The following is a 144179-nucleotide window of genomic DNA, read 5'->3' on the forward strand; positions in this document are numbered from 1 at the left end:
AACAACATAACTCACACTCGTGTGAAGTGAGGGGCGCTCTTATCATTATACATCATCATACATCATCCTACATCACATTCTGTGCTCAGCCAAATCAGCCAAACCGTGGTACACACAAACACACAAAGCTGGGCATAGGAGGGGCTAGCGCCCCTCAAAAATAAAACAACGTTGAAAGGAAAAGAATGGTTGTTTTCTGTCGGCTCTTAGGCCAAGGTTTACTCTTTTTCAATAAAAGTCTTTCTTGCATCATTCATCAGTCCACTACCCAGCCCCCTGAGCCCCACCTTCATCATTGGCTGTCATCTAGTCAGGGAATCGCTGACAGGCTTTCTTCCAGCGGCACGCTGTGCACCACTGGTCTTTACGCTCCACCCCGTAAACTTTACGGCATTTCTTGGCCTCCCCTCGCCCCTTCCTGCAGATGTAAACACACAGAGCTCCAGTGAGTTTTTACAATCTGAGACAGGGGAGTTACCAATATCATCATCGTCACCTTTATTTATTCTCGGAAATGCAATTGAGGGCAAGCCCTCAATTTCAATGTAGCCGAGGTTACAATTCACAAATACAGTCAAAACAATACATCAACACAACATTATAAATCAGGATACAATTACAAATGAACTTACATGCAGAACAACCAGTAAAATAAATCAATTGAAGCAGGAGCAATCACGGTGAAAAATGTTCTGGAGCATTCCTTTGAACTGACCGAAGGATGGCAGGGAGCTCAGTTTTAAGGAATTTTGAAGTTCGTTCCACGAAGTTGGGCCATTGACAGAAAAAGCTGTCTTGCCCAACTCTGTCTGAGCCTGAGGAACCTTGAGCCTTAAAAGAAAAATCACTAGAGCGGGTCTGATACGTGCTATTGTTCAATTCCAACATGGAACAGATATAGACCGATTCACAGAGGGGTGCCCTGGGCGTGGCCATTACTGAGGCGTAATCCATGGAGCAGGTGCTCCATAGGCCAGGTGTAGCTAATCAGTGCTGCTGTGCTTAATGGTACACCTCAGTAATGGCCTCACCCAGGAAACCCTTTGTGAATCGGTCTATAGACCGATTCCGTAGCGGGTCTCATGGTCGCAGCCTACGTATTTCCTGTAGGCGGACTCGATGTAGCTGCGGGGTAAAACCCTCACCAGGCGCACCTCTTCCACTACAGTGAACGGCAGAGTGACTGATGTTAGTTTGCCTCAAACTTTACTCCTTTACCTGCTTTTTTACTAACACTAACATTACAAAGATGCCCAGAACATCGAGATGAACCTGTGTAGTTTATGGCTGCTCCAACAGTAGTGGCAACATATAAAATAAAATAAAACGGAATGTCTAATATCCACCGCGGTGGCGGAGACCAGAGCCATTGAGTAATGGTTGAGACAAAGCAGTGAAAGATACATAACGCCAGTCTTACCCAATACCAAATATTTTTGTTTTATTAACACAAGGCTGCTGTACTTTATACCTCATACTTTAAATGCTTAGTATAAGGTATAAAATACAGCAGCCTTGTGTTCATAAAACAGAAAGATTGGGTAAGACTGAAATTATGTATCTTTCAGGACCTTTCATTGATTTGTCTCAACCATTACTCAATGGCTCTGGTCTCAGCCACCACAGTGGATATTTTGACATTCCGTTTTTTTTTTTTTTTTAATGTTGCCACTACTGTTGGAGCAGCCATAAACTACACAGGTTCATCTCGATGTTCTGGGCATCTTTGTAATGTTAGTGTTAGTAAAAAAGCAGGTAAAGGAGTAAAGTTTGAGGCAAACTAACATCAGTCACTCTGCCGTTCACTGTAGTGGAAGAGGTGCGCCTGGTGAGGGTTTTACCCCTGCAGCTACGTCGAGTCCGCCTACAGGAAATACGTAGGCTGCGACCATGAGACCCGCTACGGAATCGGTCTATAGTCAGGGAGCATCCCAGCAATGGCTTTATATAAAAATAGGTGCCAATGCTTATCTCGCCTCTCTGTCAGAGACGATAAACCTGAGTGCACAGTGGTGGGTACTGGGTACCATCTCTCTACCTATCTCTAGTAGTCCACCGCAAGGCAGAGTGGTAGACAGTGTCTAGCCGCTTTAAAAGTGAAGGAGCACATAATCACACAAATTAAAAAAGATATTGAGAGATGGTCTCTGTCACCCTTGGACTTAAGTTCTAGAATAGAGGCAGTCAAGATGGATATTATATTTCTTTCAGTCTCTACCAGTGGAGGTGCCTGCCAAACAGTTTTGTGAATGGGACAAAATGATATCTAGATTTATCTGGAACGGAAAAAACCGAGAATCAGAGAATCAGAACTCCCTAAAGAAAGAGGGGGACTATCCCTTCCAAATTTGAGGGATTACTATTATGCGTCACAATTAAGACCTTTAATATGTTGGTGTGATGATAAATGCGAGGCTAAATGGAAAGCTTTGGAAATTAAATCAATCAACATCCATATTCAGTCTTTAATTGGGAACAAACACCAGGCTAAGTCATACTATGACATTTTAGACCCATTCACAATATTTACTTTAAATACTTGGTTCAAAGTCGTGAAACAGTTCAAAATGGAGAGGACAATCAGGGTGTTGAGGTGGCCCGCTTACGATCCAGATTTTAAGCCTGGTGTGTACGATCAAACTTTCAGGCGATGGGCTCGGTATGGTTTTTCCTCTTACAGTACTGCCATGAAAGGCAATGTGTTATTGAACTTTGAACAATTGAAAGATATGTGTATGTGCATAGTTAACAAGGACTTTTTTAGATACCTCCAAATACGAGAGTACTTTATGGGGGAGGTGAAAGCATCCGAGCCGGTGGCCTCAAACGATCTCATACAGGTTTTTATTCAGGCATATAAGCATGAGTCCAAAAGAGTAGTGTCCAGTATATATAATGCCCTGGTTTCAGCTAGGGTCAATTCCACAGAGTACATTAAAATTAATTGGGAAAAAGAGTTGGAGATTACCATCACATCAGAAGAATGGGCAAACATGTGCAATACACAAATTACATCCACCAATTCAAGAATGTGGAGAGAATTCTGTTGGAAGACCCTAATGAGATTTTTTATTACCCCCAAAATTAAATCAAGACAACTGAAAACAGATCAGCCATGCTGGAGACAGTGTGGCCACAAGGGCCGGGCCACGCTCATATTTTCTGGTCTTGTCCTAAAATTCAGAAATACTGGCAGGACATCCACTCCACCTTGGAGACCATTCTGTGTTTTGAGATACCTCTGTCTGTTCCTTTTCTACTGTTAGGAAATATCCCTGAAGAGTTTCTAATACATATAAATATTTAATCAAGATCCTCTTAGCAGTAAGTAAAAAAGCAATCACACAACGCTGGTGCCAGCAGGACCCACCAACGAAAGATCAATGGATGGACATTATTGAGGAACTGTATGCTATGGAAAAACTAACATTCATACTTAGACTACAAGAGGATAAATTCTATAAAAAGTGGGAAAAGTGGAATCTCTTCTCTCAGCCTAGCGATATTGCAATAGGATTTCATTTAATGTTTTTTGTAATATGAAAAATGCAGCCTTTTTTTCTTTTACTTTTTGTCTTTTTTCTTTTCTTTTTCTTTCCGTATAGTCTTGTCAGTTGAGTTTTTCTTGTCTGTTCTTCCTTCAATAAAAATTAAGTGAAAAAAAAGAAAAGTGAAGGAGCAGCAGACCTATAAATAATGTCCCCGTAGTCCAGGATCGAGAGGAAAGTGGACTCATAATAGCTTTTTTACTGGAATTGGCAACACAATATAGAACTGTGTCGTCCGTGTAAAGATGGGATTGACAATCCTTCAGAGTGGAAACAATATTATTAATATATAATGTATAATGTAAAAAGTACAGACCCTAAAACCAATATAATTATATAAACGATATATACTAGGAGAAACTCTCTCTGTCACATACAGTATACACCGTCATACTACAGAGCATGCCTAGGCGAATGGTACGGTATTAAACATGATTAGAGCAGAAGCTGGGAACACTCTTGGAGCTGGAGACTTAAACGGGTGCATTGATTATATATAGAGAGACAGATAAAGACTGTAAGGTAAGCTATTCATACTTTTTGTGATAAGGTGACCACCGAATAGAGACAGAGATAATAAAAATATGTGTTTGGGTGAGCAGTGAATCGCTTACCACCACGGTGTGACGTCATGTCGTAGTTTTCGGTGGTCACCTTTTATCACCTAAAACTGGAGCATGAAAAGGCCTTTAGAGAGACCACCCTTTACTGAAAGGTTTGATCCACCCATTCTTTAACTGAACAGCCTGTCCTATGAAGTGTTCTTTGGCAATATAATAGGCCTCATCCCTACTCTCAAATACTGCAAAAGTGCCTCGCAGAGTCGAATGTAATCGACGCAAGAAGACATATGCAACGGAGGGTGAGAGAAATTTCTCCCCTTGCGTCACATCAGTGACCCAACGTGATCCGTCCCAACGCAAGCCGTTGCGTCGAGGACAGCAAAAGACCCGTGGGCAGCAGAGAGCAAGAAGGCTTTTCCTCCTCTACTCGACCCCTCTTGAAAGAGGATGACAATATCGCTGGCACATTGAGTTGTAAACGTGAACACGATCGGCATGGATATATCACATTGAAAGTTAAACAGGACAACATGACTTTGCAAACTTGTTGGTGATCATCAGGCCTGGACACGTTATGTCCAGTGGGCAATGAATGGGCCGCCCCCATTGCTTTAATATATGTTTTTGGGCCAAATATGTCAGGGATGATTTTTTTGACCCAGTCCAGCCCTGGTGTTCAGATGAGAACTCTGCAGAGAACAGCTTGTGTACAATCCGTCATAGCTGCCATCTAGTGGATGAAAGTTGATTGCACATTAGACCCACAATAAATACTCACCACAGCGACGCAACTTTACAATAGCAACGGAGCGACTCTTCTGTATGGATAAAAAAACCTTGCGTGTTTTGTGAGCGTTTGACTCATCCCGACGTAAGGCTCAAATGGACTCTGTCCAGGCCTAAAGGCTCAGTTATTATTTACACAACGCATTTTCACACTCACTGATCTGCTATTTTGTCTACCGAAGTCATCGTGACTTATTGATTTTGGTCTAGAGTACTTCTGTCAAGGGTATTATAACACGAATACAGCCATTTCACTTTCCCCAAATTACCTGAAGCTGCAATCCAGAAGTTATTCTAATGAATAAAACGATATTTTAACCAATCTGTATGATAACTAGCACCTCAGTGGTTAGAGGTGGTTTGGTGTTAGTTCTGCCTGACACAAATAAAGTTTTTCTCCTTTGTCAAATGTGGGCTGCAAAGTCCTCCAAGAGTCTTAACAGTAATTACATTACTTGCATTTCTTTATGTACTTTAAGTGTGATTTGAAGACCTATTTCACTATACACTGAAAGTGAATAGAATCACGTCTTCCGGTTCGATCACAGAGCACAGAAGCAACAATAAAAATGACAGACAATATTGTTTCAATACAAAGTCATTTTGGATAACAGTAGCAACTAAATGACTAAAATCAAACTGCAAACGAAGACAGAGACTAAACTGCTGCCATACCTGAAGGAGCAGAGACTGCGTGAGGGAGATGCACTCATGGTCTGCAGCCTGTTGGCGGCGCTGTTCTGTTGGAGCCACTGCTCTCCGACACTCACGGACCGGCAGCGGGGTTTCACCACCTTATAAATCATAAAAGAAAAATTTGCTTTCTTGAAAGGTCAGCGGGTATGTAAACATCCATAGAGACACAGGAGTTTTCAGATATGACATGGAAAACCAACCTACAGACATACACACACACATACAGACATGTCACATACACACATGCAAAAAGACATGCATGCATACATATAGACAGACAGTTAGATTTAGACAAATACAACCAGAATTATAAATACATAAAGACACGGTGGTAGTGACAAAAACAACCTACTGGACTGTTATCCTGGGTCGAGACCGACACAAAGGGAGTCCAACCCTGGGTGGCGGGACTACGAGACGGCGTGGCGAGCTGCAGAGGACTGCAGGCCTGGAAGGAGCAGGTTGGAGAGAGGAGAGGAATCAAAAGTAAGTACAAACATGCAACATGAACAAGTCCAATATAGTACGATTTCAGCAAGAGCTGGATCTTCATTCATTACTTAAATTAATGATTAATTATTAATTAATTAATTACTGTACATAAAGTTTGTTAACAATGTAATTGTCACGAAATCTGTACACACTATCTCTATAGTCCTGTGATCAACACGGATCCGTCCAATGTTTTCCTTTCCTTGCCTCTTACATCAGGATCAAACTATTTCCCTCAAAATTGCTACAAACAACTCGATCTGAAAAATCTGGTATCAAAGTACTCATGAATCCATTCTCATTTGAAACAAAGATGTCTGTTCTCTTTCTGCAGAGCAAAGATGTCTGTTCTCTTTCTGCAGAGCCTTAAAGTCAAGCAGTAACAATTCACCCTTGTATTTCAACCACAGCAAAATGTAATGTAATGCAAATGTAAAAAGCATGACATTTTATCAAAGTAATAACTGTTTCATACCAAAAAGTACACACGACACATGCACACACAATTAACAGCATCCTTAGACCACCCACTGTCTTGGCATATGCACGCGAACATGCATGCACATTGACTTCTGATTATATAACTATATAAGGAAATAAGGAGATTATGGGCATTCACACTGGGTTATAAAAGTAATATAAAATATATTCATGACAACTTTCTTTGCAGCCAAAGCGAAATCGTGACAGAAAAATCTGAGTGGATTTATAAACGGAGCAGAGCAGAGTTTTATGGTGAACAGCCAGAAAAGAAAAAGCCAACAATTCAAAGGGGTGGTATGAGTTTTTAACGTTTTAAATTGTTTTTAATTCATCAAATTGAGGGATATATTACAGTGAGTAGACGCCCAAGAGAGAGGATATTGGGTAGAGGATACTTCAATCACTGTCACCCTGGGGGGGCTGGAGGGAACCTAGCAAGCTAACAGCTTTCTCTCACACTGTCACAAAGCATCCATTTTAAAGGCACTGGTGTACAGGGTGAACTAAGGTCACTGCCGAAAGGTGCTGCTTTGTGATGCGTGCTGACACCATCATGTAGTCTGCGTGATGCGAAGGTACATTTTGTGTTTTGTGTTTGGAAGAGAGAGCATACTGTAACTGAAAGGTCACATGTTTTGTCCCTGAAACAACAACAACCAGACAGCCATGTGCTGTTGAATGATGTGCCCTTGAGCATGCTGCTTGTCTTTGAACCTGTCATTCTCAACTTTTGGTCCTTGGCACCCCTGATGGTGCTGGTTTTCCATCCCACCGAGTCAACCGGTCTCTGATTAAATAGCTACAACTGTAAGGACACCAGGTCAACCTAATCAACCTGGTAGGATGGAAAAACAGCATTACCAGGGATTAGGAGCCACCACTCTAAAACACTGACCTTCTCCCAGTGCTAATGACCAAAGAAACATTTTTATCAAATGTGAATCTAACCTGGTAGAGGTGTTCTGAATGGATTTGCCAGAAGCTGCTGGGTGCTGACTGGCTGAGAGTGCTGGGCCTTCCCGGACCTGGCCCGGAGCTGGAGTTGGACCTGGGCCTGGGAGCTGGGAGGCCCTGGATCTCAGAGCTAGAGGGAGAACCGCAGGACGCCCAGCCAAAGTGGGTGGAGGTGGGGGCCTGGATTGAGGCCTGGAGGGGGGGAGGTGTGTCCACGGCCTCGCACGGGATCTTGGTGTAATAGAAGTCCTCCTCCCTTCGGGACTGGTCTGACACACCGCTGCCATGTGTGTGTGTTTGTGTGCATGCAATATGGAGTAACATGTAGCAGCAGGTGTGTGTATATGTGCAGTAATGTTACGTATGCGTATGCGTTTGTGAGTAACAGGTGTGCATGTGTGTATGTGACACACACACAGTGTATGTACATGGTGTGTGTGTGTTAGATAAGGAAAGAGCCAGAGAGACAGACAGATAAGCATTTATACAGTAAAAGCCACACATACAGTGCAGGTACAAATGTATGCACCGTATCACACAGTAATGGTAAATGACTGGCACGCTGACAACTGACCCCAGATGCAGAACACGGATGTGTCTCTTCATTCCGACTGAAGCCGCGAGCACCTTGCTACAACCCGGCCACAGACACTTGTACATTCCTCTGAAAGAGTTCTGCAACACACAAGAGACGTGTATGCAAATTAGGTGAAGAATGAGGAAGGAGAACACAAATAAAAACTAGAACTGCACTCTGTCGAGTGCATACTTGCTTGTTGCACACTAGTAGGCCATAAATGGCCAACTAGTGCGCAAGCAGAGCGCGCATGTAATGTTTTCGCCCGCTGTAAACTGCCAAATCTCAGTATCTCTGTGAAGGAATGTTTGAAATGATTAATGTTTAGATGTAATTATTTGCTACCTACTATACATGTAAACATTTAGTATTAAGTATGATTCTAGTTTCTATCTATATAAGAAATACTGTTTTATCGTTGTAGATATATTCTGGATCCCTTTTTTTTTTCAGAGAAAAATAAATCACTTATATGTGTTGAAAAAAAAAGGTATATAAACTGAATTAAAATATGTTATACAGTATACTTTTTCTGTAAACGGTGGAATCTCAATATCTCTGTGAAGGAACATTTGAAATGTGTAATTATTAGGTGTAACTATTTACTACCTATCTAATTTATGTATGTAAACGCCTATAAAAAAAAGTATATAAACTGAATTAAAAATTTAATTTTAATTTTAAATCTATTTCATGTTAGACTATAGTGATATTAATACTAAATCATGGTCAGAGTAATATGTGTCTCTAACTTCAATTTCTATAATAATACTTTCACATTTGTTAAAATATACATGATCTAAAATATTTCCGTAATCTGTAGTTGGATTTGTATTTAATTGTTTAAAGCCTAATTTTGACATGTAGGTCTTTATACTTCTTTCTATCTTAGTATTATGGTCTTCATTGAAATCTCCTATTATCAAAATTGCAGAAGTCGGAGATGATATATACTGTACCATGTATTCGAGAAATGTGTTTAATTTTGAAAGCTCTGTTTTAGGTGATCTGTACATAAGAATGATATATAGATTTTTATCTTTTACATGTATACATATATGTTCTACTTTCTCTAATATCCTGCTTTCAGTTGGAATTTCTTCAATGGAAATATCTTCTTTTATAGCAAACATAACTCCCCCACCTATATCTTTTTCTCTATATCTTTTCCTCATCCGCAGAAAAACATCAAATCTGTGCCCGTATTGCTGGATCAATGATGACGAAATGACCATATTTCTTACGTCATCATTTAGAGCTAGTCATACACGTATTTCTTACGTCATCATTTAGAGCTAGTCATACATCAAATCTGTACCCATATTGCTGGACCAATGATGACGAAATGACCATATTTCTTACATACACACCACGTACTCTAGTCCCAGCAGATCAGGCACAATTTGGTATTTTTTTTTTTTATTGATTATGTATATAGTATACGTATGACTAGCTCTAAATGATGACGTAAGAAATATATATAGTATATATATAGTATACTGTATAAAGTGTGTAGTTGTAAGTTGATTAGCGGTATTCTGTGGTCACTTTGGTCCAAAAACCGTGACAGCCGTCCCGCCATTTCAGGACCCCCCCAGAAAAACATCAAATCTGTGCCCGTATTGCTGGACCAATGATGACGAAATGACCATATTTCTTACGTCATCATTTAGAGCTAGTCATACACGTATTTCTTACGTCATCATTTAGAGCTAGTCATACACATACACACACATTTGAGGCTTACGCAGAAAAACATCAAATCTGTGTCCGTATTGCTGGATCAATGATGACGAAATGACCATATTTCTTACGTCATCATTTAGAGCTAGTCATACACGTATTTCTTACGTCATCATTTAGAGCTAGTCATACATCAAATCTGTGCCCGTATTGCTGGACCAATGATGACGAAATGACCATATTTCTTACATACACACCACGTACTCTGGTCCCAGCAGATCAGGCACAATTTGGTAAATTATTTTTTATTGATTATGTATATAGTATACGTATGACTAGCTCTAAATGATGACGTAAGAAATATATATAGTATATATATAGTATATAGGCATATACTATATATGTATACATATATACTCTATACTCTATACTGTATAAAGTGTGTAGTTGTAAGTTGATTAGCGGTATTCTGTGGTCACTTTGGTCCAAAAACCGTGACAGCCGTTCCGCCATTTCAGGACCCCCCCAGAAAAACATCAAATCTGTGCCCGTATTGCTGGACCAATGATGACGAAATGACCATATTTCTTACGTCATCATTTAGAGCTAGTCATACACGTATGTGTATGACTAGCTCTAAATGATGACGTAAGAAATACGTGTATGACTAGCTCTAAATGATGACGTAAGAAATATGGTCATTTCGTCATCATTGGTCCAGCAATACGGGCACAGATTTGATGTTTTTCTGGGGGGGTCCTGAAATGGCGGAACGGCTGTCACGACAAATGGACCAGGCCGATCACATTACTTGCGCGCTCTGCTTGCGCAAGTAACAAATAAAAAGCCTGTTCAGCTCCCCGCTGAACAGGCTCCTCTTCCTTCAAGCCAGAGGCACCATGGGGGGAATAGAAACGCCAATTTCCGTGGCGGTGGGCAGGTACTACAGGTTTCAATATTATTTGACGGCTCCCAGAGCCACGCAGGTGAAGCCAAAGACATGGAAAGGTAGACGCCTCCTTCGGCTCTGGGGCGTATGTGCAAAAGTGAGGGCAAGCTTCCGCGTTGGTGCTTCACTAGTCTGTCATAGCCAGACTACTATAGAGCGTCGCAGTCCCGACCCCTCGAGAGACCCGGAAAATAAATCCATGTTCATTTTCCTCAGACTTTTCAGAAAGTGCTCTTGGCAGCCAGCAAAAAGTCAATAACAAGAAGATGGGCTAACCCCAATCACACCCACAATGGACGATTGGCACGGAATAGTCCTGGATATTTTCAAAATGGAAAAATTAACATACATCCTAAGAACTTGACTAGACAATTTCTAACAACTGGATAGTACACATTGCCCCTCTGAGAGCAGACTTCGTGTGATCTCACTGGTCCTAATTGCCTGCTTTATTATTTTTTGTAGAAAATGTTTAAGACACCCTTCCTCTTCTCATGGTCGAAGTCCAAAGCTTTGTTTTTGTTCCCCTCAGCAATAATGTAAATACTTTCGTTTCTTGGATGTTTTTTTGTCTTTGTCTTTTTCTGCCCACTCTTTCTTCTTTTTCTCCTTCTGAAATGTACACTCTGAACTGAAGCGATGTTGCCCTGTTGCCCCTGTTAAGTGTTTGCTCCCCACTGACAGGTATGCGAGAGGCAACAGTCTGGCAACGCAAGACTAGTGCTTCACAGAAGCGGACGTTCGGGTCTGACAAGTCCCGGATAAGACGCGATTGGCAGCATGGAGTAGTGTGCCTTCCCATCTTCCGGCGCATTTCCGCCCTCACGTCGATACACGTCGCTCAAATGAACTGCAGTGGCCAATTTGTATAGATATTTGGTTCCGTTTACCTTTGCCTTTCTGGTGTTAAACTCCTCCCCCTGCTCCAGCTCCAGCTGCAGACCTTCGTCGGGGCTGCTGTCCATCTCGGTGACGGATGGCGAGGGGGCGGGGCTTACGTTGCCACGGTCCCAGCTCCAGTAGCCACTGCTACCACTGTCTGAAAGCTCTTCACCGCCACACTCCATGTCCGCTGAGGAAGATGAGACCGCTGGAAGACAAGAACAATCAGACTAGACCACCAGATCAGCATCAGTTACTTGGGACATTTTGGGCAAAATAGGGATTGTCCGGTTAAAAATGGTTTAATCTCGTTAACCCATTTAGGCCTGACGTCGACATTTATAAAATGTCTTCTAAATCCTGACAGTTTTCTTTCTGTCAGGATTTGTGCCACATTTTCATGATTTTTCAAAAATAGCAGACCTACAAGCTCATAGCAAGGCACTCTGTGCCTCGCTACGAGCTTGTAGATCTGCTATTTTTCAATAGCTAAAGTATAACGTAATGCTTAAAACACCAAAAAGGGGTTCCCGCCCAAAATTGATTAAACAGTCCTGGGATGTGAAAAGCCAAGCAACTTGCATTACAATTGTGCAGAATGTGGGTTCTCGTCAAAGAACTGAATTTACTGAATGAATAAGACAGATAACACTGCTGGGGCTGTCTGTTGACATACCTGGACCATGATGGGTCTGTGGAGGGCTCTGGACCACAGGACTACAGGACAGGCTGGTCAGAACCATAGCTGCCATGATCTCATCCATCTCTACCGACTCTGGGCTGCGGAAACTGAAGGCACAACACAATGAACAAATGAGCAGGTTCTACAAAACATCGTTAACAGGGTTTGCAGGATGTGCTGTCTAGGGCTCGCAAATAACAAAAGATATATATCGAAACCGATATAATTCAATTCAATCTTTATTGCAGACTCAGGGGAATCCATATCACAGTAAAAAACAACAATGTAATAGATAAAAAATAATATAGAAAGAAATATACAATAAAAAGAGTTCCACCATGTTCAGTTTCAAACATACAGACAAGTTCGCCAATGGTTCCACAGTCTGGAGGAGAACCTGACAGAACTATATCGTGTTAGTAATGACATCTACTGACTCAGATACCCTACACATAAATAAGATTGTGTAGCACAGCAGAGCAGGTGGGGACCCCAACACTGACAAACATCTGGCTTAAGGGCAGTCCATACTCTCTCCAACCACCGAACTTTTCGTCGGAAAGATCAGACTTAAATTTTTTCTCCGAAGTAGAGTTCGGAGAGTCACAACATCTGGGAGTGCAGCTTTCAGAACAAAAATTCGGAGGAATGCGTTTCAGAAGTTGTGAGTGACGTCATGTTGTAGTTGTACGTTGTACCGGAGCTTTCCGACGAAAAGTTCGGTGGTCGGAGAGAGTATGGACTGCCCTTAACACTGGAGCTTCTTGGAGCTCTCAGTAGCAGCCTCATACAGTCATTATAAGCCACTGTCAATCGTCTGATACTGGCTTGTTTGTAGCGACACCACAGGTGGGCGGTATACAGGGGTGTACAGAAGGATTTAAAAAGTGAAATCTTCACCGGTAGTGAACACTAAGGACAGAGCCAGCAAGATAAAAGTCAGGAAAGGTTAGATGTCTGTCTTCCCTGCTTCGGACAATCATTATCTTGCTCTTTTTTGCATTATATGTAATGTCAAAGTCAGCACCGTACTGTGAGCATGTACTCAGCAGCTGTTGAAGACCAGCTCTATATGGACTAAAGATGACTAAATCGTCTGCATACATACTGTAAGGTGATTAATTAGCAGGTTTCCAACACTACACCCTGTACCACATGCATTTAAGAACATAGATAACTCATCCATAGACGTTGAAAAGAAAAGGAGTTATGTTAAAATATGTTATCCGAATAATCAAGAAGCAGGTTATATTTTTATTATTATTAATATTTTCTTATACATCAACAAATCAACTCTGGAAGAAACATCTGCATAACCAGGAAAAGCCTGGTGAAGTTAAAGTGAAGGTCAAACTGTAACTCCACTAGTCGACATGGCCACAACACAAGCCGCAATGTTGTCAATGCGGGGAAGATGCCATGCAGATTTTTCCGGATTTGAATTTGAACTTTGAACAACGAAATAGTCTGAATCCTGTTCTGCAAGATTGGGTTACACAAAAAGGTTTCTATGTGACATAGCATATACCTGTGCAATAAATAATAACGTGTACCGTTATCAGGTCAGACACTAAGGAAACATTGGTGTTTCAGTGCCTTTTCCAACCAACATTAACCCATTTAGGCCTGACCTCAAAATAATAAAAAAATCTTCTAAATCCTCCAGTATTCTGAAATAAATATTTTCACGATTTTTCAATAGCTAAATCATAACATAATGCTAACACCAAAAGGGGTTCCCAACTTCCCGCCCCAAAATGGGCTAAGCCACGGTTATGGCCTACTCTGTACTTAGCAGACGCTCTTAATCCAGAGTGATTTACATTAGGCAAGAACAAAAAGCATGGGAATACATCACATAAAAGCATTTATCATGAAACATGCGTAAGCTAAGAAAGTAACAGTGGAATATCTATATACATAATGAAACTATACATATAAACTATACATATATACTACTATGCTATACATATGTACTATGGCGTGCTATGACTATATACAATGCAATTATAGTGTTGTCTACATAACATGCTATAAGTCTGTATCAAATGCTATCCAAGTCTACAGAAATGCTATCTAAGGGGGTAGGGTAAGTGCTATGGGCCATATACATATACTGTATATGACATTTCAAATTATATCTCTCACCTATATGGTACATCCATATTGGCTGGCAGGTTGCAGACAGGCCTTGTAGGGACTACGCTTTGCAGGGGACCAGCTACTTTGCCCCAGCTTCCCTCAGCCTTTCCCCAGGCGGTGTGGCTCGGTGCCAGGGTCACACTCTGCATCCCTGATGACACGATTCCCTGGCCACAGCACTTCAGTGGGAGACAAACAAAAAACACCAACGGTCACGAATGCATCAATGCAATATGTGCTTTTGCTACAAAGCAAAGTGTCCACCCCTCTTGTGGCACGGTGGAAATCTTCTTTAATTATAACACAATTCTTACTTGTCTCTACAGTGATACTGCTTTCCCCGTTGTAGTTCTCACCAATAATGGTCACTGTGTTTTCACCTTTGCTAACAAGATAATTATCTAACTTCCCACTAAACAGGTCTCTCTTGTTCTGAATCATGTTTCAATAAATGTTTCCTAATAACTATTTTGAGGGAGGGGACAGTGGAGCACTCGTTTTGTTCCACTCTCAAGGTCCTGCATAATGTGCAATTTCAAAACCGGTTATAACCCATTATTTTTACGGCTTGCCGACTTGGACGGCGCACTTATTGATTGATTGCTCGTCGTGGACACTTACTCATCTGGCGTGGCTTGGACACACTTCAAGACCTTGATATTAGTGTGTCTGCCTTAGTGCCTTGATTTTAAATTAAGTAAAAAGTAATGCAATTGTAAACCCATTCTATATTCAGTTGTGACTGAAACAAAACATTTAATGCTCCCTCTCCCGGCCCATCCATCCAATCTAGCAATAGGGATTTTAAGCAACGACTGTTTTCAGACGGCTCCGCTAGGCGGAAGTACGGCGGCTATGACGCAATCGCCGTAGCTATCAAAATTGTTAAGCAAACAGCCGTCGGCAACGGGTTCCCATCCATTTTTGGTTCTCATGGTGACTTGTCTATGCAGCTGCTGCAGCATGTGTCAATTCAATTGTCAAACATAAACACTTTTTTTGTCGCGTGTCAGCTAACTTGCCAATATTGCTTAATTCTTACATGCGCTGGACATGATCATCAGTGGAAAGAGGAAGGTGCTGGAGCAATCTGTGTTATTCTAAAACCGTTTTAATAAACATGGTTAATATGACTGTTATGACATATGGTATTAGTGTTATTTCTTCATTCAGAGCATGCCAACACATTACACAGCATAAGAGATGTGATGGAGCAATCAGTGTAAATGTATGACAGCTAATTTCAATAAACATGGTTATGACATGGCGTTGAAGATACTACGTGTAAGTGTAGGTTCTGCCGTAGTAGAAAGGGCTGCGACGGCAAGCAGGTTTATGTATCGAGCACTGATCCATTTCCGGTTGCCGGAGCGGACTGCTTTTCATTGCTTAAAGTCCCTACTAACTGCCTGATAGACTTAATCCACATTTTCCGGTCTGCTGGAAACTCTACATTTAACTTTAAGCTGGGTATTGTGTATATTTCCTAGTCCACTGGGATATTATGTGCACACTTTACCGGTAAATCTAAACATTTCCATATGTACCATGACCATAGTGTATGCATCACAAAGTAAATCTAAACATTTCCATATGTACCATGACCATAGTGTAGGCATCACAAAGTCAATCTAAACATTTCCATATGTACCATGACCATAGTGTAGGCATCACAAAGTCAAATTAATCTCTTTCACTTATTTTAAAAGTGGAGCATGTCATTCAAGTCAGTTTTGTATTTTATCTTCTTGAAGGCAGATAGATAGCGAGAAGCTGAGGGGCGGCTGCTGGAGTCAGAAAAGTAGGGAATATCACCACTCTAGTCTATTTAGAGGTATACATCTCTCTCTCTCTTGATGGCCTACTTACTAGGGTTGGGATCCGGAGGCATCGGAGGAACCGGATCTAATATTGAGGAACCGGAATCGGTTCCATCACATTTGGAACCGTGTCCGGAACAGATTTCTATCACACTGTGAGAGCTGGTACGTAGACTGCACACAAGCAGCACTGCTCTGTAGCCTCTGCTGATTAAATTGATATGACCTAGATATGTCATATGCATCTGACTGGCAAGATAATTCGTTATTTGGCAACACCTGTGTGAAATACCAATAGTATAATTTATAAAATGCTTTCATATAGCCCTTAGAATAAGCTTTTTCTTTCTTTTTTTGAGTGGCCATCTACAGGCCGGCCAGGTGCACTACAGCTTTCTCTTGAAAACAGAGCAGTTTACCGGTCTTGTGAATACAGCATACATAATTAACATAACCGCAATGTAGACGCAGGAAAGTTTTATATCGTTTATAAACTTGAGTGTACAAATGAACCAAAGGGACCCGTAACACACCACCTGGCCACACCACCACGCCAATCTGGCACCCCAAAGCAGATAACTGAGGAAACGGTTACAAGGGTCCATTTGGTGGGGTGCGCACGCTTATCCGACACACCAAAGGTCCGTCATGCGGAAATCACCCGTCGCTCCCGACATGCGTCGGTCCGGCATGCGTTGCGTCGTGCTTGCAGTTGGGGTTAGGTTGTCAGTCTAATGGCTGTCGGACCTTTGGTGTGTCGGAACTAAAGCCTGTACCCCATTTGGTTCCTATTGTACTCTCTCAGAGTTACAACCCTGTAAGGTTTAATTTGGAACCCCTTATAGGAATAGTTAGAGAACCGTTAAGGAATCGGACCATTAAAATCCTAAAGGATACCAACTTGACTACTTACCAAAGTCTCCTGTCCTCCATGCCTTGTGCTATGGTGTGCTCCTGCCAGAGGACAGGTCCCGGCCATCCCGAACCCTCCAGGTCCCATAGCTGCCATGGTGCCGCTGCACTTTGTACGGGGACTCACAACACTGCCGTGCATCCTTAAAATGACAACAATATTATTTGTCTACGTTATAATAACAGGAGTGGGCTCTCTGTTGTGGAGTGCCTTGCTCACTTAAATCTACTATGAACCATAAATCACAATTCCACCATTGAGGTACCTTTTTTTTGAGGGGTGCTAGCCGCTAGCCCCTCTTAACTATAGTGTAGATTTCTGTCCTAACAAAATTTTAAATGCCATTAATAATGGAGAATTTACGTCATGTGTCTGAGCAAATCGACATATTACGTCATGATGATGTACGATGATAAGGGCACCCCTCACTTCACACGGGTGTGATTTTTCTTCAACTTTTCAGTCAATAGCCAATTATTTGTCTCCCCAATTTAGTCGTAGTCACTGCTGTTGTATCCTACTGACTTAACCAGTGAGGAGCCCCCAGCGGGAACTTGTAGAGCCTTCGTCCTACTCATCTCACCAAACACTCCCCGTATGCCAATGACCAATATCACCCTCCCCTGCCCCCGCCCGGCTTTCCTATCCCGAATATGGGCCAATTGTGTTCTCATAGATGCCCGACAAAGCCGGTTGCACCACGGTGGATTCGAACCTACAACCTGGCAGGTGGGCAGGGACTTTAACACTGCGCCAACAGAGCATTCCATTGAGGTACTGTTGAGCCAAAATCCTCTCAAAATGCTTTCGATAATTATTAATTAGGTCAATGCATGTGGCACAAAAACATTCATTGCTGTTTGTAACTTAACACTAATCACAACAGTGTGAAAATGTAAACGGATCAACCCTGAACAACATATAGGCCTACGGTAAACAATTTGTGATGAATATCGGTATTCTTTCAAAATCAGAATCCTGAAGATTCTTCAAAAATGTTTCAAAAAGAAACAGGGACCAGAGAGAATGTGATTAACAGAAGGTGTAATAATTGGGGAAGAATCTCCTCCCCATGTATTCATAGCTATTGCATAGCTGAAGAACTGTGGAGGGAGGGAGAGGGCACATAGATGAGACAGACGGCAGAATAGCAACAATTTCGAAATTCGACTGCATAAGAAAGTGACACGGTTTAGTGTAGTCGGTAAAGCACAAATTGAATTTAGTTTTGGCTTGTTACAAAGTTGTGGTGTCGCTGCCATACTCTCGCACAAAATATGGTTGTTTGCTATTAAGTGTCAAACATAATGTGTGTAGGCTATTGGTTTCACCCGTCCCACACTGTACTACATAGATAGAGAAATAGACATAGCAGGTAAACTGACGTCAGGCAAGATTTTCTCTGCCAGTGGCTCTCCACTAATCAGCGCCTACTTCCAGTAGTAAACAAGTGACGTAGTATGTGCGGGGGGACAGCGCCCATTGCCGTTACTACTTGCCCATTGGTGGAACGCGGTGTCCCAACACACACCCCCACACAGTTGTATGCACACACCCCCCTTTAAGGCAACGTGTTCCGACACGAGTCTCGCAGGGGAGCGATCGAGGTAGAAAAGCGGTATTATGATTTGAACCGGCTTGAAATGTATTTGTCAGAGTTCATTATGTGGGAGAAAAAAAACCCCACACATGCAATAAATAATGATACTGGAGAATAAATCATAAACGCATTGTCTCAGCCCCAGCATCAATGAAAACATGATAAACATTAACATCCACAGACAGACCCGGTGTGTTCCCGGCGGCAGCAGAGATTGAGATCAGAGAGAATGCCCCCCCTCGGTGTTTAAAGGGAAATTACATTTTAGCAAAACAACAACAACAACGATTCATGGAATTGAAGGCCCAGTTTGAATGAAAACTAAATCGTTTAGGATTGCATTTACCTGCTGGGTGGACGAAGACCTAATGTCCCGAGGAGTCGGCGAGGAGCGAAGTGCACCGTCTGCTGCTGTCCCACTTGCAAGCCGGGTCTGTCTGAGCGAAAGGGGTTGGTCGGTCGGTCGGCCGGTACAGGCGGCTGTGAGCCTACGTGAGGTTGTATGGTGGTCCAATGCCGGGGGAGACAGCTGGGCACGGCGCAAACATATCACACTGCAGTCTGCAGCGCGCCGCTAATGCCGAGGCGGCGTGCACACTCACTGCACAAAGGATGATGATCTAGGTGAGGGGTTACCAGTACACCACCACCAGAACATGTCCACGGGAGCAGCATCCGCATGCATGCGCGCGCACAGTGCACGCACGGCGCACGCACACCATGCACATAACAAGAAGAGGGAGATCTGACTGAGAGCCAGAACAAAAATAAAAAACATAAATATGAATGTTTTTGGTGTCAATAATAAATGTAGTTTAGAAATGACCCTAGCTCAAATTTAGTTATGTTTGCAGATTATGCATTTTCACAACACAGAAGACCGAGAAGAATATAAACTGAATATGCTGAAGTTTGATTGATTGATTGAACATTTTTATTTCACAGTATGCAGAATGGGTACATTTCAAATGAAAGCACAAGTCATTGAAATCAATACAAAAACTGTTACTCTGTGGACGAAACCATGAAAAGCACACGACTTGTTTACATCAGGGTCCACGATTTTCAATAACTCAGACTTTATTGACAGGGGTCAGTTTCGAATTGCAGCAATCCGTAGAGTGCTCTTTGAGAGCGGTTTTGAAGGAGTCAAGGGATTCACATTGTCTTAAAGGAGAATTCCATACTAAAAGGCTTTCTTACCTTTCTTTGTAGTCGTTACGTCCCCACCAAAGAGGTCCAGGTGTTATTTTGTGAAAAAGCTCCTTATTGGCCATTTCCCCTACCATAAGCCCTAAATGAATTGCATTGAATTGAATGGGAATTGAATGGGGCTATGGGGTGTTGTGCGAATTCACTTATTTCCATCGCTCAAAATTATAATTTCTTTGTATATATCCTCTCTTCATAATGTAAATATTATCCCAAGCGGCACACTTTACTACTTCTTTCGATGGAAATAAGCGAATTAGCATAACACCCAATAGCCCCATTCAATTCCCATTCAATGCAATGCAATTCATTGAGGGCTTATGGTAGGGAAAATAGCCAATAAGTTTTTGCACAAAAAAACACCTGGACCTCTTTGATGGGGACGTAACAACTACAAAGAAAGGTAAGAAAGATAAGAAAGCAATCTAGCATGGAATTCTCCTTTAATGACTGTTGGTATGGCGTTTCACATTTTAGTGGCATTGGAGCGAAATTAATTTAATCCCTTGTTTTGAGCCGAATATGGGCTGCACATGGTTTGTTGAACTCCCTCTGGTGTTGCGAGTGTGGACTTCGTTGACATTTAAGGAAGTAATTTGACAGGTAGGTATTTGACATGGGTTTCTTGGACCTTAGTTGGTGGTGTACTGTAGCGAATCTCGCAAGTTGCTGTACTCTGTCGTCAACCCTAAACCATTCCAGCCTATCAAAATGGTCAGGGGTGAGGTTGGTTCTGGGAGTAAGGCCAAGTAGTAACCTGACCCGTTTGTATTTGGATGTCTGGAGCCTTGTTTTTAGCTCAAAACAGAAATTGCTGAAACAACTCTGAATACAGCTCTATGGTAAGAGTCGAGACCAGAGATTATGCATAATATGCTTATTCTCTCTCTCAAAACGCAATAGGTCTACATATAGTGTAATGAAAAAATAAAACAAATCACACTCGCGTGAACTGTGAAGTGAGGGGCGTTCTTATCGTCATACATAACATTCCGTCCTCAGCCAATCAAATCATCACTATGGGATAAGTACACACAAAGCTGGGCATAGGAGGGTCTAGCACGCCTCAATTTTTTTTTTTACATGAAACAGGTGCAGTCATATAGTGTGTCCTCAAGAAGCACCCTAAATGTGGGTATGACTATGACCAATCGAGAATTGAATCTGATGAATTGAAAATGGTGGACCCAGTTGTAAAAAAGTGCAATGCTTTATCAGTGTGTCGTCCACAGTAACAGTCTTTGTATCGAGTTGTGCTTTCATGTGAAATGTACCCATTCTGCTAATGTTACAGATCCCAGGTTTGGGTACCCGAGGTGCAGTTTATAGATTACCCTGGAATACAGGACACAAGAATGAACAACAGAAACGTGTCGTCTCGTTGGCAAGATCAGATAATTTATTTACTCAAAACTGTTTTCTGTCTCTTTCTTTTCTATTTTTCCATTGTATAGTCAATGTTCATATTTTGTCTTTAACAATAATCATACAATATAACATTCATGTTGTCATTGCAATAAATTCTCATTCCATAACACCATATTCTTATTCTACAGCATAACCCATATTTTCTCTTCACATCTTTTACTTTACAGTATAATACTATATAGCCTATCCTCTCAACATGTCTTCTTACAGTAATACTATATATCCTCTCAACATGTGTTCTTACTTTACAGTAATACTATACAGTATATCAACAATACCATTCAGTATAAATAAATACCATTGCAGTCACTGCAGTCAGAACTGCAGCCTCACTCCCAGTCTTTCGCCGTAGTCTGAAAACCCACCTCTTCAGACTCCACCATGGCCCTCGAAGCACTTGCCCTAGCCTAGCCCTTTAGATAGCACTTTATGTAGACTCAGATAGACGTAGGTTAGCATACTTATAGCTCGTTACGTAGACAGCACTATAATTGCATTTCATGTAGTCATAGCACTTTATAGTACACATGTATAATGTATAGTATGTATAGTTGACATAGATACTCCACTCACTGTTATGTTCTTAGTTTATACATGATTCATGATAACTACTTTTGATATACGTGATGTATGCCATGGTTTTTGTTTTTACTTAAATGTATGCTATGCTTTTGTTTTTGCTTAAATGTAAGTCGCTCTGGATCAAGAGCGTCTGCTAAATGCCTAAATTGTAAATTGTATAAATTGCAAGGCACATGTGTGTGGCTAGCTGCACTGCTGAAGTGCTAGCAGACAGTATTACATTCAAATACAAAAACGAAATCATTAAACACACATTCTGACTCTTTCCTGTTGACAAAACATACAAAGCTGTTTCAAAATAATAATACAATAAACTGTGCAGGAACCCACATTGCATTACTTCACAAAGTAATTTCAATTCAAATACATTTGAATTTTGATTGACACCAATCAACACCAAACGTCATCATCTTTACATCAAACTGAAGCTTAGTGAATTCTCTTCCTCACGGAATTATTATTATTGTGTTGCACAAACAGTAGTTTTGAGGTCATAACTAACCTGGAATACAGGACACTGTAAGAATGAACAACAGAAACGTGTCGTCTCTTTGGCAAGATCATCAGGATCAGATAATGGCGTCTTGCAGGAAAGGAAATCACGTCAGTACACTGTGGTTCCCCCAGCATGTAACAGACGGACACTGCCCCCTACTGTCCATAGTGGCTGTTATCCAAATCATGTATGTCACAGTATCTTGTTCACATGAATCATCAATACAGGTGTAAATATAAAAAATATATATAAATAAAAAACGAATTCCATATAAACAATAACTTTTTGTGGGTGCCACACAAACTGTTAAAAAAAATACTTCAATCAATCAACCAGTTTCAGAGAGCCCTGAAGTTTAATTGTTCCATTTGTGTGGAGATAGTAAATGAAATCCTTGTTCACTGTTCTTATGTGGACTGAATGTGTTCAACATCCAGTGACTTACCACACAAGGCCTCTCTATGAACTGCGAGAGTTGGCCAACACACTATTTCATTAAAATACAATGATGGATGAGGTACCCATCGCCAGTAATACATCGCAGTGTGTGTGTGTGTGTGTGTGTGTGTGTGTGTGTGTGTGTGTGTGTGTGTGTGTGTGTGTGTGTGTGTGTGTGTGTGTGTGTGTGTGTGTGTGTGTGTGTGTGTGTGTGTGTGACATACTGTCAGGCAGAAACCTATTACTATACTTTAACCTTTTTGTTAATTAATGCCCCACTTCATTCTATTTCACACAAAAGTATTTGTAGAAAAGTTGGTCAGCGATAGATGGAATGAGAGAGAAAATTCTAAACACATCTCCATGTAACTTAAAGGACAACTTTAGTTTTTTTCAACCAAGGTTCATGTTTTAGGTTGTTATTAGAGAAAGTAAAAGATGAGTGTTCATTTGATGCTTTCTTTCGTTTTAGGGATTTTAGCAGTTTTTGACAGGGGGGCGGGGGCATTCAAGCATGGGGCTAAAGCATATGTATTTTTTACAACATTTTATGGTGAGTTATTTTTGTATTATTTACTATAGTCCTAATATACCCCAGGAAATTACATCTGGCCACAGAAGATCACAGGATCTACTGAATGTGATCTACCTACTGCAGAAGGCTTACTGTGTGTGTATAGGCTCAATATGTCAGTTTGTCACATTCAATAGATCCTGTTATCTTTTGTGGTCAGATGTAATTTCTTGGGGTTTATTAGGACTATAGTAAATAATAAAAATATAAATCGCCATAATATTTTGTAAAAAAATACATACTTAGCCCCATGCTCGAATGCCCCCGCCCCCCTGTCAAAAACCGCTAAAATACCCAAAACAAAAGAAAGCAGCAAATGAAAGAAAATTAACACTCACCTTTTAGTTTCTCTTTTTTAATAACAAACTAAAACATGAACCTTGGTTGAAAAATTTGTCCTTTAAGTATAATTAAATGCTTTTGAAATTAAATAATGTTACTTTTCAGGATTCCAATTATAAAAATAGCAAAGAATAATTCAGGATTCCAATAAAGAAATAGCTAAAACAGCATATCTAGATCGGCTATTTATTGCTCATTTCTATTTAATTTCAAATGCATTTAGTTATATACTTATGTTAACTGTATGAACTTAAATACAAATACATTGGACATAAAAAATAACATTTTAATACTAGTCAAAGCTACAAATATAGACTGAAGTAATTAAAGCGGGTCGTGTTTGCATGTTTGGAATTGTAACAACTGAAATCCATATGTCAGTATTAACCTGTAGGTGAAGGTGTGGGCCACCCGGCCACCAGTTGCCCATGTGGTACAAGACAACTCGTCTAATATTTGAGACTCATATCAATCCTAATATGAGGACTTTAGAGACAGTTTACCTGGGCTGGTTCCAGTAACAGTCTGTATGACCAGGACTAAAAGAACACCTGCCATTCTCACCATGGAAACCATCCTGGAGACGTGACACAAACCTTCTGAAAATATACAATACATATATTTGTAGACAGAGCAATATAAAACAGAACTGGCATGTCTGGTTCAATGCTAATAAGTGCTTCAATGCAAATGTAGAAAACTATAATTGCAAAATATGCTTAAAGCCGTGATGGAGACATCATTCACAGTCTCTTCTTACCGGGTAGAGGTTGTGTTAAAGAGAGGAAGCCTGCAGCTGAGCATTTATACCGTAACTGTTGGTGTCATAGGGACCATGCAACGTGACGTGACTAAAAAACTTTAAATAGAATGATGCCAAAGGTTGTGAATAATTAACTTACCGTACTCATCCTTAGCGGATGAAATTGGCAAACAAAAATTACATATATTTCAATACACCCTGAGTCAATATGTCCAATAATGCCACAGTAAATGCAAGACCAATAAAGTCCTTTTGAAGAGCCAAACCCTGTTCAAACCTTTCAATATGGTCTGGCCTTTTTTGTTATCACCTTTTGTCACAGAATATGACAGTTAATGTTCACTGCTTTTTTCCTGCATGTTACTGCTTTGTTTCAGTTCAATGATAAATAACCTATATTTATCCTACATTTCAGAGGTTGCCTTGTATGTTAATAGGTTAATTGTAGGCCTTGTTGGGCAACCTGTGTGTGGACATTACCCATGTCATCCCTTTGTCTTTGCAGCCTTTCTCTGCCTTCATGCTTAACTTTCAACTACAAATAAATATCTACTAAGCCACTTCTAATCATGATTGATTGAGAACATTGAGGTCCTTCCCATAAATGTCCCAAACTTAAACTTCCTTGAACTAGTAGAAGGTGAAAAAACTGGACGGTTGAACCATTTGGATCAATTGGATCAAGGCTGGACTTTCGACTATCTTTTCTTGACTGATGTGATTTAATGTGTTTGAATGCCTGCCACTTCTAATCATGATTTATTGAGAACATTGAGCTAGGTCCTTCCCATAAATGCCCCAAACTTAAACTTCCTTATTTGTGTTTTAGTGGTACAGTGGTACAAGTGTATTGACATAATACATTCACCTAATACTGAAAGGCTGTCCTGAAATGGGAAATGTCTTCTGCAAACTTTTATTATCAAACACATACCCTCTAATGCAATTCAAACACTGTAGACAAACATAACCTGAGGTTATATTAAGTAGGTGAGGTGATAAGCACTAAGCAGCCCAATCGCATTTAAAGCATAAATATGTCACACACAGTAATATCGTGTTAATTTAACTCTGTCAAAAAATGTAAGTATACATTAAGTGGAAGAGGGGAAGGGGGTGTGGTTAGTTATTAGAGTATTATGTGACTGTAATATTTTTGATTAAAAAAAGATTATAAAAACTATTTTAATTTGGAGACACATGTCTGGCTTGTGAAATAATCTTTTGTATTACCGTATAAGTACACATTGCATTTATTAGACATTATTTGTATTCCCTTTGAAATTAAGGGACTCCCAGATTATATGCAATTAAATACCCACAATTACATAATGAAGTGAACCACAACATGGGGAAACAATTGTTAACATCTTGTTAGTTCAGGCATTCTAGGCCATGTACAGTAAGTAGTCAAGCTCCTAGCTCAGATAGTCAGCTGAGCTCAGCAGAGCAACTATCCAGGGCAGCCGACCGCTCAGCTGATTCAATCAAGTAAACTAAAAAAGCTAATGGAAGTAAAAGACAGTGAATACTAGTTATTGGACATGGTCAATCACTATATTATATTTCACCCTTGATTTTGTCATATATCATATATTAGGAATATTAGCCAAATAGGAAGAGTACAAGGCACCCTCCTCAAGCAAACCAGCAAATGATGTACACTGTATATGTATACAGTAGCAAAGGTGAGCTGACCGCTTGGGAAATAAGCTATTAAAGTCATAACGACACCGCCACTTCAAACTGATCCACCGTAACATTCATGAAGACAACTGGGCCTAGTGTGAGAATTACAGGAGAGCAGGAGGCAATATTTTGTTCGCACAGGTTGACATTGAAGGAAGACATCTCTGGAGTCTCCCTGGAACAGGACGAGCAGAGCACAGAAAACAAGGCCTGTTTTTGGCACTGTGCAAATAGATGGTCTTTGGGGATGTGGGTTAAGGGTGCATTTCAAAATCTGGCCCTTGGTCACAGACTGAGGTTGGGCTGATCTATGCCTTGTTAATGGCCGAGCACACCTATGTCCCCCTCATGATTTCGAAAACACAGGACATGATGTTAAGTCCAAAGTGCCTAGTATCTTCCACAAAACACAAAACACTTCCACAACTACTCCTACTACATACTCATACCTAGAAACCCCACTCTAACTGCAACATGTTCAGTTTACTGTGTGTGTGTGTGTGTGTGTGTGTGTGTGTGTGTGTGTGTGTGTGTGTGTGTGTGTGTGTGTGTGTGTGTGTGTGTGTGTGTGTGTGTGTGTGTGTGTGTGTGTGTGTGTGTGTGTGTGTGTGTGTGTGTGTGCTTTATTGGGTGCATGCATACTGCATAATTGCATATGAGACTGGATTAGTGTCAGCCGTCTGCCTACCATCTCCACTCAGCAGGGATTTTAGCCTGGGTCTGAGGCTGAGCCACAGAAATCCCAACACCCAATCCTAGTTAAATCCCACTCCCAACAATTCAGACAGAATCCCAATATTCATTGATCCATTCACTTTTGTGGTGGCAAAAATGCATATAAACACTATGGTATTGATTCATTTAATGTAGCCTACTAGTAGTAGTAGATGATACTTAACACTCTAATTACCTCCTGTTCTTCACTGACAAACTCATTAGAGACTGCTGACTCATGTAAACCTATTTCAAACTGTGTGAGTTAACTATAGAATAGAGTCCATTTAAGGAATGACCATCTCTTGTTACTCCTGAAACTCTGTACACTCCTGAAAGTATAAAAAATGTGTTGGGGATGTGTGTGGAGAGAGTTGAGGGAAGCTCTGGAGGGAGACACTAGTCTCTCTCTGGTGTGATGACATATACAACTAGAAAGAGGCAATTCTGGGAAATTGCAAAGTGTGGTTGCCCACATCGCACCCGTCGAAAATGGAATCGCTTTTGGCTCTGCGTTGATGAAACCACCCTCGACATGTGATTCAAATTTGGGATGGATTGGACATTCCGTGCGTGAATTGTGGCGTTTTTTGTAAAATAGGCCCCTCCCACTAACTTCGGAAGACGATTACGGCCGAAGGATACAGAAGATCTAAATTCTGACTGTGCTGTTTTTATCGGATAGGTTGGCTGATATAGGCCCCTCCCAGTAATTATACCAGCCAATTACAATGTCAAGTCATCCTTTGTGATCATGCATAAGTCATTCAAAGAGGATTTCCCCCCCAAAATCATGTTTTTGCAACAAAGGGGTATAGGCCCCTCCCAGTAATTTTGCCAGCCAATTACAATGTCAAGTCACCCTTTGTGATCATGCGTAAGTCATTCAAAGGGGATTTCCCCCCCAAAATCGTGTTTTTGCAACAAACGGGTAATTGTTTTTGCAATTGTAGCGCCCCCTATGGATGGAAATGGAATTGCGTTTGGCTCTGTGTTGATTAGGCCATCCTAAACATGTGATTCAAATTTGGGGAGGATTGGACTTTCCGTTCGTGATTTGTGCAATTTTTTGTAAAATAGGCCCCTCCCACTAACTTTGGAAGCTGATTACGGACGAACGATATGGAATATCGAAATTCTGACTGTGCTGTTTTCATCGGATAGATCCCGAGATCATGTGTACCGATTTCTGTGAGATTTGGACAAAATCTGTAGGAGGAGGAGCAAAAAGTGTGTTTTGAAGAAAATGCTAATTTGCTGCAAATTCGTTCTAGACGGAAATGGGCGTGGCCTATATGGGGAGATGCATCATGACCCAAGGAATCCATGGAAAAAAACATTTTGATTTCACGACCTACGGTTCAAGAGTTATACCGAAAAATGTAAAGTTGGCTGTTATAGCGCCACCATGAGGCCGACCGATATACTTCTAAGGTAATTAATTTTAGTAATTATTATGAATCTCTCCTCCAATTCTTGTAAGTATAGCCCTTACGGTCTCAGAGGAAAAAATATTTGAAAGTGAGTTTTTGCATTTCCCCATTCATGTCTATGGGGAAATTTAATGCATTAATTAATTCATATCAATTAAACTATCCAACAAATGTCTTAGCAAAATACACGCACACGATTCCCGATGTAGCCCGTCGTTTTGACATATGGCTCGAGTGCGTGCGACAAAAACTGTGGGAGGTATAACGCGGCAAAATAAAGTTTATCTATAATAAAAATAAGAACAATAATAAAAGGTCACAAAAACAATAGTATGGTTGCCTTCAGGCAACCACACTAATAATAAAGTGTTACTAGAGTCTGGTTGCCCATTCGGGCAACCACACTAATAACAGCAGGAAGGCATGGGCCACAATCCACCGTCTTGGCAAAGACCACACCACCCATAATTCACAACGGTCACAGCAAACTCTATTGCATCACAACTGGTGTAGTTATTGGATGGAGCCCGCACACCACCAAAAAAAGAAAAACAACATACTATAGTATGCCCTCCGTGACCATGGACTTTAGCCTTTCGCTTTTCTGCGATTTAACCTTTTTTCAAATCCTCAACAATGATGAAGAATCGTGCACTATAGCGCGCCACTTAATGACCTTGACCAATATCAATGACCTTGAGCAGTATAAATTACCTTCAATAAGACTAGTAAATGACCTTGACCAGTATAAATGACCTTGACAAGTACAAATGACCTTGACCAGTATAAATGACCTTCACCAGTAGAAATGACCGTGACCAGTATATGACTGTGACCAGTATACATGACCTTCATGAGACTAGTAAATGACCTTGACCAGTATAAATGACCTTTATAAGACTAGTAAATGATCTTCACCAGTATAAATGACCTTGACCAGTATGCGGTCCGTGACCATGGACTATAGCCTTTTGCTTTTCCTTGATTTTCACCTTTAAAAAATCCTCAACAATGATGAAGAATCGCGCACTATAGCGCGCCGCTCAATGACCTGAGACCATGGACCAATGAATGAAATACAACACATTGAGCAGGGCACTGCAGGGAGTTGAACCCCGTTCCGGTAAACCAGAAGTCCGACACCAGTGCCTTAGTTTTTGTGTTGTTGTTCATTTAAAGGTCCAGGTGTGCATACGCATGTGCGCCTGTGCGTGTGTAGGTGCATGTGTGCATGTGTGTGTGCACGCTTCAATGACCACTGTTGGACCCAATGGCGATCAAGGACCTCAGGGAGCCACCCATAATTCACAACGGTCACAGCAAACTCTGTTGCATCACAACTGGTGGCCAACAGTCGTAACCAACACCGCCGCCGACCCACAGGAGAATACCATCGCACAGTGGTATCAGACCAACCACAATCAGCCAGCCCTCAAACCAAACCATTCGACCTAGAAGAACTCGAAACCCGGAAAAGCAGCAGGGATTGATGACATACTGGCAAAAATTATACAGCACCTGGAACCTAACGCAAAGACCTGGCTCGTGGGGATGCTGAACACATGCATGGCACAGAAAACCATCCCTTCTGTCTGGAGAAAGGTCAAAGTGGTTGCAATCCCCAAACCTGGCAAAGACCCATCATCCTCAAAGAGCTACCGACCCATTTCCCTCCTCTGCATCACCTACAAGAGAGGCTGCTACTCCAACGCCTCATACCACTCATAGACACCAAGCTGACTAAAGACCAAGCTGGTTTCCGTCCCGTCCTGTGCTGGACAGAGCTCAACCTCACCCAACACATTGAGGATGGGTTTGAGGGAAAACAAATAACTGGAGCAGCAACTGGAGGGCGAAGCAAGCACGCAGGCAGCTTGTGCCTGCCTGCCTGCCTGCCTGCCTTCCTGCCTGCCTTCCTCATGTGGAAACTGCATAGTTGACTTTGTGTGTGTCTTTCTTTTTCTGTCTGTCTTTCTTAGGATGAAGATCAAGGTAGACGCCGTTGGAAGGCTCAACACAAGCCGATGCCCCTAGAGATCCATCCCAAAGCTTCCCTCAGGGAGCCCAGCAAGCCAGCTAGCCAGCAAGCCCGCCCAGTCAGCCAACGCAGCCAGCCAGCTCCGCCAGTCAGCCAGTGTAGAAAGTCAGGCTGACAAGCCAGAGCATATCAGCCCTTGCAGTCCGCCATTGCAGCCATACCAGCCTTGCTCAGTCAGCTCAGCCAGGCCTCTCTCGAGGCCTGGCTCTCTGTCTGCCTGGCCCGGTCTGCCCTGCCCTGCCTTGCAGCAACAGAACCAGCCTTGCTAGCAAGCCAGCCAGCTCAGAATACGAGCTCAGCAAGCCAACGCAGCTGGCAAGCACGCAGTTAGTCTAAACCAGTTTCAGACAGGCAGGCCAAGGCAGACAGACAGGAAGACCGAGGCGCCTAGGCAGGCAGACAGGCCAGGAAGGCAACAAAGTGCAGGCAGGGGGACTATCCGGCCTAAGGCTGCGCTGCAAGGGTTGGAGCCTGGCCAGCTCCTGCTGGTCTTGGCTGAGTGGCTGTGGCTGCACAGTAAGGCTGCGGTAACCTAGTCTGGGCTTGCTGCTGCACTGGCTTGCTCAGCTCGCATTCTGAGCTGGCTGGCTTGCCAGAAAGGCTGGTTCTGTTGCTGCAAGGCAGGGCAGGGCAGACCGGGCCAGGCAGACAGAGAGCCAGGCCTCGAGAGAGGCCTGGCTGAGCTGACTGAGCAAGGCTGGTATGGCTGCAGTGGCTGACTGCAACGGCTGATATGCTCTGGCTTGGCAGCCTGACTTTCTACACTGGCTGACTGGCGGAGCCGACTGGCTGTGTTCGCTGACTGGGCAGGGTTGCTGGCTAGCTGGCTTGCTGAACTCCCTGAGGGAAGCTTTGGGATGGATCTCTAGGGGCATCGGCTTGTGTTGAGCCTTCCAACGGCGTCTACCTTGATCTCCGTCCTAAGAAAGAAAGACAGAAAAAGAAAGACACACACAAACCCAACTATGCAGCTTGCACCTGAGGAACCGAGACGCGAAAAACCGCCACCGACCCACAGGAGAATACCATCGCACAGTGGTATCAGACCAACCTCAATCAGCCAGCCCTCAAACCAAACCCTTCGACCTAGAAGAACTCGAAACTGCAATGGGAAAGTTGAAACCCGGAAAAGCAGCAGGGATTGATGAAATACTGGCAGAAATGATACAGCACCTGGGACCTAACGCAAAGACCTGGCTCGTGGGGATACTGAATACATGCATGGCACAGAAAACCATCCCTTCTGTCTGGAGAAAGGCCAAAGTGGTTGCAATCCCCAAACCTGGCAAAGACCCATCATCCCCAAAGAGCTACCGACCCATTTCCCTCCTCTGCATCACCTACAAGAGAGGCTGCTACTCCTGTTTACATTCGAGGGTTGCCGGTCCTCTCGAACGGAACAGTTTAACGTCATGCCCAGGACGAAAAGATATAGAGAACACCAACATGACAAATAACAGCAGGAAGGCACAATCCACCGTCTTGGCAAAGACCACACCACCCATAATTCACAACGGTCACAGCAAACTCTGTTGCATCACAACTGGTGTAGGTATTGGATGGAGCCCGCACATCACAGGTGTAAAAAAAACGTTCTGTATTGAAATACTGACAACGTTTCGATCTATTTGATCTTCATCAGGTCATGTGTACAGCGCGCCGCTCAATGACCTGAGACCATGGACCAATGAATGAAATACAACACATTGAGCAGGGCACTGCAGGGAGTTGAACCCCGTTCCGGTAAACCAGAAGTCCGACACCAGTGCCTTAGTTTTTGTGTTGTTGTTCATTTAAAGGTCCAGGTGTGCATACGCATGTGCCCCTGTGTGTGTAGGTGCATGTGTGCATGTGTGTGCACGCTTCAATGACCACTGTTGGACCCAATGGCGATCAAGGACCTCAGGGAGCCACCCATAATTCACAACGGTCACAGCGAACTCTGTTGCATCACAACTGGTGGCCAACAGTCGTAACCAACACCGCCACGACCCACAGGAGAATACCATCGCACAGTGGTATCAGACCAACCACAATCAGCCAGCCCTCAAACCAAACCCTTCGACCTAGAAGAACTCAAAACTGCAATGGGAAAGTTGAAACCCGGAAAAGCAGCAGGGATTGATGACATACTGGCAGAAATTATACAGCACCTGGAACCTAACGCAAAGACCTGGCTCGTGGGGATGCTGAACACATGCATGGCACAGAAAACCATCCCTTCTGTCTGGAGAAAAGCCAAAGTGGTTGCAATCCCCAAACCTGGCAAAGACCCATCATCCTCAAAGAGCTACCGACCCATTTCCCTCCTCTGCATCACCTACAAGAGAGGCTGCTACTCCAACGCCTCATACCACTCATAGACACCAAGCTGACTAAAGACCAAGCTGGTTTCCGTCCCGTCCTGTGCTGGACAGAGCTCAACCTCACCCAACACATTGAGGATGGGTTTGAGGGAAAACAAATAACTGGAGCAGCAACTGGAGGGCGAAGCAAGCACGCAGGCAGCTTGTGCCTGCCTGCGTGCCTGCCTGCCTTCCTCATGTGGAAGCTGCATAGTTGAGTTTGTGTGTGTGTTTCTTTTTCTGTCTTTCTTTCTTAGGACGAAGATCAAGGTAGACGCCGTTGGAAGGCTCAACACAAGCCGATGCCCCTAGAGATCCATCCCAAAGCTTCCCTCAGGGAGTCCAGCAAGCCAGCTAGCCAGCAAGCCCGCCCAGTCAGCCAACGCAGCCAGCCAGCTCCGCCAGTCAGCCAGTGTAGAAAGTCAGGCTGCCAAGCCAGCGCACATCAGCCCTTGCAGTCAACCATTGTAGCCATACCAGCCTTGCTCAGTCAGCTCAGCCAGGCCTCTCTCGAGGCCTGGCTCTCTGTCTGCCTGGCCCGGTCTGCCCCGCCCTGCCTTGCAGCAACAGAACCAGCCTTGCTGGCAAGCCAGCCAGCTCAGAATACGAGCTCAGCAAGCCAGCGCAGCTGGCAAGCACGCAGTTAGTCTAAACCAGTTTCAGACTGGCAGGCCAAGGCAGACAGACAGGAAGACCGAGGCGCCTAGGCAGGCAGACAGGCCAGGAAGGCAACAAAGTGCAGGCAGGGGGACTGTCCGGCCTAAGGCTGCGCTGCAAGGGTTGGAGCCTGGCCAGCTCCTGCTGGTCTAGACTGAGTGGCTGTGGCTGCACAGTAAGGCTGCGGTAACCTAGTCTGGGCTTGCTGCTGCACTGGCTTGCTCAGCTCGCATTCTGAGCTGGCTGGCTTTCCAGAAAGGCTGGTTCTGTTGCTGCAAGGCAGGGCAGGGCAGACCGGGCCAGGCAGACAGAGAGCCAGGCCTCAAGAGAGGCCTGGCTGAGCTGACTGAGCAAGGCTGGTATGGCTGCAATGGCTGACTGCAAGGGCTGATATGCTCTGGCTTGGCAGCCTGACTTTCTACACTGGCTGACTGGCGGAGCTGACTGGCTGCGTTGGCTGACTGGGCAGGCTTGCTGGCTAGCTGGCTTGCTGTGCTCCCTGAGGGAAGCTTTGGGATGGATCTCTAGGGGCATCGGCTAGTGTTGAGCCTTCCTATGGCGTCTACCTTGATCTCCGTCCTAAGAAAGAAAGACAGAAAAAGAAAGACACACAAACCCAACTATGCAGCTTCCACCTGAGGAACCGAGACGCGAGAAAAGAACTGAGCGTCACTTGGGATGGTCACAAACTCTCCAACCATACCCACCCCATGTATCTTGGAGTTACACTGGACAGGACACTCTTCTTCAAAAAAACACCTGGAGAACACAAAAGCCACGGTCAACACCCACAATAACATCCTGTGAAAACTAGTGAACTCCCAAGTGGGGCGCAGACCCACAAACAATCCGTGCAACTGCCATGGCCCTGTCTTTCTCTACAGCAGAGTATGCCTGCTCAAGCTGGAGCCGATCACGTCAAACCAAATTGGTCGACACAGCCCTAAATGACACCTGTCGCATCATCACGGGATGGGTCAAGACAACACCTGTCCCGTCCGTGCCTTTATGCGCTAGCCGGCACCTCCCCCCGCACATCAGACGACTGTGTAACGCTCAAGATGAATGGAAAACACAGGAGATAGACAGTGAAGTCTGGAATGAAATGATAGAACACCTCACACACACAGTTTCCTTTCGTGGCCGTTTACATTCGAGGGTCGCCGGTCCTCTCGAACGGAACAGTTTAACGTCATGCCCAGGACGAAAAGATATAGAGAACACCATAATGACAAATAACAGCAGGAAGGCATGGGCCACAATCCACCGTCTTGGCAAAGACCACACCACCCATAATTCACAACGGTCACAGCAAACTCTGTTGCATCACAACTGGTGTAGGTATTGGATGGAGCCCGCACACCACAGGTATAAGAAAGACGTGATGCAGAGGAGGGAAATGGGTCGGTAGCTCTTCGGGGATAATGGGTCTTTGCCAGGTTTAGGGATTGCAACTACTCCAGCCTTTTTCCAAACAGAAGGGATGGTTTTCTGTGCTATGCATGTGTTCAGCATCCCCACAAGCCAGGTCCTTGCGATAGGTCCCAGGTGCTGTATCATTTCTGCAAGTATGCCATCAATCCCTGCTGCTTTTCCGGGTTTCAACTTTCCCATTGCAGTTTCACGTTCTTCTAAGTCGAAGGGTTTGGTTTGAGGGCTGGCTGATTGTGGTTGGTCTGATACCACTGTGCGATGGTATTCTATGTGGGTCGGTGGCGGTGTTGGTTACAACTGTTGGCCACCAGTTGTGACCAAGACCGCCACCGACCCACAGGAGAATACCATACCCAACGCAAAGACCTGGCTTGTGGGGATGCTGAACACATGCATAGCACAGAAAACCATCCCTTCTGTCTGGGAAAAGGCCAAAGTGGTTGCAATCCCTAAACCTGGCAAAGACCCATTATCCACAAAGAGCTACCGACCCATTTCCCTCTGCATCACCTACAAGGCTATATGAGAAGCTGCTACTCCAACGCCTTGTTGCCACTCATAGATACCAAGCTGACTAAAGACCAAGCTGGTTTCCGTCCCAGCCGCTCCTGTGCTGGACAGAGCTCAACCTCACCCAACACATTGAGGATGGGTTTGAGGGGAAACAAATAACTGGAGCAGCATTCAGAGATCTCTCTGCTGCCTACGACACTGTCCAACACCGCACAATGGTCAGGAAAAGCCTCCTCAACAACAGGCGCTTCTATGTCCAGTTAAATGACCAGAGGAGTAAATGGAAAGCCCAAAAGAACGGCCTCCAACAAGGTAGCGTGCTCGCCCCCCTCCTTTTCAATATCTACACAAACGACCAGCCACTACCCAATGCCTAATGCCAGCGTTTCATCTACGCCGACAACCTCTGCATTACGACCCAACAAGCAGACTTCCAGAAGATTGAGTCTGTCCTTGAAAGTGCCCTCCAAGAAATGTCAAGCTACTACAATACAACCACCTGAAACCCAACCTATAGAGAACACCTCACACACACATAATTTCCTTTCGTGGCCGTTTACATTCGAGGGTCGCTGGTCCTCTCGAACGGAACAGTTTAACGTCATGCCCAGGACGAAAAGATATAGAGAACACCAACATGTCAAATAACAGCAGGAAGGCATGGGCCACAATCCACCGTCTTGGCAAAAACCACACCACCCATAATTCACAACGGTCACAGCAAACTCTGTTGCATCACAACTGGTGTAGGTATTGGATGGAGCCCGCACACCACAGGTATAAGAAAGACGTTCTTTGTTGAAATACTGACAGCGTTTCGATCCATTTGATCTTCATCAGGTCATGTGTACACAAAACATACACTTTTATACTAAGGGAGTGCCCCCATTAAACAATCAAAATACCACATTTTGGTGCCCCTCCCATCACTGCAGGTGTGACACGTCAACCCTGAGTGAGTAGGTGGGGACCCAGACATATTGATGTAAATATAGTCTGTTCAGAAATTGTAGTGCCTCTCATAGAGCTTGTAGGTGATGCAGAGGAGGGAAATGGGTCGGTAGCTCTTCGGGGATAATGGGTCTTTGCCAGGTTTAGGGATTGCAACTACTCCAGCCTTTTTCCAAACAGAGGGGATGGTTTTCTGTGCTATGCATGTGTTCAGCATCCCCACAAGCCAGGTCCTTGCGATAGGTCCCAGGTGCTGTATCATTTCTGCCAGTATGCCATCAATCCCTGCTGCTTTTCCGGGTTTCAACTTTCCCATTGCAGTTTCACGTTCTTCTAAGTCGAAGGGTTTGGTTTGAGGGCTGGCTGATTGTGGTTGGTCTGATACCACTGTGCGATGGTATTCTATGTGGGTCGGTGGCGGTGTTGGTTACAACTGTTGGCCACCAGTTGTGACCAAGACCGCCACCGACCCACAGGAGAATACCATCGCACAGTGGTATCAGACCAACCACAATCAGCCAGCCCTCAAACCAAACCCTTCGACCTAGAAGAACTTGAAACTGCAATGGGAAAGTTGAAACCCGGAAAAGCAGCAGGGATTGATGACCTACTGGCAGAAATGTTACAGCACCTGGGACCCAACGCAAAGACCTGGCTTGTGGGGATGCTGAACACATGCATAGCACAGAAAACCATCCCTTCTGTCTGGGAAAAGGCCAAAGTGGTTGCAATCCCTAAACCTGGCAAAGACCCATTATCCACAAAGAGCTACCGACCCATTTCCCTCTGCATCACCTACAAGGCTATATGAGAAGCTGCTACTCCAACGCCTTGTTGCCACTCATAGATACCAAGCTGACTAAAGACCAAGCTGGTTTCCGTCCCAGCCGCTCCTGTGCTGGACAGAGCTCAACCTCACCCAACACATTGAGGATGGGTTTGAGGGGAAACAAATAACTGGAGCAGCATTCAGAGATCTCTCTGCTGCCTACGACACTGTCCAACACCGCACAATGGTCAGGAAAAGCCTCCTCAACAACAGGCGCTTCTATGTCCAGTTAAATGACCAGAGGAGTAAATGGAAAGCCCAAAAGAACGGCCTCCAACAAGGTAGCGTGCTCGCCCCCCTCCTTTTCAATATCTACACAAACGACCAGCCACTACCCAATGCCTAATGCCAGCGTTTCATCTACGCCGACAACCTCTGCATTACGACCCAACAAGCAGACTTCCAGAAGATTGAGTCTGTCCTTGAAAGTGCCCTCCAAGAAATGTCAAGCTACTACAATACAACCACCTGAAACCCAACCTATAGAGAACACCTCACACACACATAATTTCCTTTCGTGGCCGTTTACATTCGAGGGTCGCTGGTCCTCTCGAGCGGAACAGTTTAACGTCATGCCCAGGACGAAAAGATATAGAGAACACCAACATGTCAAATAACAGCAGGAAGGCATGGGCCACAATCCACCGTCTTGGCAAAAACCACACCACCCATAATTCACAACGGTCACAGCAAACTCTGTTGCATCACAACTGGTGTAGGTATTGGATGGAGCCCGCACACCACAGGTATAAGAAAGACGTTCTTTGTTGAAATACTGACAGCGTTTCGATCCATTTGATCTTCATCAGGTCATGTGTACACAAAACACACACTTTTATACTAAGGGAGTGCCCCCATTAAACAATCAAAATACCACATTTTGGTGCCCCTCCCATCACTGCAGGTGTGACACGTCAACCCTGAGTGAGTAGGTGGGGACCCAGACATATTGATGTAAATATAGTCTGTTCAGAAATTGTAGTGCCTCTCATAGAGCTTGTAGGTGATGCAGAGGAGGGAAATGGGTCGGTAGCTCTTCGGGGATAATGGGTCTTTGCCAGGTTTAGGGATTGCAACTACTCCAGCCTTTTTCCAAACAGAAGGGATGGTTTTCTGTGCTATGCATGTGTTCAGCATCCCCACAAGCCAGGTCCTTGCGATAGGTCCCAGGTGCTGTATCATTTCTGCCAGTATGCCATCAATCCCTGCTGCTTTTCCGGGTTTCAACTTTCCCATTGCAGTTTCACGTTCTTCTAAGTCGAAGGGTTTGGTTTGAGGGCTGGCTGATTGTGGTTGGTCTGATACCACTGTGCGATGGTATTCTATGTGGGTCGGTGGCGGTGTTGGTTACAACTGTTGGCCACCAGTTGTGACCAAGACCGCCACCGACCCACAGGAGAATACCATCGCACAGTGGTATCAGACCAACCACAATCAGCCAGCCCTCAAACCAAACCCTTCGACCTAGAAGAACTTGAAACTGCAATGGGAAAGTTGAAACCCGGAAAAGCAGCAGGGATTGATGACCTACTGGCAGAAATGTTACAGCACCTGGGACCCAACGCAAAGACCTGGCTTGTGGGGATGCTGAACACATGCATAGCACAGAAAACCATCCCTTCTGTCTGGGAAAAGGCCAACGTGGTTGCAATCCCTAAACCTGGCATAGACCCATTATCCACAAAGAGCTACCGACCCATTTCCCTCTGCATCACCTACAAGGCTATATGAGAAGCTGCTACTCCAACGCCTTGTTGCCACTCATAGATACCAAGCTGACTAAAGACCAAGCTGGTTTCCGTCCCAGCCGCTCCTGTGCTGGACAGAGCTCAACCTCACCCAACACATTGAGGATGGGTTTGAGGGGAAACAAATAACTGGAGCAGCATTCAGAGATCTCTCTGCTGCCTACGACACTGTCCAACACCGCACAATGGTCAGGAAAAGCCTCCTCAACAACAGGCGCTTCTATGTTCAGTTAAATGACCAGAGGAGTAAATGGAAAGCCGAAAAGAACGGCCTCCCACAAGGTAGCGCGCTCGCCCCCCTCCTTTTCAATATCTAAACAAACGACCAGCCACTTGAAACCCAACCCATCAAAAACCCAACTATGCAGCTTCCACCTGAGGAACCGAGACGCAAAAAAAGAACTGAGCATCACAAACTCTCAAACCATACCCACCCCATGTAACTTGGAGTTACACTGGACAGTTTAACGTCATGCCCAGGACGAAAAGTTATAGAGAACACCAACATGACAAACCCTACACTTAAACCCTCTATATTTAATAAAAAACAATTCTGGACAGGAATCCTGTATTGCAGGGGTGCCCAAAAGGTACATCGTGATCTACCAGTAATCACAAAGGCTGTGCAGGTAGACCATATGGCATGCCCCTGTATATAATCTATCACTTGAATTAAGGTGACTTGACACCAGCTCAAATGTTGCACACAAACATCAGTAGCAAAAGTACAAAGTTATTGTGACAGTAATAATTGCTATAGTGTGTGTTCAGTAACAGGAATATTCCTGTCTCTCCAGCTCTTTAATAAATAGAAAAGGGTTTAATCCGGAGTTGTAGTAGCCACAGGATAATCTAAGCGGTGGATATTGCTCTTTTCTTCATGTCTTTATGTATGTAAATTGTCTTGTTGTTTGTGTTATGTCAAATGCGTGTATATGTGTTCTGCATATACTTGGCTGCTGTGTTGCAAGTTACTGAACACACACTATAGCAATGATTACTGTCACACTATAGAGCTATTTAACACTGTTACTGAACACACACTATAGCAATGATTACTGTCACAATATAGAGCTATTTAACACTGTTACTGAACACACACACTATAGCAATGATTACTGTCACAATATAGAGCTATTTAACACTGTTACTGAACACACACACTATAGCAATGATTACTGTCACAATATAGAGCTATTTAACACTGTTACTGAACACACACTATAGCAATGATTACTGTCACACTATAGAGCTATTTAACACTGTTACTGAACACACACTATAGCAATGATTACTGTCACAATACAGAGCAATTTAATTTAGGTAACCAAATTGACCCCAATAGTAGATCTTTACACTCTCAATAGTTCAATTGTTAAGCATCTGCTTAATTTCCAAAAAAACTACACAATTAGAGAATGTACTACTTTTGTTGCTACTTTTGATCCTTTGATTATATAATGCTGATTGTAGCATAGTGGTTAGTGACTGAGCTTTGTTAACATGAGTGCCCGGGATCGTTTCCCACCAATTTCAAAGAATGTTTGTTGCTTCGTGCCAATTTTCACAGAATGTTTGTCCTTTTACCTACCAAACAATACTATTTTCACCTCTAGTCGATTATTTATTCAGCGTTTGAGCCACGGACCACCATTTGAGGCCATCTAGTCTCTCAGACCCATTTGAGCCACTGACCACCATTGTGAGAGTCTATTAATGTGAAATGGTGGTCCGTGGCTCAAACATGTTATCACTTTTGAAGTTACTTGTTGTGTTTAGATATGTAAATACTACTCTTTAAAGCCGTGTTTCGGTAGTCGAGTGGGTACTGTCGACGGTTAGTAAACATTGAGGCCGGGCATAGTTGTTTATAAACCTTCGACACTAACCATTCGGCTACTGAAACACTGTTTTACAGTTTCGTACAAACATCATATATAAACATCATAACAAGTAACTTCAAGTGATAGACGTTTGAACACACAAACAACAACAGCGTTAAGTATTAAATAACATTTAATCACTTACTTGCTCCGAAGACGGACCCGCGATGGTGACGTGGCACGTTCCAAACAAACACTGACCAAACCTACCTCCACGCGTCACTTCCTTCCGGTGTGAGGCCACGCCCGCGAGATTTAACCGCGAATCTATTGTAGTCCTCTTACGTTACATCCGGGTCCCTTGGTCCCATCCGCTTCTAATGCAAAATAGCTACATAATGAACGCGTGAATCTTTTTTTTTTTTTACAATAACGTTATTTGTCAGAAAGGAAGCCATTGAGGGTTAAAATGGGTCTTAATGCTTCCAACTCATATAACTGTCACCAACAACACTTTTAATGATATTACATGAAGCAGACAGCCCTGTGATGAAACCTTTAGCATTACACTGTGGTTAATAGGTTTTTATTCACAATGGAATGTTATATTGTACTCTTAATATATCATGGTGTAGCACAGCACAGTAGATTCATATTTCAATCGATCTGGGATGTTAAAATTGTGCAAAACTCTGTTCAATGAATGGCCTCTTCTGCTACATTAAACATTACTAAACATTAAACGTTACTTATACCTGTTATTGAGACTCCTATAGAGCATGTTGACATGGATAGCTTGGTTAGTAGTATCTCTGTTAGTTAATGCAGTTTGATTGATTAAATTAATAGCCTATTTTATTAGACAAAAATGTAGAACAGTAGTGTCATAGAGTGGAAAATGCCATTTGGTTTAATGTCACAGAATGCAGTGCCACGTAGAGCAGCATGATAAATGGTTAACTTTATAGTGTGTTCAAAAATGGCAGATCTGCAAGTTCAGTGTCTTGAATGAGATGTGCTGTGAGTTTGCATATCTGCTATTGTCCAGCATAGGACCGTTGCACAGTGAAGTATAAACAAGGCTTTAGGATTTATAAGTCGTTTTTAGAATATAATAGAATATTCACTCCAGTGAATAGCATTTATCCATTTAGATAACTTTTTGATGTTATTTAATTACTTATTTTTACACAGAAACATAATGTGTGTCTTTACAATAACTGTAATGTAATAATAATACTAATAATGTAATGTAATAATTATTAATTAAATAACCCTATTTTATTCTGAAGGCAACCGGATGTCTTAAATTAGCTAGCTCTCAGACAGGAAGTTCTAAATTAGCTCAAAAGACGGAGCCCTTAAATAGTCAATACAGACATGAGTCCCTTTCCTGGCAGCGTCCTCAGTGGTCTAGCGGTCTAGACGCCCGACTTCTTAATACAACTTTATAGAACTTCACGGGTTCAAACCCCTTTGATGTTTTTCTCAATCATTGATTCACAATATACCAGAATGCACGTTTAATCATAATACATAAAGCAGACAGCCCTGTGATTAAACCTTCAGCATTACATTACACTGCAACCCCACTGTGGCTAATACCTTTTTATTCACAATGCCAAGTTATTGTACTCCTAATAATATATCATGGTGTAGTCTAGCTCTGGTTTGATTGATTGATTTAAATATTTTATTAATAGTTTGTAGAATTACAGTACATTTCAAGCACAAACTCAATACAAAGACTGTTAACTGTGAGTGGACGACCCAATTAAGCATTACACTTGTTTTAGAGGGTCCACATTGTTCAATTCATCAAAAGTCCACATTGTTCAATTCATCAAAAAACAACATTATTACAAACCTACATTATGTGGGATCCTTTAGCTTACAAACGGAGTGACATTTCTGGCCACAACGTGGGTGTCGCTGGGCTGTGGCGCTGCCAACTGACTTTTGTGTTTCCCTCTGCTTCATGATCACCTTTTAGTTCCTTTATTACAGCGAATCAAAGGTGTGTGAAATACTTCTGTAATTAATGACTTGCTGACTATCTCGCGATTTTAGCCTGGATTTAGTGTTCACGCCACATAGGCTATACATTGAAGACCACATAGGCTATAGCCTACATGAAGACCCGACTCCAGCAGCAGAACTGACAGGTAGGCTACAGTACCAAAAAAAAGCCCTATCTTGACCACAGAAACGCCCCTAAAAGACACGGTATCCTACCGTCGGTATACGTGTAACATAGTGTGTATAAATTGGCAGATTTTATTTTTTATTTTGCACGTCACTTTCTGACTTTCCAAAGGAAACGTTTTAATGCCTTATTGCTGTGTTGTTGGTGATTTGTGGATTCGTTTTAGATCAATCAGGGATCTGTTAATAACTTAATACTGTACTGCAGTCTGCAGTTGTTCCCAAATCCACATTTGTTGAGCCCCCATTAGAGGCCCCCATTAGACACTACTTGATATGTATCAAACAAATTTGGCTAATAATAAATTAATTAACATAATTTCAAACATTAAACCATTTAAACTTCTTCACCTGAACTGACCAGCTCGGTGAAATAACTCAGTACTCAAAACATGTTAATTTATATCAATTTTATTTATAACTGCCAATGTCATGTAAATGTACAACGCACAAAATGTATGTCACCATAACCAAACATGTATTTCTACTTGATAAACCTTATTTATTGGAAGACGGAGCACTTGCAGCATGTATAGATTTTGAGTCTATAATTTTGTTCTAAATACCTGCAAATTGACAAATTGTACATAACTCCTGTACTGGACGCTTTATCGTATAAAGTAAAGAAAATAAAGAACCAGACCACGTGATTAGACAAAAAGTCTCTGCAAAAAAAAAAACAGTTTCTTACCCAAACTTACAAGTGAAACTTCAGTAGTATTTAACCCATTCTGACCTGAGATCAGATTCATACGAGGTTTCCACATGGACACACACTGGTCTGATTAACCCATTCTGACCTGAGATCAGATTCATACGAGGTTTCCACATGGACACACACTGGTCTGATTAACACGGTTCTGAATGTGAAAATCTGACATAACATTTCTATGTTCCGCATCTAGAGCCATACTGTAAAATAGATTCCAGCCTCACAAGAACTATGCATACATTTCACCTGGGCTGGTGGTGATTCACATTAAATGCCGGCAAAGCCATCCATCCTTTAATCACTTGAAACATGTGAAATTATCCTTTACAAATGTTCAAAAACAGCCTCACAATGCTGTGTTGTGAGTTTGTAGATCAGCCATTTTTACAATTGAACATTGTTGTGCGACTAAGTGTATATATTATGTATAGGACTTAAGAGGTTAATTACAAAATGATGTAACAATAACTGAACGACTTCTACAAACATCTGTCAAAGGCATCACAAATTTAAAAAAATTGCAGAGTGTGGTTGCCGCAGTGGCTTACATATGCCCCTCCCACTAGTATTGCCAGCCAATTACAATTTCAAGTCACGCCTTAGATCATGCGTAAGTAATTCGGAGGGGATTTAACCCAGGAAATTCATGTTTTTGCGACAAACGGTTACATTTCTCGCATTTGCGGCGCCCCCTATGGATGAAAATGGAATTGCTTTTAGAACTTGGTTGATTGAACCACCCCGGACATGTGATTGAAATGTGGGATGGATTGGACATTCCGTTCGTGATTTATGGCATTTTTTGTGATATAGGCCCCTCCTACTAACTTCGGAAGACGATTACGGCCGAACGATACGCACTTTCAAAATTCTGCAGTTCAGTTTTAATTGGATGGGTCCAGAGATCACGTGTGCCGATTTCTGTGAGATTTGGACAAAATCTGTAGGAGGAAAAGCAAAAAGTGTGTTTTGGACAAAATTCAAAATGGCGGAAAATCTATCATGGCGGAAATGGGCGTGGCCTATATGGGGAGATGCGTCATGACCCAAGGAATCCAGGGAAAAAATATTTTTTATTTTACGACCTATGGTTCAAGAGTTATAAGCCAAAAGGTGGGCTGTTATAGCGCCACCATGAGGCCGACCGATAAAATGTTAAGGTTAAATAATTTTAGGGATAATGTTGAATTATCCCTAAAAGTTTTGTAACTATAGTGATTACAGTCTCCGAGGAACAAATACTTGAATGTGAATTTTTGCCTTTTCCCATTCATGTCAATGGGGAAATTTAATTCACTAATAAATTCATATCAATTAAACTATACAACATTTCTCTTAACAAAATACAAGCACACGATTCCCGATTTTTCCGGTCAATTTGACATATGGCTCAAGTGAGTACAGCGTACAGTGTGGGAGGTATAAAGCGTCAAAATAAAGACTACTCCAGTGAAATAATAAAGTGTCACAGTTACAAGAGTCTGGTTGCCCATTCGGGCAACCACACTAATAAAAGAATGGAGTTCGAATCCTGATGGTTGAGTCCTGCTTCTTCCTGATGTTGTTTACTTACTAATAGTGAGACTATAGGCCTAGGACTCTTCCAGTGAAGCAATATGCGCCATCTAGCTATAAGAGAAGCGAAGGCGACCAGATATTTCTGGTACCCATTATTTAATTCAACAAATCTGAAATCTGAACCCAAGTGGACCATGACAGGAAATTTCCATCCATTATAACAGAGCCGGCATCACTTGTAGGGGTCAAGCACTTACAGTAGGTCACTCTGTACTGTTCTCCTGGTGGACTCACCAACTTAATGTTTTTTGTTGTTGTTGTGGTTTTCGCCTTTATTTTGTATTTTCGTCGAACCCGCGGCACACTGCCAGACTGGATTACCAGCCAAGGTACCTGGACCACTGAGCCATGGCCCAGGCCATGGACTCACCCACTTGTGGAGATGGTAACGGGTGACTCATACTCATACATGACTCATATACGCTATGCATAATATGTGTGTGTATGTGTCTGTGTGTGTGTGTGTGTGATTGCGTGCTTGTGTGCGTGCGTGCGCACACACACGCGCCTGTGTGGGTTCCATATATTATACTTGCTTGTGCCTTTATAGGTTGGTTATCTATGTAGATGACTTGGTTAATAATTTAGAAGAAAACATGGTGGGCACTGCATGGGCAAGTGCTCATCAAGTGGGTGCTTCCCCTCTCAGTATTACACGCACGCACACACAGTTTTGGGTGTGTTTTAATTTGACAGTGCATGTGGCAGTTGATGGCAAGACAATTGTTAATGAATTTGTTACAACTACATATTTTATTTGAAATGGACATCACAGTATAGCATTGGATTTGTACCATAATACATTTACAATAAGCTTAAATTCTGAAATGTCTACTTCAAAATTTTATTCATTAACTTACATTTTAAATAATTAATTGCATAGTCAGTTAGTCAGCTGAATGATCGATTGATTGATTGATTTCAGGCATCCAGATTCCAGAACCCATTTTTATATGGAGATTATTTGCTCTGATTAATAGGTTAAGCTCATAACATCACACATGGTGATTTCATATTCTTTATGGAACCATTTTCTAGTGTGCAGACTTCACTTCTCTCCTTTGTTAGTTTTCTTTTCCTTGTCCATAGGAGTGATTCTTTGTATATGCATGCTTGTTGTTTACACAACTTTAGCAGGGAGAGCGCTCCTAAAAGGGCTTTCCTGTATGCTTTCCTGTATGCTTTTAATCCAGATAGATAGCTCCGACGTCATGAAGATAAGATGATCTCTCCGTTCAGTGCAATGTCAAGAGAAGAAGAAAAGCAGGGTTAACTACTGTTGGATATTAAGGATAATTCATCCTCTTTCCTCAGCATCTGATGTATTTTAGTATTCCATAAGTTTTATTTAAATTCCCAAAGAGAAACCTCTTCTTTGTCAGGGTTGCACCTGTGCACAAGGCGCAAAGGAATGGGACCGTGCAGCTGCTGGTCATTTGGAAAATGGCCGTTAGGTCCTGTGCTACCAGCTTGTCCATTATGTGTTTGAAGTGTTGGTGTTTCTGTTCAGGTTCAGGGGTTGGTCGCAGCTCTTTCCAGCGTGTTGGCAGGCATGGCTTTATGGTCTCTCCACTCTGGCACTGACCCTGTATCTAATAATGACAAAATGAGATAATGCGTGAAAGCAAAGCAAAGTTACTATGTTTACCCAGGGTAACTGGACTAAGCTCAAGATTAAGAACTTGTTTACAGCCAGGCCCTGCTCATAGAACATTTCATGGGGTTCAATGCCTTGCTCAAGGGCAATTCAGTGGTGGTAATTTTAACGTGCCAGTCCGGGGATACGAACTAGCAACCTTCCGATATCAAGACCGCTCCGCAAACCGTTCGGCCACCGCTGCCCCTAGCACACAGCTACTTTACTGAGTTTTTTTAACACAACTTGATTCTCAGAGGACTTACCTCCTCCCTTCTTTGTGGTTGAAGTTCCGTTATCCACCCCAGTCTCTGCCGACACCTGTCATGCAGGAAGAAAGGCAGGTTGATCAGGGTGCAAGGTTTTTTTGTGTGAGTTTATGGTGTATATGCTTGTGAGAGACTTGCAAGCCATTTAACCACATTAACCTTAGCGTCCCTTATCTGGGCAGTGGGCATGTCATAACAGGTTTGATGAATTTCTTTCTTTTCTTTTTCAGTGAAGAGATTTGATGTAGGAAAAAAGAGGGGGCCAAGTACAGACAACTGGCGGACCCTAGTTAACATATACACGGTTAAATGGTTAAAAAAATGTGTAAAGCACTCATGATTCCTTTTAACGAAATTAAGTGAAATCTAACTCCATCTCATTTGTCTATTCCCTGCTGCCCTATGGGTTTCCACAGTCTGCAATGCTGTAGAGTAGGCGCATTAAGGCGGGCCTCAATGTAACATTTCTCAGAATCCCTCTCATTGACACTAAGGAGCCACATACTGTATGCCTTCTAATTGTTAATAAGTGGCATAAAAGTACACATGGTAGATTTAGATACTGAGCATTGTTGCACGGAAAGAAGAGGTAGAGAGATAGTGAGGGAGAAAGAGAAGAGATAGAGATTAGCAATGGCGAGACAGACAGACAGAGGAAACAAAAGATAAAACACTACAGACAGTTGTCCACTGTACAGCACTTTGTAACTGTTGTTTTGATTTGATTTGAAGTGCTTTATAAATAAAATGTACTTACTTACTAAAAAGTGAAAGTGGCATTGTTCATACCTGTGCTCCACTGACATCGTATTCATTGCCACTCTTCCTGTGGGTGACAACAGGTTTCATGATAGTACTCGATACAAGGGCGTGGTTTGCATACCACAGACTGAGACAGAGTAGTAGTGGATTTAAAGGTGGATGACTCAGTCAGCATATCTGACTCAGGTAAAGGTTTCCTTATTATTTACAGTAAAACCTTGGTTCACAGTCACACTCTACTACTGATACCAGACACAGTGGCACAGTCAACTTATACTGTTGGACACTGAATAGCTCCACTTGGGGGTTATAAGTGTCAAGAGCACATTAATTATACTTCTGCGTTACTCATTCCCAGCTCAGATTTTCCTGTGTCATAAATTCAGTAATTCACAAATACTTAAAATGTTCACGTAGAGAGACTAGCCGTCTGTAAGGGATGTGAGTTCAAATACCACCAAAGTGGAAAAAGTGGCACTCCAAAATAAAGGATGCAAGACAGGCTCAGATGCATATTCGTCTATTTATTGAAAACGCCAACGCATTTCAGCCTCAGCTTTTCATTTTAATGTCATAATGGAAGGCATGGTATTTTGACAATAATTTAAATTATTCTGAAATCTGAAATATATTCGTGACAATACAGCATAGTGTTTCCAGGGTCCAATGTTTGTTTGTTTTGAAAAATATCGATCAATTGAAGCTGCGCCACAAAGGCTTCTTCGGCACAAAACTTTGTAAATGTCTTTGTTTAACATGGCTCCACATATTTGTTTAATCCTCTTCTTTTAGCTCTGCTGAACCATTGTTGTGAGTCATGATGCCTATCTCTCAATGGCATGTCATTCCACAACCCATCAGAGACTTCAAGTCCTGGAATGTGCAGAACCTTGCTGCAGAAAATAAAAATTCTAGTTCCTGTGTGTCAGTGTCACCTGCATATTTGGCACCACCAGGGTGTCACCACTGCACTGGGTGTTGGCGATTATACGTTTGTACAGTACGTCAGTGTAGGGTGTACATATTTACAGACACACACAGGGCTACAGTATGTTTGGGAAGAACAGCCTATACAATGCTAACCCAACCCATGCTGGCACAGACCATCCTTCACCACCCACTGCTTCCTTCTGCTCTTCAAACAAGACAACACCCATCATCATCATAAAAGAACTATCAGGTTGAACAAGTCTGTGCTCTCTGCCGCATTAAGTGAGTGAGAAATGTTAAAGCACTAGCAATGAGGGACACAATATTAATCGGTCAAGCTCATGGTGATGTGTTGTAAGCTTGTATAGGTCAGCTATTTTCACTATTTTCAATAGGGAGGAGGGGGGTGGGGGGGGAGCAGCCAGAGGCTATGGCTATTTCAGGGTTCTTGACATTACTTCCTTCACATCATGTATGGTGCAAACAAATGATGAATGAACACATTTAAAATACATTTAAGACAAATGCATTCAAATAAAAATATAATCACTGTCAAAATCAGATGGAGCCCTCACCTGCACCTGGTGCACAAGGCGAGGAGTGTGATAGAGAGGATGCCGAAGATGACTAGTGAGATCAAGGCCGTGGCAGGGGAGGAAGAGATGAAGGCTGTGGCAGGAGAGGACGACAAAACCATGCCCAATGTACCAACTGCCGCTACTGGAGCCATTGTCCTCGTACCTTGGGATCAATATCAGAACACACACACACACGCACACACACGCACACGCGCGCACACACACACACACACACACACACACACACACACACACACACACACACACACACACACACACACACACACACACACACACACACACACACACACACACACACACACACACACACACACACACACACACACACACACACACACAGGTTAACATACAGAATAGTGTTTACTGTGTCACGCCTACAGAACTCAGGTAAATGCAAGCTCCCAATCCATGAAGTTATAGTTCAGCTCGCCCTAACCCTCCACCCAACAACAAAGACCCCACTACTTTGAAGCCTCGATAACAGGGTTGTCCATCCACACCAAGCAGTACAATTCAACTAGATCCTTCACCACTGTCTTCTGTAGAGTGGTGGTGTGGACCCTATAGTATACCATCCACTTGAGTTAAAATGATTTATAGTTAGTTATATTGCTTGGTCTGGACAGCTCTTTAAAACCTCTAACTACCTTAATATAATACACGTCTGTTTTATCCTAATTAAAGAGTTTCAGTTAAAGGAGCTGTAACTGTAAGTGATATGTTTTGGTTATGACAAAAGGTCTTTTGTTAAAAAGTTAAAGCAACAATTTAATCCAATCAAGAGAGAGAACCCATTTATCAGTAATCAGCTTTACTTTGTATGATGCAGGACAAACATATGGACGATTAGGTCATTAGGATTGTGACAATGTAGAAATGGAGGTGAAAAACTAAGTAAAAAAGAATAATAGAGTTCATCATTTACCTTATGTGCTGCTCAGTGGCCAGTAGACACCTGTCGCCTTTACTCCTGTATGTTTCCAACTAAGAAGCACCTGCCTGTTCTTTATGAACCCCATGGACAGCAGGGGAGGGGGATTAAGGCTGTGCCAATACTGATGAACAAGCCCATTGTCTTGACATCACTTCCGCACCCGACTGTCTTCATGCCAGACATACTTGCAAAGAATGTGGGAATACATGTTTAGAAAATATAGGTACAGGAACATTTCTCAGGACCCTGAAGTCTCCAGAGGAAGCAAAATAAATAAAACTAACAATAACATACTGTATAGAAATGTAAGGAATGCCTCTTAATAGTTTCACATATTGTTCACTGCTTCTTGTTAATGTATGGGTGGTCCTATACTTTTATAAGATAACCAGAACAACTACTTGAACAACACCTCCCTCCTGTGGCAATTTATGTGACTGCAAGAACTTGACAAGACCATACCAACACATCCTGCTACAGTAGCCATATTTTACATAAACATAAACCATTTTCCTGTTTATGGCTTGCCGAACTTACCAGAATAACTGAATCAATGTTGGCGAAAGTCTATTCTCCAGGCAATATTTTAAGCTTGCTTTAAAATGCAGAAAAATGCCATAACAACAATAGCATAATCTTGACAAAGTGCGCAATGATATTTAGTGTGTGGGATTATACTGTGTAGCCTATGTTTCAAGTCATTGCAAGCTGATTTTCATGCTGTAGGCTACTGAAATTAATGGAATCCAGTGGTTTCCTTCAGCAGTATGTCAAGTGTACCGTGAGTCATAATCAATGGGCTAAACTTGTCAGACTGTCCACTGGTGGTATAGTGGTCATGTACATTTAAATTATCCAGACAAATATAAGAAACTAAACAAATAATGCTAATAAATCTTCAAAAGACTGCTACTTCTCCAAGAGAAACAGGCTATAGGCCTACCATCCAAAAGCCAATGAAGATCTGACACAGTACAACGTTTAAAATAATACTGTAGGCTACAAAACATACATATCCATCACTCTCCTTCTTGCCAAGAAGGGATTATTTAAAAACCACTGAAATCACAAGGGAAGCATATAGAGTTATAGACAGTCACCATTGTTCTTGTTTTGAGTGTTGTTGGTCTGTGGATGAGGGTAGTATTTTATGCAGATGAATGTGTGTGTGTGTGTGTGTGTGTGTGTGTGTGTGTGTGTGTGTGTGTGTGTGTGTGTGTGCGTGCGTGCGTGCGTGCGTGCGTGTGTGTGTGTGTGTGTGTTATGGATGTGGATTGGGAAATCATTTTAGAGAGGGCTCAGAGGGTTCTGATTTCCACCAAACATAGACAGATGCAATTTAACATTTCTCATAGAACTTACTTTACCCCGCTCAGGTTACACAAGATAACAGAAGGCTGCCTATTACATATGTTATGGAGCTGCCCACTTCTGATTGATTACTGGAAGTTCATCATGTCTACTGTCTCTGATATCATAGAGAACCGAACTGCCCTCTCAAGCCAGCTCTCACTCATCCTCAGGAAAGAGTGAGCCTGATAGGCAACTCTATCAAGAGAGCTCTCACCCATTCCCAGGAAAGACTAACCTGGGTAGGCAGCCACACCCCAAGACCGGATCCAATCATAGCTCTGATTAGCTCTAAGCAAGATCCTTATTGAACATGGCCCAGATGGAAGACCAAGTAGCTGATGTGTACTTTTTATGCCACGAGGATGCAGTCTCAGCCATGTCAGGGACAAGGCGCATAATATGGGAGAGCGATACATTGAGTTGTTTCTCCGGTCAGAAGTCTCATGAAGGGTGAATATGAAACTGCACGAAAAGAACAATGTGATATTAACAATAAACATTCCTGTGACATTCCATTTTAATAGTACAGTGTTCTCACTGCTTGGAAATGTTTAATGTACAGTCATTACCCGGATATAAATGTATATATAAACAGTCTCCATTTCTCTCAAATTAGAAGACTGTTGGTGTGGTTAATTTGCAGTCCAGCAGTATAATGCATTACTAATACTAAGTAACGTTTTTATGAATAAAATGTAATTTTATCCAAAAAAGTGATGTGATTCTATTGATCTTTATTTGTCAGGCAGTCTTGTTGAGAGTAAGGATCGAAGGAGGCTGAATTTGAACCCAGGACATTACTATTTGCCACTAGACTGCCCTGCCCTGATCCTGAAACTCAGGCTAAAGGAATTTACAGAAAACACTGGGAGTGGCCATACAGTAGTTAATCTGTCAGGGCTTGGTTCCAAGCCAATTGTTTTGAGCAGTAAAATGTAAACTATCAAAGACAAAACATTCGAGATACAATAGAAATGATTAGTGAGACTGCTGAAGGTAATATCGTTAAAGGGGCTGTAAGCGAAAAAGAACTGGAGAGATCTGAGATCCTTTTTACAGAAACAACACTCAATAGCAATGATTGTTATTAGATTATATAGAGATTTCACCTTTCAACAAAAACAAAAAAAAATCTAGTTTTTACCCTCATATTACATTTTTTGCTATTTTCTTAGCAATGATTACTTTTTCAATTAACCAAATAATCTTGAAATGTGTTTTTTTTATCATTTGTATTATGTTTATTACGAATTGTTAGTAGGAATATTGGTTAAAATACTCTTAGTCTTCCTCTTAATATTTAATAAATACATTTGTCTGATTAACCACTTAAGCTCTAATTTACACACGTCGTTCAATACAAAATAGTGGAAAATGTATAACATTGCCCAATAGTTATTTTTGAAAGATTTCTATTATATTATTTAAATTGATTAGTGTTTTTAATTGATTAGTTTGATTAACTATTGCACCCCTAATTGAGGAGACATCATCTTCAGACATCAGAAGATGATTTCTGAGTGTTCTAGTTGAAACATCACTATTGGTGCTTGTTTAAATCTGCAAAGAAAGGGTTTTTGGAATGGTTGAACACCCAGAACAAAATATGCAACATTCCAACTCCCAAAAGATGGAAGAGAATATCCTCACCAAATCTGCAAGAATATTTCTACACTACGCAACTAATACCTGTAGCCTGTTGTTTAGGACTGTACATTGTGAGTTACAGACCTGTAACTCTGACCTGTTTGGTTCAAATGAACCATTTGTACATTGTGAGTTACAGACCTGTAACTCTGACCTGTTTGGTTCAAATGAACCATTTGTACATTGTGAGTTACAGACCTGTAACTCTGACCTGTTTGGTTCCTAAACCATTTGTACATTGTGAGTTACAGACCTGTAACTCTGACCCGTTTGGTTCCTAAACCATTTGTACATTGTGAGTTACAGACCTGTAACTCTGACCTGTTTGGTTCCTAAACCATTTGTACATTGTGAGTTACAGACCTGTAACTCTGACCTGTTTGGTTCCTAAACCATTTGTACATTGTGAGTTACAGACCTGTAACTCTGACCTGTTTGGTTCCTAAACCATTTGTACATTGTGAGTTACAGACCTGTAACTCTGACCTGTTTGGTTCCTAAACCATTTGTACATTGTGAGTTACAGACCTGTAACTCTGACCTGTTTGGTTCCTAAACCATTTGTACATTGTGAGTTACAGACCTGTAACTCTGACCTGTTTGGTTCCTAAACCATTTGTACATTGTGAGTTACAGACCTGTAACTCTGACCTGTTTGGTTCCTAAACCATTTGTACATTGTGAGTTACAGACCTGTAACTCTGACCTGTTTGGTTCCTAAACCATTTGTACATTGTGAGTTACAGACCTGTAACTCTGACCTGTTTGGTTAAATAAACCATTTGTACATTGTGAGTTACAGACCTGTAACTCTGACCTGTTTGGTTCAAATAAACCATTTGTACATTGTGAGTTACAGACCTGTAACTCTGACCTGTTTGGTTCCTAACTATAGCTTGGGACCTCGGAACCAACTCAAGGACCCCTGAGGGGCCTCAGACCCCACTTTTAGGACCACTGTCTTATGGGGTCCAAAGGGAAGCACTCACATCTCAAAACAATTCTACAGGTGCTGAACAAAAGAACACTGTTCTTGAGCTCCCAGGATTTAAATAAAGTAATTATCTGCAATTTTCTGACATAATGCCCTGTGTTAGATAATTATGTCTTATCTGTTTACAAACTAATGCCCAGTGGTCAATGTCCCATATCCTCTTGAACTTTAGCCCAGCCCGTGTTCCATACAGGTCATATTTGGTCATCTTGCCCTTTTTATCATTTTACTCTTAGCCTACTGCCTGTTTTCTCCGGGTTGTTCTCCTTATCATCATTAATGTCATGTCACCATCCACATGCCTAATCATCTCAGCCCTATTATCCTTTATATTATTTTATCATATTTATATTATGGGTTTCCTGATGACATGTTCTATATTTACAGTCCTTTCTAATTATCATTACAAAATAGATATAATTTATTTTTATCTATTACCCTGCCTACACACTATGCACAACAACAGATTCAAACACCCAACATGTTATTCCTGTCATGCATCAGTAACTCTTCTCTGGGACCAGCTTGCCCTGTTCTACTATCTTCTCTTGTTCTCTATGTTGTAAAAGTGCAAAAAAGATTTATTTGCTCAACAGAACTATTGAAGGCGATGTTAACCAGATTCCATTCCCAAAACATACTTTAATAATAACATACAGTGTCACTGACACTTACAGTGTCAGGCCACAAGCATGTAGGCCTACACATTTTATTAACATTAACATTGTGCAAGATTAATATTTTCAGCATTGTTAAACACCTTAATTATTCTTGACTATTAAAAAGTACAGATTTTTTCTTTTTGTCACACTCCTTGTCAATTGTCCTTTAGTCTTTCCTGCAGTCGTCTCTGAATGTGCCTCCTCATGAGGAGCGCTGTCAGGGAGCAACAAAGGACCAAGACGGGGAAGGATACACAGGCCCACCACAGCTGTCTCTCCCCAAACTCCTCCATGACCGTATCTCCCAGCCTGGCGTGGTCCTGGAGAAGGGCCTCCAGCTGGCTGAGAGTGCACAGGGCCAGAAGCAGGTGGAAGATCTGGTGACCCTGTCCCACAAAGTCACAGCGACCAGGAAGGAAGCACTCTGGGACGGGGCAGGAGAAAAAGAAAGCAGCCGACACGAAGAAGGTCACCTGGAGGGCATGGAAGGGCATGGCTGGTTCACGTGCCCAGGGCACGGAGATCAGGCGGTGGACCACGGGACTGATGTCTAGCATATACGCCATGCTGGTGGGGATCACCTGGCAGATTTTACGACTCACCGGGTATGGCCGCTGGTAACGGGACTTTGCGTAGCAGCAACTGTAGCAGGACAGCATGGCTAAGGCTAAGGCTCCAGGTAAATACAGCGCCCTGAGGCAACTTTCTCTCCACGCTGGCTCGGATGCGTAGAAGTAGTGGCCCAACGCACACCCGTACTGGTACACAGCCACTCCCACATAATCCAGAAAGAAGAGGGAGTAGTGTGAGAGTTCAGAATGGGACTGCCACAGGTGGGCTACCACGCTGCATAACAGGTAGGTGAGGGAGGACAACACGTAGAGGCACAGAGGCAGTGACGTTACATCCAAGGTGTGCCCTGCGGCGCCCATGTAGACCCACCACCGAAGCAGCAACACGGGGCCTGCCAACAAATGGGTCCAAACATTCAGGGACTCGTTGTGCCTTTGGAAGAGGCTTAGTAAGTAGCAGCGCCAGTCCTGCCCTACGGGACGATAGCCAGACAGGATGAAGGGCTCTTGAAACAAGCTGGGAACCTGTGAGACTGCAACAGTGGGGCTGGGGGAGGGCAGGGAGGGAGGGGACAGGTCCATGAGCAGGCGAGGGAGGCGATTGAGCTGTTTTAAGTTCAGGGTCAAGGTGCTGAGACGCTGTAGAGTAACTCCCGACATGGCTGGCTGTGTCACAAGCTCACAACAAGGGTGGCGTGACGGGCCGAGGACAGAGCGTGTTGGGAAGAATGGACAGAAGGGTAGATGAATTAAGATGAGCAGCGATGGTGGTGGCCAGAAACCGCTGTGAAAGAAAAACAAGGACACAAGAGAAGGTGAATCAAGATGATGATCACATGTTGATCACTCTTATCAATTATTTTGGTTTTCAACCATACCTATGTGTCTAATAGAGTCTAATGCAAACAGACCACTAGGGGGCGCTCCCAATATGTTTGCACAGCTTTTTGAAAACATTATACCCATACCTAACACCATGCCAAAATACAAAAACTAGTCACCAAAAAGCCAAATCTTTACAAGTGCGCCCCAGCTAATTTCCTCCAACTGCGCCTTGGTCTGCCTCGGGGTCTCCTCCCAGTGGGACGTGCATCGAGGACCTCCCTAGGGAGACGCCCGAGAGGCATCCTAACCAGATGCCCGAACCACCTAAGCTGGCTCCTTTCCAGGCGAAGGTTCTACTCCGAGTCTCTCTCGTGTGACTGAACTTCTCACCCTATCTCTAAGGGAGATGCCAGCCACCCGTTGAAGAAAAAATATTTCGGCCGCTTGTATTCACGACCTTATTCTTTCGGTCATGACCCGACAACCAGGGACAATCAGTAGGACAAATATATACAGTATGCCATGTTTTATTTACCGCACCACCTTCTTTATTTATTTCATTGATATTATGTTATGTTGTTTATTGTTTATGTCATAGTTGTAATTGTGCTTTGGCATGGCACAAAATGTCATGCCAATAAAGCCTGTTGAATTGAATTTATATCCCATGAATGCAGGAGATCAGGGGATTTCTATCACGGTGGCTATTATGTTTCACACACACACCAACATCACATGAGAGAGGAATGTAGCCTAATAATACCTATGCTGTCAGCAATGGAGACACAAAGTCCAATACTTACAACAACATAGCCTACTCCTACTGTACTGTTTAGCCTAATTATTCTACACTGGAAAAACAGGTATGCAGTACTGAGAGAGAGGGAGAGAGAGAGAGAGAGAGAGAGAGAGAGAGGGAGAGAGAAAGATCTAATTCTAAAGTATGTGCTGATCCTAGGGAGAGATATTTACACAAGTATGCACTGAGTTACAGTATAGTATAGAGATCTGTGCTGTTCCTAGAGAGATACGTGCTATTCCTATGGCTATTGGAGTCAAGACAAACACTTGGCCCCCCACTGACAATTCTGTTCCCCAGTTGTTAACCCCTCCTGGATGGATGGATGGTGTAAATACTGTAAACACTTTCCAACACATTAGGCTATGCTAATATTCCTCATTTATCCTTCTTGCTTAATTTCCAACAGTAATATCTGACACCTCGACAAACAACTTAAATGCAGCTCTTCTGAGCCTGAGCAGATATGTTCACTTCAGGATAGTTATCCTATATAACCAATGACCATACACCTTAATATTGGATTAAAATGTGTATTTTGCCATGCTTGAAAGGCTAGTATACATAGGAAACTAGGCTACTTTGTAGTTATCTATAAACACATTTCCTCGTAGGTAGGTATAGTGGATGTATAGGATCGGATGTATAGTCAGTATAGGCTACTGTCTGGAAGAAAATAACATCATCTCACCTGTTTTCGACAGTAGCCTGTTGCTCTCGTTTCCTTCTGTTTTATGAGTTGCAAAAACAGCCCCTACTAAAAAAAAACTCATAACATGACAGTAATAACTACATAGCCGTTGTTGTGCAAGCATCGTTCAGGCGGGAGCATGAAAAACAATGACAGTGACACACAAGTTCAGGTTCAACCTAGTGGGCGTGGGCCTAAGCTGCAGAAAACGCCCCAAGTGTTGTTTTTACACACCTAATTATATGTGAAATAAACACACGCTATTACTAAGGTTAAACACAATCTCAGTGAATTAATGTCTAGTCGTGAATGATGCAAACATTACATGACCCAGGGAATGTGTGTCAATGTGACAAATGAATAGCAATATTATATTTAAAATCCATTATGACGATAACCAGTGCAAACGATATTATCTTTTATTTAGCTATAGCTACGTCGCCATCTGCTGTACAGTCTTGTGCACTACAAATTAAATAGCCATAACCACCTGAATGATGTTATAACCTTAAACCTGCCATAACTTATGGCAGGTTTTCTGTTTTTATTGTATTTGTTATTATGGATGTACGTACGCCTTGTACGGTGTACCTAAAATACATTGAAAAGTAGGCAAGTAGCACTGTACGTCTGGACCCGACCAGGGCTAAGAAGTACACAAGAGAAGTGTTCCTCCCTCATATGCTTAGGACAGCCCTTCATGTAAGGTTTTCGCGCGAGTTGTTGAGTGGGCGGGCTCGTGCGTCAAAGCGAAGCGTTCGATTGGGCAGTTACAAGTTACCCGCCATACATGCAAATGACCAAATGTACTGTGGACCAATCGCATGTCACGTTCCGACGTCTTCCCGGCACACGGTGGCGCGAAAACTCCGTGGGGTTTTCAGACAACGGAACGGAGCACACACACACAGTTCGTCCAGTCTGCAGTGTTTGTCTGTTCATTTAACACTTAATACTATTTTATAAAGAATTGATCATAATGGCAGCGGCCGTTGTGGATGACCTGGAAATGAGGGAAGCTCAGAGGGCTTACCTCGACTTCTTGGATGACGACGTAAGTTGAACTTTTTGGCTTGGCTAATAGAAATGGATTTATATGAAAGTGACACGAGCAGCCATGCGGCCTAGACAAGAGGACCAGTCTTAATTAATGTACAGCTTCATCATGCGAACTCAACTCAACTCATATGCATTGTCTGTAATTAAAGTCAAATACGTTTGAGTTGCTTGCAAGTTGCAACTAACACGATTACTAACGTGCACATGATTAGTTTATTAAAATATAGCAGTTAATTAGCATTACACGTATTCGCTACTCGGTCAAAATGTCAATTTCTTATTAGTAGTAGTTCTAAACCGATTAAACCATCAACAATGTTGTCTTACAGCAAGACCAGGGTGTGTATTCAAGCAAGGTCCGGGACATGATTAGTGACCAGAAGTCTCGTATGATCGTCAACATCAACGATTTGAGACGACGAAATGAGACCAGAGCTGCAAAGTAAGTGAACATGGCTGATTTAGGTTTGTTGTTCTTCTCACTGATCATTGGGTATCTTAGAGCCACGCCCACTAGCCTGAACTTTGTCTTTTTAAATGATTTAATAAGGAGGATCGTTGACATAGATTCATAATAGCTTTGTGTGTCTTCTTATGTTCGCAAGGCAAGCCCATGGTACTCCCGGCCTGTATGTGCCTGTTTGTTAGTGCACTGACAGAAAAGATGACTTTTAAAGACTTTTTTGAGACTGGACAGTGATGAAAGACAGTTAGGCAGAGGAGGGTTTATCGTGCAAGTCCTGTGTTGGAAACTAGAGGGAAATTTGGGAATCAAACCCCTTGTTCGGGTTATGTTCGTCCATAGCCTTCTAATAATCTAGTGGTTCTCAAAGTGGGATCCAGGAACCCCCAGAGGTCCTCAATGGGTTTCCAGGGGGTCCTCAGCAAAATTAGATAATATAGCATCAAAATCAGCGCTTTGGGTATTTAGAAAAGCGCTATGTAAATTTGAGCTGTTATGTTGTAACCACTTTGATATATACAGTATATTGGCTATTCGAAAACAGTCTTATCTACAAGCTAAAAGCACACTGCGGGACGTCGTGATCTTTTAAGCCCAAAGCACACCAATGGGTTGCCTGCCATGCAACTCCTTGCAACCAAACGGTTGCAAGTAGACGCATGTAGACTTTGGGCTTTAGATTGTGGAAAATGTGGTTTGTCGTTGACGTGAGAACCATTGCTCGCAACAAAGCCACCTGGAGAATATTCAGTCAGTCTCTGTCCTGCCAGGCTGATGAGCAATGCCTTCGAAGAGCTTCTGGCGTTCCAGCGTGCGCTAAAGGACCTGGTTGCCAACATAGATGCCACCTATGCCAAGCAGCACGAGGAGTTCTTCATTGGCCTGGAGGGAAGCTTCGGCAACAAGCACGTCACCCCACGCACCCTCTCCGCCCGCCTACTGGGTAGCATGGTCTGCGTGGAGGGCATTGTCACCAAGTGTGAGTACAGTAGTGATCTCCATATATGGAGCTGACCTGTTCTGACAGTCCATGTGTTTATCCTTCTCCATCCATCCTTCCTCTTCGATGTCTCCCTTTTGACTGATACCTGCCCATTTAAACTCTAGACGGGCCTTCCCCAAAATTATTAGTGCAGCCACGCCCGGCAGCCAGCAAAAGTTCTCAACAGGCCCGAAATGTAAGGCCCGGCCCTACCTGGGCCTTCATGAAACCCTGTACACTCAAGACACTGTCCCCACTGCCACCATTAGATCTCCATATATGGAGCTGACCTGTTCTGACATTCCCTATGTTTATCTGACCTCATGAAACCCTGTACACTCAAGACACTGTCCCCACTGCCACCATTAGATCTCCATATATGGAGCTGACCTGTTCTGACATTCCATATGTTCATCTGACCTCATCAAACCCTGTACACTCAAGACACGCTCCATATATGGCCAGTACAGAATTCATTCCACAGTTGATCTGACCCCCGCCAAAGCGCCAGTGCTCGCCCAGCAGTCTGCTGTCACCCAGGCACGCGACCTCTGCCTTTAGGAGTAGGGTCTCACTTTGTTTCTATTTATCTGTATCACTATCTATGTAGTTACAGTACAATGCTAGTGCATATCAGCGGACGTGCTATTGAAGAAATGCAAATTGTTGTCTGTTATACATTATTTGTGACTTTGTTTTAAAAGTATGTGTTCCAATCCTGACGTTTTCAGACACAACAAGAATATTTTTCAGTGCAAAGTCCTGAGTTTCCCTCATTTTGTATTATGTAACCTATAGATGAATCCGCGGAGTGGCATTCACAACTGCAGTGTCAAGCAGCACCACAACACACCGCAGGTTATGATTGCCTACAGGGCAGCTCTCTGTGGATCAATCAATCCTGACAGCATGGTTTACCATTTGTATTCGTTTGAGTGAGTATATGTATTATTCATCTCCCCAGGCTCCCTGGTGCGTCCAAAGGTGGTGCGGAGTGTTCATTACTGTCCTGCCACCAAGAAGACCATAGAGAGAAAATACACAGACATGACCTCCCTGGATGCTTTCCCTTCATCTGCCATCTACCCCACCAAGGTAAGGACTCGCATGACACAGACCTGCATTATATTGTTGTTTAATCCTATGTGATTGTAAATCAGATGAGTATCTAAGAAGGGCCAAAGGTATTTCACTATCAGTGTATGCACTGTATTTATACATAAATTGTGAGGGTGCCTATAGCCCAGGAGACCCAAATGGTTTGACAATGAACGTACCGCTGCGATTATGAAGTGATGGTCTTATTTTAGACTTATTTATATATATAAATAATATCCCCAGGATGAGGAGAACAACCCCCTGGAGACAGAGTTTGGCCTGTCTGTCTACAAGGACCACCAGACCATCACCGTGCAGGAGATGCCGGAGAAGGCACCCGCTGGCCAACTGCCTCGCTCTGTCGACATCATCCTGGATAACGACCTGGTGGACGTGATCAAACCTGGAGACAGGGTCCAGGTGGTTGGAACATACCGCTGTCTGCCCGGCAAGAAGGGAGGGTACACTTCTGGAACCTTCAGGTGAGGAATGATGTTTGAGGACAGAGTTATAGAACATCATCTTTTTATCGTTTAAATAAGGTAAGGCTGTAGTTGCTGCCACTTTGATTGTAATCATTATATTGAACATTGTATGCTCTGTGGACCAATGGCACCTTGCTTGATGTAGTACACAAGAAGAAATGCCTTTAGCTGTGAGGTTTGCAGACAAAGCATTAGTACATCCAGGTAGTTTGAAGGACCATACGGGTGGTCTGGCATGTTTAGCACAACTTAAATGTGCAATGTTTAGCCAACTTTGACTTAGTTCTACAGGTATGCTCCTGACCTCTGAACATTTGTTCAGAAAGTGAGGTCTATGTTTAAAAGCTGTGATTAGACGCATGGAGGGATCATGGCAATCCAGATAGTTCTGTAAGCACAGCTGTTGTGATGAATCGGGCCCGTTTTTGTCAAGTGAAAGTGTCCTCCTTCTTTCCCAGGACCATCATGGTCGCCTGCCATGTGAAACAGATGAGTAAGGAGGTGGCTCCTCAATTCACTGCTGATGATGTGGCCAAGATCAGACGCTTCAGGACATCTGAATCCAAGGTGATCTGATGCAGCAATGTCATTGTGAAGTGTTGCCAATTAATTGATTCAACTTGTTTCTGTATTTCCTGAACGAGAGAAATCACATTAAACATACGTCCTTTTATATTCCGTGTTCTCTTCAGGATGTTTTCAAACAGCTGGCACACTCTCTTGCCCCGAGCATCCACGGCCATGAGTACATCAAGAAGGCCATCCTCTGTATGCTGCTGGGGGGTGTTGAGAAGGTCCTGGAAAATGGCTCACGCATTCGAGGAGACATCAACGTTCTGCTAATCGGTACTGCATTGTTGTCATCAGCGTTGTGCATTTTCCGACGTTATTTATTTGTGTCCTCATGACAGGTTGCTTAGCACAGTGTTTTTAAGTTGGCCCAAGTCCAGTAATCCTTGTATTGACTCTCTGTCTGTCCATGCATTCCAGGTGATCCGTCCGTAGCGAAGTCACAGTTGCTGCGCTACGTGCTGCATACAGCCCCCAGAGCCATCCCCACTACTGGACGAGGCTCTTCTGGAGTGGGTCTCACTGCTGCTGTCACCACTGACCAGGAGACTGGTACACCACACACACACACCCCTAATGTGCAGAAATAAATAAGTGTACTCCATGGGCACCAGAGTTATTACAGATTTTTCTTTAACGAATCAAAGGTGCTTTGTCCTAAAATGATGAATTTGTGGCTTTTTATTTTGTCAGTGAAAAGTTGTACTGTCAGAAGAAAGCCTGTTTCAGAGGAGAAAATGAAAAACAATACGTTGTCAACAAATGATCATTGTTTGAAAGAACTATTTAATATCTACTATATCTATCTATTTTGTAGTCAATGTTTTGTTTGACTTTTATCGATGCTTGATAAAGGGGAATTTTGCGTATGATTTACTTTCTGTAGAAGGCTTGTGTGGAGATGTGATTTACTAAGCCTTTTTAAACAACATACACAGGCATCATTCAACAATCTCATGTCCTCTCCAGGTGAGCGTCGCCTGGAGGCAGGTGCCATGGTGCTGGCCGACCGGGGTGTTGTGTGCATCGACGAATTTGACAAGATGTCGGACATGGACCGCACGGCCATCCATGAGGTGATGGAGCAGGGCCGTGTCACTATTGCAAAAGCAGGCATCCATGCCAGGCTCAATGCCCGTTGCTCTGTGCTGGCTGCTGCCAACCCTGTCTATGGCAAGGTGAGTCTGTAGGGACCGATGTGTCAGACATGCAGGTCCTGGAAAACAAGGCCTTAGGTCATTTGGCTCTAATTTCCAGGCCATAAATACAGTTCAATTATGACAGCTATGACTTTTAGTAGTAACATTCGCCCGCCTGTATCCTGTGCCCAGTACGACCAATACAAGACCCCCATGGAGAACATCGGGCTTCAGGACTCCCTGCTGTCGCGTTTTGACCTCCTCTTCATCATGCTGGACGTGATGGACGCTAAACAGGACAGAGAGATCTCTGACCACGTGCTGAGGATGCATCGTTACCGCGACCCCCGTGAGCAGGAAGGATCAGGTACGGTCACATCCTGACTGTTCATTTAGCCCTGAGAGTAGGGGTCCATTTGGTTACATTTGTAACATTCTCAGAGTTAGAAGAACTGCAAGGAGTTGCATTGGTGCGGTTTGACCTTAAAACTGTTTTGTTGCAAAGGGGTCACAAGTCTCACGACTAGTTGCAGTGGTGCGGTTTGGCCCTAACACTGAAGACAAGATATTTGACTTTATTTAATAATCATCTAATAACCTTTGTGTGGGATTATTATTATTATTAAAAAAATGTACAAAGCAGGTAGGATTCAGAAAAATGTGTTCAAATGTGAAGGATAAGCCATAGGCATTCGATTTTTATGATCAGCGCAAGAACAATTAACTTAAGGTTACAATCAGCGTTCCAACAACACAATAGAGGGTATGCGCGTGACATAATCATCAAACCCGAAAGTTATGCAGGAAGGCCTAATGACTGTTTGTTTAAGCCACAAACTGCTTCTGAGAGGAAACGGCTCAGGTTGAGCGGGGAACAGGCAGTATACTGTATATATTCTTTTTTTTTTTTAAGATATTTTTTTGCGGCTTACGCCTTTTATTGATTTTTGAAGGGACAGACAGTAGGCTGACAGGAAACGGGAGAGAGATGGGGGATGACATGCAGTAAAGGCCGTGTCGGGTCCGGGAGTCGAACCCGCGGCACACTGCGACTGGATTACCAGTCCGGTGCCCAGACCGTTACGCTACGGCCTGGGCCAACTGTATATATTCTTGTAGTATTATTTGTGGTTATTTTTTAATTGTTCCCTATCTCCTAAGTTCTGGCGTTCGGTGGGACAGTCGACGTTTTGGCCACAGAGGACCCAGACGCAGCACAACAGGACCAAGAGGAACTGCAGGTTTATGAGAAACACAACAACCTGCTCCATGGCAGCAAGAGACGCAGGTATGCACACACACACACACACACACACAATTTATTTTTTGGGTCTTGAGCTAAAACATTTGGGAACTACTGAGCTAGTAGGTTTGTTACAACTGCAATATTTGCGTGACACCTTCGTAAATCTAGAGTGCATCGCCGGCTTTTATCCTTGCAGGTTGCAGGTTGACTTCAAAGGGATGAAGTGTCAAATGTAATAAATGTAATAATCCTTTGTTTCAGGCACAAGATCATCAGCAAGGAGTTCATGAGGAAATACATCCACATTGCCAAGGTACTGACTCCAACGCTGACACAAGAGGCGGCCAATCACATCGCAGAGGAGTACTCCAGACTGAGGAGTCAGGAGCAGCTGGGTTCCGACATTTCTCGGGTAAGTAGAATACACACACGCACCCGAATTCATGAAAGGGTTTTGGAAATTCACAGCTCATCATTGTACAAGGCGCAAAGTGCTCAATTATAGTTTACCAGGCAATTTGCCCTAAAGTGACCATGTCCATAAATGGACACTAAGAAAGAAATGATAAAAGGTAATTGTGTGCGGTATTTAATAACCACAGACCTGTAGAAACCCAGTTAGTAGCACCCTATGACACTGTGAAATACTCCATCATCGTTGCTGTGCATTGAATAAGCCTTTCTTTCCATCAGACCTCTCCGGTGACCGCTCGTACACTGGAGACCCTCATCCGTCTGTCGACGGCCCACGCCAAGGCCCGCATGAACAAAACCGTTGAGCTGGAGGACGCGGAGGTGGCTGTGGAACTGGTCCAGTTCGCCTACTTCAAAAAGGTTTGCTCATGCCTTTATATGCTGTATGTACGCTGTATGTAACTGCAAACCTCCGCTCCGTCCATTCAGAAGCGTCCCTAAAATTAAAACAACACTGAAAGAAGAACACAGATTATAACTGCTATCAGGGAACTTTGATGATGAGCTGTGTTTCTATAGGCCGAGCTGTAACATTATTGTAAAATGGATTCTGGATTGGGATGCGAGCGTAAAAGGAATCTCATTTGTGGATTGTTCTGTGTGCTCTGAGCAGGTTCTAGAGAAGGAGAAGAAGAGGCCCAGACAGGAGCGCGACTCTGGGTCAGAGGATGAAGAAACAGAAGCAACCACACAGAGCTCTCAGAAGAGCACACCGGCTCGGTCACAGACAAAGAGGTACACACACAAAACAACATTATTTTGAGGTCCCAGGCCCCACTGAACAGAGCATTATTTTGAGGTCCCAGGCCCCACTGAACAGAGCTTGTGTTTCTAAAACACATTGCCTTCCCAGAACAATATCTCTTAATATATTTCAAACTTCCAGGTTAACAAAAATAGAATTTCTCTAACTTAAATGAGAACTCACAACATTACTTTTATTATTTGTGTTAGCATGCCTAACCACCCATGTACGGTAAGTGCTTTATGTCATTTTTGACAATTCAGTGCCCATACTGGGAATATGGATTGTCTAGTAGTGTACAATTTAAAAACACAAAGCAAATCCTCATACCGTATGAGTCCTACTCAATCTATGAAAACGATGCAAGAAAAGGAAAATGCCCAAGTTCTCCTAACAGTAAGGTTCATGACATTAATCAATTCATGCGTTTGTGTGTTGTAGGAGTCGCCGTGAGTCTCAGGGCGACGATCCTTTTGACTTTGATGCAGAGCATGACGTCCCTGAGAGTAAGTCCACTGTTCCTCGAAGACCTTTTCTTAAGGCAGTTCGCCTTTATGTACATTAAAGTACAACTCGAACAGTTACCTGCACCATCTGATTAAAAAAATGGAGTAGACCACATTTTATATCTAGTGGTGGTTTGTCTTAATTCAACCTGGCGTCCCTATTGTGGGCATGTCATTATAAGCGAGGCACCTATGGGCAAGTCAACATCTTGGGAGTTCAACTATTTTCACCATTTGCTGTATGACGAAGTTAACCATTCTCCATTGCTCTCTTTCCCATCCCCAGTTCAGGCAGGAACACCCAAACCTCCCGCGCCGCAAGAAGAAGAGGAGGATGCTGCCATCCCCCCTTCACAGCTCTCGGCAGACAGGTGGGTTCACTGGCACCTCTTCGTAATGTGGTTTAAAGTGATGCCACACACAAAGGGAAACTCTGGGTTACTTTAGTAACCTCAGTTTATCAAGCGAATCGAGCGAGAGAATCGCCTAAGGGTGGCGCCATTTCCATGGTGCCAACACAGAATAAATCCATATACTCACGAAACAATACTGATTGGGTCGTGCAGCTGTCTGTCACGACTGTGGCTGCAAGCTCCGCCCAGAGCCTATAAAGCAGCGCACAGCCGGCAGACGTCATTCCTATCAACCAGTCCTTTTTCTGTGCTCTTTCTAAGCAAGAAGGGTAGTAAGGGCGATTCTCTCGCTCGATTCGCTTGATAAACTGAGGTTACTAAAGTAACCCAGAGTTTATCTAAGCTCATCTCGCTCAAGAATCGCCTAAGGGTGTACATAAACCCCCCGTATCACTACCACCAGTTGAAAAGGAGGCCCGACCCGGGATCCCTCCCCCAGCAGTCCCCTGCCCGTGGGGAGAAGGAAAGGCAAGGAGGCTATCTGGACCACAGGCCCAGTAGACAAGAACCTATCCAAGGAGCTAGCCAGCGTAGACTGTCTAAGCACTCAGACGCGGGCTGATGGTACCCCATCTTATATGCCCTAGGATCTATCTCCTGAAGTGCGCGTGTGTGACCGTTGTTCCCAACTGTCCCATCACATAGCGGCAGCTCCCGGAACGGCGTGAGCAATTCCAAAAGATGCCACGTCCAAGTTGTAGTACGTGGCGAAAGTCGAAGGGGACGACCAACTCGCCGCCGTACACACATCCTGAAGTGAGGCTCCCTTTGCAAGGGCCCAGGATGCAGACATGCCCCTCGTAGAGTGAGCCCGCAAACCCTCCGGGGGTTGTGCTCCTCTTTCGGCATAAGTCAACTGTATGGCTTCCACAACCCATTGTGAAAGTCTCACCTCGGTTATGGGAGTCCCTCTTCTCTGAGGGTCCCATGCAACAAACAACTGACTGCCCTTCCTAAAGGCAGCAGTCCTGTTCACATACAGTTTCAGTGCCCTGACAGGACAGAGACTGTTCAGTCTCTCGTCCTCCGCCGATGCGAACGGGGGCGGGTGGAAAGCCGCCAAATCTACCGGAGCACATCCGGAAGGAAAATTCTTAGGCAGGAACGACAGGTTCGGCCTGAGCGAAAAACCCTGTTATCGTTCCCACTGAACCTCATGCAGCTTGAGCTCACTGAGAGCGCATGCATGTCACTAGATCGCTTCGCTGTAGCCAAGGCGACCAGCAGGGCGGTCTTTAGTGAGAGAAATTTCAAACCCACTGTGTCCAGTGGTTCGAAGGGGGCTCTTGACAGAGCGTGTAGCACCAAGCTAAGGATCTAGATACCGGCCGAGCACGCTTGACACCCCTCATGAACTGACGAATCAATAAGTTCTCACTTATTGGTCTGTTGTCCATACCCACATGGTAGGCCGAACGGCCGCCAGGTTGAGTTTGACCGAGGAGTTCCCCAAGTTTCTATCCAACAATTCCTGCAGGAAGGTTAGGATAAGAACCACCGAGGCTTGAAAAGGAACCACCCGTTCCGGCCTCGCAGCACACCAGCGCACAAACACGTTTCAAGCCGTGTTGTACCGCTGTCTAGTTGAAGGGGCCCTGGCTCCCAAAATCGTCCCAATGACTCTAGGGGGCAAGCCCGTGGCTACTAGGGTCGACCCTTCACCGGCCATACCCAGAGATCTAGGTCCTGCGGGCGCGGGTGGAATATCTCGTGACCCGCCTGGGTAAGCAGATCCCTCCATAGAGGGAGCTGCCAGGGCCGGTCGTAGAGGAGGGGACAGATGTCCTGCCTCCAGGATCCTCGGGCTGGCGCCACTAGGAGCACGCTCGAGCCCTGAACCCTCACCCTGGCTAAGGTGAAGGGAATCAACTCCAGTGGAGGAAAAGCATAGAGTAGGCCCTGAGGCCACCGATGTGCCATCGCGTCCAGTCCCAATGGGAGCAGTCAGGGAGAAGAAGAGTGGACACTCCTCGTTCCCGCCTGCAGCGAACAGGTCTGCCACCGGTGTCCCGAACCTGTCCCAGATCTGTTCCACTACACCCGGGTGTAGGGACCAGTTGCTGTAGCGGAGGGGACCTCTGGACAACAGGTCTGCACCCGCGTTCAGAAGTCCCGGGACGTGGCAGGCTGTCAGTGACAGAAGACGTCTGTCGCACCAAGTCGAAAGCCTGTATGCCAACGTGTGCAGGCGTAGGGACCTCAGTCCACCCTGCCTGTTGATGTAGCACATCGTTGTCGTGTTGTCGGTACGGACGAGGACATGACAACCCCGTATGAGCGGCTCGAACGCTTGCAGCGCGAGGAAGACCGCTAGGAGTTCCAGATAATTGATGTGGGCGGACCTCAAGGTTCCATCCCATATCCCTCTGGCTGACCTGCCTTCGTGGGTGGCCCCCCACCCACTCAGGCTCGCGTCCGTAGTGACGACCTTCCTGGTCAATGGTAGACCAAGGGGGACTCCCTCCGTCAGGATCCGTCTGTCCGACCACCATCTCAGGGCGAGCGTGCATTCCCCGGGGATTGTCACTCGCCGCGAGAGGAATCTGGTGGGCACCCGTAGAGACCTCAAACAGCGCTGAAAGGGTCTCATGTGGAGTCTGCCCAACCGCACCGGAGAGATGGCCGATGCCATCAGTCCCGCCATACGTAGGCAGATCCTGAGTGGCAGTCTGTGTTCTCTCTGGAACAGGGCCACGCACTTCAGGAAGGCGTCGATCCTCTCCGGGCTCAACCGAGCCGTGAAGGAGACTGAATCCAGTGCTATGCCTATGAAGTTGATCGACTGGGCGGGCACCATAACACTCTTCTCGTGATTTATGGTGAACCCTAGGGAGGACATATGGGACACCACCCGAGTGGTGTTCCACAGTGCCTCCTGTGGCGAGCCCGCACTCAGAAGCCAGTCGTCGATGTAGCTTGCTACACGTAGACCTCGTCGCCGCAGAGGGGCCAGAGCCGTCTCGGTGCACGGTTGACGAACACCCTGGGGCTCAGGGACATCCCAGAGGGGAGAACCGTGTACTCGTACACCTTCCCCTTGAAACCGAACCTCAGGAACTTCCTGTGAGGTGGGTAGATAGGGATGTGAAAGTAGGCGTCTTTCAGGTCTATAGATGTGAACCAGTCGTTCAGGCGTATAGAGCGCACAAGAGACTTGGCTGTCAGCATCTTGAAGCGGAAGGACTTGAGGTACCGATTGAGAGCTCGTAGGTCCATGATTGGACGTAGCCCCCCCCCCCTTCTTCTTGACCAGGAAGTAGCGTGAGTAAGACCCGCTGCGACTCTGGCTCAGGGGTACCTCTCTGACAGCCTTCTTCTCCAGCAGAGTTGATCTCCTGCTGGAGAACCTGACCCGCCTCACCGCGTGCATCGGAGTAGAGGACTTCTCCGAATGCAGGGGGTCTCATAGCGAACTGGAGCCTGTAACCTCTCGCTATGGTGCGGAGAACCCAAGGAGACGCTCCGCACAGTTCCCACTGTGTCAGGCGACGCGCAAGGGGGTTCTCCATCGCCAGGGGAGCGCGTCGTCGCGCAGGGCTGGCGCCCCCTGGTGGACCAGAGAAAATTTCGGCATGACCCGTCCTGCCAGTGGCGTTTAGGCCCGCCACAAGGCCAAGGTCCCGCCCCACTGTCGGAGAGCCCGGGGGCTACTCCTGGCAGTGGGTTCATGTCCCCCCGATGTTGTTGTCGTTGTTTTTGTTTTAATGGCGTGAAGGCCTTCATTACAGGAAATAAAACAGGTACAACATTGGAAACAACAACATGTCGATGATCGGCTGCACCCGTGGTGATGCTCCGCATCGTGAGCCCCCGCCTCTTCCTGGGCGGTCTGAGTGTGAGAAGAACACTCGAATCCAGGCTCGGGGGGGGGAGGGGAGACGTCTGGTCTCGTCTCCCCTGGGATGGGGACGGTGTCACTTGCTCTGTGGCTCCCCACGGCCTCTGCCCTGGCCTCGTCTGGGGCCATGGGGCGGGCGGCCGTGGCCACGCCCAGCCGGGCGTCTGTCACGGTTGGGGGTGTCGGCCGAGGCACCGGACGGTGCCAGCTGGCCTCCTGCCCTCTCCTGGTGGGGCTTGGAGCCAGAGCGGCCACCCCTACCACCGCTGGTGTGTTGGGGTTGGCGTGCGGAGGGAGCTCTTGGAGGAGCTCGCTGTCCGTCGTCCACCTTGAAAAGCAGCCATCTAGAATGCTAAGCATGCTAGGGTGGCATCGGCCATCCAACGAGGTTGCTACTCCCGACCTCGAAAAGGTTAGCTAAACAGCTAAACAACCCTAGCTTCACAATGTACATACCTGTAATGTTGAGGGAAGCAGTCGGTAGTCGAGGGTCGCTGGGGAACCACGTCGAGTGAGACTCGTGCCTTTGGCCGCTGCGTGAAGTAGTAGCAGCGGTAGTTGTCGGTGAAGGCCTAGGACTGCATCCGACATCTCGTTGTCGCAACCACCCGGCTCGGGGGAGCCTCGTCGGTGGGCCGATGAGATCCCGCTGGAGGGAGAGCAGCACCCAGAGCCAGCCGGCGAGGCCTGGCTGATGTCTTGGGTCTGGCTCCACAGGCCTGTTTACCAGTGTGGTGAAGAGCGTGTGGAGCTTGTTGTTGGCGGTCCGAGCCGCCTTCCTGGCAGGGGAGGAGCCCAGGGAGGACTCGTCATGGTGTCTCTGAGACGCGTCAAGGTTGAGGGGTCTGGAGAGAGAGGACGAGGTGGTGGGCCTAGGCCTCGAGGTTTGGGGCTGGTCGGGACAGCCGGGCTCGGAGGTGTCGACCAGGGACCTGTCTTGGTGACTCTTGACGCGTGAGATGCGTCAGCTTTTCTCCCCGTCTGCGAAGCAGAAGCAGCAGGGGTAGAGACCAGAGGTCTCGAGAGCCTGGCGAGCATGCTCTAGACCCAGGCAAACCATGCAGCGAGAAAATTCCCGGTGGCGTTCCTCCTCGGGAACCCGGGAGGGCTGTTGTCACCCCTGCTGAAGGTCCTCCTGGGTCTGGTTGTGCTGTGTAGCGTCACCGCCAGTAGCCATGTTGCCTAGTGTAGTTTTCCAACTGTACACTGAGGTGTAATAAGGCTAGAAAACTAACCAGGGTCTTCCGACACAGGGAAGAGTCTTGTAGGTCAAGCACAGTTGTAGCTTAAAGAAGGAACCAGCAGTTCAAGACATTGTAGAAGCACTTCTCCTTTGAGTTATAATATAAAATTATAAAAGAAGAAGGTGGTGGAGTAGAAGAGTAGGACTCGTGGTGCTCCACTGAAAATCAGCTGTCTAAACAGAGAGGACCACGTTGTGAAACTGTGGTGGCCAGAGAGGCTGTTTAGTTGCGTGAAAGAAAGGCGCCGGACTACGGGAAGGCCGCAAAGCCTGGGGCTCGCGTAGCGCGGCCGTCGGGCTGGTGCTGTTTAGGTCTGACGACACAGAGCGATGCGGCGGTTCGTTGGGTAGTGCGGGTTGCGTAGAGCAGGCCCGTGGCCTTCGATAGCAAAAACAACCGTGCCAAAAGGAAGCTAGAGAAGCTGTAGTCAACGCCTGACGGCTGGAAACTAGCTAGTGTCTAGCGGAGCTAAAAGGCTATAGCTGCGTTAGCGGGAGCTAGCTAACCTAGGAAGGCTAGCGAAGCTGCGGCTGGATAGCAAGCTAGCGTCGTAACCCGGCTACGGTGGTTGCTTGTTGTTGGTGACGCTAAAATCAACGCCTAGCGGCAGAGGATTAGCTAGAAACACCGGTAGCAAGCGAAACAGTGTTGCAGCTTGCTGCTTATGCGGGTTGTCTGTTGCCAGGGTTCTGTTGAAGTTGCGACTGAAACATACCCACTGAGGGTCCTCCTGGGTCTGGTTGTGCTGTGTAGCGTCACCGCCAGTAGCCATGTTGCCTAGTTTAGTTTTCCAACTGTCCACTGAGGTGTAGTAAAGGCTAGAAAACTAACCAGGGTCTTCCGACACATGGAAGAGTCTTGTAGGTCAAGCGCAGTGTAGACGCAGCTAGAAATATATATATACATATATAAAAAATATATATATATATATAATAAACATATTTAATACATGTTAAATGTATGTCCAATATATTTAATAAATAGCTACAGGACCACAACAACAAACCATAGATTGCATATTACATATATAATATATACATATATATATATATATATATAATAAACATAATACAAACAGTAGCTAGAGGCAACAGGAGTAGCAACAGGAGTAGCCGCTAGAGGAGGCTAGAGGTAGCTAGAAAGGCTGCTAAAAGCAGCTAGCTAGTAGCTAGGGTCTTCTACCAATCTAGCCGTGGGCCGTGAGGCCGTATGGAAGCCTGTGATCGCGTGGAGCGGGGGCTTCCGAGCCGACGGGGTCTTGCGACACAACGTAGTGAGAAAGAGCGTGGTTCAGCGCGGGCTGAGGGAGTCTGTAAAACTGCGTGGTAGCTAGTAGGGTCCCTAACAGTTTTCGAGGCTTTAGCAGCAGAGAAAACAAGGGAAAAACAGAGCTAACAAGCTGGGGTTGCAAAACGGAGGCTTAACAACTCACCGTAGCAGAGCAGCGCAGGTTGACGTCCACGGATCGCTTCTTTCCGACGAGCGGCTGTCTCGTCCATTGTCGGCTGGCTCTTGTCCAAGGGCCAGGCAAAGCTTCGCGGCTAACGTGAGGTCTTCCGACGCTGGTTAGGCTAAGCGAAGAGCTAAGCTAGCGTTTGTCAACGCTAATAGAGCTATGTTCAAGAGGCCTCTCGGCACTGCTTGAAAAAGTCCTAGAAACTTACCTAGTTTCTTTTTCTGTGTTCGTGAGTGTAAGACCACCGGGTTTCCACCGCGAATTCCAGGGTACAAGTGAAGCACTCGTCCAGGGGGAATAATAGTCTCAACGGAGTTATGGAAGTGGTAGTCTTAGAAAATACATCTGTGTTAGCGCAGAAAAAGGCAGGAATGACGTCTGCCGGCTGTGCGCTGCTTTATAGGCTCTGGGCGGAGCTTGCAGCCACAGTCGTGACAGACAGCTGCACGACCCAATCAGTATTGTTTCGTGAGTATATGGATTTATTCTGTGTTGGCACCATGGAAATGGCGCCACCCTTAGGCGATTCTTGAGCGAGATGAGCTTAGATAAACAAAACGTTTCATTTTTGTTTGCTTTGCATGATATTGTCCTAATAATAATTCCACCTTTTTTTGTATCACTCACAGGCTGAAGGAGTTCAAGTCCTCTCTGTTCGCTGTCTTCCAGTCGCTTCACGCTCAGTCGGTGGGGCTGAATGCCCTGACCGCTGACCTAAACAAGGAGCGCCAGATGCCCTTCACGGAAGACGAAATCAGCGCCGCGCTGATCCGCATGCAGGACGACAACCAGATTATGTTGGCAGACAACATCATCTTCCTCATCTGAGGAGGAGCAAGAAATGTTCCGGAGGAGGGTTGGATTTTGAGATGTTTGTCTCTGAGACCAAGAAATGGACTTGTGAAGAAAGAAAAGTAATTTAGCCGTTTTTTGTTTTTAATAACATTTTAGTTTTCAAGGTTTAACAGTTTTTATAGAACTGTTTAGTAATGTTCAGTTACTGTTCCTTTTCAAAGCCAACATCGGCTGCATTTTTGTTTTATTTTATCCACTAATACCTTTAAAACAATACTAGTTTGAGGATGAGGATGACGTCTTTTTTATAATCGGGGTTATAATACATTTCTGTTATTGGAATTTGGAAAAGGCCCCCCCCCGCTTCCTTGTGTATATAAAATATTTCCATGGTTATTACTGTATGTATATGCACAGCAAATGGAAAATAAAACTCCACCTCATGTTCTTTGGTTGGAGCGTGCTTGATTGACCATGCAACAGTGGGGAAAGTGTTTGTAAAGGGGAAATGTTTTTGGGGTTATTTACACTTAAGTGGAAAGGGCTGTGAAGACTACAAGAGGACCAGAGGACTGACATGACATGACTCGGATCACAAGCCACATCCAATTATGAAGGTGTCCGGTGCAGAAAATGGCAGATCCACAAGCTGACAATGTGTCGCACCGTTACGTGTTGGCAGCTTGTACTGTATATTATCGGCAATATTTTGCATATTGTATGACTTAAGTATCTGGTTAAACTACTGTACTGCCCCACCTGCACACCCTTAATTCTGCCTCAGTGGAATGAGAAACAATGACTTGAATATCTGTATTCCTCAGCTACTCAAGTCTTTTGCACCTGCTAACATTTCAGCATTTATATGGTAGGCAAAGTGTAAGTGGTTAAAAAAAAAACAGGTTATAGACATGCAGTCAACCTGATTTTTCTGATTTGTTTGATAACCATAGATGTGGTTCGATCAACCTACATATACGGTAAGACCGTTTGTGATTCTACGCTGTGACCCAGTGGTACGGCGGGCCAGACATGGAGCGAGCATTTCCACCACCAGCAGCAGGCCAGGTTTCAAGTTCTGTAAACCGTCGAGCTGTAACCTATGCCTGCCTCCCCCAGTCTCTTACATTAACCACATGAACGCTAGTGTCCCAATTCTGGGCATTTAACAGGCAATCATTCAGCAATAACAATAATAAAATATTTGATGTACAGTTCAAAGGTTTTTGTTTATGACAATGAGAGATCCTATCATTTTTTGCATTCATATGGTGACTCAATAGTGACTGATTCTGAGAGTTTTTGCTTGGTGAGTATTGATGTCAAAGAGAAGGCGTTGGAGTTTAATTGACCTACATTCAGAGAGGACGCTGGCGTGGTCTGTTCGCTGCTTGCCTAACTGACATTAAAACATGGATGCAGGCCTGGGCCGCAGCCGCCGCACACTATCACACACTGCTGCTGCAACACTCATCCATGCCTTCATCACATCCAGACTCGACTACTGCAATAGCCTCCTGTATGGCGTCGCCATCAAGGTTATCAAAGAACTACTACTATGTTCAAAACTCTGCCACCCGCCTGCTCACCAGAACCCGGTCCAGGGACCACATCACACCTGTCCTCCATGAACTCCACTAGCTCCCAGTCAAGTACAGAATTGACTTCTCTGAACAGAATTGACCTCTCTGAACTCATCGAATGCCTGCTCCCTCAGGTCAAGCACTGCCAACCAAATGTAACCCCACAAGTCCAACAAGCAAACCTGGGGTGACAGGGCCTTCGCAGTGGCCGCCCCATCACTGTGAAACTCACTCCCAGCTCACATCAGAGCTGCCCCCACCTTCGAAACGTTCAAAAGCACACTCAAAACCCACCTTTTCAGACTTGCTTTCCCTACATAATTCCACTTTTTGTTTGTCTACCTTAGTGTCTAGCTTTTAACCTTTTTAACTTTTTTTATCTAGTTTATTTTTCTAATAAAACGTTTCATTATTTTGTTCTGTAAAGCGACTTTTGGTACCTTGAAAAGCGCTATATAAATTGTATGCATTATTATTCTCCATAATTGTTCACCAGTTCAGTTTGTGTTTAATGGTGAAAGTAATGGTGACCTACTGCTAGTTTCATTTTCTTACCAGGAACTAGCAGAACCAGACCATGCAATTAACCTGGTTTAATAGTAAAAACATGTATATAATTATATTATATATAAAAAGAATTAACTACTCTCAATGATTTAATTAAAAACTTGAGTTTGTCTCTTTCCATAAAAAAGCAGAAAAGCAGCTGGTTCTGACCTCATTCAGACTAAGATTTGGTACCCCTTGAGCGTCAGAGCAAACAGATTTAGCTTTAGTCTGTGATTTCTGGTTGAGTTAGGATGCAGTTTCTTGCCCCAGTTACGTACAGTAGAACTTTTCAAGTGATCACATCACAGATGATGCCTTTTCACACATTTTAACAGCATGTGTCGTACAGAAGTATCAACAGGGTCATCCGTTTGTAAGTTCACACGTGCACACTGCAAACACACATATCCACACACGCACGCACGTACATGCTCTTGTGTACAGGTACATAAGAGTAAAATTATAATGTTCTTGTTGCTCTTACATTGTAGCAGCATTAATAATAATATAGAAGGAATAATATTATTATAATCAAGGAAGAGTACAGTTTGACTGCTGTCCTAGTGTTTAAGGTGCCGTGCGCAAGGTTCTTACTGTTGTTTCAAATATCTATTATACACAACACATCTATATAATAGATGTTTATGACATACTAGTAAGGACCTTCAAGCACCTTGGTCTATATGTATTATATACATCCATAATATATACACTAGTACATCTGTGCACCATCTCAGTGGCTTATGTTTAGAGTGTCTGCCTTGAGATTGGGAGGTTGTCTAAAAGCCACCCTGCTTGACATTCAGCATCAAGGGTTGGATAGAGGTAGAGTAAGTCCCCAGCGGTGTGCTTGTACGTCAAGCTGCCTCACACAAAGGAAATCTCTTGACCTTTTAGCCACATTGCTCGGGAACTGTTGGTTCCCAAGGCTATACTTACTTATTTATAAACATCTGTGTAAAAACTGTAACACACAGGGTTCGACAACACACAGGGTGCTTCTGACCCCAGACAGGCAGTCGGGGGCGGGCGACTGCCTGTCTGACGCGCGCGCGCATGCACACACACACACACACACACACACACACACACACACACACACACACACACACACACACACACACACACACACACACACACACACACACACACACACACACACACACACACACACACACACACACACACACACACACACACACACATACACACACACACACTGACACACACACACACACACAGCCAATGGGGAAATTGTTGTTATTGTTCCACTGTATCATCCATAAGAATGGGGTCAGCTCAGCTGTATTGACAGTGCAGATGTGTATTGTATTAAAGTGCATTTACTGCAGATTGCAGACCGGGCTCACAACAATGGGTAGTTGTTCACATAATTACTTTCATGAATCATCTGCATGTAAGATGATTGGAAAGAACAATAGATACCGTAGATCAATCAAAGAAAGGACCAAGAAAATAACTAAAAGGTTAAGAAAAGGACAGAGAAACAAACGATTGAGAGGCAAAGTATGAAAGTGTCGTTGAGTGTCTTGTTGTTGTTGAGTTTATCTTTCAGATCAGAGACAGTCAAGAGGAAATGCAGTGCTGGGTGTTGCCAACGCACTCACCCACAGTTTGCCTGCATAAAAGCACACATGCAGCGCACACGCACACAGCTTGCCTGCATTAACACTAACGATAATCACACATGAGTTTGCCTGCATAAAAGCCACACACACACACACACACACACGGTGTGGCTGCATAAAGAAGGATGAAGCCGTAGCAGTGTTGCACTCTACAGAGCAGACTACACACCAGCATGCTTTGGGTGAGTTGGGTCTCTTTTTGCAGTATATTCACTCTTATTAATTGTTACATAATTCATGGAAGATTTGTTTCAGAGTGGAGTAATATTTAATGTGTAATATGAATAAATGTAATGTATAATAACAAAATGCATGTGCTATACACCATGATATGATATATTTATTGTTTTGTATTATTATTATGTATTTGTATTATTTCATCAGATTAATGTTGAGATTAATGAGACTTAAAGAAAAATATTATTCATATTTAATATATTAATATGAGTATGAGTGCTGTGCCTTCCTCCTTTCCTCAATAACCAACTTGGAACAAGCAAGATAATTGAGAACAAATTCTCATTTATAATAATGAGACCGCAACAAAAATAATATATTTGGAAAACAGAAAATCAAAATCCAAACATTAGGGATATAATATATCCCATAAGATGTTTAGGATATGGTTTCTGTGGAACTGAGCTGGACATTTATAAAAGGTGAATGGTTTTTTTCCATACAGAATGTTGACCTTGTTTGGTTTCTTGTGTGTAGGCAATCAGAGCTTTGTTGGCACTGGGCTTGCTAATGGCATCACACAGTGCCAGGAAGGGACGGAGGGTTTTAGTGGAGCTGGAGCGAGGTATCAGTCAGAGGGAGCGATTCTTCAGCATTTCCAGTTCACGTAGCGCTAACATGTCTCTTTCACCCTGGACCTACAGGTGAGAAACACCTATGATACAATTAATTAATTATTTAAATTCATGAAATAATCAATATAGTAATATAAGTCTGAATGATAAAGTTGAATTGGAACAGAAGACAAACTACTGTAATTCGAAATGTCATCCACAATGAAAGATGAAGTAAAATAAAATGAATAAACACTAATGATTAGCAAAAAGTAGTGACAAGCAGTAGATTATAAGATCATGTTGTGTCTCTTTCCACCCCTTACGGCTTACCCCCACCACTCTGCTACTTCCTTCCCTCACACCATTGTTTCTTTTCTTTCTTTCTTTTTAAATCTTTTTATTTAAATGTTCAATGACAGAAATCTCAGGGGCAGACAAATAATGAAAATGCTATGCTGCTGAACATCCCACGCCCCTCCAAGACAAAAAAAAGACGAAAGAGCTCCATCCCTCACACCTTTTATCTGTGATTTTCCTGTCTTTTTAACTCTCTTTCCATCTTACTTTCTCTCTCGTCAATCTCTAGGGACACATTTGATTTGTCTCGGGTTCCGAACAGGATCTTCCATGCCCACTGTCTGACCTCCGGTTGTCTGACTGTCCAGAACAGAGGAGAGGACATGAGCCTGGAGGCCAAACCCATCTACTACCAATTCCCGGTCCTCCGCAAGTAAGGCGTTCATTTCAAAAGCCTCATTTCGACGACAAAATCTGCAATTTGTTTAATTTTAAACGTAATTCTGGAACAAGGGCAGATACTTGAAAAATAAATGTTTGTTCTATTTCCCAGGCCCCTCCTCCTGTTTGATTCCTTGGCGTGTTAATACCGCATGCTACAGTACATTGTCCCCATTTGGATAATTTCTTCTTCTTCTTTTATTTATTTTTTATTCTTTGGAAATCTTCCCAAAATAGGCAAAGGTTGAAAGTGGCTAATTAGCTTTTCATCATCCCTTACCACAGGGTCCAAAAACGTCAAAATGGAGTCAACAGTGGAGCCAGGAAGAGAGGGAGGAGGATGTTTGTCTTCAGACTCGGTATAGAAACAGTGGCGGTGGGCTGCACCTGTGTGAAGCCCAGTATAGTACCACAATGAGTTATGCTGGGATGAAGACATTGGTTTATATTGCAAATTCTATTTTTTTTAAAGAGATGTATTATTATTCTGTCCAACCAAAGAGATGTTTCAATCATTTCTTCTCAGGGCAGGTTGATGTAAATAGAATTGGACTGTTGCGACATAATGTTTGTTTAGCCTACTAACATAGGCCTACCTTGTATTGTAGATAATTATATAATAAATACATATGAATATATGTTTCATTGGTCAAATAATGTATAGAACTCACAGACACATTTTCTTTTAAATAGCCAAAATAGCAGATAGATACTTTTGTGTGACACTCTACATGGCGAGGCAGGGCATTCATTTATGGAAAAAATATATATAAAGTTGAAATATGGATATAGAAGGTTTCAGCCCTGTACTGCAATGCAAATCAAGCTCTTGAGGGAACATGTCAAACTACAAGGTGAGAAATAATGACAACCAGAGCGAAGCTGTGAGTTCAGTCAAGCTTCTTTTTACTGACCATGCCGAACAGAGACAGTCAATTCAATCCTTAGGATACATCAACACACAGACACAGCAAATACAAACCCCAAAGTACAGCTCCCTAATTACAGTGCAAACGTTTTAGACATCACAGTCAAGTCAGTATGACTCAAAAACTCAAATTTCAGCACCAAATTGATCGATTTCCCTCTCTGTTATCCCACTATTCCAGGTGTTTCTTGTAGGAATTCCTCTTATTCCTTATTACAGTGACACATGCTAAGTGCAACTATTGGCTAGTCAGAAGGGAAAAACGATTTGACCTTCCATACCTCCTCTCTGACAGCTGAATTTACTCTATATTGAATTCTTTGCCTCCATGTGATCTGTCTGCCTGTTGTACATTCATCTAACTGCACTTAATGTATTCTATGTGTACGGTTACTGTATGTGCTTTTGAGTTGTGCTTCGAGTGCAGTCAGTGCTCTAAATCTCTAAAATTCCTTTCATAGCCTACTACTACGGCACTATGCTACAACTATAACCTAAAAGGTTTCTGTAGTTTCTGTCAAATGACAAAACGCAGCAGAGCTACTTATACGTTTCAAGCTTCCATTCTAGTGCTTTAGATTCACTTTAAATTCTCGCCAAAACACTTTGGCACAAAAAAAGCTAATCTAATGCTTCGTTGTCATTCATAAATGATTTGCTAAGATGCCCGGCCCGACGTTTCCATGTCCTCAGGTAAACTGTACAATCCAACAATAGTGCAGCAAAGAATTGACGTGCGATCAGCGGAACTGTGGGAAATGGCTAATCAGATCTGAACGGTATGACTATTGTGTGTGCGTGCGCAAGTGCATATTTGTGTGTTTGTGTATTTACTCTGTAAGTATGCGTGTTTGTATGTTTGTGTGCTTGTATGCAAGCATGTGTGTGTTGTGCATAATGTGCGTGTGTGTGCGCGTGCGTGCGTGTGTGTGTGTGTGTGTGTGTGTGTGTGTGTGTGTCTAGTCTACTGGAAAGTACTAGCCTATCTGAAACCGAGGCTGAAGGGTTCTGAGACTTTAACCACATTAGCTATGACTGAACAGGTTTTCTAACTACATTTTTTACGGTTCCTCATGCACATCATTTCTCCAAACAAAAAAAAACAGTACATCATCACTCTTGGAGTCTTGGTAACACGTTAGCTAAAAAGCTGGATCTAAAACATTTGGGATCCACGTGCCTTTCCTCCTAATTCAAGTGTAATTAGACAGTAACAACATGTAACAACATTGGGTCTAACATTCAGCTTCTCTCGACTGAACATCCATGTTGTGAGTTGACGGCTTGCTTGTTCAATTAAGCGATACCTAAAGAAAAATAATCTATTACACATGCTCAGTAATTTTGTTTTGTATAACAACCATAATTTTACTATACATTTTCGTTGTTACTGTCTCGTTAAACCAGAATTGGGGAAATGATGCAGTTGTCATTCACAGTTACCACATTCTGCTTTGACTCAGCTCTGTCAAACTGTTCTTCAATTATCATCATTATCTCCTCTCATACTACATCGCATTTTTGGCCAGCTGTGGATTTGGCATACGACTTATTAGTATGAACCTAACCCCCCCCCACGTTCCTTTAGAAAAACAAAGACTGTTTTGGAGTTTCTCCATGACGAGTTTAAACAACTTGTTCCCAATCGTTACAGCACACATAAAACACAAAACCTTGCCCTTTCTCCTGGGTTTATTTTCAAGTTCTTATTTTGGTTCCTGCACTCTTTTGATCTCCTTTTTTATTTATTTATTTTATTCAAGACTTTCTCTTTCTCTCTTTCTCTCACCCCGTCTCTTCCTCCTTTACTCCCTTGCTCCACTCGTCTACCGGCAGGCTTCTTCCTTCATTTCCTTGTTCTTCCTCACTTCCTCTGCATGTTTATCCTGCAAGACACAAGAGACAACAATCGTAACATCAAAAACATAATTTGCATTTTGTGAAAGCCTTTGCATGAAAGAGAAGAGAACAATGAAAGCAAGAATATAAAAAACGCTATTCAACCCCATGTAAAATTCATGAATATCAACAAGGATAAAATGGAAATATTCCAGAAGTTTACGATTGTTTTCCCTTTTTTATCAAATGTCAAAAGTACATATTTATTTATATAGAATGTTTATTTTAGAATAAAATTTGGCAATATATATATATATATTTTTTTACAGTATAGGCCTTTTGTCATGAAAACGTATGGGTGTTACTAATAATAGGCAACTAATTAAAGCACAATAAAACAGAGTTCTGGCCTGGGGTGTGTGGTTCATTTGCCAATATTTAACTGCATGTATCAATAGTTGTGAGCATGTTTATTATTGCACACTTGTGCTTAGGCCTACCTGCCTACATTTATTAGGCCTAGTCGTGGGTTTTAAGCATTTCTATTTATTGAAAACGGTGTTGAAGTTAATCATAGTTGTTTGTCACCTGTCTCTCCTACAGTACTGGTGATCCTCTAGATTGGGGGAAGGTACCAAGTACTGTATAGGAGGTTTGTTTAATATTAATACTACCTGTCAGTGGGGAGTTCCCCCCAGTCAAAAACATTTGTTTGAAATATAGACACTCATGCTCTCCAAGGTGTGATTTGGGGTCCTAAGGGGGCAGTGTTGGCTGGGAGGAGGAGTAGGACTAAGGCCCTATACGTCCTGTGTAACGATTTGCGGGATTTTTGGACAGAATCTGGAGGAGTAATATGAAAAATTTGTCAAAAGTCAGCCTCCTGGTGGCGCTATAACAGGCTGTTCTGAAGAATTTGGGGCAGAGGTTCATCGTTGTCATCCAGGGAGTGTGTGTGCAAAATTTGGTATCAACCGGGTTAACGGCGCCGGAGATTAGCTGTACACAGACGGACGGACAGACACACACGGACGGAGTGCAAAACATACTCTCCCCATGCCTTCGGCCTGGTGGAGACAATTATCAACAATAGGCTATTGGAGTGAGTTAGGCCTACATCATGGCACAGTAACTACTGCAAATCAGCAGAACCCAAACCTCTACCAAAGTGTAATTGCGCTTTAACGTTCCGTTCCATTTAGTGTAGTAGTAGCAGCCTTTCCAATGAGCCAGCCAACAAGCACAATAGCAGAACCAGCTGGACCTGAATGAAATGGAACCCGTATAATTGGTAACACCTGTGTTTACAATTCCATGCCAATGTGGCAGCTGTGAAAAAAGCTCTAAGGTTAATTAACTACATAGCCAAATAGTCTACTCTGTCTGTAACATAACACACCACCTGACGAGGCAACCTAGAAGAGTAAAGAAAATATGTAAGACTTTCTGTACCTTCTCCTGCAGCCTCTCCAACATGGCGGCCAGCAGAGCCTCTCGGTTCTCCTTGTTGGCCTCCATCTTCTGCTCCAGCTTCTCCTTGGCGTTCTTGATGAAGTTGTTGTTCTCCTCGAAGGCCTTCTGGATGACCTCGCGCTCATGCTCCCTCTTCTCTGCAAGGTGCTTCAGCAGCTCCGCCTCCTGGCACTAGAGGGCGACAACACACACAGAGCAGAGGTTCAGTCGACCATAGACAGGGAGGCAAGAAGTTGGTGGCAGTCAGCATGTATCTGTCATTTTGTAACAAGCAGGGTAACAAGTAGACGTAGTGGTGGGTTCCAGTATCTCAACTTTTCTTTGAAGTGGCCTTTTTTTTAAGAGACTATAGGCCACATACATTCTCTGCCACTTTTAGAAAATTGTGTCATCATAGGAGAGTATAAATTGCAAAAGGTAATAAACACACATGGCACTGAGTAAAAATGTTCACCTTCCATCATCCATTACTTTTGAAATTATGAATCCATGGATCTTTAAAGGGTGGGAAGCAGGGAAATTTACTTAAAAAAATAATGATGCATAGGCTATCTATCAAAACCCCTAAGGATGTCCAGTTAAAAAAATGATTTAGGCTTTTTCATTTCCTTCCACAAGCTATGTCCCTCCCGTGACTCTCCTCTCCTCTCCTCTCCTCTCCTCTCCTCTCCTCTCCTCTCCTCTCCTCTCCTCTCCTCTCCTCTCCTCTCCTCTCCTCTCCGTCATAATTTTCTCTATCCTCTCTTTATGCCCCCCTTTCCCTCTCACCTTTCTCCTCTCCTCAGCAGCCTCCAGTCTTTTCTGGATCTCCTCCAGCGAGGGGTCTCGGCGCTGTGGCATGGAGGTGTTGAGGTCTGGCACGCCGTCAAAGGAAGGGGGCTTGAGGATCACCTCGAAGGCCTGGCCAGAGGCTCGTTTGTTCAGTTCAATCACCTCCACGTCCTTAATGACACACCATCCGCCCAAGTCCACGGCATCTGTCAAGGTATGGTCATACATACAGTATGATATACGGTATTATACCGTGTGTGTGTGTGTGTGTGTGTGTGTGTGTGTGTGTGTGTGTGTGTGTGTGTGTGTGTGTGTGTGAGTGTGTGCGCACACGTGTGCGTGTGTTTTCTGTCAGAAAATAAAACATTCTACAATACATAATTACATATGCATTCTCAAGTAGCAGATCTACAAGCTACACCACACATCATCGCAACACAGCAGGTATGGGGTTAATATAGCCTACTGAGGCCTGGGTCGTGGCTCAGTGGTCCAGGCACCTTGGCTAGTAATCCAGTCTGGCAGTGTGCCGCGGGTTCAACTCCCCATCCCAACGGCCCTTACTGCATGTCTTCCCCCCATCTCCCTCCCCATTTCCTACTGTCTGTCCCTCCATAAAAAATATAAAATAAAGGCGAAAGCCACAACAAATTATAATATATATAGCCTATTGAAGTGCTTTATAATTATCACCTTCTGCTTTGTATGCAGTCTTATCTGCAGTCTGTGGATTCAGGCAGGCACACAACAGAGACACCAGGGGGAGCTCTTTCATCTTCTCTTTGTAGGCTGAGGAGTGGGACATAATGAGCACACATCTTTTACAGTCAATGGCACACATGTAGGCACACACACACGCATGAGCACGCACGCACGCACACACACACACACACACACACACACACACACACACACACACACACACACACACACACACACACACACACACACACACACACACACACACACACACACACACACACACACACACACACACACACACACACACACACACACACACACAGCTTGTGTGGCCGCTGACAGCAGAATCTAAATCTCCTTTTAGGAAAATAATTGGCGTCATTAGTAATAATTGCATTGCTGGCAATAATAAATGATTATCGACCAATTAGTCTCTATACTTCTCTATCGAAGCAGCAAGAGTTAAACATGGAGTAAGTAATTGGGGGAAACAAATTGTATGCAAATTTCTTTTAATAACTAACTAGATAACTAAGTGATTTAATGGTATTATTTCAGACCTCTTCCATGCATGCAGTCATGGATTTAAATATATTTGCGTGGTGGAATAAATATATTTGATATCGAGTCACGAATGATGAGGAAATGTAATACTGTAATGTGCACTGATAAGCTTCAAACTTCATTGTTAACATAACTCTGATGAGTTGTGTCTGTGTTGATAGTCCATTTGACTGCTGTCACTTACCTGCCAGAGTCATTTTGTCTCAGGGTCTGTCTGTCTGTCTTTCTGTCTGTCTGTCTTTCTGTCTGTCTGACAGTGTTTCTGTCACTCCAGGGAAACCGACGATCCTTCTGACTCTGACTGAAAGACAGAAAGGGAGAGAAAGAGAGACAGGAGGGGGACAAACAGAAAGATGCAGGAAGAGAAAGAGAGAGAACGAAGATGAGAAAAAATTGTCTGAAAAAGAGAATGGAGAGTTGCGACGATAATACAAGGAATCCTGGGAATTATTATTTTTGACACCCAGCCACCCAGCTACCCAGCTACCCAGCTACCCACACACATAGCTCCGTAAGGGAGTGGTTGCACCACTCAAAAAACAGGAGAGGAGAGGGACATCTAGTAACACCAGGGTTGACAAATCTCATTGGAAGCCTATAGGCTAGGGATATTTCACTTTTGGTCATGTTATCGTCTACCTCTACGGCAGGGATCCCCAATTAATTTTCCTCAAGGGCCATATTTTGACTAGGGTACCAGGCTGGGGGCCGAGTCCGCACGCGCAAGGTCAAGTCCCCATTTGAAAAGGATGCCCAGTTTGACATGTATAGGCTACTGACCCCCATTTAATGCCATTTATATCTGGGACCCCCCCCCGCCAGGGGCCACAAGGGGGCGCTCCGCCCCCTAACCATGATAGATTCATCGACTTATTTTATGTTGACTGATACTGCCCTCCTATTACGTGATGGGGCCGTGGTTTATCATTTACTGTTTAAATTATTTTTAAATAATTATTTTGGAAAATAACCTCCTCCAGCGCCGCTCAAAAAATCCAAAATAATTATTAAAAATAAATATAAACAGTAAATGAAAAACCACAATATCATTCAACAGAAAAAAGGTCAGTGTTTCGATGAATCTATCATGGTTAAAATGGAGTTTGAAGTTATAATGGGTTTGTATAGGAAGGGGGTGTGGCAGCTACAGTTAAATGAATATCAAATATCTAATTACTGAATCAAGCAACTTAGAAACTGTCTGGGGTGTTCACATAAGCCTGAGTAGACAAAAGTGTTTTTTAAAGTGAAATATTCCTTTAAAATTCTGTTTCATTCATTTAAATTAATCTAGGATTGTATAGCTTTAACATCAGAGCATTACAATACAATTCAATGCATGTCTTTATACACAGCATATTAACAGTTGTATATGTTCATTCATGCTAAGTAGAGCAAAGCAGAGAGAGAGAGAGAGAGAGAGAGAGAGAGAGAGATGGAAGTAAAGAGCCCAAAAATCAAAGCCAAGTGTAACCACTCCCATCAGCTGCTTCCTCTCTCTCTCTCTCTCTCTCTCTCTCTCTCTCTCTCTCTCTCTCTCTCTCTCTCTCTCTCTCTCTCTCTCTCTCTCTCTCTCTCTCTCTCTCTCTCTCTCTCTCTCTCTCTCTCCTCTCTCTCTCTCTCTCTCTCTCTCTCTCTCTCTCTCTCTCTCTCTCTCTCTCTCTCTCTCTCTCTCTCTCTCTCTCTCTCTCTCTCCATGTTAGATGGTATGCTCAGAACTGAATTTATGTACATGTGAAGGATGCTGTAAATCTGTCCCTTCTCTGCCATGCAGGCCTTCATGAAGGAGAACTCCATAAAGACAACTTTTATATAACCTGCAGAGCCGATAGAAGCTCACTCCAATCCAATGCAAAAAGACAGACGGACAGAAAGACGGTACAGTATGTATCAGTATTTACTTTACAAATGATAGTAGTATAAAAAATTAGAGAAGAATCCCACTAAACTGTATGCAGTGGTTCACTGTGTGAAATGTGAAAATGGCTGCCTGGGAGGCTGAGACAGAGACAGAGAGGGAGAGAGAGAGAGAGAGAGGGTCTCATTAAGTGCATTCACTCCTCTGACATGCCCCCCAGAAGAACCACCACACAAGGACGTGTATGAAAAACCCTCATACTGCATGCACACACATGCTGCACGCACACACACATTCAAGGATACATGTGCTGGTCTGTGCATATGCACACACATTTTACCCACCCACACAAATGCACACACACAGTCACACACACACACACACACACACACACACACACACACCACACACACACACACACACACACACACACACACACACCTGCTCAGTTGTGTCCAGTGCCATAACGTCCATTTTCTGCTGTAAAGGACACCTCAAAGAACATGCACCCATGCGGATACGTGCAAGCACACATACACACATAGACGCGCGCACGCACGCACGCACGCACACACACACACACCTGCTCTCCTCATCTTGTGAAAGCACCCAGGTTGCTGATCAGTTAAATGTTTCCTGCAGGGGTAAGCTGTACATTGCGTTTGTCAATAGAGAAACAGAGAGAGAGAGAGAGAGAGAGAGAATGCTGCAGAGGGAATGGACTCGAGTCAATGGACTCGTAAAAAGGCCACACTACACTTGGAGAACAGTTTGATGATAGCATTTCTTTGCCCTTATTTTTGTGACAGGACAGTGAGAAGGACATGCAACACTGGAACTGAGCCAGGAATATTGCCGTTAGGTTATTATCTAGCAATGTGTCCCACCAGTCAATGTTTTTGTTCTACTTCCGCTTTCACAATACTTACAACACTTAAGCTTTGTTCTTTTGCACCTGGTGTGCTATAGCGAGTCTGGTAAATGTACGTTTTAGGCGTTTAGCCAATGCCAATTCCGATCATCTGAATGACTGAGCATTCATATTTTGTCTGGACAAATCGATGGTGTAGGGAACAAACCGATGTGGTAGGGAACAAACCTCTCATTTCTACTCTAGAAGACCACTGATTCTCAATGTGGGATCTGGTGATCCTCTGCGCTCCTTCAGGGGGTTCCAGAATCCAGCTAAATGATTTATAGAAGCCAAATGAACCCTTACCGATCTGTAACTCAGAGAGTGTACACATTTGTACTACCATTTGTACAAGAGTCCCAATGAAGCCTGACAGTGCATCACAGGTTCGAGTCCCGATCCTGACAAACTTTCCAGTATGTCGCTCCCCGTCTGTCTCCTCGTTTCCTGTTTGTCTCCACTTATCAATAAAGGCAACAAGTACAGTACAGTGTAGATTGGGGTCCCAGAGTTTAAATCATGTATCAAAATGGGGGGTCCTTGGTGTAAATCAATGCATATCAAACTGGGGGTCCTTGAAATGAACATGAACACGGTTAATAAATGAATCTCTGGTCTAACACCTCCCTGCTGCCACTACTACAGCCAGCCTGTGTACACTCTTGGAGCAGGTGAGTCAGGTTTTAATCCCTGCATCCCTGCTGTGAGGCAATGTTTCACATGAATCACACCTTCAGATATGGATGGATTTCAACACAGGAAGCCAGCCAGAGATATTCTGCCACACTGTGGCTGAAATATATTAAATATTTATCAAAACAAGGGTGTAAAGTACTTTACATAAAATAAAACTGAAGACATTTTTAAACACTTAATATAACAATAATATATAAAGTGCAGTTATGGAAGGGCCTTTTGATATAAGCATGTTTTAAAGATTTTTGTATTTTTCCTTGTGTCTATGAGGTGACAGTACTTCATTAGACCCCCTGGTATGGTTTTGATGTGCAATGATGTAGTTGTAACTTGTATTTAGGGTTTCTTCCTGGAGGCTGCATGGACGCTTGACAGTCAAACGTGCCAATGAAATAAACAGTGATAGTGTGACGTATAATTACGCACCTCCCCCTCATTTTCATTGATTTATAATACGACAACCTTTGTGGGCGGAGCTACCACAAACACACGTACTGTATTGATTAAGCTTGAGATTGTTACATCATTGTAGCCTATATTAGTCATACTGTGGCAACTCTACACACAGTAAAATTCATAATTCTCTGTTATTTTAATTCCAAGAATGTACCAATGGAACCAAATGGACCCGTACTGAAAATCTGTGTGCAGATTTGTTTTCTGGATTAAAAAGCAAAGAACAAGGAGTCAATGTTTGAAACCACGCTCAAATGTAATTGGGCTGAGATGTACAGTAGTACAGTAGGCCTGTGTTCAGATTAAAATATATATACATATATATATACATATATTTCCGACAATTATAGCCCAGTAAAGCCAATAAATAATAACACTGTTTTTCCATAATGGGATTTGTTTTCCCCAGCCCCAGCAGTCATTATGAGAGTAAGTATGAAATGATCTTTTAATGGCTAGACATCACAGTTTCATATGAAACTTCCTTTCCTACGCATGGCTACCACAGATGCATCCAGTGACCCGGACAAGCTGTCTGACCCGCAAGAGAGATCAGCTTTCCAAGAGAGAATCAAAGGTACGTTTCTCTGTTGACTACAAGGTGGAATTCAAACACGAAGCACGTTCTATTTTCATTTAATTATCAAGGACAGGGTTGATTGTGTGGACAAGCTGTCCTTTTCCCTTAGTTTTAAAATAAGTCTATAATGAAAGGAGAGGAAACCAAATATCTACTATATCCAAGAGAGTATTAACCAGAGGAGATATCTGGTTTATGCGCTTCGGGCACATAGCTACAAACAGTAGGCGTTCTTCTACCTGACACCAGGGTCGGAATCCCTCAACAGAAGAGTGGGGACTATAGGGAGACCAACTTCAACCTCTGCAGATGTAGTAATATCGTATTAACTCTCTAGCTGTGCAGCTTTAACAAGATATAAGCAATGAATACACTGTCCACCTTTAGGTTAATTTAAGAGGATCATTTAACAGTTTACGAATCTAACGTTTTTTTGACTTTGAGTTGAATTCACAATAAAGCTCGAATTACACTTCAGTTGCGAAGCCATGTTGCAAAAATAGCAGATCTACACTACACTGATCCTAGGTCAGAAACGCACAGTACTGTACATATATTTGCTTGTATAGTTTTTGACTTACCCTCTTTCCTGTGATTCTTGGGTGATGCTAGAGGTGGTAACTATGTACGGGTACCCTGTCTGGCTCCTCTAGATACAGGCACCGGGGCAACAGCATCAGCAGCAGCAACACTTCTGGGTGCATGACATCACCAGGCACGGCTCTTATTGGTGCATGCCACTGCCAGCATCGGTCTCTCCCCAGCCAATGGCAGTGAAGAGGAAGGAAAGAAGGGGGGCGGGCTTTTGGCTCTTTTGTGTTGTGCTGCAGGGTGGGAGGCAAAAACTGTATTATAATTATATGGTGCACAGGAGGGGCGTGTGCGTGTGCGCGCGCGCGTGTGTGTGATAGAGTGAGAACATAGGGTGCCCTGCTGCTGGGCAATGCACAGATATCTAAATTATTTAGGTCTTTAACTGTAAACACCGGAACAAAGAGGAAATCTTTAGTCGATGAGAGACGTGAAGATGTGTGTGTGTGTGTGTGTGTGTGTGTGTGTGTGTGTGTACACACGTGCATACATTCATGCACATGCATGTGTCTTGTCATTCATGTCAACATGCTGTACAACTTTTAGTCACAGCATATATAATTTTACACTAACACAATCACTATTATTACTACTATTACTACAGTATATACTACATTATTAACCACTTTAAGCCCTTCATATACTTTGTCGTAACATTGAACATAGCCGGTGTGCTACGTGTTGTGAGTTTATTATCTGACATTTTGGAATTTGTGTAAAAAACATATAATATATTATAAAAGAAATCTTCGCTTTATAACCCATTCTAGGCGGGAACCCCGTTTGGTGTTTTAAGCATTATGTTGTACTTTCGCATTATGTTTTAGGTCGTTTTTTTAACCCTTGTTTTTTAAATTTTGAAATAAAGGATCTTTCTACCTCAACTGCACAGAGCTGCCTTGGATCCTCTGTAAAGTTTGCCACCTTCTTACCTCCTTCCACTTTGATCTTTACTCAAAGTTATAGAACTTTTAAAGAACTCATGTGCTGTATTATACTTAGCTATTGAAAAATTGCTCGTAGATCTGCAATTTTTGAAAAATCGTGAAAATGTGGCACAAATCTTTGAATATATATTCTTTCAGAGCAAACGTTTTTAACTCAAATCTTTGCTTCTGGGGTGGATCCCTGGAACAACATATTTTCAGATGGGGGTCTGCGGCCAGGGTCCTTGACATGAAAAAGGGTGAGCACCACTGACATAGAAACATGGGTTTTTCAGAAAACTGTCATGACTTAGAAGACATTTGTATAATCAGTTGGTTAATTATAATGATGTATTGTTTTACTTTTTATAGTCATCCACCATGATGGTGTGGTATCCAATGTATTTCATAATATTCATAATAACTGGTTTAGTTAGTTTAGTTGTGTGAAAATACACGACAATGGTAAAAAACCAGGAGAAGCCCTGGTTCCCGCCCTTTGATCTCCTATGCAGCTCACATCTTCTACATGATGTCACCACACCGTCTGGATGAAAAGTAAACCTTGTATGTCCCAAAAACGGTTTCTCTTCAGGAAATGGAAATAGAGCCACATGTTGTTGTTTTAATGGATTCAATGTAGTCGTTGTTAAGTCACAAGCTCCTGTTTTGCTACTTTTCATTGGTTAAATGTTTATTATACCCTATACACACAGACCCGTAATTAAATCACGTTCACTTTCATTGGATTTTATTTAAAAAACAAATATTAAGCCACAAATCGCTGTTTTTTTGCTACTTGTGTGTGACGAAGTAGGGCATTCGTTTTACAATATATATATATATATATATATTATGAATAGTTGATAATGTGGAGATACAAGGTTTCTGTCTGACATCAACGAATTGTGCACCATGTGCTAACACCGCCCCGAACAAGAGAGAGAGAGAGAGATGGAGGAGGTCACAGACACATTAGGGTGTGTCCTGTTGCCACTGTCCCCTCTCTTCCTCTCTCTCTCAGATCTCTGTCTTTTTTTTCATCTCCTCTCATCTCCTCTCTCCTCTGCTGCACACATAAACCACCAGCCATTGACAGGAAATACACATCTCTCTCTCACACACACATGCACACACACACACACACGCACGCGCGCACACACACACACGCACAGTCGCACACACACATCCTGGAAATGAGATCACTTGAGAGAAGACAGAGAGAAAGAGATTGAGCAGGAGGACGCAGGAGAAATGTGTGTGTGTGTGTGTGTGTGTGCGTGTGTGTGTGTGTGTGTGTGTGGCAATACTTGTTTTACTCCACTTGTGAGGAAATATCCCCACAATAGTAGAATTTCAGATAGATTTGTTTTAGTTATAAGAATGTTACATTTATAGGCTCTTTTCATTGTTTCTTGTGCGATGCTGTGGCGAACACAACATAGCATATATTCATTGAGCTTGTAGATCAACTATTAAATGCAATTAAAGTCAGAATTGAGGGTTATGGCAATTATTAAATCATCATTGTAAAAGTTTGATGTCCTCACAAGTATATAGTGTGTGTGTGTGTGTGTGTGTGTGTGTGTGTGTGTGTGTGTGTGTGTGTGTGTGTGTGTGTGTGTGTGTGTGTGTGTGTGTGTGTGTGTGTGTGTGTGTGTGTGTGTGTGTGTGTGTGTGTGTGTGTGTGTGTGTGTGTGTGTGTGTGCGTGCGTGCGTGCGTGCGTGCGTGCGTGCGTGCGTGCGTGCGTGCGTGCGTGCGTGCGTGCGTGCGTGCGTGCGTGCGTGCGTGACAACTGACAGGGGGAGAGAGAGAGAGCTCGGGCGTGAAAATTAAGGAGGTGGATATGAAGAAAAGGTGGAGGGTTGGGGGGGGTTAGTAGGAAGAGCAGGATTTGGAATGTGAGATCATCAAACATCAAACAGATCTCAGTGATTCAAAGAGAACAGTGATGATAGGGAGGGGAGAGAGAGACAGAGAGAGAGAGAGAGAGAGAGAGAGAGAGAGAGAGAGAGAGAGAGAGAGAGAGAGAGAGAGGAAGGGAACGAAGAGCCATGCATGAACACCCATGGGTGAAGAGAGTTGGGGGGAGAAACAGAGAAACAGTGAAACAGGGACCCATGGGGGATCTACGATAAGAGATCAAACATATCTTGCTGGAGCTTTAGCTGAACTTTACATACAGTAAAATCCTCAGGGTTAATTTAAATCCAAGAGTGTAATCATGAGGACGTAAACTCTTAGGAGTGACATTATGTGTAGAGGCACAGAGACTTCTCTCTGAAATGTTATCGGTTCAGGTTGTTTGGGTGTAATTGAGGTCATGAAAAAAAAATGTATCGATGAAAATGAAAATGTCATGAAAACTTTATTGTCCAGCAGGACAGAGATCTTAAACCCCAGCATCTGTTTGGGACGCCTTAGCTGAAGATGACAGATCAACAAGCTCACAACGCCTGCAAAACGTTGAACGTTGAAGCTTTCCCCACAATAACAGAAAAGATACTCGTATACAGCCCTGCATATGTTAATTGCTACAGTACATGTTATGCTAGCGACCACCACCTGAGCATCTTTCTAACAGCAATGCTTTGTGTTCTGTTCTGTGATCAGTTGTTTACAATTTTGGCCATTCAGATTATGGCCTTTCAGATAGTGACCGTGCGCGTGCATGCACGCGCACGCGCACACACGCACACACAGTTGCTGTTAACTAACTGATCTAAAGTCTGACATCATCCTAACATCTTAGGATGAGATCATCCCTATACCTCACTCCTGCACTGACTCACTCCTCTGTGTTTCTGTGTGTGTGTGTGTGGGGGGGGGTATGGTGCTGGGGCTCTCATATTGTAAGCATGTCCATGTCTTTAGGTGCACACACACACACACACACACACACACACACACACACACACACACACACACACACACACACACACACACACACACACACACACACACACACACACACACACAATTAGTGTAATTTGATTACAGGTAAAATAGCCTATACTGTACGGAGTAATCTGATAAAGAATGAAAGGCTTTTCCCAGCATTGATATTGATGGCCAGGGCGTGGGCATGGCCTCAAGACAACACTAAGCAAGTAGACTTCAGCATACACACCAGAGAAAAGAAGTATAGACTTCAGCACACACACCAGAGAAAAGAAGTAGACTTCAGCATTCACACACCAGAGAAAAGAAGTATAGACTTCAGCATTCACACCAGAGAAAAGAAGTAGACTTCAGCATACACACCAGAGAAAAGAAGTAGACTTCAGCATTCACACCAGAGAAAAGAAGTAGACTTCAGCATACACACACCAGAGAAAAGAAGTAGACTTCAGCATACACACCAGAGGAAAGAAGTATAGACTTCAGCATTCACACCAGAGGAAAGAAGTATAGACTTCAGCATACACACCAGAGGAAAGAAGTATAGACTTCAGCATTCACACCAGAGAAAATGAGTAGACTTCAGCATTCACACCAGAGAAAATGAGTAGACTTCAGCATTCACACCAGAGAAATTGACTTCAGCATTCACACCAGAGAAAAGAAGTAGACTTCAGCATACACACCAGAGGAAAGAAGTATAGACTTCAGCATACACACCAGAGGAAAGAAGTATAGACTTCAGCATTCACACCAGAGGAAAGAAGTATAGACTTCAGCATTCACACCAGAGGAAAGAAGTATAGACTTCAGCATACACACCAGAGAAAAGAAGTAGACTTCAGCATACACACCAGAGGAAATGAGTAGACTTCAGCATTCACACCAGAGGAAAGAAGTATAGACTTCAGCATTCACACCAGAGGAAAGAAGTATAGACTTCAGCATTCACACCAGAGGAAAGAAGTATAGACTTCAGCATTCACACCAGAGGAAAGAAGTAGACTTCAGCATTCACACCAGAGAAATTAAGTAGATTTCAACATACACACCAGAGAAAATAAGTAGACTTCAGCATACACACACCAGAGAATATAAGTAGACTTCAGCATACACACACCAGAGAAAATAAGTAGATTTCAACATACACACCAGCAAAAATAAGTAGATTTCAACATACACACCAGAGAAAATAAGTAGATTTCAGCATACACACCAGAGAAAATAGAGATAGAGAGATCTGGAATGCGAGACTGTATTTGGTACAATTTACAATTTACAATTTAGGCATTTAGCAGACGCTCTTAATCCAGAGCGACTTACATTTAAGCAAGAACAAAAGCATGGGAATACATCACATAAAAGCATTTATCATGAAACATGCGTAAGCTAAGAAGGTAACAGTGCTACTCTAGTGCAGCTGGGTTCTCAACCTTTTTGCATTATTTGGCCATGTCTCGACCCCCTGCCCCGCCCCCTCAATACAAATTGACCGCTACAATAACCTTAATAATAGAGAAACCAGATATAACCATTAAGGAAATGTATGCATGTACTATAGTACTATGTCAATTCTTCATTTCCATTTTCCAGCCATTCAGTTGCAAAAAAATAAAAATAAAAATCTTTTCCTATTTTTTAAATAATCTGAGAACCACTGCTCTATAGTGTAGTGATGTAGCCAAAGAACACTGGTGTGGTGTTTCTTTTCTCTGTGAGGTTTGTGAGGCGTGCTGACTCTGAGTAGTCAAAGTGTTGCTGATTCACTCCCTGCCAATACCTCCCACGGAAATAATGCATAAGTGTCCCTGAGCAAAGATACACAACAGCACCGGTGTGAATACATGTATATCATTGTCTATTCACAGCTTTGACCATATATATCATACAGTATATAAACATAGACCATTTTCCAGTTAATGGCTTTAATTTTAGATTTTGAGTTTGTCCACATTTCCTCCTAAGTAATCAAAAGATCATTGACCATATACCTGAATAATTGAGTCAGTGTTGGCTCAACATAATTGCATGGATAATAACCAAGTCATGGTTGTTTGAATATGATTTGTGAACTATACAGACGGACGGACGTACAGACATACAGAGATTTTGCTCATATATTATTGTTGTGGAGAGGTGGGGTTGTCCTTGAAGATGTTTATGCTATGGTATAGTGGATATGCTTGTAGTCTCACGTAGCCAGAGAACTATTCCACAATCTCCGAATCCGAATGCTATATAGAGTCTGGAACTACACCTCACGAAATCTGAGTAATCTGTTTGTCATTTCCATTCACGAAAATATATTCTATTTGTCATTTCCATTTCTGCTCAGCAGCAAGCAATAAATACTTGGATGATTTGAATTTATATTAGGATAAATCTGCGCAACTGTAAAGACGAAACAGAAGTGGGGAGGATAGGCTCCACTTCCGCTTTATATTTTACTCGTGATAGAGCTTCCGTTGCTCCAGACTGTATGACGGAAGCATTTGGAAATTTGCGAGAGGCAACAGTCGCAACGTGAGACTAATATGCTTGTGATGTGGGGCTTCAAACTTTGAGAACCACTGGGTTAAGGTAGGGCAGCGCTGTTAGGAATGACCACTCCAGACTTGTTTTTGGTGGTGAATTCTGTTTACAAGCACAGTGGTTGTAAACGGCCCTGACCTTGGATGCCTCCGGCCTCCGCTGACAGCTCAGATACATAGTGTGTAACCCCCTGCACCTCTATGTGTTAGAAAATATATATGTTTGCTCATGAGCCTATAGCCTCCCTGGTGTACGTGTCCCTTCCTGGCTCTCGCCCGTCCACCGGGATCTAAACCAACACCTTTACCAGATGTGGAGCGCACTTCCTCTGTGGTTGAACGGCCTGTCCACTGGCTGCAGGGGGCATTAAAGACTGAGAGAGAGAGAGAGATGATGTTGATGCAGGGAGATAGCAGTTCTGTTTTGTAATCTGTTTTAGAATTTGTTGAAGATAAGATAAGATAAGATAAACCTTTGTTGATCCCTGCCAGAGGCGAATACTTCTTATAACTGTCATGGGTAAGCCCCCCCACCTCCCACCGCAGTGGGTAAAAAAAAACATGTTCTGTTTTTGTTTTTTTTACAACGTCGTGTGAAGGAGCACCTCCAGTGTGGAATCGGCGGGGAATGTTTCTTTGTTTCGGTAAAGATGGTCTCTTCATGCGTAAAAGGGGACAAGCAACGCCCACCCCCCAGTGGCCCCAGCCCCCCACCACCCCTGTAAAGGTGTGACTACGTGACAAAACCACAGTCATGGGGGAGGGAAGCTCAGGGGTGCTAATTTGTGTTCCTATTTTCTTCATGGGTGCTCAAGCACCATCGCACCCACATAGTCGGCGGCGCTGATCCCTGCAGAGAAATCAAATCAAATCAGTGTGCCTCTGCTAAATGGTTGTCATTTACAGTTTACATCTATATCTGTCCATACTCCAACCAAGTGTATTCTTTTGGCAAATTTATTATCACTATACTGATATGTGTAAAACGTGAATGTAAGTTATCACTATAGTACTGACATGTGTAAAACGTGTTTTGTGAGGCCCCGCAGTGACCTGGACCCTTGACCACCAAAGTCACACAATAATTTCATGCTAAGACATTTGTGTGAAGTTCGGTCATAATTAGTGTATGAATTCAAGAGTTACGGCCAGAAAATAGCTCTGGGAGGTCACAGTGACCTTGTACCGTTGACCACTAAATAAGAATCAGTTCATTCTTGAGTACAAGCAGATGTTTGGAATGAAATTCCTCCAGACGTTCCTGAGATATTGTGTCCATGAGAATGGGATGGGCGTACATACAGACAACCCCAAAACCTACAGAAACATATTCAAAACCAGATACAGTACATAAAATAAGTTAAAATAATATAGATGAGATTCTAAAGATATACGCAATGGATCTCTGAGACCCTGAATATATTAATGTATTATTTCTGAATCTTATGAATATACTGTATATAGGGGAATTTAATTTGTGTGTGTGTGTGTGTGTGTGTGTGTGTGTGTGTGTGTGTGTGTGTGTGTGTGCGCGCATGAGTATGGTAAGTTATGCTTGCATGTGTCTGTGTGTGCATGTGTACTTGTCTGCGGTGGTGGAGTAAGTAAGTAACTATGTATATTTACTCAAGTAAACTAAGTAACATTTTGAGGTATTTACAAGTATTAACACTTTCCAATACTTTTATTCTACTCTCGGATCCAAATTATTGTACTTTTACTGCACTGCATTTATTTCAAAACTAGTTACTTTGTTACTAGATTTTTATTACAAAACATACATTAACCACTTCATTTCAGCCATTTGAAAATAGTAACTCTACAAGCTCACGAAGCATTGTGAGCTTGTAGATCGTCTATTTTCAAAAGATTTTTCAATATTTGAAACAGGACATTCGATTACTTTTACTTTTGGTAGGCCTACTTTAAATACATTTTGATGCCAATACTTTTGTACTTTTTACTCAAGTTCATATTCAATTCCGGACTTTTACTTACTAAAATTGTGAGTACTTACCACCATAACTGAGTGTGTGTGTGTGTGTGTGTGTGTGTGTGTGTGTGTGTGTGTGTGTGTGTGTGTGTGTGTGTGTGTGTGTGTGTGCGCGTGCGTGTGCGTGTGCATGTGCGTGCGTGTGTGCGTGTGCGCGTGCGTGCGTGCATGCGTGCATGTTTGTGTGTGTGTGTGCGCGCACACCTGTTTACATGCATACGCCCTGGTGTATCAGAGGTCAGAGGTGTAACACGAGTGCTTCCCAGTGACGGGCCGACGTGACACTTATGACCCTCCTGAGTGTCGACCTCACCTCCAGGTCAGCGACTGTGAGCCCGTCCCAAAAGGCACCGAGAGGGAGAATGTTCATGTGATGGTCTTGAAGGAACACATCAAACATTTACCTGTCACCCTCTGTGAGCCCTAACTAATGTAGGTGCAAGTGTCTGCAAATTAGCATTGTCATTATGGTGAGCTATGTTTTCAGACAGACAGACAGACAGACAGACAGACAGACAGACAGACAGACAGACAGACAGACAGACAGACAGACAGACAGACAGACAGACAGACAGACAGACAGACAGACAGACAGACAGACAGACAGACAGACAGACAGACAGACAGACAGACGACCTACAACTAAACTTGACACAGTTGACAGTAACCCATAAAATGCTTTGCTTTAATGCAGCAACATTGTTTTGTTTGTTTAGTATTTCATCCCTTGTTTGGTGGTTTTGTAGGCCTATTGAATAGAATCAGCTCCCTGTTGCCCTCTGGTGCTAGGAAATAGTATGAGGCCCCACTTCCCCCAGTCCCTGCTTATCTCATAGATATTATGAATCACAAAAAGCTTGCACTCTACAGTCATGGTATGCAATGCATTACAGGCATATGGTTTATGTTGTAGTCATACTCTCTTGAGAGTAATGTGTCATGTCCTTTCCTGAGTTAGATTTTTAAACCATTTCAGCATTTTGTCTGAACCTGGTGATTACGTCTTTCTTTTTAACATGCCATTTTAAATTAGTTTGATTAATAATGGAATTGATCTTAATTTACTGCAGTTTTGAGATTAATTGGAAATTCTAAAATATACAATATACAATTGATGTCACACTGTGTTTACAATGTATAAGTCTGTATGAGTCCAACTACGGCCCAGATCAAATCACTGTTTTACCTCTACCCCAAAATGAGTTTGACACCCTTTACATTTGTGTTAGACTCTAACACAACTACTAACACTATAGGTAAGGCTACAGCACACATTGCAGTGAAACACCATCTGTTATTATAAACTTTGAAAATGTAAACTTAAAAAAAATAAGAGAGAGAATTGAGAAAGTTGAAGGTTTCTGTGTTGTAGCGATAAAGTGGGGAATGTTGAAAAGAATATATGCAGCAGTGAGAACAGACTTAACAGCTGACACTATGCAGCCTCAGAGCAACCTCAAAGTTAAATAAACACCGCAGTCACATTGAAAGGATAAAGTTCCTTTTTTGGCACGTCGCATTTCACAATCTGTTCTCCCCCCCCCCCCCAAATTTACTGTATGTATGAACACATACACACAAGCACAGTCGAGCACGCACGCACGGCGGCACGGGCGCACGCACGCACACACACACACATACAGTACGCACGCTGCCCCATTAAATCCACGTGAGCAGTGTAATAAACAGCCAAATCCTCCACTACTGTAAAGTTGCATATTTCACGTCAGCGTCTACAATTAGAACCAGATCCAGGTGGTGACCCACTGAACAAACACAAGAGTAAGGAGCAAGCTGGTTCACCTTTGACCCCTGGAAATGGGGTTAACATTTCCTCCCGAGACCCACAAGAATTTTCCTTGAGTGTCAGAATGATTTTGTGGGCAATTTTCATGGCTCATCTAACATAATTTACCCTAAATGTTCGACTAACATTATTCAAGCTTTGCCTCTGTCCTTCCTGTGATGCCGGGGTTGGGGGGACGCATGCTGTGATAAGATTACATGCCGGTAGTTAGCCTACACACTGTGCAGTATATCATTTAACTACAATTGTCCTAATAGTGTTATAATAGTGTAACATTTTCTTGCAAGGCCACTGTGGGCCTTGATCCAGCCTCTGGAGAATACTTTAGTCTGTGGTTCCTGGGAATCCTGGATGACCCGATACATATTAGTGTGGTTTCTGGGGGATGGGAGGGAATTTATATAAACTGTTTACTTACTGCCCAGTGCCCAGGTGTGTCTGTGCGACACGCACGCACGCACGCACGCACGCACGCACGCACGCACGCACGCACGCACGCACGCACGCACGCACGCACGCAGCCACGCACGCACGCACGCACGCACGCACGCACGCACACACACACAATCATCATCATACCTGGAAGTTATGCAGGAACGTCAGAAAAGTCCTATTTAATTACATTAAACAATGTTAAATTCACTTTGCCACTCGATTTGCCACTCACTTTATGCATGCGCATACAGTAGCCTCTATACCCAGAACAGTGAGCAACATTTGTGGAGTTATTTGGGGCACTGCACTGGAGTGCCCCAAATAACCGCTGACTCTGAACTATATGGGTGTCCTCCTTCATTCTGGTAGACAGATAAGTGATCCATTCATGAAGGTTTGCAACTTACCCTAATGAATGTTGATTAGGTGAAGATGTTAGCATTTATTCAACTGTACATGGCCAGATAAATCCTGGTGTAATGGTGGTTTGTCCCTGTCTTCTTTTTGAAGAATAGTTTGAAGTAAGTGCTGAACATTTTTGCCATTATTTGAAGCAATGGATTTGTTTCCATAAATGGTACTGGAAATTCCAGTACCATTTATGGAAACAAATCCATTGCTTCAATCATTTATGTAAGGCAAGGCAAGTCTTTTTTGTTTGTATAGCACATTTGAGCAATAAGGCGATTCACCGCGCTTTACACAAAACAGAGTTGAATACAGCACTAAGATCCATGCAGTAATGCTAAGACTGAAATGCTGCCACTGTTTTTAACACTGTAACAAAAGCAGTCTCAGTGCTGTGGTGTGGTTGAAATCCTGACTGGTAGACATCTTCTTTGCCAAGAAATTGTTCAGTTACAGTTGTTGAAAAATGTTTGTTGAAAAAAAAAAACCTTTTTCAATGTTATTCTTAAAATATAGGCCTTCTTTGATATAGGCCTAATTCTTTATTAGTAAGGCGTCTACTCTAGACTATTCTTTTTTAAGAGCGGCTTGATGATGCCAGTTTTCAGGGCATGTGGGAAGAAACCTGAGAGAAGATACATGCTAGGAATTTTTTCGGATAAAATTGTGTCCTGACTCCTGGTGTTCAAATTAAGTACATCTCGTGTACACGATATGGCGGCACTTAGGCTGTGTTGGATAGAACAGAAGTTCAACTTCAGAGGCTAGATTGACACAGGTGCCTGTTGACAGTATAGCAAACAAGGCACGTGCATTAGTATTGTATTTGTAAAGATGTCGGAGGAGAAGGAGCGCGTTACATTTTTCGGTTCCAAATTATAAAAGTGAAGTTCCCTCTTTATAGATGTCATAATGAACATGGAGATTTGATTTTAGCAACCTGCGTTCAGATGTTTGGAAAATGGAAGTGACATTTGTTATTTTAGAACTGAAGTACAAGCCCTTTGACTGAGACCTATTCAAGAGAGTGTGAAGGAGAAAGTCTGAATACATATTTCACATTTTGCAATTACCACAGTTTGTACATGACAGAACACTCTCAAATACACAGGAATGATTGGTGAGAGCAACATGATAACATCAGTCACCACAACCTTAGAATTGTTCAGAGTCAACCGTGTGCAGTGGTGTAAATTAAAGTAACTACTATAGTTACTTTGTAGATTTTGATTATTATTACAACACATACATTACCCACTTCAGCCCTATATATATATTTCTACCATGGGACATTCCGCACAATGAGTATGCCTACTTTCTTACTTTTTGTACTTTATGTAGATCGTTTTATGCCAATACTTTTAGTACTTAATACTTTTAGAGTATTTCTACATTGCAGTATTGATACTTTTACTTAGTATTACTTTTTCCACCACTGACCGTGTGGCCCTTGTTTGTAGGCTCCGTCACATGTATATCGTTATTATCGTCACAATATCGATATTTAAGTATTTGGTCAGAAATACCTAAAATACAGATAGACATTTGCTTTTGTCCATAACACCCAGACTTCGCAAAAAGACCCTCTCTGTCCTCATTTACCCCAGACGTTGCACTTTTTAAAATCAATATGTTATCTTTTTGATACCCACTCCAGTCACATCTGTGGTGAAATGTATTCCATTATAGCATTATTGCCATATAGCATACTTTTTGTTGCTGATTGCTTTTAATATTAAGAGGCTGTATTGCTTGCAATTGGTGGATGAAGAAGAGTGTTACGTTGATATTGATTTACCTCTGGCCTCCCTGTAATGGGATACTACACAACTACTAGCAGTCAATCAGACATGGAATCTGTTGTCCTTAGTGACCCCATCTCTCTAACCACAGAAAGAGAGATAGAACGGGGGTGGGGGGTGCAAAAGTACTAAAGTGGATATAGTTAAGCGGGAGAGAAGTGATTGTAATATTTGTTCTCTTAAACACCCATGCAGTGGCTGGGATGAGGATCAGCGTCTCCAAATCTGAGGCCATGGTTCTCAGCAGGAAACCGGTGGATTGTGCAGTCCGGGTAGGGAATGAGGCATTGCCCCAGGTGAAGGAGTTCAAGTATCTCGGGGTCTTGTTCACAAGTGAGAGGAGGACGGAGAAGGAGATCAGCCGGAGAATCGGAGCGGCAGGGGCGGTATTGCAGTCCGCACTGTTGTGACGAAAAGAGAGTTGAGCCAGAAGGCAAAGCTCTCTACCTCTCTACCGAGCAATCTTCGTTCCTAGTCTCACCTATGGTCATAAAGTGTGGGTCATGACAGAAAGAATAGGTCGCGAATACAAGCGGCCGAAATGAGTTTTCTTCGACGGGTGGCTGGCATCTCCCTTAGAGATAGGGTGAGAAGTTCAGTCACACGAGAGAGACTCGGAGTAGAACCGCTGCTCCTTCGCCTGGAAAGGAGTCAGCTGAGGTGGTTCGGGCATCTGGTTAGGATGCCTCTTGGGCGCCTCCCTAGGGAGGTCCTCGACGCACGTCCCACTGGGAGGAGACCCGGGGGGGGCAGACCAAGGCGCAGTTGGAGGAAATACATCGACTCACTGGCCTTGGAACGTCTCGGAATCCCCCAGGAGGAAGTCACTAATGTTGCTCTGGAGAGGGAAGTCTGGAGCACTCTGGTGGAGCTGTTGCCCCTGCGACCCGACTACGGATAAGCGGTTGAAGATGGATGGATGGATGGACCCATGCAGTAGGTTTTTGGATTGACATATTATTGTCAAAAATGACGAACATTTATTTATTATCGTCACAATATCGATATTACATGAACATAATATTACCTACATAGGCTACTATACAAAAGGATAAAAAATAAAATATATTTACATTGTGGTCCTTTTTAGTACAACATGTTGAGTGTAAACTGAGTGCCGAAAGGGCCTTTCTGTGTGGAGTTTGCATGTTCTCCCCGTGTCCCCTAGGGTAGGTACCTTCACAAAATACATAATCCTGGTCTCTCCATCAGAGACCATGATTCCATCGCCTGAAGGAACTGGTTGGAATAACGTATTCCTCCCACGCGCTACCAGGAAAACTCTGCCTGTAAGGTGACTCCTCATGAAGGAAGCATGAGCTCAGTTTGGGGCTCTCCCCAGGTTGGCAGAGGGAGAGTAGAGCCCAGGATTACAGTTTAGGCATTGGCACCGGATGAAAAAATTGGTTACAAAATCGTGGGATAAAAATAAAAGATATAATATAATTTCAATGTAGTAGACAACTAAAATAGCATGGGTACTGTAAATGGAACCTGAAACCTGTTACAACTTAGGACCAGCTGCTATTTTGCCAGCTCTTTATGGAGGACTTGAAGTGGAGCTACAATGGAGCTAATCGACTTAAGGCTTACAGGTAACCTGCAAGCCTTAAGTCGATTAGAGACGCCATTCCACATAACTGCCGAGTATAAAATTTCCCATTTTTGAGTAGTGCAACCACTCCCATACGGAGCTATGTGTGTAGCTGGCTGGGTGGCTGCCTTGGTCTGAGCACGAAAACAGCATGGTTGTTTTTCACCACCTGTGCGCAACCTAACACTCACACACAAACACAGACGCACATACTGTATATGATGATTTCGGGTGTAAATGGTGCATTTATATAGCGCCTTTATCCAAGGCGCTTTACATAGATTGTGCATTACATTCACACACACATTCATACACTGATTGCGGCGGAATGCAAGGTACCAACCAGCACATCGGGAGCAATTTGGGGTTCAGTGTCTTGCCCAAGGACACATGTAGACAGGAGGAGCCGGGATTCGAACCGCAGACCCATGGATCATTGGACGACCTGCTCTACCTCTTGAGCCACAGTCGCCTACTGGGTGTGCCAGTAGGCTCAGTACAGTGACAGTACAATACCGTTTCGGACGGGCCGGGCAGCACGCCGGAACCGGCCCGGGCCCCTGGGCCCCCTGGTAACTATGTCATTTCTCTACCGTTTCGGACGCGGGGTGGCTCGCCGGACTTGCGGCTAGTACCCTCTTTTTTCCTCCGTGTACACCAATTCTCATTGTGATATGTTGGTGCTGCAATTTGTGTTGAATTTGTTTGCCTATTTTTGCCAAATGTTCACCCATTATGTCATGCCTAGAATAGGGACGCTAGGGTTCATGTGGTTATATCCTTAATGTAGGAATGTAGAATATTTGGAACTGTACACAGCTCTAACCGTAGTTTTCATCAGTAAGGGGTCTCCACACTTTGTAAATTTCAATCAGTCAACCGGATCGGTTAAAAAAGAAACACAACATTTCTGCCAGAATCAACTAATATATATCGACTTCTTTTTCCACATGCCCGAATGGAGTATTTCAATGTTCTGACATGTGGTTTCAATTAAACATGCTCCCAGTGCAGTGGCTAAATGGGATATGCCAACTAATAACATCATGGTACAATAACATATCACATGTCATGTTGTATCATATCTTGACGTCTCTCTCTGCGCCTTAAATGATTTTACAGCCATTCCACCTGAAATCCCTCGGCTTTAGCTTTTGTGAGAAAATAATGGATTGGCTAAGTGGCGATGTTGACTTAAGTGAAATAGGAAAAGATACAGGCACAGAACGTAAAGGATGAGGCATATTGTAACATATTGTGTTCTATAGGAACATTACATCTCCATTTTCAACTACCTTATATTCTTTGTTGCTGTTGGTATAATTAATAATGGTCTCCCACTTGTACTCAACATTTACTGATGTCTGGACAAAGTCAGCCAATTACGGAGATATACGTGAATCAATCCGAAAAGCAAAACATGTAAACATACAATATTTCATAGACGGCGCAAGATAGTAATCATACTGCATGCATACTGTACGTACATGGACCTGTAAACATGAGTAAACTAATGAAATAATGCTAATGACCCCTGTTTTATACACAACCTTTCCCTTCCACAGGAAATCCAAGACGTTCTTGAATTTTTTACAAAGAGAGAGGGACAGGTCTGAATGCACCATTCTCCATTAGTTCAGGTAATTCAGTCGGAGGGGGTAAAAACCACAGATGCGTGTTTGTGGAAAAGTGAATTAGAACCCCCCGCCCTCGCTGTTCCTCCTCCTGTTTCCCTGGACTGCCACTGACGGACCACCACAGTCCCATAAAATCTCAGCAGACCTCTGGCGCACCTTTGATCACCTTAAAGCTCCATAAAGACCTGCCTCGCATCCATCACTACTTTAAAGGATCGCTCATGCTTAACAGAAGCATCCGACATTCTTCCAAAATTCCACATGCATTTTTTTTGCGCGTCAGTCAGTGGTCCTTCGTGAATACGTACATACATATTTCGTTCCTTTCATGTTTTTACATAAATTCTTATTTTATACGTAAACTAGTCTGCTACCCATGCTATTTATACAATTGTATACTTTGCATGCAGCAACGAAAGCTAATCTACAGTACATATACTCACAAGTTGGCGCAATGCAATGTATTGTTGAGATTTGTTGAGATTTGTTGACCAATCTCTGTAGAGTGGACTAAAAGTGAATGCACTCAAGTCAACAAATCATTCGAAATGGCTTATTTCCAAGACGCTGATCTTATATTTCTTCTTTTAACATCACGTCATGTTTTCTTTAAATGGTGGATATCTCGGATTTTATTGATGCTCTTAAAAAGTTCATGTCCCAATGAACTAAATTGAACCTAGACACACTGCGTGCGTGCGTGCGTGCGTGCGTGCGTGCGTGCGTGCGTGTGTGTGCGCGCGCGCGTGCGTGCGTGTTACACAGATACAAGTCCAACATGGTCTGGCCTGATTTCTCGCCTGCAGTGTAACTCATGATCAGAAGGTTCTTTGCTACCTTTTGAAGGTCCTTCCAGGGTCATCCGTCATGTTTCCATTTTAGACCAGGAAGGAGGGAGATTCTTCGGTCCACGACCCCTTGCTCTTGTTCTTTGCCTTCTCCCGATGCCGTAAATCACACCGCAGGGACCTGCAGAGGGACAGAGGGGAACATAAAACATGTCCATCCCGACATGCATGAAAGGCAGGAAGGACGCTGCGGCGCTCCCTGCACGGGGATAAGAGGCCAGACGATGGATAAATGAAGGAAGGATGGATCAAGGAAGGATGGATCAAGGATGGATAGATGCCCTGAACTAACTTCCTCGTGCATGTTACATCACCCCACCCGCCCACCACAGACACACATACAGTACATTACAGTACTATCACGCGCACAAACATGTGGTAAAGGGCAAATGTGAGGAAGCCATTTGTCTTTCATATAGTGAAATGAACTGTGGGTTCAATACAGCATGGTAACCTTTCTCAATAGGAACACTCTTTTACTTGGCGATCAGGACACAAAACTACAAACCAATGGTGGGAGGTGGGAGGTGTCCCACACACAGCTATACCATAACAGTTACTATTTAACCCCAAAGCATATACACATTAAAAATGCCTACATGATTATGTGATCATAGACCAATATTAATAAGACACAATAGACACATAACTCCCCCCCATTCCGTTATGTTCCCGTAGGCAAATAAGACAATAATAGAATAATAACGTACTGTACTAACACCCCGGGACGCCACAATAGTTTCTGTGTGCCATTATATCATTATCTTTTATGGTTTATAAAATTATGATTGCAACACCTATCGTTTTTACAGATTAAGCATGTTTTAGATTTGGGCCAAACAAATATGCGTTCATGCAGTGTGTGTGTGTGTGTGTGTGTGTGTGTAGGCTGATGATATGGTGATATGCAGGAGCAGTGGAGGGGTGTGTGCGTGCGTGCGTGTGCATGTGTGTGTGTGTGCATGTGCGTGTGTGTGTGTGTGTGTGTGTGTGTGCGGCCGTTGCGTCTGCGTGTGTGTGTTTATGGGTTTGGGTAGACTTCAGACACCTGCTATAATGTAGGAGACAGAGAGAGTGACAGGCGTACAGACATGAAACAAGATGGAAGGTTTAATATGGGGTTATAAGTCCAATTGGAAACAACTACAAGAACCATGATTTAAAGAAGGTGACATTTTATTGGTATTGCACATGTAAATCACCCCCATGAATGGAGATACGAGTTTTGTTCTCTTTTGCTCTCTTCTGGAAGGGATTACAGACAGTTATAGTATTTTAAATGAATGCTAGCCTGCATGGTTCCCGTGGATTGAACGCTGCATATTTGTCATTCCTGGACTCTGTGTACTACAACTACAAAAATCAGTACCATATTTCATCCCAGAAAAACATTTCCACTTCTTTGTTTGTTTGAATATGTATTCATGTAATATACACATGGTACATGGATTGAATTGATACATATACAGCACCTACTACCTACACTACGGTGCTGTATAAATATGTGCACAAGTATGAATCAACAAACTGAGCGTTGAAATGCACTCTACAGGTTGTTTGGTTATTTGACATACCGTAAAGCTTTATATAATACTGCAAGTGGCTTGGTATAGTTCTGCAAAAGGTGCTGTAGTTATGTCTATAAGTATGTCTACCTGTTGTCTTGAGAGTCACACTAATCTACATAAATCATTGCTTGAATGAAGTTAAATTGAATTACTGTACATCCCCCCCCCCCCCCCCCCCAGTTTAATGGGCTTCGCTCGTGATTACATCCTGAGGTACTTGTAGGGTAGTTGTTAAGGAGCGAGGGGCACATGCACCAAATCTCTGAGCACATCCCTGTGGAAAATTTAATTTCAGCTTTGACGTCATTCTGGAAATGCGATGGTCGGATTGTTTCGGTCCAACAATAACAGAGGTGTGCGGTCCGGCGAGACGAGCCGAGCCGCGGAGGACACTGGGAGCTTTCACAGCTTCAATATAGTCTCTGTTATTTCATGTGTAAACAGCCACGGTCGTCTCTGAGGTGTTTTGTCGGGGTTGGGTTATCCCAAGAAAAAACAGCATCCCCAGTTACTCAGCTGCCTGAAACAGTAGTCGATGCGTCGCTTTGTCAATCAATGTTGTTGAGTTGTTGAGTGTTGGAGTGTACATAGTAATAAATGGTCTACTAAAGAATATGGATCTCTATAGACCCACTATTTAATGTACTTAAGAATATGGATCTCTAGACCCACTAATGTACTTATAGACTATATACAGCTCACTGAAAAAAGGGACTATTGGTTCATGCATTATTGCTCTTTATTGCAATGCTGAATGAATTATTCAAAGCATCTGGTTCAGTTTGCAGATGCACATTCACTCTCTACACAGTCTACATGATTATGTGGGGAGTTTTTTATTATTATTTCTGTAAATGTAAAACCTCTACTGTTTTCACTATTTCACGTGGCCTTCATTATTTGACCATTTCTCAAAATAGAGTTGGCAGTTCTGTGTAATTGCAGAATGCTGTTAAAGCCCAATGAGGGGGTGTGGGGATGGGGGTCAGTGTGTGGGTGGGGGTGTCTAAGCATCATCATGTTTTTTTTCATTAGTGTACTGAGGCCTGGTGGGGTGCGCTCGTTTGTGTGTGTGTGTGTGTGTGTGTGTGTGTGTGTGTGTGTGTGTGTGTACACGCTTGTAAATTAACTCCCCTGCCATCCACTCCCCCTTGGGGCTAAATGTTTATGACAGCCCCACAGTATTCCGGCTGACCTTCACAGCTCCAGGCTCTGGGCTTCTGAAAGCCCAGATCAGCAGGCAGCCTCTGCTCCGCTCAGCAGGGATCAGCAGCTACCAGGGCTGCAGTCACACAACTTCAATTCAAAGGCTGTCCGTCTGGACAGGCTCTGCAGGCTCGTCTGTCATTAAACGCCGTCGCAGAACTCTGGCTGTGGTAGAAAAGTGGTTCTCAAACATCTTCATGTCAATGATCCCCGCAAACGATCCCCAAAATCCGTGATGTTGTGAACTTTTAGATTGGCGATGCTCTGATGTACAGTTTAAAGTGATAAAAGTGGTTACCAGTGAACTGATTTTGATGCTGTACAGTGTACAGTATATTAATTAACTCATGTATACCGAGCAGAAAATCAGTGTGTGGGCGTATCTTTTTCCTTACTGGCCTACGCACCTGTCCATATGTCTTATCTCTAGGTGTGTGTTTCTACAGATGTTGTATATTAACACATTTCGCTGGGAACCCCCTAGTGGAATAAACAAAATACCATATACAATACAATACAATAAAACAAATAAAAAACTAAGAAATGGTAAACATGCAAGACATCCTCACATCCTCTGACAAGCCGTTCCACAAGTTGGGGCCATAGTTGCTAAAAGCAGCCTCGTCACGGGATTTAAACCAGATCAACCAGGTGACTACTACCAGAGTACCTAATGGGTCTGTGTCTTATTACCATGTTATGAGCAGTAAGGATTTATAGACCAATAAAACAATCTTAAAATCAATTGTAAAACTATACAGGTAGCCATGCAGTGCTGTGATTGTAAAACATGTGCAATGTGTGCTTACACACAGCTCACTAGTCTCTTTGTATTGGCCTGTTAGAGAAACGAGAGTATGTTTTGCACTCCGTCCGTGTGTGTCCTTCCATCCGTCCTTCCGTCCGTCCGTTACGAGCTAATCTCCGGCACCGTTAACCCGGTCGATGCCAAACTTTGCACACACACTCCCTGGATGTCAGCGATGAACGATATAACGCCAACATGAGGCAGCTTTTCACATTTTCCTACCTACAGTATAACTGAACCCATCTGCGTGACACGCTGCATGCACAGTTGCACACTCCCTAGAGGCCAAGGACAAACCTTTGACCTGTATTTTTCATTTAAACTCTGTTTTCCTCTCTGTGATTCTGCTCCAATGATGAGTAACCCCTAACTCTGGTTGAGCTGAAGGACTTCCTGAGCCATCCAAGCATTAATGTCTCAAATATACTTATGCATGGCATCAATAGGGCTTGTGTCAAACCATATATATTTCATTCAACGGGGTCTCCCAGGGGTATTTAGTTGATACCATCCCTTTCCCTCTCTATTTCTTTAGCACATATATACAACGAGTTGCATTGCGACGTGTTGTTGGCGTGTTGTGACATAACCAGTATAGGGATGCCATAGGGTCCCCGTGGTTAGGGGCACAAACACTCATGTGAATATTTTATTTTGATAGATAAAACAGGACAGAAAAATATGTGAGACGTCAATTATGTCTGCACCTGTATTGTCCACTAAATGACACTAATAAGTCTGAAGCCTGATTTATATACTTTGTCGAACGACAGAGTATAAATTAAGCATTAAGCATGAGTCCAGCGACAGCTTTTCGGCGACCTCTGTTACCTACGGTATGGCCTCTGACTGCTGTGCCCTTGTCCAGCAGAGTTCAGCAGGGTTGGACAGCTACTATTCAGACTTAAGAACAAACCAGGATAGCGGCCAGAACCTGACCAAATTCATATTCATATAGTCCTTGATCTCTGCATTTTAGAGAAAACCTCAGCGTGCGCAATATGTATACTGTGAGCGGCGAGTGGAACCCAATAGTTCACTTTCTGTTCTAACATAACATTATCTAGGCTTAGACAGACAGCCTTGACAGGGAGTAGTGAAAGCAGAGCCACGCTACAGTATATGTACATATCTGTCAGTCAGTCCTCCTGAGAGACTCCATCCAGGCCTTAAGACCTGATGAGCTAATATGTTATGACAGGTGCTGTTTATTTAGGCAGCACAGTCTGTCAGACAGTAGCTGCAGCAGCAGCTATACATTTATTAACACGTATACATAATATTGTAATACTAATACACATAAACTACATAGATAAATAAAAGGCTACATACAAAATAACCTTAGTATTGGTTTCCCCAAACAGTAAAATATGTGGTGTTAGACTAACACCACGTATTTTACTGATTGGGGAAACCAATACTAGTTTGACTAGAAACAGTGTGAAGTTGGAACAAGTTCCTTTTGTACACTCCTATGTGTCCAAAAGGGTCCATTTGGTCCCATTTCCATAAATCAACACTGTGATTCTAATGTGCAGAACTTCATAACACTGTGCCATTATAAAGGTATTTTGCACAAAATGGTGTGCATTGTACGGGGCTCTATACATTAGTCTATTTTTTTCTCCTCTATTCATCTTTATATTCAACCTTTAACTTCTTATTTAACTCCTTAATTGTCAGCAAAGAATAAATGGGTTCTCTCCACATCCCCCGAAATGAAGGTAACACTATACTGCACACTAGGCTATATGAGAAACAATGACATTGGCCCGACTTATTAACGTGAGCATCGAATTCTCATCCAAGTGACCTCACTAGACATATAGTGACTGATGGGAGGGTTGGGTTAAGCAAACAAGTTAGCCGGATTCCTTTAGCTGTCCAAACAGAGTCTATTGTGGCCCACCTGCTGATAGTGTGGGTCTGCCACGACTACTGATGCACATTCTGGCAGTTCTAGAGTTCTATTAGTGTCTCTGTAATTGATACCGCACGCACTCACTGACTCACTGACTCACTCACACACTCACACACTCACACAAACACACAAACACACAAACACACACACACACACACACACACACACACACACACACACACACACACACACACACGTTTGTATAACTAGTCATGTGAAGTCATCAACATTAGTCACAACGTGTTGTTGTGACGCCTTGTGAGCTTGTAGATCGGCTATTTTCAGTGCACAATGCAGCCGCATATACAACTAAAATCAGGCATAACTCCAACCCCAATCTGAGAACTCATCGTCCAAAAATAAAGGAAAAACAGCGCCCTCTTTTCCTTGAACGTGAGTCAACAGTCTGTCTTGAGAGACTACTCCGTCTCCAACCCTAACCCTGAAGCCTAACCTCTAATCTTTTTAACCATAAAACAACAATTTCTCTTAAATGGTCCTCACAACGTCTATTTCTCAGAAGCTATAGTTGTTAGGACGTCCTCACAAGTAATACACGTGCGCGCACGCACACGCGCACGCACACGCACACGCACACGCGCGCGCACACACACACACACACACACACACACACACACACACACACACACACACACACACACACACACACACACACACACACACACACACACACACACACACACACACACACACACACACACACACACACACACACACACACACACACACACACACACACACACACACACACACACAGAGAATGCCATGACCTCGTAGCCATTCATTGTGCAGCTCCCATGCTGCTTTCTGTGTGAAAAGGGAGATTCCCAAAGCGCGGTTTGAAATAAGAGAAAAGAAATAAGCTAATGTGAAAGGAATGTTTGACCATAAATTTGGGTCCATGCAGGGAAGGAGCTGCTGATTCTGTGTGCTGCGTGTGCGTGTGCGTGTGCGTGTGCATGTGCATGTGCATGCGTGCGTGTGCGTGCGTGTGTGTGTGTGTGTGTGTGCGTGTGTGTGTGTGTGTGTGTGCGTGCGTGCGTGTGTGCGTGGTACCCCACCATGCAATGGAGCAAACAGAGAAAATGTAATATTCTGACAATGTTGGATCAGATAACAGGTACAGTAACACAGCAAGGAAAAATATATAGACACAACGGCAGATATTCTCATATATAAGTTCTCACCCCCAAAATCAAGAGCAAATCATTCCAAGGCACTCTTGGAAGGCTTAAATTAGGTTTAATGAAAAGGCTATATGCCGACGAATTCTTCATTTCTCATCCCAACAGCCGTGAATGTCCTATGCTATAGCATCATGTTATGCTATAGTCAATACACTTCTATTGAACTCCGCGTGTGTACTCACACATTGAAAACAAGGCAATATCGCCATTAAAAACATTGAAAACAAGTTAGAAACATTGACAGGCAGGCACGCTATCATAAGTGGGTGGTGGTAGCTGAGTGATTACCCACGCAAAGCAGTGTGAAGCTCGCTTCTGCCAACTTATATAGTGCCATGAGACTTCACTTGCATACGACACGACAGGTAGGACATTGGTTATGATCATTCCCTCGTCATTAACATGATACACGAAAGGGCATCATCAGCTTCTGACAAAAAAGACTAAAACAAAAATCACGTTTGATTTTGTTATTATAAAAATAACAAATGCATACATCTGGCACTGGCTATATGTGAAGTGTTTCTAAGTCCTATTCACCAAATACTATACATGGACTGGTGTGTCTGTGTGTACCTGTCAATGTGACTTGTACATGAGAAATGATTCTTTATATACTTCCAGAATTCCAGTACACTACCACTGGACTATGAAAGGCAAAAGTCCATGGTCCATATGGTCCACTGGACTATCCATCCATGCACATGCCTGCTTCCTGTAATTTATTTTTAATAATTTCTATCTATTTTAGCAGATTAATCCATGGTTTAGCCACCTGCCAAACAATAGGGCCCTTAATCTTTAAGTCTAAGGTGGGATCCCCTACGGATAAAAAACAATCCTGATTTGATCCTTATCATGAATGCTCCCCCATGGCTAAAGCTACAATAGTGGTGTCTCCTCACCTGGGCCACTGATAGCAAACACCTGTTGTTTGCCTGCTGGGATGGCTGCGGGGTGATGTAATGGAACACTGCCGCTGGCCCCAGATAAGGCCGACCACACTCCCTTGCCAGCTTCCACAGATGAAAAGAAATCGCATTCACGGGCCAGTGAGATCCGTGCAGAGTCTGCAGCATGCTGCTGTGGTCAGGGTGACTGCCCTCTGCATGCAGCTGGCACGGTGTGCCCGTCAGCGCTGGCCAGAGCCCCTGCTGGCACACACACCAACACTTCCTTAAGCTGCTGTCCAGACACACAGGGAAGAGAACAACTATTCTTTTGATATAATAATGAAAGAACAGGCGGTCAGGAACAAAGGGAGATAGTTTAAATGACCATATACCGGCAGTCTGGCAAGTTGAACCCATTGATAACATTGATGCCAACCATTTTCCAAAGCATACTCCCATTTCTTTATTGTGGAATAATGACCAGATTTTGCTATTATGTAAATTCAACCCTTAAGATGATAACCCTACTTGAAAATTCTCTATCTGACAATTCTGTTGCTGTTAAACGACCACTTCACCACTTTTCAACCTATCTTCATATAATTGGTGGGGATGGGGAATCCAAGCTAATAGAAACTGCAGGCTTTCTAGTCTAGCAAAACCATCGTTCTCACGATAATAAAAATCTAAAAACGGGTCTCTGAACTGCCCACAGCCCTCGTATGAGACACAGACTGAGTAGGAAACAATTGTGTAATTTTATCATGATTATTAGTGAGGACCTATTACAGTATATGAAGATAAGTTGAAAAGTGGTGAAGTGGTCTTTTAAGAAGTTCTGAAGTTGTCAACGTTTGAATTTCGTTCATAAATGTTCTGGGACTATTTTCGGCTAGACTTGTCAAATTGATCTGCTCACTCAAAGCATTAACCACTTACAGTAAAACCATATAATATGACCCTTATCCCCCAGGACTCCATACTGTATACTTGTCCGTACATTTTTCTCAAAATCATTCTTCCCCCGCAAATACAAGCCAATCTACAAGCCAATTTTGTATATATTTTCACTGAATGTTTCCCTAGAATAGGGAGAGAAGCTGCTTGTGGTTGAAATGCAATGATAACCTAACTTTAGGAAAATAACATGCACAGAATTCTCAGTATTGCATTACCTACAGTATCCAAGTCTGGTCAGCAGTATATTGTAAAGTATACTGTGTCTCATTGTCAATGGGCTAAACATGCTAGACCTAGACCACTGGTATGGCCCTTTACAGTTTGAAGAAAAAGTGATTAGACATAAAGGAGAATAGTGCAGATGTTCTGCGCTAATACACAATTAAACAATATTACACAAGAGGGTGTGCTTTACCATCATTAATGGTATAAGCCTGCCTTGCTGCAGGAACGATCCCATAGGCAGTGCAGATTACACAACTGTGATTAAACAACAGTTACCCTTAAAAAATACCCCATGTCAAATACATTTCAATATAACTAAGATTCAAATAAAAAAATAATTTCATCAAAATTTGGGTGCAGTACTTAGTTTAGACAGTATTTGGTTTAGACTAGTCATTGGTTCGACCAGTAATTAGTCCTACAACTACAACCTATCTCAAACCCTCACCCTAACCCTAACCCACTAGCACACCTAAACCTAACCTTAACACATGTCTAACCAATGACTAGTCTAAGGGATAAAAATAAATAAATCATTATTTCTTTAAATGACAGATGTACACGAATAGTGACAAAGGCGTGAACCGGAAGTTTACGGAATGCATTGGAACATGAACCACGTGACCGGGCTGTTTTCTGCCCCCTCAATGTCCTACTCTGGGGTAGCATGGCTATTTCAACCAGATTGCTTCCTCAAAACTACTTACTACCTGTGGTTATATAATGCATCTTAAGAGAATTCAATTGATTGATTTAGATTAGAATTGTGTGGTTTTAAAATGCAGTTAAGAGCAGCATTTCATTTCCACTTAGAATATGCTGTTATTTTAAAATACACTTACGGTATGTGCTTACGACTTTGTTTTAATGTTCTGTAAAGCACTTTTGTATATGCTTAATTAAGAAATGTTTTTTTAAATGTCATCTATTTGTGTTAACCTTTTGATGTTTTAGGAAAGGTATTTTTTAGATATTAATGCTGCTGAATCAGATTTGCATTACATGCCTGCCTTCAGACAGGTTTTCTTGTACTGTAGCCTACATGTTGACTGTACCACAGTCAAGACTCACAGATGAGTTTTGCCTCTAGCCTTGAGATTGAGTTGTCCGTGACCTCAACAGCCCAGGTCCACGCAAAAAGGAAAACAACGCGTAATGGCGCTTTGCTGAAAAAAACTAAACTAAACATTTGCCAATTGAATATCTTGAGCTGCATTTGCTCACACACACAACTCACTGACTGCGGTTTTTGGCAAAGGATTATAATTATTTAACCACTTAAGCCTGATTGATATACTTTTGTTGTATGACAGTGTTGCCTATAATGACATAACATACCCAAAATGTATTTAAGTGGTTAAAACTGAACATTTCCCCATCCATACATAATCTTAACACTCATTCTACATTCTACAGTACTGAATGCCTCACAGTCACTGCACAGCTCACACAACAGCTCACATTTGATGTATGGAACACAGTCAGCCTTTAAGACCCTTTCAGCTCTTTTAAGCCACCATTATAAATAACCATCTTGCTGCATAAGTAACGTACAGACTGTCTGTTTGTTTTTTTCCTCCATGCCTTTCTCTACTGTAGAAATAACTTTCAAGCACTCTTTTCATCAGTGGGATACAATAACACCGTTAGAGCTTTACTTTTCTTCAAGATAAAACATATAGCGGGGATTGGAACACTGGCTTTTTGTCTTACAACAGTGGCCCTATAGAACTCAAAGGCAAAACTCAATTGGGTGGTGCCCGGGGGGAGACTTTATCATTCAATGCTATTCTATTTTTCTTTTCTTCACATGACATATCAATTTATAGTTTTCTCATTTCGTCTTGCCAGCCGTTGAATTCTGTTATTAGTATTCGACAGCATTCAGAAGTGGGTGTAGTAGTAGGAGATGGTGGGTGAGCGAATGAATGCAGGGCTTTGTAAACCTGCCTCTGTGTGGGCTGTGATCTGCACCACTATTTTCAGTGTGGAGGGGTTAGGGGTGGGGTGTAGCCTGGGGTTTCCCCTTACCTCTATCGTATAAAAAACACCTTCCAAAAACACTTTAATTTAGAAATAAAGAGACTTGAGAGCTGTCTCGTTTCCAGACCGACACTTATTGCTTTTTTAAAAGGTTTCACTGGGCCCACATTCCAGTTACCCAGCAGAGAACGGAGCTAGCAAATGTTCACAAGAAAATCGTGAAACAGCCCAAAATAGGAGTTATGAGATGTTGATGTAAATATGGCAGTGTTCCTTTGCTCCAGTGCAGAACCCCTGGGCCTTTTTTGGAGCTTTACAGGAAGGAAGGGGTGCCTCAGGTAGACGCGGGGAGCAGCGGAAAAGTCTTACAGTGCGCGGGCCCCGATAATCAACTTTGCTGCTAATCGGCAGCGCATATGCGTTCAGGTGGCCCGTATCTCTTACAGCCCAACAGCCCTCCAGGGCCGGCTCCTAAATGGGGTCGGACTCCTGCATGTCCAACCAGATCAATACACTTCAACCTGGGGACAAAGGGGGCCTTTTAGAACACACAAATTCCACGAGAGAGAGATTCCAAAGGGAAGCTGAGGTAGAGAGCCGTGTTTGGATTGGATGGGGTTTCAGTGGGGGTCCCACTTGAACCCGCAGCTTGTTGGAGGGAGGGGGGTGGGGGGGGGGGGCGTCTGGGAAGGGCTGGAGGTTTTAGTAGTGGTTTATGAGACGTAGTTCTCCCCCTGAAAATACTGTATGTATCCAAACACACATACACACACATATTCTATATCACACACACACACACACGCATGTGCATGCGGTGCGCATTACGGTCGCACGCACACACACACACACAAAGGTGGGCTTTCTTCACTCAAACCATTTTTGCTTTCTTAACTTTCAGTCTCATTAAACCCCTGTGCTCTGCTGCAGTGGTCAAACTGCTACATGAGAAGATCTGACAATTGAGTGGTCAGGTTGAACCAAGCCTCCCACACACACACACACACACACACACACACACACACACACACACACACACACACACACACACACACACACACACACACACACACACACACACACACACACACACACACACACACACACACACACACACACACACACACACACACACACACACACACACACACACACACACACACACACACACACACACACACACACACACACACACACACACACACACACACAGTGTGTTAGGGGCGGCGGTGGCTCAGGGGTAGAGTGCCTGGATGGTAACCGTAAGGTTGCCAGTTCGAACCCGGGCTCCCCCAGAGTTACTGTCGAAGTGTCCTTGAGCAAGACACTAAACCCCTAATTGCTCCCGATGTGCTAGTTGGTGCCTTGCATGGTTTCCGCTGCCATCGGTGTATGAATGTGTGTGTGAATGGGTGAATGTAATGCACCATCTCTGTAAAGCGCCTTGGATAAAGGCGCTATATAAATGCACCATTTACCATTTACACACACACACACACACACACACACACACACACACAATGCAGTACAAGCCAGAACTGGACGTGACCTTATAGGTCAAAGCCTGTGATCATTCAACTATCTATTGTATGCACCAAGTCTCTGTGCGTACGTCTGTAATCCACGTAACCGTTCGCTCCACCTATACTTCAAATTCGTGTCTGCGTAGACTCCATATTTGGGCATGCCTGACAAAGAACTCCATATATGGGCATGAAAGGGGATACCGCTGACATCACTTCTGACATCACGATATAAGTGCAGTGCCCGCCACAAAAGTCCTCTGTCCCGGCTCTGGACAGGGCCCCTGCCCAGGCTCCCACGGGCAATGGCCCCCCCGGGCACCGCTCTAGTAATAACAACAACAATATTATAATGATGTAATTGGACGAAGAGAGGGGCCAAGAGGAAGAGCCAGAGAGTGTGATAGAGAGGCAGAGAGACAAAGCACCAGGGAGAGGGAGAGAGAGAATTTGTGAGAGGGTGGCATGTCTTTTCAAGAGTCCCTGATAGTTGAACTTTTAAAGCCTGATTTATTATATAGACAATATCAGATCTACAGTATAAGCTCACATGTTCACAGCTCATAGATCGGCAATTTGTGGTGCATGATGAGTACCGGTAAAAAGGTTTAGTGGCTACATCCACATCAATGACATTGTCCCCATACTGCCTTTGCTCCCCAGCACAGTACACATGAATTAAAACTTGTACGCAGATATCTGCCCTTTGACTTGTGCTTCAAAGTGCACTTTTCTAATGTAACCCGCTTGGGGCTGCCGCTGTAACTTATAACATCTTCACATCTTCTCACGACTACATGGGGGAGGAGGCATCTTATGCTGAAAAGCAGCCTAGATGGACAGAACAAACAAAACAAAAATAAAAAGACTTGTTTTGAGAGTTGTGTTTTTTTCCCACGGGAGGGAACAAACTGGCCACCATGAAATGCGTGCGACGGTCCTAGCCAGCTCACAGGCATTTAGGAGCAAGTGGAACACTCATAAATAGTAGAAATTGTGTGAATGTGTTTGTCTATGTGGTGTAATCCAGCGTGTGCTTGCGTGCGTACGTGCGTGCGTGCATGTGTGTGTGTGTGTGTGTGTGTGTGTGTGTGTGTGTGTTATGTTAGCTGTGTTTTGGGGAGAGAGTCTGCTGAGGTTTACACTTCTGGCTTTGATTTAGGCTTAAAACTTTGCAGATGGGTACTGTACCAGTTCTCTCTCTCTCTCTCTCTATATATATATCTTTCTCACAATTTCTTCACTCTCTCTGTTTTACTGTCTCTGTCTCTGTCTTTTCCTCTCTCATTGCTCTGTCTGCCGTTTCATCTCTCTCAAACTTCCACACAAACACAATCAATCACATACACACGCAAACACTTATCCCCCTCCCTCTTGCCCCAAGGCTGTGTGAGAAAACGTCTTTTACGGCCCAGTCACAGTGCTCGCTTTATTATTAATTAAGCAACTGTAGTTAAAGTTATTTAACAATGTTGAAAACAGTGGTGAATATAGTATAGCTACAGAAGGTAGCGGTTCAGTTTTAATGTGTCTCTGCAGGATGCCTTGAGATGGTGGAGTTGATGCAGGATTCACATAACTCTAGTATAGGTCTCTGGTGTCTCCTGATTGCTCGCCGTGTGTGTGTGTGTGTGTGTGTGTTGTGTGTTCTCATTGCATGTTTATGCGTTTGTGCATATATTTGGTTGTATACATACATGCATGAGAGAGTATGCCCTTGTGGGAATGTGTGTATTCACACAATATATTAACGTACGTGTGCTTGTGCCTGTGTGCGTGTGTGAGCGCATTCATGTGCATGTGTGTGCATGTCTGTGGTGCGTGTGTGTGTGTGTGTGTGTGTGTGTGTGTGTGACAAGGCCCTTGGTGTTTAAATCTCCTGTGGCTCCCAATTCATTCTACCTTACATCCTCATAAACATCCTGCTGCAGCTCTCTGCTGGTTTGTTTATGGGCTCCAGCTTCTTAACCAAAGCTCAGAGGAACCACTAAACCAATCACCTTATTCACACTCTATGATCACGCTAACACTAATATATATATATAAAGGCACATTTGCAGACAGTACAATTTCAACAAATCACTCGTATTATACCAGTAAGATTCCCTGTGGGCAAGAAGCGTTTAGGGCAAGGTCGCGTGCACACATCAGCCGACTGCTGGGCGAGCGCTGGCGCTTTGGCATGGAAGGAATTCTGTTTCGGCCATATATGGAGCGTGTCTTGAGGGTACAGGGTTTGATGAGGTCAGATCAACATATGGAATGTCAGAACGGGTCAGCTCCATATATGGAGATCTAAGGGTGGCAGCGGGGGCAGGCATCATAGTAAACTGCGAAATACTGTCGCAAAGTCTATTACCACCAGTAAGACGCCTTGAGGGCGAGAAGCGGCCTCTCCCTAAAGGACAAGGTCGCACTGAAACAGCAGAGCTTCTTAATACGGCACAGTTAAGAAGCAGGAGTTAAACTATTGCTGAGTTGCTGGCCGGCTCCATATATGCAGATCTAGGTGATGATCCAGTCTTCTCCATGTATGGCTATCCAGGGTTTGATTGAGGTCAGTGTCGTGATCTTCATATATGGAAACGGCCATATATGGAGCTTGTCACGAGGCGTGACGGACTGAATGACAGGAGTGTATGATGTCACGAGGCGTGACGAACTGACTGACACGAAATGCAGGTTTTTCTGTAAACACTAGAAGAGAGAGAGGAAAAACTCTGAGAGTTGGGAGTAACATGCAGCTAATGGTCTGGCCAGGAATCGCTGTCAGGCATACAGTATGTGGTATACGTGCACTAACCACTCAGTTTGGGGACGCCCAACTTTAGCAGTTATTAACATCTTCTTCCCCCACGAGAGTCAACACTCTCCTCATCCTCATGCACAAGAACAACTGCTGCAGGATCTTTTTTTTTTTTTGTTGACAAACATCCGCGGCGATAAGAGGTCAGGATAATGACTATAATGACAGAGAAATCACTTCCTGTCTTACCCCACCCAGAATCTTTGTCTCGCCACTATTGGGACACCAAAGTTTCAACAATTTAGATGGAAACGGGGAATGTCTGTCTGAGAAGGCTGATGGGTCGGCGTTATCTTGGGAACATTTTAATTGAAGCGTGCCTGTGTCGCTGTTTGAAGGGATTAGATGACGCAAGCAGGATTTTAGGCATTTCAGCCTTTATTTAGTGTGTGTGTTTTAGATATATGCTTCCACAAGTATGCTTCCACAAGGAAGCATACTTCCACAAGGAAGCATACTAGGGCCTTTACTGTTCCTACTTCCTAATATATGTAAACAACATCAGATTGTGACTGCAACTTGTTCGTTCCTGTTCGCAGATGACTCAGCACTGCTGGTCTAGGACAGGAACAAACTGTAGGTTGAAAAGACCCTCAGCTCTGAACTCGGTAGAATCGCTGATAACAAACTATCCTTACACCTGGGAAAAATTGAATCCATTCTCTTCGGATCAAATAGTAATCTCAGCAAGGCAGATGGCTTCTTGGTTAGAGTGGGTGACAATATTATCACACGAAAAGATGAAATTACCTACCTAGGTTCCATCCTGGAGGCTAATCTTTCCGGTGATAAAATGGCCACCAACGTAATCAAAAACGTCAATCAAAGAACAAAATTCCTTTACAGGATCTCCTCACTGGTCAACAAAAACCCCTTGAAGACCTTAACAGGAGCCCTCCTACAAGGTTTATTTGACTATGCATGCACCTCTTGGTACCACAGCACCTCAAAGGCCCTAAAAACAAGGCTCCAGATCTCCCAAAACAAACTGGTCAGGCTCCTACTTGGCCTCACCCCCCGAACCCACCTCACCCCTGCCCAGGCTGGAATGGCTTAGGGTCGACGACAGAGTACAGCATCTTGCAATGGGTCTGGTCCACAAGATTCGATACACCACCAAGATAGCCATGTACCTGTCTAAATACTTCCTTAATGTTAACGAAGTCCACACCCACAACACCAGAGGGAGTGCAACAAACCATGTACAACCCAACGGTCGGACTAACGACCGACCGTCGGACTTACCAACTGACCTGCACTTTCTCTGTTGGTTCCGAGTCTACTGGCTACAAGCTGTATATTGACGGATACAAGGGAAAAGGAGAGGACTCGATGGGATTCCACAGCGGACAGAAGTTCTCAACCTTTGACAAAGACCAGGGGAACAATAAGGGGAACTGTGCAAGGGAATATTACGGCGCGTTTTGGTACAATAACTGTCACCGGGCTAATCCCAATGGTGTATATCTTTGGGGGAAAACACCTCATTATGCCACAGCTGTAAACTAGAACTGCACTCTGTCGAGTGCATACTTGCTTGTTGCACACTAGTAGGCCATAAATGGCCAACTAGTGCGCAAGCAGAGCGCGCATGTAATGTTTTCGCCCGCTGTAAACTGTCAAATCTCAGTATCTCTGTGAACGAACGTTTGAAATGATTAATGTTTAGATGTAATTATTTGCTACCTACTATACATGTAAACATTTAGTATTAAGTATGATTCTAGTTTCTATCTATATAAGAAATACTGTTTTATTGTTGTAGATATATTCTGGATCCCTTTTTTGTTTTTCAGAGACAAATAAATCAATTATATGTGTTGAAAAAAAAAGGTATATAAACTGAATTAAAATATGTTATACAGTATACTTTTTCTGTAAACGGTGGAATCTCAATATCTCTGTGAAGGAACATTTGAAATGTGTAATTATTAGGTGTAACTATTTACTACCTATCTAATTTATGTATGTAAACGCCTATAAAAAAAAGTATATAAACTGAATTAAAAATGTAATTTTAATTTTAAATCTATTTCATGTTAGACTATAGTGATATTAATACTAAATCATGGTCAGAGTAATATGTGTCTCTAACTTCAATTTCTATAATAATACTTTCACATTTGTTAAAATATACATGATCTAAAATATTTCCGTAATCTGTAGTTGGATTTGTATTGAATTGTTTAAAGCCTAATTTTGACATGTAGGTCTTTATACTTCTTTCTATCTCAGTATTATGGTCTTCATTGAAATCTCCTATTATCAAAATTGCAGAAGTCGGAGATGATATATACTTTACCATGTTTTCGAGAAATGTGTTTAATTTTGAAAGGTCTGTTTTAGGTGATCTGTACATAAGAATGATATATAGATTTTTATCTTTTACATGTATACATATATGTTCTACTTTCTCTAATATCCTGCTTTCAGTTGGAATTCTTTCAATGGAAATATCTTCTTTTATAGCAAACATAACTCCCCCACCTATATCTTTTTCTCTGTCATTCCTCATTGTATTGTAATTCGTGTTCGTTGTTTTTAATTTAAAAGTAATGTTATTATATTTCTTTAAGTGTGTTTCAGTAAAAGCTATTAGATCCAACATTTCGAGTTGGGAATCTGAGTTTATATCTTCTAAATGTGGTAGATATGTGGTAGTAAGTTGATTAGCGGTATTCTGTGGTCACTTTGGTCCAAAAACCGTGACAGCTGTTCCGCCATTTCAGGACCCCCCCAGAAAAACATCAAATCTGTGCCCGTATTGCTGGACCAATGATGACGAAATGACCATATTTCTTACGTCATCATACTATATACATAATCAGTAAAAATAAAATACCAAATTGTGCCTGATCTGCTGGGACCAGAGTACGTGGTGTGTATGTGTATGACTAGCTCTAAATGATGACGTAAGAAATATATATAGTATATAGGCATACTATATATGTATACATATATACTCCATACTCTATACTGTATAAAGTGTGTAGTTGTAAGTTGATTAGCGGTATTCTGTGGTCACTTTGGTCCAAAAACCGTGACAGCTGTTCTGCCATTTGAGGCTTACGCAGAAAAACATCAAATCTGTGCCCGTATTGCTGGATCAATGATGACGAAATGACCATATTTCTTACGTCATCATTTAGAGCTAGTCATACACGTATTTCTTACGTCATCATTTAGAGCTAGTCATACATCAAATCTGTACCCATATTGCTGGACCAATGATGACGAAATGACCATATTTCTTACATACACACCACGTACTCTAGTCCCAGCAGATCAGGCACAATTTGGTAAATTATTTTTGTATTGATTATGTATATAGTATACGTATGACTAGCTCTAAATGATGACGTAAGAAATATATATAGTATATATATAGTATACTGTATAAAGTGTGTAGTTGTAAGTTGATTAGCGGTATTCTGTGGTCACTTTGGTCCAAAAACCGTGACAGCCGTTCCGCCATTTCAGGACCTCCCCAGAAAAACATCAAATCTGTGCCCGTATTGCTGGACCAATGATGACGAAATGACCATATTTCTTACGTCATCATTTAGAGCTAGTCATACACGTATTTCTTACGTCATCATTTAGAGCTAGTCATACACATACACACACATTTGAGGCTTACGCAGAAAAACATCAAATCTGTGTCCGTATTGCTGGATCAATGATGACGAAATGACCATATTTCTTACGTCATCATTTAGAGCTAGTCATACACGTATTTCTTACGTCATCATTTAGAGCTAGTCATACATCAAATCTGTGCCCGTATTGCTGGACCAATGATGACGAAATGACCATATTTCTTACATACACACCACGTACTCTGGTCCCAGCAGATCAGGCACAATTTGGTAAATTATTTTTTATTGATTATGTATATAGTATACGTATGACTAGCTCTAAATGATGACGTAAGAAATATATATAGTATATATATAGTATATAGGCATATACTATATATGTATACATATATACTCTATACTAGTCTATACTGTATAAAGTGTGTAGTTGTAAGTTGATTAGCGGTATTCTGTGGTCACTTTGGTCCAAAAACCGTGACAGCCGTTCCGCCATTTCAGGACCCCCCCAGAAAAACATCAAATCTGTGCCCGTATTGCTGGACCAATGATGACGAAATGACCATATTTCTTACGTCATCATTTAGAGCTAGTCATACACATACGTGTATGACTAGCTCTAAATGATGACGTAAGAAATACGTGTATGGGCCCAGGCCGTAGCGTAACGTTCTGGGCACCGGACTGGTAATCCAGTCGCAGTGTGCCGCGGGTTCGACTCCCGGACCCGACACGGCCTTTACTGCATGTCATCCCCCCATCTCTCTCCCGTTTCCTGTCAGCCTACTGTCTGTCCCTTCAAAAATCAATAAAAGGCGTAAGCCGCAAAAAAATATCAAAAAAAAAAAAAAAAGAAATACGTGTATGACTAGCTCTAAATGATGACGTAAGAAATATGGTCATTTCGTCATCATTGGTCCAGCAATACGGGCACAGATTTGATGTTTTTCTGGGGGGTCCTGAAATGGCGGAACGGCTGTCACGACAAATGGACCAGGCCGATCACATTACTTGCGCGCTCTGCTTGCGCAAGTAATTGGTGGAGCTTCAGGAAGCACCACTACTCTCTGAAAGCTAAAGCCATGAAGATCAGATCTGTTTCTTAAACGTGTTTAGGTTTTAGGACAAAGTGGTTCTCAACAGGCCCAACTGGTTGCCCCCCCCCCCTTATTTGGCAAAACACAAAGATATGAATGATAATAATATTATTACATTATTAAAATAAAATAAAACACACAAAAAAATCAAAAAAATATATCATGGTATTTTGTCTTTAAAACCTTTAAAAGTGAGTTTCCATTGTGATACTGCTAAATAGGAACTTACTGTAAAGTAGGCTATATATAGTTCCATTGATCCAAGCCAGAACACAATCTGACTGATCTTTAAAATAAAAAATGCACACGGTTGGCCCACCCATCTGTCTTAAAATGGCAGCCGAATGACTACTGTTAAGTGGTCAGATGGGCCCTGTGGGCCCTGATCCGAATAAGCTTGAGAACCACTGGTTTAGGATTTAACGATTTCGGATGACGGATATAAAAAAAGAATGCATATGAAAAATCCTCCTTTGCCCTTTATTTCTCTCTTCAATAATTATAGTGGTGACCTGTCAGGGCTCTTATGGGTAGGCATATTTAAAAGTATGTCTTTCCAAATTGTTGGAAACATATTGTTTCACTGTCCTATGAATAAAGAAATGCATGCAAATTAAGACAAATATGACTACCAAAGACTGTGTGAATGTGTGTGTGTGTGTGTGTGTGTGTGTGTGTGTGTGTGTGTGTGTGTGTGTGTGTGTGTGTGTGTGTGTGTGTGTATGCATACTTGTGTATACAGTATGTGTGTGTAAGTGTATTCGGACGTGTGCTCTTGCCTGTTACGTTGAAGCAGAACTTTGCACATTGAATTTCAGTGCTAGGCACTAGGCAGTGCCACACAATGGCTAACCACTGTGGATGAATTGAACAGGATAAAGCTATTGAAGCATGGTATTAGTCATGCTAAATTGCTAATAGCACATTAACGGCTTGATCACTGCCAAACAATCCATCATACTGTACAGCCTAGGATGACTTTAATGAGCATGTGGAAAGGAGGCAAGGCGACATGAGTCTTACTGCCTGTCACAGCAACATAAAGAACAACCCAAATCCTGTCATAACAGAGACACCCAAATTATTTTTGGATGTGAAAATGTGGATCCCGTAATGAAGGTTAATGGACTTGCGTTCTTCCTGGGAGAGCTTCTGTCATCGTCTCATGATTGAATGTTTATGTTAACTTTGTATGGAATGCCAAGTTGGAACGCAACACTAGCAGTTTACCGGTACACTAACTTATTCACTCCGCAGTTAAAACGAAAGTATTACTCATGCCAAGTCAGCCATTGACTCACAAGTGCTACTCATGATGAGTACTCTCATTATGAGTACTCACCGTGCTAACAACAACTAGAGACTTAAGTTGTTGCAGGACAAAGGAGTTTATATTTCCACGATGCATAACGTACCACAACAATGCAGAGCATTTTAAAAGTTCCTCCAAAGTGCGAAATAACAAATGGGTACGGGGGGTGGGGGGTCCCATTATAGTTAAAGCAAACAGCACACCCTGACCCCTCACAAGTGTGAAATGCAGGCCAAGAGCGGAAGAATGTCAACAAGCCCAGTGCACAGCATCAGAAACATGTGCTTGGCAACCGCACAGCAACTACACTGGAGATGCAGTCGATAAACCATACAATAGAGCAAGTTGAAGCAGTAGCAGTCCAAATAAAATTGAATATAATGTATTAGACTAGAATAGAGTTAGTCAGTGGTGAATGGACAAAGTACTTGAGTCAAGGTATAGCTATACTACTCGTCTCCTGGTCAAATATTACTCAACTACAAGTGAAAGTTGCTCTGTCAAATTTGTACTTGAGTTACTGGAGTACTGGAATAGCCTACTTGAAATGTTCAAAAAGTATCAATCATTGTGGAAATAGCAGATCAACTGGCTCACAACACCACTGAGTTGGCAAATAGTCTGCTTGGATTGGACTGCCGCACATGAAATGATTTTTGCCTGTTTGTAAGAGAACTACACCCAGCCATATGCTATGTAACTACAGAGAGTACTCTTGTCCAAGCCCAAGTCCTCTTAGCAACAGAAAGCCTTGTTGTTTGTTTTGTTGTGTATGAAGGGAATAAGGCTCCTTGTTTATTATGGCAAGGGAACAGTTTCCCCCTAGGAATGTTGATCTCCTCAGGGCTTTGGTCAAGAGTCCAGTGGGACCGGCCAAGCCTCTATGCCTTGAAGGGGTCAATCCTACTACATCATTGCGGTAAATTGGCTGTTGTAGGCTACCGCAGTTTGAGGAAGTGGCAATAGAGTAAAAGGCCACAGGAAAGGAACGCTGTCCTGTTGTGTTTGCTGCGGGGAGACGTACGGCTCAGCCACACAAACCAACAAAAACTCCAGTAATTCCAGTGAATGGAAGCCCGAGGAAGCAGCAGAGACACTTCACTTCCACGGCAATTTCCACCCGGCGAGTTCTTATGAGAAAATAAAAGTTACACAACAGCACGTAAAAGTGAAAATAATAGCCTGTCACGTTGTTAAAAAACGTAAAAGGGCTCCCCGCGGACACAAGGGTCTGGGGGTCACGGTAACCTTAACTGTTATCAGGGCTTGGGGACTAAAGAGTGTGTGTGTGTGTGTGTGTGTGTGCGTGCGTGCGCGTGCATGGGGGTGGGGGGGGGGGGGGGGGTCAAGTTGATTAGTCTGCAGGGAAACTAATAGGAGACACAGGTTTGTGTCAGAGTCCCTCCTTTCACTGCATGCACGCAATGTTGAATTGCAGTTTCCTTGTTGAATTGCAGTTTCCTTGTTGTCTTTTTTTGTTTCTGTTGTTTTTTTTTACTCTCAAAATCTTTCCACCTAATTTTAGCAACAAAGGCTGGGATAATTGCCATCAGACTTGAGTTGAGCAAAGCGATTGACTTGTGAGTCTAAGTAGTGTTGGCAATTATTTTGTGAATGATATACTCTATAACGGAATATGACTATTGCAACAAATACCTTACAATCTGCCAACAAATCATCAAATCGGCCATCCCATCGACATCAAAACCACAACATTTTACAACATTATTTTTTAACACAGCCCATCTGCAAGTTCACAATGGGTCGCACCGCAACTTCTCTTTCAAATTCTCGCCTGTAATGACATGCCAACCAAAATTATGATGTCATGGGTTAAAGCGGTTAAGAAGAATTTCCACAACGGATACACCTGCAAAGTTCAAAGAGGCATCCCTCCGATCCATCAGCATGTCCCTTGACAGTGTGCATGCGCTGCGCAGGACACGGAGGCACAGTAGTTGGAATGACCTGCCGGTCATTTAAAATACAGATAAGCTGCTGACGCCCGTATCCTAAATGATGCATAGGCCCGTAATGTACACACTTAGCTGAGCAGCAGCAGTTGCGATTTCCTACTAACTGATTTGGAAAGGCTCCAGTTTCATTCTGGAAGTGGACTCGTGAATCTTGTTGGAATTATACACACGGTGGAAACCGTGGGAAGGTGAATTGTTCTTTGCTCTCATGTGTGTTTAAAAAAAGGCAGGATGTACGTATAATGTGATAGTTTGTGGATTCTGAAGGGAATGTCGTGATTCGTCCTCACTAGACCCCTTTAGGTGTTTTGAACTTGTGATACACAGCAAAAAAAAGGGAATGTTAGGCTAATATTTATCTCTGGGGGTTAAATGAACACTCCGGATTTTACTGTGTATATACATGTATGTGTTATAATATAGGCTATAGCCCATCGTTCGTTTGTTTGAATGTTTATTATTCTACATGAATCGTGGATGGATTACACCATCTGAAATATTTGGCATTTACATGGGGCTTAAAAACCACTTGAACCCTATACTTAGTTGACCAAAGTCCCCTGGGGTCCCTATAAGCTCCCCTCCTATACTCTTTAGCAAAATCACCAATCTACAAGCTCATAATTCGTCACCATGCAGTAGTCCAGTACCTGCCTGTAGACCCTATCGCAATTTGGTGTTGGGGGAATTTCTCACTTGAACTAAGTCAATGGGTCCCTAGACATGAAAGATCAATGAGGTGCTTGTCCGCCATAGTGCCACGAATGGCGCAATGGCCACATCAAAAATGGCCGCCATCGGCTATGATGAAAATCCAACCTTTTTGTTTTTTAGTGTTTAAGCACATGTAATACATTCATTTTGACTAATTGTGGTGTATGGAATTCATTTCTGATATTGTTTTGATGATTTGGGGTGATTTTGACCTTGAAAGGTCATAGTCAAGGTCATTTTGCTATTCCACAGACCTTGGCCATAACTTGTCCATTTTTAGGAGTAAGAACAGGAACAATAAGTCTATTTCAACTAAATCTGACTCTTAAAATTAATTTCTGATATTGTTTTGACCATTAGGGATCATCCTGTCATTGAATTATTGATGTTAATGTAATTTTTCAATAATTCGATTATGATTCTTTAGTCGCTTTTACTATATATTTTCATGATTTGTTTTCTTTACATAAACAAAATACATGGGCATGAGCAAAACAACAACAGCACCATATGTGCTGTGTGAATAAGCCCATTGTACAAAAGACTCTGTCCATGGCCCAAATGAGCCAATTCATTGCTATGGCAACCCCATAGTGGAGGTAAGTCAATATATCATAAGAATCGTTCACTTGATGGTACAAGCACCAAATTTGGTACACAGTGCTTCAGAACCTACTCTCTCAGAAAAGTACGTTGTCCACTTGAAAAACTAAATGGCCACCATTTTTCAAGATGGCCGCCAAATGAAAAGGGCCTTTTGTGGCAGTTCTGGACAACCGTGGGTCCGACCAACTCGAGACCGGGCACTGCACTCCCTGTGTGTGTGTGGAACGTGTCGAATTTGGTGAAGTCAGTGGGGCAAACGGTTCTCGGGTTACATGGATTACAGATGTACAGACACACACAGACTTGAATATATGTCAATGGGCAATGCCCATTGGGGTTTTTTTTAGATGATGGGTAAGAAGAGAGAGATGTGATGTCAGGTGGTGTGGGCTAAGAAGTGGTCAGGGCTAAGATAAAGTATATGAGATGTACAGTAAGTGCAAAGAGAGATGGTGAGGGAGGGAGAAAATTATTTGTACCAATTGACCAAACAGTAGACAGTAGTGTAACAGGTTAAGGTGAGCATAGAGATGGAAATGTTCTAGCAAGTGAAGCCAGTGTATTGAGAATATGGGACATATGTGTTAGGAGTTATTTGCCGTACGGTTGGAAACGGTGGCACTGATGAAAAGGAGGCAGAGCTGGAGGTGGCATAATTAAGGATGCTATGCTTCTCATTAGGAGTGAAAAGGAAGGACTTGATCAGAAATGACTAAATTAGAGGATCAGCCCAGGTTAGAAGGTTTGGGGATAAAGCAAGAGAGGTGAGGTTGAGATGGTTTAGACATGTGAAAAGGAGGGATGAGGGTACATTGGGAGAAGGATGCTGAAGATGTAGCTGCCAGGTAAGAGGATGGCCAAAGACGAGGTTTAAGGATGCTGTGAGAGATGACATGAAGGTGGCAGGTCACAGAGGAAGATGTAGAAAACAAAACCAAAAGGGGTCCTCCCCTTTTCCCTGTGCGTGCACACACACACACACGGTACTGTACAGTACACTACAGTATGTTACAGTACAGTATTGTAAAGTACAGTAACGTGCGGTACGGCATGGTACAGTATGATACCATAAGGTATGGTACAGTACAGTATGATGCCGTACAGTAAGGTACAGTATGATACCATACCGTACCGTACCTTACTGTATGGTATCATACTGTACAATACTGTACTGTACTGTACTGTACCGTACTGCATGGTACCATACTGTACCATACTGTACCTTACTGTATGGTATCATACTGTACAATACTGTACTGTACTGTACTGTACTGTACCGTACTGCATGGTACCATACTGTACCATACTGTACCTTACTGTATGGTATCATACTGTACCTTACTGTACTGTACGGCATCATACTGTACTGTACCATACCTTATGGTATCATACTGTACCATGCCGTACCGCACGTTACTGTACTTTACCATACTGTACTGTAACATACTGTAGTGTACTGTAGAGTACCGTGTGTGTGTGTGTGTGTGTGTGTGTGTGTGTGTGTGTGTGTGTGTGTGTGTGTGTGTGTGTGTGTGTGTGTGTGTGCACGCACAGGGAAAAGGGGAGGACCCCTTTTGGTTTTGTTTTCTACATCTTCCTCTGTGACCTGCCACCTTCATGTCATCTCTCACAGCATCCTTAAACCTTGTCTTTGGCCATCCTCTTACCTGGCAGCTACATCTTCAGCATCCTTCTCCCAATGTACCCTCATCCCTCCTTTTCACATGTCTAAACCATCTCAACCTCACCTCTCTTGCTTTATCCCCAAACCTTCTAACCTGGGCTGATCCTCTAATTCAGTAATTTCTGATAATGTCCTTCCTTTTCACTCCTAATGAGAACCATAGCATCCTTAATTCTGCCACCTCCAGCTGTGCCTCCTTTTCATCAGTGCCACCGTTTCCAACCGTACGGCATGGCTGGTCTCACTACCATCGTATACATCTTCCCTCTCACTGGTAGCCTTCTGTCACAAATAACTCCTGACACATATGTCCCATATTCTCAATACACTGGCTTCACTTGCTAGAACATTTCCATCTCTATACTCACCTTAACGTGATACACTACTGTCTACTGTTTGGTAAATTGGTACAAATCATTTTCTCCCTCCCTCACCATCTCTCTTTGCACTTACTGTACATCTCATATACTTTATCTTAGCCCTGACCACTTCTTAGCCCACACCACCTGACATCACATCTCTCTCTTCTTACCCATCATCTAAAAAAAACCCCAATGGGCATTGCCCATTGACATATATTCAAGTCTGTGTGTGTCTGTACATCTGTAATCCATGTAACCCGAGAACCGTTTGCCCCACCGACTTCACCGAATTCGACACACACGTTCCACACACACACACAGGGAGTGCAGTGCCCGGTCTCGAGTTGGTCGGACCCACGGTTGTCCAGAACTGCCACAAAAGGCCCTTTTCATTTGGCGGCCATCTTGAAAAATGGTGGCCATTTAGTTTTTTCAAGTGGACAACGTACTTTTCTGAGAGAGTAGGTTCTGAAGCACTTGTGTACCAAATTTGGTGCTTGTACCATCAAGTGAACGATTCTTATGATATATTGACTTACCTCCACTATGGGGTTGCCATAGCAATGAATTGGCTCATTTGGGCCATGGACAGAGTATTTTGTACAATGGGCTTATTCACACAGCACATATGGTGCTGTTGTTGTTTTTCTCATGCCCATGTATTTTGTTTATGTAAAGAAAACAAATCATGAAAATATATAGTAAAAGCGACTAAAGAATCATAATCGAATTATTGAAAAATGACATTAACATCAATAATTCAATGACAGGATGATCCCTAATGGTCAAAACAATATCAGAAATTAATTTTAAGAGTCAGATTTAGTTGAAATAGACTTATTGTTCCTGTTCTTACTCCTAAAAATGGACAAGTTATGGCCAAGGTCTGTGGAATAGCAAAATTACCTTGACTATGACCTTTCAAGGTCAAAATCACCCCAAATCATCAAAACAATATCAGAAATGAATTCCACACACCACAATTAGTCAAAATGAATGTATTACATGTGCTTAAACACTAAAAAACAAAAAGGTTGGATTTTCATCATAGCCGATGGCGGCCATTTTTGATGTGGCCATTGCGCCATTCGTGGCACTATGGCGGACAAGCACCTCATTGATCTTTCATGTCTAGGGACCCATTGACTTAGTTCAAGTGAGAAATTCCCCCAACACCAAATTGCGATAGGGTCTACAGGCAGGTACTGGACTACAGTGCATTGTGAGCTTGGGGCGTGCATTGGGGCGGCTTTGGCTCAGGGGTAGAGTGGCTGGATGGCAACCGCCAGGTTGCCAGTTCGAACCCGGGCTCCCCCAGAGTTAGTGTCGAAGTGTCCTTGAGCAAGACTCTGAACCCCTAATTGCTCCTGATGTGCTGGTTGGTGCCTTGCATGGTTTCCACCGCCATCGGTGTATGAATGTGTGTGTGAATGGGTGAGTGTAATGCACAATCTATGTAAAGCGCCTTGGATAAAGGCGCTATGTAAATGCACCATTTACTATTTAGTATACATGTATTTTTGCAAAATGTTTTGCATCATTCCTGGTGGTCCTAAGAGCATGTTAGGAGTCTTAGTTTGTCAGAACGATATATAAAAAAATTGTGCTGTTTTACATCGTAACAACATATTCTTTTTCACTCTTATAGTGACATTGAGCTGCTTGCTTTAGAATCTCAGCTAATTACTTAATTTGGCTTCTTAGATTTTCCATTTCATCATGAGAGTTTCCTGAAACCACAGTGGGAGCTCAGTTCCAAAAGTACGGGTTCATGGGCCCGTTTCTGATGAGTCTCCATAGGCTTTTACAAGAGAACTACTGTAGTACAGTAGTACACGCTACTGATGCTTGATCTTTGGGTGAAACAGATTGTATTTGTAGTACCGCAAAAAGAAAGAAAGGGATCATTACTGCGGCAAAAGTAATCAATAAACAGGGGTTTTCAACTGATTATGAACCAGGGACCACCACCCTGACTGAGAATCAACCTGGGGACCACTGCTGTGTTGGGAGGGGGGGATATGGGCGTGGTGTGGGGGGAAAATGAACCTTCCATATTAAAATCATGTTGCTATTCTTACTGTATGTATGAGCGAGCAGACACATGCAATTCATTATGGGCACATTTCCTTATAATGATGACTCAACCAGGCAATTAGCTCCCTTTTCTGTGGAAGTTCTTGACGTCCGACTTCCCAGTAACTGACAACATCGACGCTTCGTCATAATATGTCACCACGTCATTTACTGCATTGTTTCTCAACTTGTGGTCAATACAATACATTTAAAATACAAATTCACTTTCCTACATTACTAATGCATGGTCAGGGACCACATGTAATACCTTCACGGACCACCAGTGGTCCATGGACCACCTGTTGAAAACCCATGAACTATAATATAAAAACTGGTCAAACATTGGCCGAATTGCGAAGCGTTGTGAGCTTGTAGATCTGCTATTTCCAAGTGATTATCAGGGTGGGGGGGTCCCCAGTTCAAATGTTTTCATTTTGGGAGGGTCATCATGGTACTGAAATAGAGTACCAAGAAGTGCCACAAAGTGCACATACGGTAGCATCTGTGGACAAGAAAACAGCCATACTGTACCTAAATAATGTACATATACTGTATGTCAGCAAGTAAACAACATACACCTGAATAACATAACTAGCATCAATCTAAATAGGCAATTAGTGCAGATAAAAAAGGAGTTATGAGGTGTAGTCTGAAGAGGTGAGTTTTCAGACTGCTGCAAATTATTTCTTTGTACTTAATAGTTTACACTTTTTTTGTTGAACTCACTATATAATATAATATATTATCTTTACTATTGCCATTGTAGTATAGTAGTGGTAGCTGTACAGTAGTACGTCTGGTCTGTCTCTCAGAAGGGAGTCACCCTGTCAATGATTGACCAACAGGGAGAGCTGGATTCATTAAGAACCTGATGGGGAGGACTGCTGAGCTGGACATTCCACAGTGGCAGTGGTGGAGATAAATCTACTGTACAACTTCCCTTGAGGAAAAAGAAGAATGTTCAGTGGGCTGGTTAAATGTAAAGTTCTGCCCGGTGAAAATAGTGCTTATACCGGTAAATATACAGGTGAAACCCCATGCTAAATTTAAACGCGTTTTTTTTAGACATCATTAGGACATCACAACACATCTCAATCAAAATGAATTGGATGTTTGGCCAATAAGACAAACTGTCACAATTTGGGATTTCTTTTTTTTTAATATATGGCTGTGATTAATAATAATAATAAAACTTTATTTGTATAGCACCTTTCATGACATGAAATGCAGCTCAAAGTGCTTTACAGAACAATGGAGAATAAAAGAAAAGCAAGGCAACGACAAAAAACAAGCAGTAATGCAATACAGTGAGGACATGAATAACAAAAAGTAAAAATAAAATAAAAGATCAATTAAAAGCAATGTTGTAGAAGTGGGTCTTCAGCTGAGCTTTAAAAATGTCTACAGAGGCTGCATGACAAAGGTACAGTGGGAGCTTGTTCTATGTCGACGGCCCGTAGAAGCAAAAAGCTGCTTCCCCGTATTTTTTAGTTGCCATTGTTTTAGGCAAAGCGCGCAGGCCAGCAGTGGAAGACCTTAGGGGGGCGGTTTGGGACATATTTAGGCAGGCAGTCATGTAGGTAGGAAGGTGCGAGACCATTGAGAGCTTTATAGACAAGTAAAATAATTTTAAAATCAATCCTAAAAACAACCGGAAGCCAGTGCAGTGATGCCAAAACTGGAGTAATATGTTCTCTCATCTTAGTTCTAGTTAAAACTCTGGCTGCTGCATTTTGGACAAGTTGTAATCTGTCAGTTGTTTTCTTAGGCAGTCCTGAAAAAAGTGCATTGCAGTAATCAAGCCGAGAAAAAACAAAGGCGTGGATTAGCGTTTTTGCATCGTCCAAGGACACACAGGGCTGTATTTTGCGTGTCTTAAGTACCAGGTCTTATTCCCTAACTTGAGTAAACTAAAGACCTGGAGGCGTGATCAATGCTCTTTGGCCACTCAGAATAGCCAAATGGCATTGATCACGCCTCCAGGTCTTTAGTTTACTCAAGTTAGGGAATAAGACCTGGCACTTAAGACACGCAAAATACAGCCCATAGGCTCTGATTCGTGCAATATTTCTAAGGTGAAAAAAGGCAATCTTGGTAACATGATTAATGTGTGAATTAAAATTCAATTCAGAATCAATAATAACCCCCAGGTTCTTTACTGTACTGTTACTTTCTACAGTCAGGTTGCCAAGTCTGCTTAATATTGATTCTTTCTGTTCACTAGAACCGATTATGAGAACTTCTGTCTTATCCTCATTTAGCTTGAGAAAGTTCTCACTCATCCAACATTTGATGCTAGACAGACAGGTAACCAGCGGGTCTAAAGCACAGGGATCATCTGGACCCACAGAAAGATATAGTTGGGTATCATCAGCATAGAAATGAAAATTGACTCCGTGATTGGCAATGAGTTCGCCCAATGGCAGTATGTACAAGGAGAAAAGCAGAGGGCCAAGAATCGAGCCCTGTGGAATACCAGAACTGATGTCGTGTTTGTCTGAGTCAAACTCGGCTAAATTGACAAAGTAACATCTATTTGATAGGTAGGAGGAAAACCAGGACAGGGCCGTACCAGACAGGCCTATCCAGTGCTCCAGACGCTGTATTAAAATTGAATGATCAATCGTGTCAAATGCAGCCGTTAGATCTAGAAGTAAGAGAACGGATACATGTTTCTTGTCAGCAGACACCCTAAGAACATTCATTACTTTTACAAGTGCTGTTTCTGTACTGTGACCTTTCCTAAAGCCAGATTGGAATTTGTTGTGCACATTATTGTTCTGTAGAAACACATCCAATTGATGAAAGATGCATTTTTCTAAAACCTTGCCCAGAAAGGGTAGATTTGAAATGGGTCGATAGTTACAGAGAAAAACAGAGGGATCAAGATTGTGTTTCTTGAGAAGGGGCTTAACTACAGCAGTCTTCAGTGAGTCTGGGAAGACGCCTGATTGTAGCGAGCTGTTTACAATTTTTAGGATATCTCCAATCACACTGTCTAAGACCTCTTTGAGAAAGGTGGTGGGAATTGTATCCAATGAACAGGAGGATGATGTCATCTGTGATATGGTTTTGCGGAGTTCGTCTTCATCAATTGCGCAGAACGATAATAGGCTCCCCCTGGAGAGATCTACCCTGGGACCATTAGCTGCTGTTTGAAGGTTTGCGCTAGCAGCAGCACCATTCATAATATCAGCTCTAATGTTAAAAATGTTGTTGTCAAAAAAGCATGCAAACTCATTACACTTAGCTTTAGAGGCCGGGAATGACTGCTTGTAGGACTGGGGGGGGGGGGGTTAAAAGTCGTCCAATGGTAGAGAATTTCTTGTTCTCATTAATAATGCCAGAGAAATATGCCTGCCTTGCTAGACGCAAGGCTTTGTTATAGGCGACTGTTGACTTTTTAAGAATCTCTAGGTGGATGGTGAGTTTGTTTTTGACGAGAAAAACAGGTGACGAGAGAACTCGTCGGCTGCAGAAGAGCTAAAAAAACGCTTTTTTATGGTATATTCAGTGATGTTTTTCTCTAGATCAGAGACAGTCATATTAAAACACAGCAGATAGTGGTCTGATAGCTCAGGCCTTTCAATAGTCCTTTCCACAGTGATGTTCAGCCCTCTAGAAATCACCAGGTCCAGAGTGTGCCCATGTTCATGTGTAGGCCCAACAACATGTTGGATAAATTCAAAGGAGTGCAATAACTCTAAGAAACCCATAGCCTCTGTAGCATGATCCAGGTGAAGATTAAGATCACCTGAGATAAGAGTTCTGTCATAGTTAGTGGAGCAGATAGATAAAAGTTCTGATATTTCTGTTAGAAATATTGCTTTACTGCATTTTGGCGGCCGATAAATGCTAATCATTGGCATAGAGGCTTGACCATGTAGTATAGTGGCCTGGTATTCAAAGGATGTAAATCTGCCAAGGGTCAGAGCCTTGAATTTTAACGTGTCTGAAAAAATAATTGCCAGTCCACCTCCTTTCTTAGCCTCGCGAACAGAGTGAATGAAACTGTAGTTTACTCAGATATGTCCTTAGAATGGACTGCATTCCTGAAGTTAGCCTTGAGATGGATCCCATCTGGTAAGCGGAAACAAGGGATGCCAAAAACAACCTGGCCTGGAGAACGGTGACCTTAGAATTGAAAACGACAAACCTAATTTGAGGCGAGGCACATATTGCACAGGATAGGACCAGATGGAAGCAGATAGTCGCAGCCTAATGTTTGACCACAGGGACCGAGAGGATCAACTATCTAACTGAATCGCAGACCTCCTTCTGTTGGTTGATGGGAGAGGACATCCCATATACTTTATACAATATGTTCTGTATGTATGTATGTATGTATGTATTTGGTTAAAATGGGTAGGGTTTAAAAAAAGGCAAGAGTTTGCTCTGGTGCACTGGCCTAAAAGTGGGTCCTCAAAAACTGCTAAAACTTCTGAAATGTATGTATGTAGGTATGTATGTGTGTATGTATTTTAAAAGGGGGGGCTTTTTGGTAAAATTCCTGCCCGCAATACCTTCATATATTTAAAATAAGTCCAAAATAGGGTTACCAGTGAAGGGCCAACTGCCTATTCACTGGGGACTATGCAAGGCAGAGGCGTCCACCCCCCTGAGTCCAAGTTTAAGCTAGACTATGTATGTATGTATGTATGTATGTATGTATGTATGTATGTATGTATGTAACAGTTTACAACATGTGAAGTTTTCTCTGAGCTCAGAGCTAAGGGCTTTGTCAACCTGCAATTTGTCTGACACCAGGGGTGCTATGTCATCCGAGAACGAGACCAAATTTCAGTCACAAGCTGATGTCATGTCGTTACGTAAATTAGGAACAGTAAAGGCCCTAGTCACAGTGTGCTTCCTTGAGGAACGCCACAGCTCACTGGGAGGGGGGAGGACAGGGTTCCATTCACATCCACCACCTGTTCTCTGCCCTCCAGATAGGATTTCAAAACTGATTGTCTTCAACTTATCTATCAGTATCTATTTACAGTGTCAAATGTCATTTGGAGATTCAACATGACCATGCCACAGTATTTGTCTGAGTCCACCTCAGCACGGAACAAGGCCACACACACACACACACACACACACACACACACACACACACACACACACACACACACACACACACACAAACACAGGTCAGACGGGTCAGATTTTTTATACAGAGGAGTTAAACTCGCTAGTTTGAAATCTTGTTGGACGTGACCCTGGCTAATGCAGAGGAAGCTGTGTGTAGAAATTTGGAGGGAACATTGTCGTGGCTGGTGGCCTTGTTTGGTTGTACGTCACTCAGTTTTTTTAGACACATCATCAGTTGTCTTTGCGTACACCAAGATTTTCATAGAATGCTTGAATGTGCTTTAGTTTACACCATAAAGCCCTGAATGAGAGGGCAGTGTGTTAACCACTAACCACGGACCAGTGTGGTACTGGTGGCTATGGTTGTAAAGAAGTTGTTAAAGCAATTACACATCCAGCATTTCCGTGTGTGCATGTATGTATATATGTATGTATGTATGTATGTATGTATTTGGTTAAAATGGGTAGGGTTTAAAAAAAGGCAAAAGCTTGCTCTGGTGCACTGGCCTAAAAGTGGGTCCTTAAAAATTGCTTCAACTTCTAAAATGTATGTATGTGTGTATGTATTTTAAAAGGGGGGCTTTTTTGTAAAAATCCCTGCCCGCAATACCTTCATATATTTAAAAATAAGTCCAAAATAGGGTTACCAGTGAAGGGCAAACTGCCTATTCACTGGGGACTATGCAAGGCAGAGGCGTCCACCCCCCTGAGTCCATAGAAATGAATGCAATGACATATGAGAGAAATCATGTGCCGTTCTCACAGAATTCTAATGTATCTGCACCCACAAACTTCTCTCTGACCTGCTATCCCAAGGGCACTCTATATCATCTTGACATGGATAAGGAGCCTGCTGCGTGCGTGTGTGTGTGTGTGTGTGTGTGTGTGTGTGTGTGTGTGTGTGTGTGTGTGTGTGTGTGTATGTGTGTTCGCATGTGCATGCGTGCATGTTTTGTGAGTCTGTGTGTATGTGCGTACATAGTTACATAGTGTGCATATATCATATGTGCCCGCGCATGTGCGCGTGTGTGTGTGTGCGTGTGTGTGTGTGCATGCTCACTCATGTGTGTTTGCTTGTATCCCCAGGGCATAGTTATTAGATGCCATCCACACACAGTATCAGATTGGACTCTGCAACAGTGATCAAAAGGGAATGGGGCCAGTAGGGGCTGCAGCCAGGCCGGTGGCGCTTAGATTAACTGTGATTAGAGAGAGAGAGAGAGAGAGAGAGAGAGAGAGAGAGAGAGAGAGAGAGAGAGAGAGAGAGAGAGAGAGAGAGAGAGAGAGAGAGAGAGAGAGAGAGGAGTGGGTTGGTCAATTATGTAGCCTTGTCCACCTTATGAAACATAACGTTCTATCATCTAGTATAATCATTTAGACATTTTATTCTTTGTTATAATGTACAGTTTGTCAGTTTATGACCAATTTTGTCCCAGTGTACAAACTCCTATATTGTGTTAAAAATATGGAGCAATATTTGGCTTAGAATCTAATAATCATCAGTGATGTAAAGCTACTTTGACAAAACTTTGGTGAAATACCAGCTCTTAAGTCTTAACTGATGAACAAACATGACAGCACCCTCTAATGAACTTGTCAGATCATGAATCAGACAGGGCAGGGGACAACACATTTAAACGGATATTGATTAAAGTTATGGACTAAAATAGACTGTGTTTGAAGGGTTTGAAGGCGGGACCGAAGGGACACACGAGAGAGAGAGAGAGAGAGAGAGAGAGAGAGAGAGAGGGAGTGGGGGCGCGCACTGCACGCACGGACGAACCCAAGTGCGCGCTGCACTGGGAATCTGGGATGATGACTTGTGAGGGAAATGAAGGCTACTTTGAGTTGGCGTTTCGGGATAACGGCAGCCTGGCAGACACAAGCTAAATGACATCGGCGCACCTATTTGACTACGCGGCTCCTTTGAAGTGAACTTGACCAAATTGGCTTCTGGTGGATTCGCTTTTCTCTCCCACGTGTAGGCTACTGAATGGAAATGATGGTTCTTTTTTAAAGCACGTCAGACAGAGGATGAAACTACGCACGTTCTTCACCACATAACTTTATGAACCCACCGCCGCCCGCGGTAGCCTAATTTTTGGAGCGTCACTCACGCGGGGACAACTGTTTCCTTTTAAAGACAAACGTTTGGAACCAAATTACATTTATATTTATTTGACGCACACAACGTGTTTTGCCATCGATCGAACTTGAGGATGGAAACGTCGATTGGTTACCTGGCGTTTTGGTTGCTGCAGTTGCCCGCATTGAGTTGGGGTCTGGGATATACGGACCCCTCAGCAGGGAGTCTCCAGACGGCTCTCGCCAGCAGTGCGCAGAATTTTGGGAGACCGGCTAGCAGGCACAGGTAGGTCAATGAATAAGATGGAAACTGCTCATCTGACTGCAGTGTCAAGTTGTCCAATCACTTTTTGCTAATTTGCTCTCTGGATCTCAAACTGTTTTCACGTCAGGGACCCTAAAGTATATCCTATTTGACCACACGGAGCCCCACCTGAAAATATTTTGGGCCA

General features: G+C 43.1%; 7 protein-coding genes across 8 annotated transcripts in view; 3 read left to right on the forward strand and 4 right to left on the reverse strand.

The window, feature by feature from the left end:
• Positions 1–19245, reverse strand: part of znf395b (zinc finger protein 395b) — a 19778-nt gene extending 533 nt beyond the window's left edge. Inside the window, exons 1-10 of the mRNA XM_083790737.1 lie at positions 19117–19245; positions 17171–17312; positions 14444–14616; positions 12290–12402; positions 11622–11821; positions 8097–8197; positions 7517–7802; positions 5946–6041; positions 5573–5691; positions 1–418 (exon numbers count right to left, since the gene is read on the reverse strand). The exon at positions 1–418 is cut by the window's left edge and continues 533 nt beyond it. Of these exons, the coding sequence (XP_083646863.1) occupies positions 307–418; positions 5573–5691; positions 5946–6041; positions 7517–7802; positions 8097–8197; positions 11622–11821; positions 12290–12402; positions 14444–14616; positions 17171–17311 (1341 nt within the window). The 5' untranslated portion in view covers position 17312; positions 19117–19245 and the 3' untranslated portion in view covers positions 1–306. The remainder of the gene's footprint in view (positions 419–5572; positions 5692–5945; positions 6042–7516; positions 7803–8096; positions 8198–11621; positions 11822–12289; positions 12403–14443; positions 14617–17170; positions 17313–19116) is intronic.
• Positions 19246–46020: 26775 nt separating this feature from the next.
• On the reverse strand, positions 46021–50498 carry LOC310877264 (uncharacterized protein). Its single transcript, XM_083791072.1, has 5 exons — positions 50396–50498; positions 49447–49612; positions 47969–48005; positions 47177–47231; positions 46021–46866 (listed from the first exon to the last, which is right to left on the reverse strand). The coding sequence occupies exons 2-5, from the start codon at positions 49599–49601 to the stop codon at positions 46787–46789; spliced, it is 327 nt and encodes a 108-aa protein (XP_083647198.1). The 5' UTR covers positions 49602–49612; positions 50396–50498; the 3' UTR covers positions 46021–46786.
• Positions 50499–54481: 3983 nt separating this feature from the next.
• Positions 54482–58081, reverse strand: paqr8 (progestin and adipoQ receptor family member VIII). Its single transcript, XM_083790132.1, has 2 exons — positions 57948–58081; positions 54482–56416 (listed from the first exon to the last, which is right to left on the reverse strand). The coding sequence occupies exon 2, from the start codon at positions 56290–56292 to the stop codon at positions 55216–55218; it is 1077 nt and encodes a 358-aa protein (XP_083646258.1). The 5' UTR covers positions 56293–56416; positions 57948–58081; the 3' UTR covers positions 54482–55215.
• A 759-nt stretch (positions 58082–58840) lies between these two features.
• Positions 58841–74871, forward strand: mcm3 (minichromosome maintenance complex component 3). Its single transcript, XM_083791071.1, has 17 exons — positions 58841–59001; positions 59336–59448; positions 60240–60448; positions 61416–61546; positions 61793–62031; positions 62493–62601; positions 62727–62880; positions 63025–63156; positions 63574–63782; positions 63936–64110; positions 64905–65031; positions 65251–65401; positions 65683–65823; positions 66077–66198; positions 66650–66714; positions 67001–67085; positions 74295–74871. Exons 1-17 carry the CDS (start codon positions 58927–58929, stop codon positions 74491–74493), a joined length of 2436 nt encoding a protein of 811 aa, XP_083647197.1. The 5' UTR covers positions 58841–58926; the 3' UTR covers positions 74494–74871.
• A 3451-nt stretch (positions 74872–78322) lies between these two features.
• il17a/f3 (interleukin 17a/f3) lies at positions 78323–80383 on the forward strand. Of its 2 annotated transcripts, XM_083789936.1 has the most exons (5): positions 78323–78423; positions 78956–79122; positions 79622–79765; positions 79886–79933; positions 80059–80170. In XM_083789936.1, exons 1-4 carry the CDS (start codon positions 78415–78417, stop codon positions 79917–79919), a joined length of 354 nt encoding a protein of 117 aa, XP_083646062.1. In that variant the 5' UTR covers positions 78323–78414; the 3' UTR covers positions 79920–79933; positions 80059–80170. The 2 variants fall into 2 exon arrangements, with proteins under 2 accessions (XP_083646062.1, XP_083646061.1); XM_083789935.1 differs by lacking the exon at positions 79886–79933 and having other exon boundaries at positions 80059–80383.
• A 1983-nt stretch (positions 80384–82366) lies between these two features.
• stmn4 (stathmin-like 4) lies at positions 82367–115769 on the reverse strand. The gene is made up of 8 exons (XM_083791083.1): positions 115644–115769; positions 108017–108148; positions 91135–91377; positions 86235–86351; positions 85478–85573; positions 84782–84990; positions 83993–84184; positions 82367–82587 (listed from the first exon to the last, which is right to left on the reverse strand). Exons 4-8 carry the CDS (start codon positions 86245–86247, stop codon positions 82528–82530), a joined length of 570 nt encoding a protein of 189 aa, XP_083647209.1. The 5' UTR covers positions 86248–86351; positions 91135–91377; positions 108017–108148; positions 115644–115769; the 3' UTR covers positions 82367–82527.
• Positions 115770–143448: 27679 nt separating this feature from the next.
• Positions 143449–144179, forward strand: part of emilin1a (elastin microfibril interfacer 1a) — a 26087-nt gene continuing 25356 nt past the window's right edge. Inside the window, exon 1 of the mRNA XM_083791016.1 lies at positions 143449–144013. Coding sequence (XP_083647142.1) covers positions 143862–144013 — 152 coding nt within the window. The 5' untranslated portion in view covers positions 143449–143861. The remainder of the gene's footprint in view (positions 144014–144179) is intronic.

The sequence above is a fragment of the Protomyctophum parallelum genome, assembly GCF_964188405.1.
Source record: "Protomyctophum parallelum genome assembly, chromosome: 19".
NCBI classification, from domain to species: Eukaryota; Metazoa; Chordata; class Actinopteri; order Myctophiformes; family Myctophidae; genus Protomyctophum; species Protomyctophum parallelum.

Bases quoted from the DNA above. Each gene is read 5' to 3' on its own strand.
- paqr8 (XM_083790132.1), bottom strand. From the start codon at position 56,292: ATGTCGGGAGTTACTCTACAGCGTCTCAGCACCTTGACCCTGAACTTA.
- il17a/f3 (XM_083789935.1), top strand. The intron at 79,123-79,621 runs GTGAGAAACACC...GTCAATCTCTAG, and splicing joins CTTTCACCCTGGACCTACAG to GGACACATTTGATTTGTCTC. The intron at 79,766-80,058 runs GTAAGGCGTTCA...CCCTTACCACAG, and splicing joins CAATTCCCGGTCCTCCGCAA to GGTCCAAAAACGTCAAAATG.
- mcm3 (XM_083791071.1), top strand. From the start codon at position 58,927: ATGGCAGCGGCCGTTGTGGATGACCTGGAAATGAGGGAAGCTCAGAGG. The intron at 62,032-62,492 runs GTGAGGAATGAT...CTTCTTTCCCAG, and splicing joins TACACTTCTGGAACCTTCAG to GACCATCATGGTCGCCTGCC. The intron at 66,715-67,000 runs GTAAGTCCACTG...TCCCATCCCCAG, and splicing joins AGAGCATGACGTCCCTGAGA to TTCAGGCAGGAACACCCAAA.
- LOC310877264 (XM_083791072.1), bottom strand. From the start codon at position 49,601: ATGGCTCCAGTAGCGGCAGTTGGTACATTGGGCATGGTTTTGTCGTCC. The intron at 48,006-49,446 runs GTGAGGGCTCCA...TGTCACCCACAG, and splicing joins GCCTTGTGCACCAGGTGCAG to GAAGAGTGGCAATGAATACG. The intron at 46,867-47,176 runs GTAAGTCCTCTG...TGTCATTATTAG, and splicing joins AACCACAAAGAAGGGAGGAG to ATACAGGGTCAGTGCCAGAG.
- stmn4 (XM_083791083.1), bottom strand. The intron at 84,991-85,477 runs GTGATAATTATA...ATACCTTGACAG, and splicing joins GACTGCATACAAAGCAGAAG to ATGCCGTGGACTTGGGCGGA. The intron at 82,588-83,992 runs GTACAGAAAGTC...TGTGTCTTGCAG, and splicing joins TGGAGAGGCTGCAGGAGAAG to GATAAACATGCAGAGGAAGT.